General features: G+C 44.7%; 16 protein-coding genes across 25 annotated transcripts; 6 read left to right on the plus strand and 10 right to left on the minus strand.

Moving 5' to 3' along the window:
* Nucleotides 1,599-4,187, minus strand: LOC8085159 (oxygen-dependent coproporphyrinogen-III oxidase, chloroplastic). The gene is made up of 8 exons (XM_002445172.2): nt 3,741-4,187; nt 3,437-3,512; nt 3,241-3,335; nt 2,992-3,075; nt 2,690-2,777; nt 2,434-2,558; nt 2,255-2,353; nt 1,599-1,926 (listed from the first exon to the last, which is right to left on the minus strand). Exons 1-8 carry the CDS (start codon nt 4,146-4,148, stop codon nt 1,858-1,860), a joined length of 1,044 nt encoding a protein of 347 aa, XP_002445217.1. The 5' UTR covers nt 4,149-4,187; the 3' UTR covers nt 1,599-1,857.
* Nucleotides 6,349-8,828, minus strand: LOC8085160 (B3 domain-containing protein Os06g0194400). Of its 3 annotated transcripts, XR_002454770.1 has the most exons (8): nt 8,557-8,828; nt 8,352-8,462; nt 8,183-8,214; nt 7,917-8,079; nt 7,610-7,816; nt 7,427-7,509; nt 6,932-7,014; nt 6,349-6,598 (listed from the first exon to the last, which is right to left on the minus strand). XR_002454770.1 is itself a non-coding variant. In XM_021464545.1 (7 exons), exons 1-6 carry the CDS (start codon nt 8,689-8,691, stop codon nt 7,465-7,467), a joined length of 693 nt encoding a protein of 230 aa, XP_021320220.1. In that variant the 5' UTR covers nt 8,692-8,827; the 3' UTR covers nt 6,349-6,625; nt 7,427-7,464. The 3 variants fall into 3 exon arrangements, 2 of the variants coding, with proteins under 2 accessions (XP_021320220.1, XP_002445218.1); XM_021464545.1 differs by lacking the exon at nt 6,932-7,014 and having other exon boundaries at nt 6,349-6,625; nt 8,557-8,827; XM_002445173.2 differs by lacking the exon at nt 6,932-7,014 and having other exon boundaries at nt 8,557-8,825.
* Nucleotides 13,838-16,672, plus strand: LOC8085161 (methionine aminopeptidase 1B, chloroplastic). 2 transcript variants are annotated; one of them, XM_021464425.1, is made up of 10 exons: nt 13,838-14,017; nt 14,114-14,207; nt 14,336-14,569; nt 14,687-14,858; nt 15,032-15,073; nt 15,179-15,250; nt 15,365-15,444; nt 15,944-16,038; nt 16,128-16,175; nt 16,272-16,672. In XM_021464425.1, exons 1-10 carry the CDS (start codon nt 13,939-13,941, stop codon nt 16,418-16,420), a joined length of 1,065 nt encoding a protein of 354 aa, XP_021320100.1. In that variant the 5' UTR covers nt 13,838-13,938; the 3' UTR covers nt 16,421-16,672. The 2 variants fall into 2 exon arrangements, with proteins under 2 accessions (XP_021320100.1, XP_002444033.2); XM_002443988.2 differs by having other exon boundaries at nt 13,839-14,017; nt 14,317-14,569; nt 14,697-14,858.
* LOC8072153 (ethylene-responsive transcription factor 4) lies at nt 23,174-24,424 on the minus strand. Its single transcript, XM_021465850.1, has one exon. The coding sequence runs from the start codon at nt 24,410-24,412 to the stop codon at nt 23,450-23,452; it is 963 nt and encodes a 320-aa protein (XP_021321525.1). The 5' UTR covers nt 24,413-24,424; the 3' UTR covers nt 23,174-23,449.
* On the minus strand, nt 27,390-28,384 carry LOC8085844 (ethylene-responsive transcription factor 11). The gene has a single exon (XM_002445175.2). The coding sequence runs from the start codon at nt 28,272-28,274 to the stop codon at nt 27,618-27,620; it is 657 nt and encodes a 218-aa protein (XP_002445220.1). The 5' UTR covers nt 28,275-28,384; the 3' UTR covers nt 27,390-27,617.
* LOC8086050 (ethylene-responsive transcription factor 4) lies at nt 31,658-32,660 on the minus strand. The gene has a single exon (XM_002445176.2). The coding sequence runs from the start codon at nt 32,520-32,522 to the stop codon at nt 31,890-31,892; it is 633 nt and encodes a 210-aa protein (XP_002445221.1). The 5' UTR covers nt 32,523-32,660; the 3' UTR covers nt 31,658-31,889.
* Nucleotides 37,889-38,557, plus strand: LOC110437207. Its single transcript, XM_021465560.1, has one exon. It carries the CDS (start codon nt 37,889-37,891, stop codon nt 38,450-38,452), a length of 564 nt encoding a protein of 187 aa, XP_021321235.1. The 3' UTR covers nt 38,453-38,557.
* Nucleotides 38,687-41,574, minus strand: LOC110436838 (glutathione S-transferase T3-like). 4 transcript variants are annotated; one of them, XM_021464398.1, is made up of 5 exons: nt 40,888-41,574; nt 40,670-40,812; nt 39,636-40,075; nt 39,284-39,556; nt 38,687-39,197 (listed from the first exon to the last, which is right to left on the minus strand). In XM_021464398.1, exons 2-5 carry the CDS (start codon nt 40,683-40,685, stop codon nt 38,847-38,849), a joined length of 1,080 nt encoding a protein of 359 aa, XP_021320073.1. In that variant the 5' UTR covers nt 40,686-40,812; nt 40,888-41,574; the 3' UTR covers nt 38,687-38,846. The 4 variants fall into 4 exon arrangements, with proteins under 4 accessions (XP_021320073.1, XP_021320076.1, XP_021320075.1 ...); XM_021464399.1 differs by having other exon boundaries at nt 38,704-39,197; nt 39,636-40,072; XM_021464401.1 differs by lacking the exon at nt 40,670-40,812 and having other exon boundaries at nt 39,636-40,072; nt 40,888-41,376.
* LOC8086051 (ethylene-responsive transcription factor 8) lies at nt 42,341-43,332 on the minus strand. Its single transcript, XM_002445177.2, has one exon. It carries the CDS (start codon nt 43,164-43,166, stop codon nt 42,522-42,524), a length of 645 nt encoding a protein of 214 aa, XP_002445222.1. The 5' UTR covers nt 43,167-43,332; the 3' UTR covers nt 42,341-42,521.
* On the plus strand, nt 49,746-55,902 carry LOC8086052 (enoyl-[acyl-carrier-protein] reductase, mitochondrial). Of its 2 annotated transcripts, none has more exons than XM_002443989.2 (9): nt 49,746-50,040; nt 50,122-50,549; nt 50,649-50,792; nt 50,920-51,022; nt 51,203-51,302; nt 54,661-54,737; nt 54,820-54,898; nt 55,198-55,316; nt 55,447-55,902. In XM_002443989.2, the coding sequence occupies exons 2-9, from the start codon at nt 50,153-50,155 to the stop codon at nt 55,538-55,540; spliced, it is 1,113 nt and encodes a 370-aa protein (XP_002444034.1). In that variant the 5' UTR covers nt 49,746-50,040; nt 50,122-50,152; the 3' UTR covers nt 55,541-55,902. The 2 variants fall into 2 exon arrangements, with proteins under 2 accessions (XP_002444034.1, XP_021320393.1); XM_021464718.1 differs by having other exon boundaries at nt 49,778-50,040; nt 50,136-50,549.
* LOC8072154 lies at nt 56,421-62,694 on the minus strand. Its single transcript, XM_021465561.1, has 6 exons — nt 62,290-62,694; nt 60,584-61,406; nt 60,422-60,494; nt 57,912-58,033; nt 57,407-57,626; nt 56,421-57,222 (listed from the first exon to the last, which is right to left on the minus strand). Exons 2-6 carry the CDS (start codon nt 61,348-61,350, stop codon nt 56,830-56,832), a joined length of 1,575 nt encoding a protein of 524 aa, XP_021321236.1. The 5' UTR covers nt 61,351-61,406; nt 62,290-62,694; the 3' UTR covers nt 56,421-56,829.
* On the minus strand, nt 63,949-67,831 carry LOC8086053. 2 transcript variants are annotated; one of them, XM_021464246.1, is made up of 5 exons: nt 67,377-67,831; nt 66,691-66,982; nt 64,742-66,424; nt 64,317-64,539; nt 63,949-64,220 (listed from the first exon to the last, which is right to left on the minus strand). In XM_021464246.1, exons 1-3 carry the CDS (start codon nt 67,752-67,754, stop codon nt 64,767-64,769), a joined length of 2,328 nt encoding a protein of 775 aa, XP_021319921.1. In that variant the 5' UTR covers nt 67,755-67,831; the 3' UTR covers nt 63,949-64,220; nt 64,317-64,539; nt 64,742-64,766. The 2 variants fall into 2 exon arrangements, with proteins under 2 accessions (XP_021319921.1, XP_021319920.1); XM_021464245.1 differs by having other exon boundaries at nt 63,960-64,220; nt 64,317-66,424; nt 67,377-67,830.
* On the minus strand, nt 72,395-72,913 carry LOC8086054 (BTB/POZ and MATH domain-containing protein 2). The gene is made up of 2 exons (XM_002445180.2): nt 72,801-72,913; nt 72,395-72,718 (listed from the first exon to the last, which is right to left on the minus strand). The coding sequence occupies exons 1-2, from the start codon at nt 72,866-72,868 to the stop codon at nt 72,454-72,456; spliced, it is 333 nt and encodes a 110-aa protein (XP_002445225.2). The 5' UTR covers nt 72,869-72,913; the 3' UTR covers nt 72,395-72,453.
* On the plus strand, nt 78,563-84,231 carry LOC8086055. Of its 2 annotated transcripts, none has more exons than XM_021465856.1 (10): nt 78,563-79,071; nt 80,117-81,206; nt 81,299-81,357; nt 81,563-81,699; nt 81,788-81,980; nt 82,057-82,485; nt 82,557-82,667; nt 83,032-83,349; nt 83,442-83,498; nt 83,657-84,231. In XM_021465856.1, exons 1-10 carry the CDS (start codon nt 78,691-78,693, stop codon nt 83,744-83,746), a joined length of 2,865 nt encoding a protein of 954 aa, XP_021321531.1. In that variant the 5' UTR covers nt 78,563-78,690; the 3' UTR covers nt 83,747-84,231. The 2 variants fall into 2 exon arrangements, with proteins under 2 accessions (XP_021321531.1, XP_021321532.1); XM_021465857.1 differs by having other exon boundaries at nt 81,563-81,690.
* LOC110437208 (vegetative cell wall protein gp1-like) lies at nt 96,043-97,516 on the plus strand. The gene is made up of 3 exons (XM_021465562.1): nt 96,043-96,087; nt 96,751-97,192; nt 97,494-97,516. The coding sequence occupies exons 1-3, from the start codon at nt 96,043-96,045 to the stop codon at nt 97,514-97,516; spliced, it is 510 nt and encodes a 169-aa protein (XP_021321237.1).
* On the plus strand, nt 99,545-100,444 carry LOC110437418. Its single transcript, XM_021465902.1, has 3 exons — nt 99,545-99,690; nt 99,776-99,997; nt 100,079-100,444. Exons 1-3 carry the CDS (start codon nt 99,559-99,561, stop codon nt 100,175-100,177), a joined length of 453 nt encoding a protein of 150 aa, XP_021321577.1. The 5' UTR covers nt 99,545-99,558; the 3' UTR covers nt 100,178-100,444.

Below are 139,035 nucleotides of genomic sequence, written 5' to 3' on the forward strand. Positions count from 1 at the left end.
ATTGATTTTTTTTGTGAGAAAAACACTGCTGAATTATTGATTTGTTGTGAGAGAAAATCACTGGTCTAGCAGATTCGTCAAACAACCTCAAGCGAACAAGCTCTTCTTCTCACATGAAAAAAGAAATTTTCCAAAGAAATTACACTCAGACAAAGCCATAGTGGGCCATCCGCTGCATGGTTATTCTCGGCAGCCCGATGTCCATTGGATGAAACTTTCAGCCCCATTATGAAGCCCTCTACCATTCAGTATCGCCCGAGGAATACTGAAAAAGGTGTTTCACCTTGTGAAGGCCTTGCTAGAAGTGCGAGGATTAATTTCCATGTATAGCTGCATAAATGGAATGTTATCGTTACATAGATGGATAATCTGACAGATCCTCATTTGCCAATTTGTCCAACCAATTTTTGGCCCGGCCCGTGCAATTTGGTACTGGCACCCATTTAGCCGTGATTAGCCGTAGGCCTGGATATCGAGCCAGCTCGGCTCGTTAGTATTCTAGTTCGGCTCGACTCGTTACACTAACGAGCTAGAACAGCAGCTCGGCTCGGCTCGCTAAGTAGCTTGAGCAGCTCGTTTTGGCTCGTGAACCAAACATCAAAAACACATTACAGCAAGATGCAACTGAGCAACAAGCCAAGAAACAAAATAAACGATCCACAATTTAACTGGTAGACAAGAAACAAGCCAAGAATATATCAAACCATCCATTGATCCACAATTTGTAAAGTTTAAAGGCAGCCCACTGCGCACCACAAGTCCAAGACCATTACATAATTTATCATCCATACAAAATTCATCAAAGATTGGGCTGGACCAAGGTCACCACATGGAGCATGGGATGCACGACCATATGGCCATATGGGCCAAGCTAATTTGAGTTTTGGCTTGTGAATTTACTAGCTCATACGAGCTAACGAGCTGCTCGCGAGCTAGCTCGAGCTGGCTCGTTATAAAACGAGCTAGCTCATTATAAAACAAGCTGGCTTGTTAAGAAACGAGTCGAGCTCGAGCCGAGCCATTAACAAGCGAGTCGAGCGAGCTACCGAGTTTCGAGTTTTTCGTCCAGGCTTAATTAACCGTGACAAATGCATTGGGTCTCCCACAGTTGTCCAGCAAGCCAAATCCTCAGCCGACCACTGATACTTTGACTGACATTGAATAAATTTAACAACATGTGGGTCCTCTATGTCATGCTCACTGTTTTCAGAAACAATATGTCATAATGCAGTCAAAGACCATCTTTTAGCTCTAGTTTGGGCGTTTGGCTATGGCTAGTAACACAACTTTGGCTTGGTCACAAACCAAACACTACTTTGTAGCCCCCCATTTGGCCGATGGCCAATATTTGGTTAGGCATGTTGACCTCTGAAACCCCAAATAAGACTCTTTGGGCAGAGCACTATTGTGAATTGTGATGTGTATGCAAGAATATGTAGCATTTTCCAGATCAAATTTGGACTGATCACACGCAGAGAACCACTAGATATGCTATGAGAAGTACTTCGAGTACGTTCCTGTCAATTTTGTGGTCAAAACTAAAACTTTTGCTCAGTAAAAATTTATTTGTAGAGGGTATTTTTATTTAAAGTGAGGTCTAAACAGAAAAAAAAAACAGTTACCTCAATTATGTCTTCTACAAAATATTTGTACCGTTTCACCTCACATTTTTTTCATTGAGATTCCTAACTCTATAAATCTATGTCAAAAGCAGTAGGATGGCATATATGTTGTATGTAAAATATTTGCTAAGGTCGCTCAAGAAAATCACACTAGCTGTAAAAGAAAAATCCACATACAAGATCAAAGTGGTCTATTAACATTAAGGTGAAGAAAGGGCAAGCACTTCTGAACAGGTCAGATCCATTCCCTTGGATTTATGCACGTGTCAAGAAGTTTCCACTCTTCACTCCCTACTTCTGGTTTCTGTAAACAAATAGCATATTAGAAACTTGCCCAAATTTAAGGCACAACAGAATGGAAATGGTAAAAAAAAAATATAACAACTTCCTCCATTCAAATGATTCGCCATAATACAGTATAATTAAATACTAAATTGCAACTGCGTATTTCGAAACTATCCATTCTTTCATCAATATTCTACAGCCTTAGAACAGCAAGAACCAAATTCAAACCAGAACATGTGTTTCAGAACGATCAAAAAATTACTTTGTTTCATTGTTCTAGTGCCTTAGAACAGCAAGAACCAGACATCTTAGCAATTGTGGGTGAGTAAGATAGCTTCTCAGCTTACATGATCATACTCCCACCGTGCGGTAAGAGGAAGAGAAACAAGGATACTCTCAATCCGCCCCCCAGTCTTCAGCCCAAATGTGGTTCCTCGATCATAAACCTTCATGAAAAGCAAGTGTAAGAGGCACAGAAGAGTTGAAAACACCAAGAATAAAATCCTCTGAATGTAAAGGCACTCACAAGGTTAAATTCCACATAGCGACCTCTACGTAGCTGTTGCCATGCTTTGTGCTCCTCAGTAAACAGAGTGTCTTTGCGACGTTCTATGATGGGTATATATGCAGGAAGAACTGAGTCTGCGCAATCTGCAGAGATGAAAGAAAGGCAACTCAACAGACGCAATAGAAGTGATGATTGCCATGCACTCAAGTGATGAATTTAAATCAAGATCCCCTTTAATCAACAATACTACAAGAGATGGTATGAGTTATGACACCTGTGGCAAAGCGAAGAAGTGTTTCTTGATCATAGTCATTAAGATCGTCAAAAAATATTCCTCCCACCCCACGTCGCTCACCACGATGCTGCAGTCAAAGACAAATAATCATCTCCATGACTTGTTCTGGCGAATAGATATACATGACAACGATTGGCCAATGTTCAATAAGAAGACCAAGCATAATAGCATTTTTTTCAGATGACTGAATCAAATCAACCATGAGATCTGCCATGTGTTAAAAAAGTGAAAAAAAAAACACAAGAATCAGTAGCATCAAATAAACAGCTGGACAAACTAACCTTGATATAAAAATAGTCATCACACCACTTTTTGAATCTAGGGTAAAAGCTAGGATCATAGCTATCACACACTTGTTTCTGAACCTGAAAGGATCCAATAAAGCACAAGTGAGTTATGCACCAAACATACAGCAACTTAACAAACGTCAACACAACTTTGCACAAGCTGATTTTGGCCAAATTAAAGCATAGACATAGCTGGATCTATATTTATGTTCTAAACAAGTGGAGAAGAAGGTCTTGACATACAGAATGGAAGTGCTTGATATCCTCTTCAATGATATACGAAGGCGTCAGGTCAGTACCACCTCCAAACCACCACTGCCTAGGTGCACCAGGAGCATCTGCAAAGAATGGTGCATCATCCACAATAGTATACGATATTGCGCTTAAGTTCAGGAAATGTAACAATTTGGTTCATTCCAATTGTCATCACATGTAGTACCTTTAGGTGCCTCTGTTTCGAAATACCGGTAGTTGAAATGCATTGTTGGAGCAAACGGGTTTACTGGATGGATGACCTGACAAGCAAAACAAGAACCTAGTACTGAATTCCAAAAGACAAATCGCACATTTGTTTTCTCCAAATTTTTCCAAAGTATAAGAAATTTTCTTAACTTGGATGGTGCTGTACTGAATTTCTGAACATTTCAAAGATAACATGGGTGACACGGCAAATTGCTGGAAAACGCAAGCTTTGAACACCGCTATCGGTTTGAGATAATGCTGCGAGCAGGAATCTTACTTACCGAGCTGATACCAGCCGCAAAGAAGGGCACTGGCCCCGCCTTGTCCCCTCCAGCCGCCGCCGCCGCGGCGGCTTCAGGTCTCGCCGCGCGGTATGCCTCTGGAGGCATAACTCCATAGACCACAGAGACATTCACTGCAGCTTTCTCGAACACACGGCCGCCCTGGAGGACACGGCTAATACCGCCGCCGCCGCCAGGACGTGTCCAAGCGTCCTCCCGAAATAGCGCGCCTCCGCCGCCGCCGTTGCTTGTGCCGCTGCCCTCGACCGCCTCGAGCTCCGCGCAGACATCCGCCTGCACGCGCCGGATCATGCGCTCGAACCTAGCGCGCGCTGACTCAGGGGACGCCCCCTCCTCACCCCGGAGGAAGGTTGCCGGCGCCGCAGGCTCCGACGTTCCCCCCTCCATGAAAGCGGTACCGAGGAGAGTTATCTATTCCAGGATTTATTCTTATCCAGTCATCATCAACATTAAAACAGGACATTATATTTCTTACAGTAAAGAGCAACTACAGCCCAAATCTCTAAATTAAGCCCTTAAATTTTTATTTACATGCTATGATAAAAAAAAGTAGAGGCTCAAATTAAGACCCAATTCCAACCCACACCTCCTAAACAAGTAGGATAGGGGTTCTTAGATGTGAGGGACTGAAACTAAATATAATTTAGGAGGGCATAGAAAATGGAAGCCTAAGTAGGAGGTGGGTTAGAGTTGATTTTTTTTTATCAAATCCCTATATTTACAATAGGGACTTGTTTAGAAGGTGGGTTGATACCAGAACGAATAATTAAATTGAACTAAATCACTACACAAGGGTAGTTCATTTTATTTTAGAGTTAAAACAAATGAACTTGCATAAGCAAAGCTGTGATTCTGAAACACCAACCTACAGCAAGTCATATAAACAGTAGTTAATACATTGAGCCTGTTCGCTGTTTTAAAAAGTCATGATTAAAAATATTATTCGCTAATAGAAACAGTAAGGCTTATAAGACAAGCGTAGATCACCATATAACTGTTTTTTAATCCTCAAAGATTTTATTAAGTTGAAGATGTTTGAGGATTGTATTAAGCACATGGCCCATGTGAAGATCACCATTAGAGTAAGTATAATAGTAAACTATAGTTGATTAAATGCTAAAGTGAAAGAGAGAGAGGAGAAGTAGACTGGTTGAGCCACACCAACTAAAAACGTTGTGTTACAAAATATCTCAACTGAAGTGATCTCATCCGATTCCTCGAATTAGGCCTTGTTTAGATCCAAAAACTTTTTGGATTTTGACACTGTCGTTTTTATTTGACAAACATTGTCCAATTATGAAGTAACTAGGCTTAAAAACTTCGTCTCGTGATTTACAGATAAACTGTACAATTAGTTATTTTTTTATCTATATTTAATATTCTATATATGTGGCGTAAGATTCGATGTAATGGAGAATTTCATAAAGTTTTGGGTTTTCTTCGATCCTATCTCCATGACCTCAACGACTCCGTACGTGTGATTGTGTGAAGACTTCCTGTGAAGACCGCGAGTTTCCTCCACGACCTGAAGGTGGCTCGTGGTTGTCTGCGCGGGGAGAGTTTCCCTTCCCTGATTTTGATTTTGTGTATATATATCCTTATGATCAATGAAATATACAACCGAGTTCATTTTACATTTGCTCTCTTTGTTCCTCACAATTACACACAATATATTGTAACAAAGATAAGTGAGTCATATATTAATAGTAAAGAGCTAACTATTATATAGGTAGACTAAATAAAGGCTATAAAAAATCTTACAGCTAGCAAGTCAGCTGTATTATTAGCTTTGCTTCTAGTCCCTAGTATATGTGGAGAACAAATGCGGTCTAATCAATCATTCAAACAGAACAAGCAACTAAGATCTTGTTTAGATACGAAAAGTTTTTAGATTTTGACACTATAGCACTTTCGTTTTTATTTGACAAACATTGTCTAATTATGAAGTAACTAGACTTAAAAGATTCATCTCGCGATTTACAAACAAACTGTGCAATTAGTTTTTGTTTTCGTCTATATTTAATACAACATGCATGTGCCGGAAGATTCGATGTGACGAAAAATCTTGAAAAGTTTTTGGGGTGAACTAAACAAGGCCTAAATCAGATTGACAGATATTAAATATTTCAGGTATATACTTGAAGATATCAACTCGCCCAAGTGTTCCTTCACCCTTTACAGAACCTGATACTTGATTAAACTAGATGGAAGCAGGACTGATTGCCAGAGCAGAGCTCAAACCGTCAAATATCAACAACTGCTTCGCTTTTTCTTTTTTCTTTTTTTTTATCTGAAACAAGTCAGATCAAGTATACGGGGATGAAGGTGCTTGCTTAAACTAGATGCTCCTAATCATGGTCTGGCAACCTCTTGTAGAAATACTATTAGTTTCGCTGCTTCTAGGGTGCACCTTGCAATCTTATCTAGCTTCTGTGAACTGTTTGAATTTGTCTATACCACTATTTTTATTGTTTCTATTTGAAGTTTCTGCTTCAGTTTCAAAGAAGCCAATTGACAAGATCATATGTCTGTACATTAGCACCACAAAGCCAATAATGGTGGTCAATTGCCAGATTGAACACTGGAATGGATCCAAGAGAAACAAGGACGAGCATCGATCATTTACAAAATGAGGCCAATTGCCATCAACATCCCCTTACATAGTGCAGGTTGCTGAACCGTGCAAGTGGTAAAGCCCAAGAAGTACACAAATTAGCCATTGGTAGATACTGGGTTATGTAAACAATTATACATCAGCTAACTTTCTGCCACCCAAAAGGTTCAACACACCCAGCAATTTCCAGATGTGAGCTTGTCCAAGGCACCCACCTCCATAACTGAGTAAAGGTGGAAAAAAAGGAAACCTGTTAACATCATAACAGTCATTCATCATTCTGTAAATTGTGCAATATTCACTAATACAAAGTAGTCAGAAGTCAAACAAGGAGAGTCACTTACAATGGAAGTACAGTGTAGTTATAAAAAACACCTCTTTTGGTTCAATTGTGGACTTCTCAAATTATGAATAGGCAGTCATTGTGCCAAGTTATTAGTGTTTCCAACAACAGCTAAGGCAATATGCCTTCCGATAAAAACTAAACAAACCAGCTATCTTGCTAAAATTACAGGAAAAAGTAACTTTTTACAAAAGAGAAAGGACAGAAATAAACCTGTGTAAAAGGTGGAGCACAGAGTTCAGAAATGAAATTGTGTAAAAGGTGGATCACAGAGTTCAAATACCGATGAAATGTATCTGGAAAGGAAAGAGGCAATGGGTAGGAAGAATCTGATTGTACAGTAAATAAATCGACAAGTTTCAAAGAGTCAACAGACCATCTAGAGCTCAGTTCATGCACTGTTTACATTCCTATTAGGCATTGATCAAATAGCTTGGACAAAAGGAATCCATCCACCCAAAATATATTGTTTTTTGTTCTAGAAAAAAATATATTGGTTTTGTAATGTGTTTATTTTGAGAGATCAAGATAATCTCACTAAAGTAGCATAGCATTTTCACAGTTGATGGTGGTGAGATTATATGCATTGAAGTTTGTTGATCAAAAGCTAAAAGTCCAAACCCAATGTGGAAATGGGAGAATTTGACAAACAATAGAAAGCATAAAACACTCATTCAACCATTTCAAACAATGAAGGTCAAATTTTACCTGTGCTCCAATCACCACGTTACAAGCTACTAGTTTCATCAATCCTCATTTTCATAGTAAGAACTTGCTCTAATTATGTAGACCTGCTCCATTACCACAACAGAAATTGCTTGGTCAGCATTACAATACTATACAATTAGATCTTAAGAAAGATAGATGGTACTGGAACAACATGTCACTCACCTTGAACTTAGTCCTCTCAATCAGCTGGAAGACCAAGCAATCTCCATCAACCAGCTTGTGCTGGATGGCGAACCCTCTCCATCCACCGCTGAGGCCCTTCTTCATTGCGAGGTAGAGCGTGTTGGACTCGACATCATCCTCATCCACCAGGGTGATCGTCTCGTCGCGCTTGGGCAGGTGCTTCCGGCAGAAACCAGTCGGCAGGCCCTGCAATTTGCAAGTCCACAAAACAAGAATTTACCTCGTGGGGGATGAATAACAATCGAAAACAGCAGGACGTGCCCAACTGAAGCTTCCGCTACTTTACCAGCCAGAAGCCCCCGGTGACATGGGACTGGGTCATGGGCTTGATGAACAAGGGGAACCTGGAGTCCAGCTCTTGCTCAAGATCCTCCGCCTTAGAGATGGTGTAGCTCCTCGCCTCGTCGGTCGCGTACACCCGGTTGGCCAGATCCTTTCTTCCGTACGTCCTGCAACTCAACAACGAAGACAAACAAAACCAAACCAAAATTAATGGTCTACATACAACTCTTGCGTCCTGACTGATTGGCGAGAATGAATGCAAGAGCGTACCTCCTAATCCTCCTCGCGAAAGCAGGAACCTCCTGCACAGACACAGATCAAAGACGAAATCCCTGGATCAGTTCGTTTTCAGAGCCGCGATTTGTTCTAGGAGGAAGCAAGGGGAAAAGATGAAATCTTTCGTGATTTCGATGAGAAATAGAAACCCTTTCACACCAACCTCGCGGTACGCGGGCTTATCGGGGAGGTTGGCGACTCTGCCGGACCGCCGTAGTGGCTGCATCACGGCGTCGGCGGCGTCAAGCGGCACCCGCGCCTTCCGCTTCTTGACCTGCAGGAATTCCGATTGGGATATATAAAGTAAGAAAACAAGACATGGAACGACGCAAGAAAGAACGCGGCCATCATGGGACACCGGGACACACCGGCGAGGGCTTGGCGGCGGCGGCGGCCTCTCTGACGGCGGCGGAGAGGTGGTGGAGCTGCAGCTCCTCCAACTTCCGCTTGTTCGCCTCCACCTGCCTCCGCCGCTGCTCCTCGTACGCCGTCGCCTCCGCCATCTCCCTCCCCTCTCTCGCCTCTGTTCCCCGCTTCGGTTTCTTTGTGGTGTGGGTAGTTTCCGAAATCCGAAGGCGAACGGAATGGAGGAGCAGAGCAGCCGAGGCGGCGCAGCAGAGAAAAGGGGATGCGGGGCGCTCGGAGAGAGGCTTCGTTCTCCTATTTGCATAGACCCGGTCCATGGACTGGTTGCGTTCCAGCCCACTAGTGTAGTGGATGCGGTTGATGGGTATGGTGTATGGACCAGGTGCACGCAGGAGGTAGTAGAAGAAGAAGGGCTCCGAGATTCAAATTTTGTGCTCTGCAGACGAGGGGGTACTGTTGAGGTTTTTGAGGAAGTCCCGAAGTGGGGAGCACGGGCGGATTTAGATCCGTGGGGGCCCACCTGTCAATTTCACATTACGTGTTTGTTGATGGCCAAGCATGCATACATACATACTCCGGAGTAACACAAGTTTATTTTAGATGGCTCTTAAATCCTCTATATCACAATTGTAGCTTTCCACTTGTGTCACAAATACTTCCAACTTTAATTAACTAAGGAAATGAGAGCCTATTTACTTAAGCTTATCTGCCGAATCTGTCATCCAGTGTTTTTCTCTCATAGTAAATCAGTGATTGTAATATCTTTTCTGCTAAGGGAACAGGCTCCTCATTATTATGCTTCAATAATATAAGTTCAGCAACAAGTTATGGTAAATGCTAATACTTGGCTATAGACTAAACTTGATCAATGTGTTGTCCTCTCGAATGAAAATAGTTGCTTAGTTGGCTATATAAACGCTCTCCGTATGTTGAGTGATAGCATATTTGAAGAAAGCGATGTGAAGAATCTTTTTATTTGTTTACTTCTTGTACATAATAAAGTTCATTAGTCGTAGAATGTGTGCCATAATTTGCAAGAGAAAGCAATAGTCCTGATCCGAACATAAGGGGAAAATATTCTAAAAGTAATTAGAGTTTCTTCGATAATACTTTATCTGAACCTTGATTTGGTGAAGCCTAAAAAACTTGATTAGATCAAAAGATCTTTGCTATCATTATCGTAGGAAAAGAAAGATAGTAATGTTTTAATATTATTTTCACACGCTAGAAGAGATGTGAAAGTACATAAACATGAGGTATCTAGTTTTCAAATTATTGTAACATTTGGACAAAAAGAGTACGATATACGCCAATCAGTCAACTCATTTCCCCCCAAGCAGGCCAGCAAAACACATACTTCTTCTGTCCCTTTTTAATTGTCGCCGTTGGTGGGAGTGCCACAAGTTTGACTCGATTTGTAGAAAATACGTGCAACATTTGTATCTTCAAATAAATTTGTTAAAAAACTAGATTCAAAAACCTTTCTAATGATACTAATTATGTATTATAAATATTAATATTTTTTAATATATAAATGTCGATAGTTGTTTTTCGGGAAGCACAAGCGACAATTAAAAAGGGACGGAGGGAGTAGTTCATATGCGCGGGTATAGCCACATATAAGACAACTTGGTTAATAAACAATCTAGGTTTTGAAGCGACTTATATTGTCCAATCTCTAGCTTATTGATAAACATTTTTAGCTTATATAATCCATCTTATAGCCATGAAAATGTGAAAAATCTAGCACTTATAAATTGAATCTATACAAAGTTTCCTTTTTAATAAAAAAAAGAAACTATACGGTATATATGTGCATTGGTGGATTTAGGCCGCACAATTAAATGGGACTTGCTACTTCTCTTTGTTCAATTTGTGGGTCTATTTCTTTTCTCTTTTTTGTGTCTTTCCGTTTGCTTGACTGATAAGTCATGACTAAAAATATTGTTAGCTGATTTATTATAAGAAAAAAATATTATTGGATGTTTGATAGATTTAACAGATAATCTCAAGCGAACAAACTGAAACTTCTCTATTGTCCTCCTCTTCTTCAACCATATATATTAAAAAAAAGGTTGGAGGTGCTTTGGGGGTGAGGTGCTCCTGCCCCGCGCTGGATCTGCCTCTTTTGTATGTGATTCACTGGTAAACATTGCCACTCATGATTACGAGGCCATTCCTAAGGTGTTGATGACAATTTGTTCACCATATCTTTAGTAGAAATTCACATGCTTGGTAGGACAAGATGTGGTAGGCTCTAATGATGGCGTAGAACCAACATTCTTGAGAAAGACTATTTCATGACATCGCATTAGACCTAAATATTTTGTAGGCCAAATTGAGCTGAAAAAAGCCCAAACTTGGGTATAAATATAATGGTTTCGATAAAATTTTGTTCATCTATATGTATTTTAGAATTGATGGCCAGATGGCCAAAGTAGAAGAAATCGAACAAGTCATGCATATACATATTTTTTTTCCTCAACCGTGAATAAAAATGCTATCCCAGGCCGACATTGTTCGACACTGTTTACAACATTGTTCATATACTTGTTCAACCACGAATAAATCAATGCTCTTTTTTTCAGGGAAAAGAGGGATCTTTATTTAGCTAGCACAACGATTAGAATCATAATTCAAGAAGTCAACAACACAAGTAGACGCTTGCCTCAACCAAGTCGCACTATGGACATTCCGTCTAGGTAAATGAGCAAGTTCATGAGCAACACTATTACAATCCCTCTTGATCTTTTTAATCTTCTATTCGGGCAGCAGCTGCAAATATTCTTTAGCTTCAAGGATGGTCCAGCGGAGCACTGACCTGTCCTCTCTGCCGTCTTCTAAAGTAGCGACCAATTTGGCTGAATGAGACTCCAAAATAGTTGGTCCCGGACACCACTGTGAAGCTAGCCGTAGACCATCCACGCACGCCTATCCTTCGGCTTCATCTAACGAGGCACATCGAAGCAGGACATGCCATGCCATTAGGAGGACCTCGCCCTTGTGATTCATGATCACAACTCCAACACTGGCTTCACCAGTAGCATTCACAAAGGAGGCATCAACGTTAACTTTAATCCAACAAGCTGGAGGAACTTCCCAACTTTGGTTTATGGCCGGTGTACTGTTGAGCCGGGACTTAGCAACCCAACACTTCGCGTTGCCTTTTCCATCAAGAGACTCATGTTGACTAACCTGCAACAGTGTATCTCTATAATTAAGCAAGAAGAAGACTAATTCAGAGATGGAGGTAGACCCTGAGTTGTGTGTGGCATTATTATGTAGCGACCAGGCTCTCTATAGTATGAGAATGATTAGGTCTCCTTGCTCCCGAGTATATTTATCCAGCATCAGTAACAACCAATCAAGTCTTGTCTTCCTCAACAACATCTCATCAGGAATTGGCCAATGCTCCCGCATGGCGCATCGAGGATTTCTTGCTTGTGGGTACTCCACTGTGGCATGGTAGCTGTCCACCACAGCGTATTTGCATAACGGGCATTGCAAATCCATCTCAAGCTTCCTAATAAAATTTGTTTTCTGTGTCGGTAGTATGTCTCTTGCTAAATTTCAAGCGAAGATGCGGACTTTTTGGTGGGACGACAGTGTTCCACACCCTGCTCCATATATAGCTTACGCTCACCATCAGGTGTCGAGCTCGTCGCCGTTGCCCGTGGGCTTTCCTACAGACTTAGGCCTAAGCGATAGGCGCTGCGAACAGTGAAGATTCCTGATTTTTCATGGAACCACGCTAGGACATCCTCCGTCCGCCGCTCTAGTAATTTAATCTATGCAATAGCCTCAGCGTCCGCCAGATTAAAAAAACGTTGTAATCTTGCCATAATTCTATCCCCAATGGTCAAGCATCGTTCGGTATTATTCACGTACTGCTAAGAGCACTCTCAATGCAGAAACTATCGTGATTTCTATAGACATTAATTATAGTGCCACCTAAGTATTTTGTTGATGTGGCAAGAGAGTTATTAAAGAGAAAGAGCAAAAATCATAGAAACTGTTAGAAACTATGTCTACACAAAATTCAAGACATGAAGTGATATGATTACCTAAGAATGGAGAGAAAATAAATGTAATTGGGTAAAAAAATATTCTATAGAAACTATCCGTTGGGACCATAGTTTTTATATATAGTATCTATAAAAATTAATACGTATAGAAACTACATGTAGTTTCTAGCATTGGGAGTGCCCTAATGCTCTGTTTTCTATCTTATATAAAAAAATACATTGTTTTCTATGTTGTTTGTAACACTATTTATCGGTTTTTTTACTATTCACCTCCCTTTTTAGGCCTTGTTCAGATGCCGAAATGAAAAGTTTTTTTTTTTTGCTAATGTAGCACTTTCGTTTGTTTGTGGTAAATATTATTCAATTATGGACTAACTAGATTTAAAAGATTCATCATACGATTTAGACAAACAATGTAATTAGTTTTTGTTTTTTATTTTTCGGTGAACTAAACAAAGTCACTATTCTCCCGATGCTGTTTGTGCTCCTTTCCGTCGCCCGTGCAGCGGAGCGCGCGCTATCGAGCTAGCACTATATAACCAAACCTCGCGCTCCGAGTTCCAAACTGTGAGTGAAGTGGCCACGATCCAAGCTCAGATATAAAATATAGTATGATTCTTTCTAAGAAGCCCTTATTTCTCCCTCTAATAAAAGACAGTTTTGTTTTAAGTTGCATCTACTAGGTTATAGTACAGAATATCTATCGCAAGTAACTTTTATGGAGCGCTTTTGCATATTTGAAGTCATATGAGTAGATTTGTTTCAAAAGTTTCATCACAATTTATGCTTCCTATACTTTGAAACATTTTACTAAAATATTTTTAAACAATTCATGCTTTTCCATGGAAAAAAGAGGAGGGCCAAATGAGATAAGCTTGCATGGTGATCATACATGTGTATGCCCCCCTTGGTCTGCTAAGGTTAATTTCTACTAGTTAGCTAAAAATTAGTTCCAGTGCATTTAAATAAGAGGGTCAATAGGTGAACTAATTTTTTTAGCCAAATCTATTTGTTAAACTACAGCTAATTTTAGGTTAATTTTTAGCCTCAACTATCTAAATAGATCCTGAAATCCGCTCTATTTTATTTTCTTTTAACAGGGCGATCATGAAAGTTTCTGTCCCTGCATTTCTTCGGTGGGAAAAAACGTTTCTGTCCCTGCAATTCTTTTTTTTTACGATTCTGTTCCTGCAATTCGGGGAACAAAAAATCATTCTGTCTTTTTTTTTACAAGAAAAAATCTTTCTGTCTTGATTGACCCTTGAGACTCTACCATCCCTCCAACTGCGCTCGTCTTATCCTCACCCAGTTCCCGCCAACAGCGGCCAGAGCGCCGCCGCCTGATACCCAACAGCATCGATGGCGGCGAGGGTCCCGGCGGCCGATCTCAACCAGCACCTCTCGTCGCCGTTCACCTCATTGCGCTGCCGCAGTCCAAGTGCGTGCTTCTCCTTTCTCATTAATTCGGCGGCCCTAGCTAATCCCAATCCCAATCCCAATTCCTTGGACCTCTTGCTGCTTCTTGCATATGCAGGTGACGCCGCCCTTGAGGCGCCTCTCCGCGTAGCATCCAGGACGCCGCTGAGACGTGCGAGATCCACGAGCACGAGGATCCTCATCTGCCGCAGGTGCTCGATTTCTGCCCAAACTCAAATCCGGCACCTCGAATTTCCCGACAATCGCATACACATCCACCTGCAGTGCAGTGCAGTGCAGCCTGACACCATCGAACTGAAGTGCCGCAGGGGGGGTGCAGGGCTCTGGAGGAGGAGGATCCAAGAGGAGGAGGAGGGAGCCGCTGCGGCGCGGGGCCGTCAGCGCGCGCCTCCCGGTGCCGGACCACATACCCCGGCCTCCCTACGTCGGCGCGGGCGCCGTCCCGGACGTGTGCCCGGACCGGCAGGTGCACGACGGCGAGAGCATCATGCGGATGCTGGACGCCTGCGAGCTCGCCGCTCGAGTCCTGCACCATGCCGGAGCCATGGTCAAGGTGAGTTGTGAGCCTCCTGCAGATCTGTCTGAACTCTGATTCGCCTCCTGTCGAGAAAAAAAAATTCAGTGACCCGTGCGTGTGCACATTGTGTGTGATGTGTGTTCTTGTTTTTAGCGCCGCGCAGCCCTCTGTGACGACGGATGAGATCGATAGAGCTGTGCACCGGATGATCGTCGACGCCGGCGCTTACCCCTCCCCACTTGGATACGGCGGGTTCCCCAAGAGCGTGTGCACGTCGGTGAATGAGTGCACCTGCCATGGAATCCCCGACTCGCGCGAGCTACAGGTTGAAGCACTGCACCCAATGTACAAACTAGTAGTACCATCTCTTAAACAAAAATGCTTTTCTTAATCATCATGTGTGCTACCTGAAATGAAACAGGTATATGTAATTGCTGAACTTGCTTAATTTTGAGCTGAACAGTAATGCTTCTTCCCCAAATCCCAATGACCTTGCAGGATGGAGACATTATCAACATTGATGTTACTGTCTATTTGAATGTATGTGCTATCTTTTCATCTGTAACCGGCACATATTTGCCTTCCTCTTATCGTTGCTCTGTTCTAAAGCGATCAATCATAAAGTGACATGGACTGTTGCTCCAGGGCTACCACGGGGACACCTCAAGAACATACCTGTGTGGAGAAGTCGATGATGCTACTAAGCAACTTGTGAAGGTGTGATTCTGCATTTTCTGCTGTTCTCTCATCTACTATCTGACTATTTCCTTAACATATTGTGTGAACCTCTATATATCTGAAGCACCGATCTTTTTTGGTTGTCTGTAATAGGTCACTGAAGAGTGCATGATGCGCGGCATATCGGCCTGCAAGCATGGTGCTAGTTTCAAGGAAATTGGCAAGAGAATAAGGTCTTGATCTCTCTTTTTCAAAAGGCGGCAAAAAGCTTTTGCCGGATTTTTATTAGACAAGGAAAAGAAAAAATAAAAGGGGTTACAACATTACAAAAGTGAGCCTAAGCTCAACACCACTAAAACACATTGGCCGGCCACTCTACTCCGAAGACTACTGCAAAACAGAAAACATGAACAAAACCGAAACTGAAAAAACAGAAACGCCAACTGCCAACTGACAACTACGATACACAAAATTTTGATCTCTCTTATCGAACATATGTGAGCATGAACCTTCTGATGCTTCTTTGATATCCAGACAAGCAAAAAAAAATTATAAAGCTTATTTCTTAATATTAAGTATGACACTTTCTGGTGATGCTGCTGCTGCGTACCATCTGAATAGAACTTTGATTGCATATTATCAGGCCACAGTGTACCTCATTTTACTGTTCAATTTTCCATTGTGTTGAACTTGGTCTTGTCAGCGATTGAGACTCTGCTTTGGTTGTTCCAGTGAGCACGCAGAGAAATATGGCTATGGCATCGACCCTTTTGTTGGGCACGGCGTCGGGAGGATATTCCATTGCGAACCCATCATATGGCATACCTGTGAGTAATTAAACACATACTGTTTTCTGATGACTGGTTAATTCGATCAGTCAAACACGGGCTGAAGACACATCCCTGTGCTGTGACAGACGATTACGAGCCAGGGTTCATGGTTGCAGGCCAGACATTCACCATCGGTAAGCATCCCTCGCCCATGATCTTTTTATCATCGTTCAGGGAATTGGTCACTGATCGCCGAATGGCCACCGACTCCATGGTCCATGCAAATGCAGAGCCAACGCTGTCGATGGGGAGCACGCAGTGCGTGGTGTGGGACGACGGCTGGACGGCTGTGGCGGTGGACGGCAGCCTCAGCGCGCAGTTCGAGCACACCGTGCTAGTCACCAGCGACGGCGCCGAGATTCTAACTGGGTTTCCCTAGCATCACATGAGCATGGATGGATGTGGACGCTGGTATCTTTTGACAATTTTACTTGAATAGAATCTGCGTTGTTACGAGCAAACAGATACTGAAAAATCCCATTATCTTTAGGGATTTAGATGGGCATGTAGCCGTTCAAGTGTAAGAAAATATAACTTTCACAATACAGACAATAGACACCACCTCAATTAGTGTATAGTTTGTGTATTGCAACCAAAGATATTTGAGATAAGTCCTATTAGTTATACATAAGATAATGATTAGCCACTAGTTTTAATGGAAAATCAAACATTATTAATCTACTAAATCATTGCCGTCGACAATCTACATTCAGAATGATGTAACTTGAAACTTGAAGATTCAGAAGTACATGACTCTCTACTACTATGAACTATACAATACAAAACGTCTCTGTCATCAGCCTCAATCATTTTCATCGGCCTCTTCCCCGCGGGCCGCAGCCCACGATCTGCAATGAAAACCCCAGTAACGGGCTCCTCCTCGAGCGTCGAAAGATCTGCCCAACACCAGCACTGAGCAAATCATCAAGATGGGCACCAAATCTTAGGAATTCAGAGCCTATTTGTCATACCAGTTAGTATTATATGTTTGCCCACGCTCCGCACTAAAAGGATAAAGCCCGCACTACAAAATATGACCAGTACAAAAAACAAATCATTTCATATATAATACAAGAGGATAAACACGAAAATGAGGTTTTATAGGTAATACTTATTACAAATTATAATATTAGTAATTATATAGAATTTTGGAACGAGCTAGGCATGACGTTGGACGGTTGCCGTGTCACCCGCAGGCGCGTCGCACGGGCGCACGCGCGGGGGCCCGTGGACCGGTGGAGCTGCCGCTGCCTGCCACCAACTCTGCTCTGGGCCTCTGGCTCGGGGACAGTTGTTCGCTGGAGTTGCCCGAAAGCGACCCGCGCCGCGCGTGCATCCCCAGCTCCAGCTGGGAGAGGACGGGAGCTTGCAACCGCCATTTCGCCACGCCGCGCCGCGCCGCGCGTTGCCAGCTCTGGGCGGTGCCGTCTGCCGTGCTCCTCGCCGCCGCCACCACCCCACCATAATAATATATTTTATCTATTCCTCCCTATAGCTGCCCCTGCCGCTGCCGACATGGGGGCGCGCCTGCAGCGAAAGAAACCTCGAGGTACTTGCCCGGCGACGCGTTCTGTGACGATCAGTAAGGGTGGAAAGGATTAGGGACGAATCGGATGAGTTTTATTGATGAACCGACAATGTTTACGATACAGGAGCGACGAATCGCTAGAACATATGCTACACTATGTCTAATCTGTCGGTTACCGATTCCCTACCTTTCTCCCGTTGCCTCCTTGCTTTATACCTCCCTGTCCGAGACAGACTTGCAACAGAGTGCCCTAACGTCGGCGGTCGTCGAGGGTGGCCCCACCTGACAGACCGTGACACTCCCCCGGTCTTGAGATACAGACTGTCCTCAGTCTGTTATTTCTGAACTTGTTCCCGCGGCACATCAGCTTCGTCTTCCCAAGTTGCCATTTCTGTTGGCATGGAACTCCATTTCACCAACACTTGCTTTACCTGTTGTGCACCCCGTTTGATGATCCTGGTATTCAGAATCTGCTCAGGCTGTTGCACCAACAGAGGATCAGAAATGACCGAAGTCAAATCAGAAGAAACCAAAACTTCCTTTGGCACATGCTTCTTGAGCTGCGAAACATGCAGCACAGGATGAATTCTACTACTTGATGGCAATTGCAGTTTGTATGCCACTGGTCCAACTCGTTCCAAAACCTTGTAAGGTCCATAAAAACGAAATGAGAGTTTCTTGTTGGTCCTTGCTGCAACCGAAGACTGCACATAAGGCTGAAGTTTCATATAAACCATATCACCAGGCTGGAACTCTCTTTCCAACCTATGCTTGTCTGCTTGAGATTTCATTCTCTGTTGTGCTCTGTGGAGTTGTTGCTGAACAATTTTGGTCAGGAGTTCCCTACTCTTCAGCCATTGATCCAAATCTGGTATTGTATCCAAATTCATAGCCGAAATTCCCAAATGACGTGGGCTATGTCCATACAGAATCTGAAATGGAGAAGCACTGAGAGCCGAATGATAAGAAGTGTTGTACCAGAATTCAGCAACTAGTAACCACTTACTCCACTTGTTTGGACAAGAATGAACAGTACACCGCAAGAACCCTTCCAGACACTGATTGAGACGCTCAGTCTGTCCATCAGTTTGTGGGTGGTAAGCCGAGCTCATCAACAGCTGTGTATCTGTTAATCTGAACAATTCCTTTCAAAGGGTACTGGTGAAAATGGGATCTCTGTCTGATATAATTGCCTTAGGCAGTCCATGCAACTTATAAATGTTGTCCAAAAATAACTTGGCAATTTGAAGAGCAGTGTATGGATGATGTAATGGAATGAAATGACCATACTTTGAGAATTTATCGACAACAACCAGAATTGCATTATACCTGTCCGAGGTGGGTAACCCTTCCACAAAATCCAGACTAATCATTTCCCAAGCCTGATTAGGTACTGGCAAAGGTTGCAACAACCCAGGCAATTTTGTATGTTCTACCTTTGCTTGCTGACAGATTTCACATTGTTGCACAAATTGCTGCACAGACTTTTTCATATGGGGCCATGCAAACATTGCTTTAATTCTGTTATAAGTAGCAGTAATGCCTGAATGACCACCAATACCACTTGCATGGAGGGCTTGCAACACATGTTGCTGAGCCAAAGTATTGTGACCCACCCAGATTCTGCCCTGAAATCTAATGAGGCCATCTGAAAGTACATATCCTCGATCATTTTGTCCAGCCACTGCCAACTCTTGCAACAACAACTTATCCTCAGGGAAATCCTCATATCCCTGTCTCACGTTTTGAACCCAAGTAGGCAGACATTCAGAAACTGAAACAATCTCATTTTGGCCCTCATACCTTGACAAAGCATCTGCAGCTGCATTATTAATGCCCTTCTTGTATTGGATGTGATAATCAAGATCCAAGAGTTTCACTAAGGCTTTGTGCTGAATCTTGGATGTAACCCTTTGCTCAGTCAGGTGCAATAGACTCTTATGATCAGTTCTGATTGTGAACTTACTGTGTTGCAGATATGGTCTCCACTTATCAACAGCCAACAATGTAGCCAGACACTCCTTTTCATATACTGACAAAGTTTGATTCCTAGGACTCAAATGCTTACTCAAATATGCTATGGGATGGCCATCTTGCATTAAAACTGCTCCAATGCCACAATCACTTGCATCTGTTTCCAACACAAAGGGTTTTTCGAAATTGGGAACAACCAGAACAGGAGCTTGGACCATAGTTTGTTTGAGCAACTGAAAGGCATCTTGTGCTTGAGAGTGCCATTGAAACACACAACCCTTTTTAAGCAACTCAGTCAAAGGTCTAGTTATCATACCATAGTGCTGGATAAACTTCCTGTAATATCCAGTGAGTCCCAAGAATCCTCTGGGTTGTTTCACATTTGTTGGGGTTGGCCAATTGACCACTGCCTGAATCTTTGAGGGATCAGTAGCAACTCCTTCAACCGAAACTACATGACCCAGATACTCTACAGATGGTTGGGCAAAAACACACTTGGAACGCTTGAGCAAAAACTGGTGATGTTTCAGTATGTCCAACACCTCAGCTAAGAGTTTCACATGTTCCTGCAATGTTTTACTATAAATCAATATATCATCCATAAAGATCAACACCCCTTTTCTCAACAATGGAGCAAACAGAGTATTCATCAAACTTTGAAATGTGGCTGGTGCATTTGTCAATCCAAATGGCATCACCAGAAACTCATATAACCCTTGATGAGTTCTAAATGCAGTTTTGTACTCATCCCCTACAGCCATCCTGATTTGATGATACCCTGCACTGAAGTCAAGTTTGGTGAAATACTGTGTTCCACTGATCTCATCCAACAACTCATCCACAACTGGCATAGGATGCTTATGCTTTGTAGTAATTGCATTTAAATGCTGATAGTCTACACAGAATCTCCAGGACCCATCTTTTTTCCTGACCAGTAACACTAGGGAAGCAAAATCACTAGTGCTTGGCCTCACTACCCCAGTTTGCAACATCTGCTGCACCTGTCTGTCAATCTCATTTTTCTGAATAGGGGAGTAATGATATGGCCGAATTCTAACCGGTTGTGCTCCAGGCAACAGCTTAATTTTGTGATAAGCTTGTCTTGAGGGAGGCAAATGTGTGGGTTCCCTGAATAACTGGTCATACAATTGCAGTAACTCCTGAACCTGGTTTGGTAAGCTGACAGTCTCAGTTGCCTGAATTGAAGAGATGTTGGTGCAGAAATCAGTTAACAACATATGTTCTTGCTTCTCACACATTTGTAAGCAACACACCACTCCACCTTTTTGAACAAGATTGTTCAATTTTTTTGCACCAATCTCAGGACACCGGTCCACTTGGTCAATTATACCTTTCAAGGCCACTCTCTTGCAATTGAAGGTAATTCTCATCTCTTTAGTCTTGTAGTCCACCCATACCGGACTGACCGCTTCCAACCAATCTTCACCAAGAATCATATCATAGCACTGGAGATTCAACACCCTTGCTTCTGATGTGAATTTGTAGCCTTGTACACACCACTGTAACTTGGGCACTCTAGTGGAACAAGGTAGCCTACCTCCATCGGCATCTTTGAAGGTTGCAGCTGGACATTCTTCAGTTTCCAGTCCCAGCGACTGAACTAATGCCTGACTGACAAAAGTACCCACACTGCCAGAATCCACCAAAATCAGAAGCTGATGTTTACCAATCTTTGCCAACAACTTCAGAGTTTGTTTCCTACTATTCTGGGGAGTTTCAGGAGATTGCAATGCACAAACTGTATCCTCAGTGAAAGCAACATCAAACTGGTCCTCCACTGCATCATCCCACTCAGACAGCTCCAAAGCATCCCACAACTCTTCCAGAACATGAAGTGGAATCTGTTCTGGACAAGAATGAGCAGTACTCCATTTCCCTCCACACTTGAAGCACAACCCATTCTTCCTGCGATATTGCTTCAGTGTTGCCAACTTATCCTCTGAATCAGATTTCTGCACCCTTTTATCACTGCCAGACCCCCCAGCCTTGTCAGCCAGAATCCTGTCGACTCCTTTTGTCAATGCACGGCTCATAGACCTTTGCTTTATAGAATTTAGCTCTTCCTCTTGCAACAGAGCCAAAGCACTGGCTGTATCCACATCACGTGGCCTATGCAAAGCAATCGGTGCTCTGATCTCTTCTCTGAGCCCAGCCAAAAATCGTGTGACAAAGTATGTATCATCATAAGCTGGGTTGTACAACAGAATTCCATGAGCAAGCTTCTCAAACTCAGAATGGTACTCTGCAACTGATGTGGTCTGTTTCAACAACTCCAACTGCCGCAACTGTTGCTGGTACTGGTCCTTGTCGTATTTCAGAAACACCAATTCACAGAGTTGTGCCCAATCTGTGATACGCCCTCGCCTCTCCACCATCTGCAGCCAAGATGCAGCCGCCCCTTTGAAGTTCAAGATGGCAAACCGAGTCTTCATGGCAGGTGGAGTCCCATACACCTCAAAAAACAAAACACACTGATCACGCCACAACCGAGGATTGGTCCCATCAAATTTGGGAAACTCCATTTTAGGACCATGAGAAGAATGTGGCAAATTCGGGAAATCTGAATCAGGAGGCTGTAATTGAAGAGTTGTTCTGGGAGGGACCATACCCGGATGGATGTACGACGAGGGCAATCCGGGGATTCCCTCGCCGTGCGCGCCGTGCCCGTGGGGCAATTGAGCGCTCGACGCCGACAGCGCAGGCAGGGCGTTCAGGTCGAACCCTGCCTGGGCCATCTCGTGAGGATGCGGAGCGCTCATTTGAATCACCACGCCCGGTTGAGCGGACACACCCAGGTGGATGGATGCGCCCGCGTGATGTGGATCACCCGAGTGCGGTTGATGCAGCGGCGCCTCTTGTCGATGCGGTAAGTATAGAGGCGGTGGCGGAAATACCGACGGTGGCGGCGGTGGCGGGGGCGGCGGCGGAGGACGCGTCTCCAGTTGCTGCAGCCTCGCCGCGGCCTCGGTAGACTTCTGCATCATCGCGCCCATCGACGTCTCGGCGACTGTCTTCCATGCCTCCAAGTCATTGAGCTTGTCGAGAGTCGTGGTCATCATCTTCTGGAAACCAGCAAACTGGCTCGCCATGTCCTGAATCCCGGCGAGCTGCGTCGCCATGGTCTCCATCGTCTTCTTCAAGTCATCGATCGAAGTCGTCATCTCCAACTGGAACTTCGTTGGCTTCCGCTTCGGCGCCAGATCGACGAACACACCAGTGGGGAAAAAAAAATTCCTCCCACCAGAGGCTCTGGATACCAGTTGTGACGATCAGTAAGGGTGGAAAGGATTAGGGACGAATCGAATGAGTTTTATTGATGAACCGACAATGTTTATGATACAGGAGCGACGAATCGCTAGAACATATACTACGCTATGTCTAATCTGTCGGTTACCGAATCCCTACCTTTCTCCCGTGGCCTCCTTGCTTTATACCTTCCTGTCCGAGACAGACTTGCAACAGAGTGCCCTGACGTCGGCGGTCGTCGACCGTGACACGTTCCGGTGCCGGCGCCGATGCCATATACTCCTACTGTGTGGCACGTTACGGTTTCATCAGTTCAGACTCGAGAGGTTCCATTCCAGTGACTGCTGAGAGTTCAAAAGCGAATGGAGGAAACAAAACGAGAGCCACTAGAGCATAATAATCCTCGTTTTTTTTTTCTTTTTTCCGTTTTGTTGCATTGTTGCATCACTTGCACCATCCAAAAGATGCAAATCTGTCACTAGAAACAAAGAAACCAGGGGCTACGTACTACGCGCCTGCAGAAACACAAATATGTATCCTACCTCAAACGACTGCCTCGATCGATTAGCTACTAATTAAAACCGACTATAATAATTGACTAAGCATTCGATTAGCTAGTCTCCTGGCCGACAGCGGCAATCACACGACCATCGTCTCGGCCGCCGGCACCAGCGCCAGGTTGAGGTCCAGCGCCAGTCCCACGGACGCCGGCGCCGCGTCGAACACCACGGACGACGACGACGACAGCGACGACGACCCGGAGAAGCTCTGCTCCAGCTCCTCCTCGCTCTTCGGCGGCAGGAACTGCAGCAGCGCCGGCGTCGGGTCCGAGAACAGCTGGTAGTACGTATTTGCGGCCACCGCCGCCGAAGCTGGCAGCGCGAGGCTGAGTTCCAGCGACGGGGGCGGCGCCACGACCGCCGCCGGCGGCGGCAACGACTCCAGCGGCAGCGGCAGGGCGCACGAGGACGACGACGAGGAGGAGGAGGAGGGGGACTCGTACGCCACGGCGCTCCTCCCGCTCGCGCTGCCGCTGCCGCTCGGCGCCGGAGCCACCGGCGGCTCCGGCTCCGTGGCGGCGGCGGCGGGGTAGTTGGTGGTGGCGCCGGGCCCGCGGAGCCTGCGCGCGGCGGCGTCGTACGCCCGCGCCGCCTGCTCGGGCGTGTCGAAGGTGCCCAGCCACACGCGCGCCTTCGTCACGGGGTCACGGATCTCCGCCGCGTACCGGCCCCACGGCCGCTTCCGCACGCCGCGCAGCCTCGGCGGCGCGAACAAGCCGCTTCCGCTGCTGCTGCTGCTTCCGGACGGCGACGTCCATCTCTTGGGCGCCATGGAACTCGACCGCCGCTCTCGCAGGCTTGTTGCCTTGGGAGTATATATGTACCCATGGGAGGCGGGCGGCGGGACGGTGACAGGGTGAGGTGGAGTGTGGGGCCCATGGCGCCGCCCCCTGCGCGTTTCGGCGGCTCCTGCCGTCGGGTTTCCGGGGGCCCGTTTCGTGAGCGTCGGCGCGTCATGCTCATCGTGCGCGTGAGCTACCGTGTCTGCTCTAGAGGAGGGGCTGATAGAAGAAAGTTGCCACCCCCAACTGGAATCCATCATTATCACAAAAAAAAAAAAAAACTGGAATCCATCGTTTCTTCGAGAGCGTTGGTGCATCGACGCACGTGCGCTGTATAAGAATTGTGTGAACGTAATAACCGTTTCTTAGGGTGCGTTTGGTTTCCTTACAAAGGCCCACGGTGACCAAGTAATTGCCTTGTGTGTCTAGTTGTTGTATCCATGGAGCAAGGCCTAAGAAAGAAATCATTTGGTTTGCTCCTATTCGCACCGCTCCTCTCTGCTTAGTGCAGGCAGATGCGCCTGGATGCATGCATGAGCTTGGTCCATGCAAAACAAACAAAGAATTTGTATACAGGCCGACGCGCTCCTTTTGCACCGTGTGAGCCAGATTTGATAGCTGCGCCAACCAAACAATAGTTAAATCCGTGTCTCGGAAGATAGGTTGGGGTACTCTTTTTACAGTGTGTGCCAACCAAAATAATCATAGAATCCGTATCCCAGAAGGCTGGCTGGCGTGCTCCTTTAATTTGCATTGTGTGAGCCAGGTCCAATGACTATGCCAGTCAAGCAATCGAACAATTCATATCTCGGGAGGCTAGCTAGCGCACCCCATTTGCACCGCGTGAGCTAGTTCTGATAGCTACGCCAACCAAACAATAGGAGGATGCGTATGCCAGGAGGCAGGTTGGCGCGCTCCTAAAATTCGTATCTCAGGAGGCTGGTTGGCGCGTCCCTTTTGCACCGCGTGAGCTAGATTCGATAGTTGCGCCAACCAAACAATTGTAAGATCCGTATCTCCCAGGAGACAGGTTGGTGTGCTCCTTTAATTTGCACCGCGTGAGCCATGTCCAATAACTATGCCAGCCAAGCAATCGCAAAATTCGTATCTTGGGAGGCTGGTTGGCGCGCCCCTTTTACACCGCGTGAGCCAGATCCGATAGTTGCGCCAACCAAACAATTGTAGGATCTGTATCCTAGGATACAGGTTGGTGTGCTCCTTTATTTTGCACCGCGTGAGCCATGTCCGACGGATGTGCCAGCCAAACAATTGTAGAATTCGTATCTCGGGAGGCTAGTTGGCGTGCCCCTTTTGCACCGCGTGAGCCAGATCCGATAGCTGCGCCAACCAAACAATTGCAGGATCCGTATCCTAGGATACAGGTTGGTGTGCTCCTTTATTTTGCACCGCGTGAGCCATGTCCGACGGATGTGCCAGCCAAACAATTGTAGAATTCGTATCTCGGGAGGTTGGTTGGCGCGCCCCTTTTGCACAGCGTGAGCCAGATCCGATAGCTGCGCCAACCAAACAATTGCAGGATCCATATCCTAGGATACAGGTTGGTGTGCTCCTTTATTTTGCACCGCGTGAGCCAAGTTCGACAGATGTGCGAGCCAAACAATTGTAGAATTCGTATCTCAAGAGGCTGGCTGGTGCGCTCCTTTTGCACCGAGTGAGCCGAGTTGGTATGCTCCTTTAATTTGCACCGCGTGAGCCAGGTCCGACGGCTATGCCAGCCAAACAATTGCAGAATTCGTATCTCAGGAGGCTGGCTGGCGCGCTCTCTTTGCACCGCGTGAGCCAGATCCAATAGTTGCGCCAACCAAACAATTACAGGGCGCGTATCCCGGTAGGCAGGTTGGCGCGCTCCTTTTGCACCGCATGAACGAGGTCTGATAGCTAGGCCAACCAAACAAATCGCAAAAATCGTATCTCGGGAGGCGGGTTGGTGTGCTCGTTTTGCGCCGCGTGAGCTAGTGCGACAACCGCGCCATCAAAACAATCGCAGAATCCATATCTTGGGAAGCAAGCCCGCGCGCTCCTTTTGCACGGTGAGTCGGTCCAACAGCTACGCCAACCAAGCAATCGCAGAATCCGTATTATAGGAGACAAGTTGGTGCGCTCCTTTTGCACCGCGTGAGCCAGATTCGATAGCTGCGCCAACCAAACAATCGTTTGTTCTCGCACACAGAGGGCTTCGATGAGGGCAGGAGCAGCCACCAATCACGCGTTTATTTCATTCTTTTCACTTCAATAGATTTGCTTGGGAAAGTGTTATGCTGTGCTTGTTTGTTGCCGGAGCCGATGTAGCAAGCTCTCTTCCCCGAGCAGGTCGAATAGGGAGTGTAACACTTCGCGTTTTGTATCATTCCAAATGATAGGAAATTTTGGGTTTTCTAAATTTATTGTTTTAATGTATATGTTTAGATATAGTGTATTTAAGTACATAATATCTAGAAAAATCTAAATTATTTCATAATTTAGAATATGGGGGAGTATTTGCGTAGGACAGGGCATGCTCAAACTACCGATGCCTACTGTAGATCGGTAGGCATGTCAGCACGTGGTTTTGCTGTCCCAAACAGCTGAAAAAAAAATCGGCCCAAGGGTTCAAGAGAAAGGCACCGATGCTCAAAGCGACGTCGTAATTTGTTTCCGTTAAAAAATTGCGACGTCGTAATTTGAGAAGAAGAAAAAAAGGACTGAAGGAGTATATGTGCAGGTGGGCAGCCTGGCAGGTAGCGTGGCGAGGGCGGCGGCTACGGCTGCTGCGACTGCGAGTGCCCCCCACCCGCACGCACGCACACGGACGGAACGGCGCCGGCCAACAGCCGCGCCGCCGGGTCGTGTGGCTTTGGGGCGGTTGGTGGAGGGGGTTGGACGGTGCCACGCACACACACGTCGCTTTCCTAATTTTTTTTTTAATAATTTCCCGCCGTCCGGGCCGGTCCCGGCGCGGCGCGGCCCCTGCTGCCGACACGAAACGAGTGCGTTAACTCAAAAAAAAAACAAAATAACTTTCGTTTAATCTAATTATGGACTAAGTAGATTTAAAAATTTTGTCTCGTAAATTACAGATAAACTATATAATTAGTTATTTTTTTTATTTATATTTAGTATTTGATATATACCACAAAATTTGATGTGACGAGAAATGTGAAATTTTTTTGCAAAATATTTTAGAAACTAAACAAGGCACAAGTCATGTAAACTGCTGGAGTTCAAAAGTGACGGATATACAGTAAAAATGAGAGCCGCTGGGGGCATAATTCATTGTTGCGTGCCTTTCAGCAAAGATGCAAATCTGTCAGTTTGTATAACAAAGAAAACACGGCTAAGCGCATGCACAAATCTGCATCCTATTTACAGTTGTACATTTGAACGACTGCCTCCGATCGATTACCAACTACTCCTGGACGACAGTAAAATAATTAAAAAAAAACTACTCCTGGACGACAGCGGCAATCACACGACCATCTCGGCCGGCAGCAGCGCCAGGTTGAGGTCGAGCCCTAGACCCAGGCCCACGGGCGGCGGCGCCGCGTCGAACACCACAGATGACGACGACGGCGACCCAGAGCAGCTCCGCTCCTCCTCGCTCTTCGGAAGCAGGAACGGCAGCAGGGCCGGTGTCGGATCCATGAACAGCTGGTACGTCTTTGCGACCGAAGCCGAAGCCGGCAGCGCCAGGCTCAGGTCCAGCGACGGGGCCGGCGCCGTGACGGCCACCGTCACCGACTCCGGCAGCAGGGAGCACGAGGAGGAGGAGGAGGAGGACGACGACAACGACGACTCGTGCACAACGGCGCTCCCGCTCCCGCTCGCGCTCCGCGCTGGAGCCTCCGCCGGCGCCATCGGCTCCGAGGACTGGGGGTAGTTGGTGGTGGCGCCGGGCCCACGGAGCCTGCGCGCGGCGGCGTCGTACGCCCGCGCCGCCTGCTCGGGCGTGTCGAAGGTGCCCAGCCACACGCGCGCCTTCCTAACGGGGTCACGGATCTCCGCCGCGTACCGGCCCCACGGCCGCTTCCGCACGCCGCGCAGCCTCGGCTGCTCCGCCGCCGCCGCCTCGAACACGCCGCTGCCGCTGCTTCCGGCCGGTGACGACGATCTCTTGGGCGCCATGGATGATGATGGATGGAGACTCGCCTCTCGCCTTGTTTTGCTGCCGTGGAGCTTCGGGGGATGGATGGATGGATGGCTGGATGGATTGGAATGCCGCTGGCGCCTGGCGGGGCGCGGGACTATATATACACCACGGCAACGGGACGGCCGGGGGGGCGGCGGGACGGTGACAGGGTGAGGTGGACTGTGGGGCCCACGCCAAGCAGACGCACGGAAGGTGAGGCCTGATCTGACTGTGGACCGGTCCTTGGGCGGCCGTGGGGCCCAGGGCGCCGCCCCCCAGCGCGTTTCGGTGGCTCCTGCCGTCGGGTTCCTAGGGCCGTTTCGTGCGCGTCGGGGCGTCGTGCTCTCTCGGGGATCCGTCTCGTGGCTCACGTGGCACGCGACCGCGTAGGTTTTGCCCGCGCAGCCGTCGGATCTAAGTTTGACGTTTTTATGATGTGTGTGAATAGAGCTTGAGGTCGATGCAGGTCTAGTTGTTCTTCCTCCATCTTAGAGGATAATAATAATAATATAGTTGTACTAATACCGTTAGACTATTTCGTGCACAATTTTGCAAACTACACACTCGATTTATAGCGATAATATATAAGTGTATTTTTGGCATGACTTTTTGGGTTCAGATTTTTCCACACCAGCAATTTTTTTTTTCCTTTCATCGTGAAATGAACGTGGAGCCGAGACGAGCCATGATCCTTCGATCCTATATTGTGAAGTTTTTAGCCCAAGAGAGCCCATCCAAATAGGAAACATGCATGTCTACGAATCGTGATATGACCAAAAATTGCTAGAAATGAAGGAGAATGGGTTTAATAAGATTTCTTTTAAGCTATGACATACAATCGGAGGTGCTCTCTTGCTGTACTCTTGCACAACTGTTTGATTTTGCACTGCATAGTTGTAGCAAAAAAAACCCCACCTAAAGGGGCCCGAGCAACTACCCCATCGCATTTCGGCAGCTCCTATCGTCGGACTGCTAGGCCGGTTTCGTGTGTGTCGCGGCGTCATGCTCATGGGCTACCATGTTCGTTCTACTGTTGGCTCGCTCCGATATGCCTCGTGTCTCTTATGTTGGATGTCGCGGAGGGAGGAGTAGGGGCGTTGCTCAAAAGGAGGGGAGGATGGCTGCGCTACGCAAGAGGAAGGAGGACGTGGGTCTCGCCTGGAGCTCGTGAGAGAGGGTGAGGTGAGTAGAGTACCGATTGAAACCTTAAGTTACATATTTATAGTGGATCAGCCTACAGGGCCTAAATCTGGGCCTATTTGGGCCGAGTTATTTTTTCGTGGCGGTTTAGTTTGGACGCTAGTCTTCAAAAATAGATGTATTTTTGGAGGCGGGCCAGTCATAAAATCCGTCTCTGTTAATAGATTTTAGGAGGCGGTTATTTTTTAACCGTCTCTGTAAATCTATTTTGCGAAGCCTCTATAAATCTATTTTATGAGGCGGTTGATTGTAACCACTTTAGTTAAGAAAAAACAATCGTCTTAGTTAATTCGAAGCATTAACCGAGGTGATTGAAATGGCTGACCGCCTCTAAGAACTAATCCTAAATGTCCGATTTTTTTAGTGGTGGAAGTTGCACGTCTACAACTTGTACACAGTTTTCTGGGGCATCGTGCTCCTGCAGGGCACGCCGGCACGCTCACTCCTGCACTGGCCATCGCAACGCGGTATCCATCTTTTCTTCGGCGTGTCAAGGAAAAAAAAAACGAGAAAAAAAAGAAACGCAGCGCGAGGGAATATTGTGCAGGTGGGCAGGTAGCGTGGCGGCGGCGGCGGCGGCTGCTGCTGAGTGCCCCCACCCGCACGCGGAACGGCGCGGGCCCAGGGCCCACAGCCCCGCCGCCGGGTCGTGTGGACTTTTTAGGCCTTGTTTACTTTCCAGAAAAATTTGCAAAATTTTTCACATTCTCTGTCACATCGAATCTTTAGACGTATGTATGGAGTATTAAATATAGACGAAAATAAAAACTAATTGCACAGTTTGGTCGAAATTGACGAGACGAATCTTTTCAGTCTAGTTAGTCCATGATTGGACAATATTTGTCAAATACAAACGAAAGTGCTACAGTGTCCATTTCTCAAAATTTTTCGGAACTAAACAAGGCCTTAAAATCCGGGGGCGGCGGCTGGTGGCGACGTCGTCGGCGGCACGCGGCAGGCACATCGCGGCGCGGGGAGCAGCCGCCACGCCGCTGTCAGTGGGGGTTGGACGGTGCCCTGCCGCAGCGCACACACACGCGTCGCTTTTGCCACTTTTTTTTATTCCCGCCGTCCGGGCGGCCGGGTCCCGGCGCGGCGCTGGGTGGGTGCCGACACGACGCGAGAGGGCGTTTGCCTCGAAGTCTCGGTGTACTTGCCAGGACAGCCGAACGTGCCGCCGCCCGCCTTGTGCGCGCCGCGTCTTCGGCCGCCGCTGCTCACCACGCGTGACGCGGACTTGACCGGGCGTTACCGCCCGTCCCGTATCGGTACCGTGTAAATTAACCCCGGATCTGTAGAGGTTTGTCGACGAATGTGGAAACAAACGTATATGTACGGCCATGTGGAAACAAACGTATATCACATCGAATCTTTAGACGTATGCATGGAATATTAAATATAGATTAAAATAAAAATTAATTACACAGTTTGATCGAAATTGATGAGACGAATCTTTTAAGCCTAGTTAGTTTATAATTAGACAATATTTGTCAAATATAAATGCAAAATATTATTATTTATAAAAATTAATTGCACAGTTTGATCGAAATTGACGAGACGAATCTTTTAAGCCTAGTTAGTTTATAATTAGACAATATTTGTCAAATATAAATGAAAAATATTATTATTTCTATTTTGCAAAATTTTTTGGAAGTATAGTCTGCAACTGAACACATGAGACCGTAGTAGTACACGGAACGGATCTGTCATGACACTTTGAAACTTTGCATGCTCTGTAGGGTTGCGAGCGGAGTATAGTCTGCAACTGAACACATGAGGACCTTGATTACCTTGGCCTTGTTCAGTTCCAATTTTTTTTTTAATTTTTGATATCGTATCACTTTCATTTATGGAGCAACTATGTTCGAAAGATTTATTTTACGATTGTATAATTTTGTTTTTATTTATATTTAATATTTTATATACGTGGCGCAAAATTCAATGAGACAAGAAATATTTATTTTTTTTGTTTTTGACGTGAACTAAGGCCCTTGCAAAATTTTTGCAATTCTTTTCGGCACATGTATGAATATTAAATATAGATAAAAAAACTAATAATTTACAAGACAAATCTTTTAAATCTAAACAATATTTGTTAAATACAAACGAAAATACTACCATGTCTATTTTGTAAAAAAAAAAAGTTGCAACTAAACAAGTCCGAGAAAGAGATTGCTGATTTCCGTGAAAACTTTTTTTTCTTTTGGCGATAGATTTCCGTGAAAACTGATGAACTGCATGAGAGAGATTTACTTTTGCTGGAAGTTCTTGCCTTGCATGATCGGGGAAAAGAGTGATCTACAAAAGCACGCTAGCTAACAGTAACAGCTGCCTATTTACATTGGTGTTACACACGGTAGCTGCCTGGCTGATGACACCTTCGAAATTGGTGATGCTCATTTCGGTCGCTACTACATGACCATCTCGACGGGCGGAGGCAGGTTGAGGTCAAGAAGCCCCAAGCCCACCACCTGCCCCGCAGACGACGACGACGACGATGACCACCGTGCGGAGCGGCTCCTCCGCTCTTCCTCGCTCCTCGGCGGCAACAACTGACGCAGCGCCAGCGCAGCCGTCGGGTCCATGAACAGCTGGTAGGGCTTCACGGCCGCCGCCGCATCAGCCGGCAGCGCCAGGCTGAGGTCCAGTGACGCCGCGACCGCCACCGTCACCGACTCCTGCGGCGGCAGCGGCAGGGACCACGAAGACGACGACGACGGCTCGTACACCACGCCGCTCCCGCTCGCGCTCGCCGCTGGAACCGGCTCTGAGGCCTGGGGGTAGTTGGTGGTGGCGCCGGGCCCGCGGAGCCTGCGCGCGGCGGCGTCGTAGGCCCGCGCCGCCTGCTCGGGCGTGTCGAAGGTGCCGAGCCACACGCGCGCCTTCCGCACCGGGTCACGGATCTCCGCCGCGTACCGGCCCCACGGCCGCTTCCGCACGCCGCGCAGCCTCGGCTGCTCCGCCGCCGCCGCCAACGGGCACACACCGCCGCCGCTGCTGCTGTTGCTTCCAGACGACAGCGACGTCGATCTCTTGGGCGCCATGGGTGGAGCAGTAATCCAACTGGTGGTGTCGCCTCGGCCTCGCGTACTCGCCGCTCGTAGCCTGTTTGCCTTGCTTTTCTGCTGGTTGTTTGTTTGCCGTGGAGCTCGGAGGATTGATGGATGGATGCCAATGTCGCTGGCGAGGCGCCGGAATATATATATATACACACGGGACGGGAGAAGGGGCGGCCGGCGGCTGGACGGTGACAGGGGTAAAGGTGGAGTGTGAGGGGCCCACGCCGAGCAGATGCACGGAACGTGAGGTCTGGTCTGACTACGGACCGGGCGGTGGGGCCCAAGGCGCCGCCCCGGCCGGCGGCTCCTGCCGTCGGGTTCCCGGCCGGCCCGTTCCGTGTGCGTCGCGTCGGCGCGTCATGGTCAGGCGCGTGCGTGAGCTACCGTGTGTGCTCTGCCGCTGGCTCGCTCGGATCCGCCTCGATCGTGTGGCTCGTGTTGGATGTCGCCGCCGCGTTGATTTGCCTGCGTAGCCGTCGGATCGATGTTGGACGCTTGATTATCTATGTGAATACACGATTTATAGACTTTGGCCTTGGTTTAGTTCACTCAAAAACCAAAAATATTTCAAAATTATCTGTCACATCAAAATCTGTGTTACATGTATGGAGCATTAAATATACGCGAAAACAAAAACTAATTGCACAGTTTGTCTGTAAATCGTGAGATAAATCTTTCGAGTGTAGATAAAATTTTTGAGAACTAAACAAGACCTATTTCGTGCACAATTTTGCAGACTACATACTCGATTTATAGGGATAGTAACTGTCTTTTTTGGTTCGTGTTTTTCTACACCAGCAATTCATTTTCTCTCTCTCTCTCCTTGTGAAATGAACGTGGGGCTTTCTTAAAAAAATGAACTTGGAGCCAAAAGGAGCTATGATTCTACGATCATATAGTTATGAAGTTGTAGTCCAAAAGAGCTCTTCCAAATGAGATCTAGGGATGAAAACATGCCTATCTACGAGACGTGATATTGCCAAAGTTTACTAGGAATGAAGAAGAATAGGTTTAATAAGATTCCTTTGAATGTGCCATGATCCTCAATCATATAGTCATAAGCGGATCCACCAGTAGCGCGAGCCAGGGCGGCCGCCCTAGGTCCTTTTAGGACTGATCTAAAACTATATATAAATTTTAGATATTAATACGAAATGAAAAGAGACTTCTAGAGTATCCGATGGAGGTTGAAAACACCTTAGATGTCTTGGACCATCATGTGTGGTTCAGCCAATATAGAAAACCACAGCCCACAAAGCGCAATAAGAATATGATCGGTGTTTCTCACGTTTCTCGCTATTCTCGACTTCTGACTTTCTGGTCATCTCTCTCGTTAATTCACAAACTTGCGGAACCTAAGAACCTGCGCCGGGCTACAGGTATCTTCATTTTTTATTTGCCCTTTTCACATAGTTAATTATTTAAAATTTGATTAAGGATGAATCATCGAATGATTTAGTGAAGTCAGTTTAGAACTATTAGTATTAGTATGTATGACTTCTCTTAATTTAAGGAACAAACTTCTTTAATTTTGATGTAGAAAATATATACTGGAAACTTTAATATTGGTTAAATTATTATGTTGACAAAGCAACTTATGGAATTTGTTAGCTTATATTGTCATTGGTTTACTAAAATTTTATAGTATAAGTTCGCCTTAGGTCATTTCTCGAGCTGGATTCGCCACTAGTGAGAAGACGAGCCGAAAAGAACCGGTTCAAATGGGGTCCAAGAATAGAAACATGCATGATCGCATAGGAAATGTGGAATGAGCGGAACGCCCGCTGCTTCAGGGGAGGCAGCACGCAGCTCGCCACAGTGAAGGACAACATCAAAAGGGAAGCAGAGCTATAGATCCTAGCTGGCGCCAAGCACTTGGGGAGTCTAGTAATGTGAGTAATGGGTTAGCACATTGAGTAGCGAGGATGCATGAGAACTGAAAATGTAAACCGCCTCGTTTGTATTTAAACTCTATATATATGCTCTTAACGAAAATACGCGCAAATCTTTGCGTGATTAAGAAAAAAAAAAGACAAAAGGCACGAAAATCTTAGAGAAAACAAAAGCAACAGATTCACATGCGTGGCGACTGCTGTGATCGATTGATCAAGGTATAGCAGTGCGGGAGCAAAAGCGAACAAAAGAGGAGGTACTCATTGGCGGATTCAGGGGGGGCTGGGGGGGGCTGCAGCCCCCCCCCCCCTTGGGCAAGAAATTTTGTTAACAAAAATATTTTTTATACTAAAAATTCATATTTTTATTAACAAAAATACATTTTTAGTTCTAAAAATTCATATTTTTCAACAAAAATACATTTTTAGTTCTAAAAATTCGTTTAGTGAATTCCTGAAGATAAAAAACTTTTTGTATTTGATATTTTTCTATGCTTATTGTGTATTTTTTTACTTTGAGTACTTTAAAAATTATCAATTTTAGCTATATCTATTAGTGTACTAGGTCTAACGAGCAAAAAAAAAATTTTTAGCTTATGTCATTTAGCCCCCATCTCAGTCCGTTTCTGGATCCGCCACTGGAGGTACTACCGTTGTTTGTTAACGTTTCTAAGCTGGAGAAGGCGACAACAAACCATTTTAATTCTAAAGAAATAAAAATATCAGTCAAATCGACGTCGTGGTGAGAAAAAAGAGAGGGAAAAACAAAAGAAACGCAGCGCGAGGGAATATTGTGTGCAGTGCAGGTACGTACTACCAGGTAGCGTGGCGGTGGCGGCGGCTGCGAGTGGCCCCCCACCTCACCCAGACGCGCGCGGACGGAACGGCGCCGCGGATCGTGTGGACTTTTTTAAAAACCGGGGGAGCGGCGGTTGGTGGCGACGTCGTCGGCGGCACGCGGCAGGCGCATCGCGGGGAGCAGCCGTCACGCCGCTGTCAGGGGGTTGGACGGTCTGATGCACCGCACGCACACACGCGTCGCTTTACCACTTGTTTTTGTTTTTTTTTTATAAAAAAATTCCCGCCGTCGGGGCCGGGTCCCGGTGTGCCGACATGACACGAGCGTGCGTTGCCTCGAAGTCTCGGTGGAGTACTTGCCAGGACAGATCGAACGTGCCGCCGCCCGCCTTGTGCGCGCCGCGTCTTGGGCAGCTCATCTCGCGTGAACGCGGACTTGAGGTCTGTAAGCTGTCGACGCACGTCGAAACGAACCTCAGGACTTGTCCAAAAATTTTTTAGATTTTGACACTGTAGTATTTTCGTTTTTATTTGACAAATATTATTTAATCATGAAGCAACTAGGCTTGAAAGATTCGTCTCGTGATTTACAGGTAAACTGTGCAATTAGTTATCTTTTTTATCTATATTTAATGTTCCATGCATGTCCCACAAGATTCGATGTGATGGGGAATCTTGTAAAGTTTTGGTTTTTGGGTGTATCTAAACAAAGCCTTATACTGTAGTAGTACTTTGCAAGCAAGATTTGTTTAGGCCTTGTTAGTTCATCCAAAAAAGCAAAAAATTTTCAGATTCCCAGTCACATCGAATCTTGCGGCATATGCATGGAGCATTAAATATAAACGAAAACAAAAACTAATTGCACAGTTTACCTGTAAATTATGAGATGAATCTTTTGAGCCTAATTAGTCTTTGATTGGACAATGTTTGTCATATAAAAACGAAAGTGCTACAGTACACCAAAATGCAAAATTTTGGGAACTAAACAAGGCCCACCCCTAAAAACTCAAAACTTTTCAAGATTTCTTGCCATATCGAATCCTGCAGCAAATATGCATAGAGCATTAAATATAGATAAAAATAAAAACTGATTATACAGTTTGTCTGTAAATAACGAGACGAATCTTTTAAGCATAGTTACTCCATGATTAGTCAATGTTTGTCAAATAAAAACGAAAATATTACAATGTCGTTTTCCCAAAATTTTTTGAAACTAAACAAGACCTTAGTTCAAATTTTTTTGTAAAATCAGAGTATTAAATAAAGTCAAAAATAAAAATCAGACAGTTCATCTGTAATTTGCGAGACGAATCTTTTTAGCCTAGTTAGTCTGTGATTAGATAATATTTGTCAAAGTATACATGAAAGTGCTATAGTATTTATTTTACAAAAAATTTTGAAACTAAGAGCATCTCCAAGAACTTGGTAAAATTCACTTGCTATATCTTGGGTTATAGCAAGTTGCTAAATTGTTTGTCAAGTAAAAAAAAGATATGTCTCCAACAAGTTGGTATTTTTACTTGGTATAATTCAAAAACTGGGCCCATCTTTGTCAATTTCTGGTACTGGGCCGCTGCGATCTCTCTCTATCGTGCCAGCCGCCGCCGCCGTAGCTTTCGTCTGGCCGGTGTCATCACAGGACACGATCAATTCGTCCGGCCGGAATCAACACACATCCGGTACTGCTGCTGCTTCCGGCCGGCCAGCACCAGCGACGCAGGCATCTCCTCCTCCCCTTTGAGGTCAGTAGGTCATCTCTACGCTCGGCTAGTCTCTGCGGTTTTTTTTCTGAAAATTGTTTCATGTTTTAGTTTGCTGTTGATCCATGGTGTTCACAACTCTTGATATTCAGAAAACATGCCTAGGAAAAGATCCCGTCTTCAAAGCCAATTAGATGATTCATCATCCGATGATGATGAATCTTTCTTTCTATCGGCTGCTGCAATTGTCGACACCTTCTCCAGTGAGGAAAAAAACATGGTGGCTCGGTTCCAGGCCATAGAGTTATTTACCGTGATAGAGAAGGCGGGCACGCGAGGATGTTTAAAGATTATTTGGATAAAAATCCAACGTACGGCCCTAAAATGTTCCGTCGGAGGTTTGTGTTCCTTCATTTCATACTGATTTGTTGTATGTTCGTAAATATCACTCTAGTTGTTAAATTATGGATTTGTTTTCTTTAGGTTCAGAATGTCTAGGGAGCTTTTCAAACGCATAATGAAGGCCGTCGAAGAACATGATGATTACTTTGTGCAGAAAAGGAATGGAGCTGGTGTACTTGGATTGTCTTGCTTTCAGAAGATAACTGCTGCAATGCGTATGCTCACATATGGGGTTCCAGCAGATGCGACTGATGAGTACGTGCGCATTGGCGAAAGTACAGCACTTGAGAGCCTACATAGATTTGTTGCTGCAGTGGTTGAAATTTTTGAAGATGAATACCTTAGACATCTCAATGAGAAAGACATAGCACGCCTACTTGCAATGGGTGAGAACGAAGGCTTCCTCGAAATGTTAGGGTCCATCGATTGCATGCATTGGGCGTGGAAGAACTGTCCATATGATAAACAAGGGCAGTACAAGGGGCATGTGGAGAAGCCGACTATCATCTTGGAAGCTGTTGCTAGCGCTGATCTTTGGATATGACATGCCTTCTTTGGAATGCTCGGGTCTCATAATGATATCAACGTTCTCCATAGTTCTCCTTTATTTGATAACTTGGCGGAAGGTAGAGCTCCTGAAGTGAAATATTCTGTTAACGGCCACGAGTACACAATGGGCTACTATCTTGCAGATGGTATATACCCCGATTGGGCTACTTTGGTCAAGACAATCAGACATCCTATGGGTAGCAAGAGGCAATATTTTGCTAAAGCGCAAGAAGCTGCACGGAAGATGGTGGAGAGAGCTTTTGGTGTTCTACAGTCTAGGTTAGCCATTGTTCGAGGACCGGCTCGTTTATGGGACGTAGAGACATTGTCATTGATCATGACAGCCTGTGTGATCATGCACAACATGATTGTCGAAGACGAAGGATTTGTGGTGGACCCAAACGAGCGTTTCGATTACGGTGGAGATAATGTCCAACCTGATCATGGCCACGCTCATCGAACACTTGAGGAGTTCATTGAGGCGCACAAAAAAATCCGAGATAAGAACACACATGAGCAGTTGAAAGGAGACCTAATCGAACACCTTTGGAACCATCATCCAGATTTATATTAGATACCTTTTTCAATTTTAGTTGCTTCTGTTCTAGTTCTTCATCGCATGAAACTTTAGTTGCTACTGTTTTATTTTTTACTCAAGTACAATGCACCAGGAAGATTTGCCGGCCACCAAGAACTGAGCAACGCCCATCATCGGCGCTGATCAAATGGCAGCACATAGTGACAAGCACAATAGCATGCAAATAAAGCCAACATGCTGAAACAAATAGCATGCAAATGACGCAGATCAGAGGAAGATTTCAGGACTGGTTCATATAGTGATACTGAAACAAATGTCGTGCTCAAACTTAAACTTTGATAATAGGTTCTACAGACTGATACATAAGCTGAACAGAGTACAGAAGAAATAATTCAACAAATCTTTTTTTCTGCATCATTTTAAACTAAACTCAACTTTCTTGATGCTTCGCGAGTATCTTCTTCTGCATAATTTCAATCCAAGAACGTTGCGTCGGATTGAGGGAGGTCATGTCTGCTAGCATAATATCCTTTTCCTCTTTTATCAAGGTGGCATCAGCTAATTTTGTTTCATTTTCTACCCTCTTTTTCTGCAGCTCGGCTTCATTTTCTACCCTTTTTTGCTCTAGGTGTAGTGTAGCCTTCTCTATCTCAAGGGTTTGCATGAACCTTTCCTCTTTGGTCTTCTCCTTTTCCTTGTCCGCAGCCTCCTTTTTGGCCCACATCATGTTGAAAGCTTCGATGCAAGCCTGCCCACCTCCTTGCCTCATTTTTTCCTTAGCCTGTGCAAATAATTTTGAACATATCAATAAGGAATAATTGTTGGGAGACCACAATAGGGAAAATTTGCAGGTTATATGCTATATACCTTCTTTATCCCATCTGACCTTTTCCTTGGTTGGGTTTCTTCATCATCAACAGGTATGACTTGATCATTATTAGTGACTCCTTCATCCCTTGGCCTAGACACCTTTCCTGCCTTCTTGTTCTTTTTGCTGGCTGCTAGTTTTTCTATCTCTGCTAGTTCTATCATATTGGCTCTCCACTTGTCCTCCCCCTTGAGTATGGCCCAGCAGTGTTCAAGAGTAAACGTTTTGTGGTCCTTGTCTAAGTCCACATACATCTTTTTTGCTTCATTAAGCTACAGGGAGCTATTGTCAACATATATACATTTTCAAATGCAAAACTTAATGTACAACATGCTGAACATATTTTGATACCTTATCCTGGATAGTTGTGCCACTTTGGTTCCTACGAAGAATGGCCTCATAGTGAGAACAAAATTTGTTCACTTGCATCTGGATTGTCAACCAACGATGCATAATGGAACTCTCTGTACGAGGAAGTGCACTATCATTGTTTTCTTCATAGTATGCATGAACTTTCCCCCAAAATGTAGTACGCGATTGATTAGCCCCGTTGATTGGATCCTTGCTAACACTCAACCATCCCTTGCAAATAACTTCATCCTCCTTGTAATGAAAATTTTTTGTCCTCCTTGGTCCTCCCTTGGTACTGCGGCTTGCCTGTACTTCGTCAACTTGAATCTCAGAACCTTGAGTGGATGGAATGGTAATGTCATCTATACCAGCAACAAAACCCTCTGCACTATTCAGCAAAATGTTTTCCAAAAAATCTCCATCTTCAGCCATCACAACTGCTATACAACAAATTCAGAACATTGAATTTCATGTAAAGATCAGGGACAACAAATATAATTAAAGGGACAGCACATCAAGTACTCCATTTAGTGCAGCCATCGCATCAGAAAAAATTCAGAGACAGCAACGACATAGATGGCTGAAGATGAACAGCGACAACAACATTGACATAGATGGGCATCAATAACATTGAACAGGATTCTGAGGTGAAACAACTACAAAAATGGCAACATAGGGACTGCCATATAGCATCTTGATCATATCTGAAGTTCAGCAAAAGACTCATGAAAGATATCTACCAATAAATTCAAAAGACCACTAGTCCGCTAGCATGCAGGTCTGATCAGTACTATACCAAAGTACTTCACAGTACTGGACTACTGAGCTCCTCACAACAATAGCACTGAATAACAGCAGGTTGCAGAAGTCCTATCCTATAAACACAATCTAACAAGTTCTTGTTTCAACTACTCTTAGTAAACAACACAGTGATGCGGCACTTGTCCAATCAAACCTAGCATCTTGGATCAGTAATGAACAAAATTGCTTCCAGAAGAAATGTTTGCAATTGTAGAACTGTTATAAATTCTCACCACAGTCAGCGATCATGCATGCACTTCCCAGTACCCAGAAGAAAGAACAATTTCTATCGAAATTCAATTAATCCTCTCCAGTCTCCAAAGCACCAGCTCTGGTCTCTCAAACTACCCTAGATCAGCATCACAACACCAGTGCTCTTCAACAGAAAACCTAGGCGAGATAAGGATGTGGAGAGAAAAGCATGCGGCGAGAAGAAAGTAGCCGGCAATACCTGATTCCCAAACTGGGCGAAGCCGGCGCGACCTTGCTCAGCGTCTTGAAGGGAACAGAAAACGGCGGACCGATCTTCCCTGGCGCACGAAAGGAGACGGCACCGCACCCTTATCACCTGGATCTTGCGCCGCTCCTCTTCCAGAAAACGGCGCCGCACGAAAGGAGCCGACACCGCACGAAAGGAACAGAAAACGGCGGCGCGAATAGAAACCGGCAGCTCCCGCTGGAACACCTGGATCTTGCGCCTCTCCTCCTCCAGCGCGAGTAGGTACTCGCGGCAGCGGCGGCGGCGGTGGTCGGCTTGCGCGCGAGATTGCTTTGGCGCTGAACACCACTCTGGACCGGGCGGGAAGAAGTACAGACCAGTCTGCGCGCGAGATTTCTCTGGGTTTCGCGCGCGCGAGAATAGGCGGGATCGAGCGGGACGGCGATCGGCGAGTGACAAAATTCGCGATACAAAGCTCCAGCCGCGCGCGTATTTCTCCGCAGTTGAGGCCGATGGATGCCAAGTTGGGATAAATAGCAAGTTGGGATAAGGAGTTGTTGGAGAGGAGTTTTTCATGCTTTTAACAAATTTTAGAGGATAGCAAGTTGGGATAAGGAGTTGTTGGAGATGCTCTAAACAAGGCTGAAGTCGAACTATACATGACATAGGCCTTGTTTAGTTCACCACAAAAACCAAAAACTTTTCAAGATTCTCCGTCACATGGAATCTTGCAGCACATTCATGGAGCACTAAATATAGTAAAAAACAAAAACTAATTACACAATTTGGCTGTAAATCACGAGATGAATCTTTTGAGCCTAATTAGTTTATAATTAAACAATATTTACCACAAATAAACGAAAGTGCTACAATACCCAGAACTAAAAAAAATTTAGAAACTAAACAAGGCCATAAGAAGAGATTTAGCATGTTTAGCCGGGGCCAGAAAAAATGGATTAACTTTGCTGGTTTTTTTTGCCTGGCATGATCGGCAGAAAGAGCTACGGAAACACACTAACAGTAATAGCTGCCTATTTACATTTGTGATTACACATGGCTAGCTAACTGATGACCTTTGAATATTTGGGCTCTGTTCAGTTCTCAAACATTTTATAAAATTTTTACAAAATTTCATAAAATCTTTCGATACATGTATAAAACATTAAATATAGATTTAAAAAAAATAATTAATTATATAATTTACATGTAATTTATAAGATAAATCTTTTTAGCCTAATTAATTTATAATCAGATAATATTTTTTAAATGCAAACGAAGAAAATGCTACGGTAGCTATTTTGCGACGCCCCAGACCCACCACCTGCAGCGCAGACGACGACGACGACCACCGGGCGTAGCAGCTCCGCTCTTCCTCGCCCTTCGGCGCCAACAACTGTCGCAGCGCCGGAGTGTTCAATTTGTGCAAGCTGATGTGAGGATTTTAGGAGATACCATGGCACTGCAATTTTGGTACGAGATTAAGTATTTTGCTCATTGGTTAAAATTCTTGCACTGCGAAGTTGCAAATCGACTAGTGCACAGGGGGGAAAAAAATGGAGGCGCAGCTACACGGAAACAAACCAAATGTGCTTCCTATTTACAGCACATTTGGTAACCCCTTTTGCGACAAATTACTATCCCCGACGCTACATGACCATCTCGGCCGGCGGAGGCAGGTTGAGGTCGAGTCCCAGTCCCAGCACCGACGGCGACGGCGACGACGACCCCGAGTAGCAGCTCCGCTCCGCCTCCCTCTTCACCGGCGCCAACTGCATCGGGTTCAGGAACAGGTACGGCTGGGCGGCCACCATCGCCGGGAAGAGCCCAAGGCCTAGGTCGAGCGACGACGGCGACTGCGACTGCGACGGAGCCGGCGGCGCAGCGACCGCTACGGTCACTGCCAGCGGGTGGTAGTCGTCGTCCCTGGTGGAGAACGAGGACGAACAAGACTCTTCCCGGGCGCTGGCGCTGGCGCTGGCGCTCGGAACCTGCGCGGCGGCGCACGGCGGCGGTGCTGGGACGACGGCGTCGGGGTAGGTGTAGTTGGTGGTGGCGCGCGGGCCGCGGAGCCTGCGCGCGGCGGCGTCGTAGGCGCGCGCGGCCTGCTCGGGCGTGTCGAAGGTGCCCAGCCACACCCGCGCCTTCCGCGCCGGGTCCCTGATCTCCGCCGCGTACCGGCCCCACGGCCGCTTCCGCACCCCGCGCAGCCTCGGCTTCCCCTGCTCCGGCTCCGGCACCGGCAGCTCCGCCGCCGCCGTGACCTCCTCGCTGATGCTCCTCTTGGGTGCCATACACCGAGCTGCCTTGTGTCTTTGCTCTCTGTGGCTGTGGTGGACGCGCGTGCTTTGCTTGCCTGCCGCCGGGTTCTGCCTGCGTTTCTCGCCGGCCTCCGAGGTTGGGCGAATGGAATTTTGGTTGGTTGGGACTGCTGCTGGGAGGTCGAGGTCGGGACGACGTGGGAGTTTTATATACACGTACTAGAAGCAAAGCGCGGCGGCGGCCCACGCGGCAAGGCAAGGGAGGCGAGGTCTGACTGTTGACTTGGCGCGGGGGGGGGGGGGGGGGGGGGGGGGAGGGGGGCTCCCCGTCCCGTGTCTGGCGCCCCGTGCGTCGGTGCCGTGCGTTCAGCGCGCGTGGACGAGCGTGTCCGCTGCTGCGCTGGCCTGGCTGTCAGGCTGTGTATCCCGGCACTCTTGGTCGTGGCTCGCGTGGGGGTGGACGGCGGAGCGCAACCGCGTTGGTTGCCGGCCGAAACTCCATGGGGTTGGGTTCCTGTAATTAACTTGGTAGCCCAATAAATTTAGGAGTACTATTTTTTCACAATACATTCCTAGACGATTTACCATAGCAAGACTGAACTATTTCAAATCAATCAAAATTTTATATATATATTTTTATCTTTAACTACCTTCTCACGTAAAACTGTATATTTTCTTAATTTACTCACGTATCTAATTTACACACAATTAACCTGGAGCTGATACGAAATTCGTATGTAGTGCACGGGTATACAAGTTGGAGGGAAGGTTTTACAAGTTAGTTATTTTACCAAACTGTTAAAGAAGTTTATGTCCTCTTTTTGCCAAAATATCAAATAGGGAGTTCATTTTTTTTAAAAAAAAACTGTTGGAATTTCTCTTGCGGACATATAAAATTTGAGGAAAAAACATTTTTTACCACAAAAATACCTAGAATATCAATGTTTTCAAATCATACATACCCGCATTAAATGACGTTCTGGACTTCCTCTCTAGTTTCGCAAAGAATGACGTTGTAGCTTCAAAAGAGTTCCGATGGACCGCACTGCCCTTGCCTTCGATCTTCCGCCTCGATCCACGGACGCCCACAACGGAAGCACGCGAACGGACGCCTTAGTCCCCGCCCCCAATCACGCGTCTCGCCCGCATCAAATTGTCGCCGCGCACGCGCTTCTTCGCTTCGTTCTCCATCGCCGCTCGCTACATCGACTCTGTTCTCCTCCCTTGCGGTGTCAGACGAGCTGGCCCAGCAGCGCGTTGCTCCCAGGGACGCCGCGCTGATGCAGGACGCGGAGCAGTCCGTGCTCGGCGAGACACAGAGGGGCGTTCCCGCCGCCGTCCTGCAGTCTGTCGCCAACGCTGACGCCACCGTCGTCGAGGCCGAGCTCGGAGGCCGCTGCGTCGTCACCGAGTCTGTTGGCGGGCAGGTGGGGTCAAAGATGGTGACCCCCGGCGTATATATGTCAAGTTTGCTCTCTCATTTGTTAAGTTCTCAAAATGCAAACTCTAAATACAAAACTATTGGATACCTTTTTTTACGATTTTTTTAGCAAATTACAAGAATGCAAAGTCCGAATACAAAACTTTTAAAGATGCTCTTACCATAGCAACACTCAATCAAATTTTTTATATAGTTTTTTTATCTTTAACTACCTTCTCACGTAAAACTGTACTATATTTTCTTAATTTACTCATGGATCTAATTTACACCCAATCTAACCTGGAGCTGATAGGAAATTCGTATGTAGTGCAGAGGTATACAAGTTGGAGGAAAGGTTTTACAAGTTAGTTATTTCATCAAACTGTGAAAGGTCCAAATGACTAGAGGGGGGTGAATAGCCTATCTAAATTTTCTACAAACTTCAACTAGACAAGTTGATTAGTAAAACAAAAGGCGAAGCTATTCTATCACTAGCACAACTAAGTTATGCAAGCCACCTACACAAGTTTAGCAAGAAAGCTAAACGTTAGTTATAACAAGAAAGCACAACTAGAAACTTGCTACACTCCTAAACAAGATAGCTAAGCTAAACAAGCTACACAACTAGCAAGGTATGCACATAAGTAAAGAAGAGAGGAGTGATTGTTATACCAACGTTGTAGAGTAGAAATATAGCCAATCAATCAATCACAGTTACAAGAGAATCCTCGGCGAGAGATGACACAAGATTTTTTACCGAGGTTCACTTGCTTCCCGACAAGTTAGTCCTCGTTGTGGCGATACACCCACTTGATGGATCACGAGCTAATTGGCAATCCAAAGCTAAACCCTTAGCAGGTGACGCACATCCACTCACAAGATGGGGATCCTCTAAGCTACGAGCAATCCACTAGAGTAGCCAATTGCGATCTCCCGTGGGGAAGGCTCAAGAACCCCTCACAAATCACTTGGTGAGGCTCGAAACAATCTCCAATCACGAGCTCAACACCACCGCTGCTCCAAGCCGTCTAGGGCGTCGGGAAAAACCCAAGAGTAACAAGAAATCCGCAGCAAACTCTGAAAGGTCCTAATATGGCTAGAGGGGGGGTGAATAGCCTATTTAAAAATTCTACAAACTCACTAGAGCAAGGAGTTAGTAAATAACAAAGCGAAGCTTTTTGCTCTAGCTCTAAAGGGGTGTTTGCAAGCCACCTACCCAACAATTCTAGTTGCTATGATCACTATGCACACAAGAACTAAGTCTCTACAAGTTACACTAGAGAACTAAGCTACACAAGGCAAAGTATGCAACTAAACTAATTACACTAGTTTGCGGTAAGTAAAGGATAGGATGAGATATTTATACCGCTGTGTAGGGGATGAACCAATCACCAATATAAACAATCAAGCACCGGGAGAATGCCAATCAAACACAATTGAGACACTAATTTTTCTCCCGAGGTTCACGTGCTTGCCGGCACGCTACGTCCCCGTTGTGTCGACCAACACTTGGTGGTTCGGTGGCTAAGAGGTGTAGCACGAACCTCGTCCTCACTAGGACACCACAAGAACCTACCCACAAGTGAGTAGCTCAATGACACGAGCAATCCACTAGAGTTACCTTTCGGCTCTCCGCCGGGGAAGGTACAAGACCCCTCACAATCACGGGAGATGGCCACGAACAATCACCAACTCGTGCCAATCCTCCTCCGCTGCTCCAAGCCGTCTAGGTGGCGGCAACCACCAAGAGTAACAAGAAAACCGCAGCTAGAACGATCCCCAAGTGCCACTAGATGCAATCACTCAAGCAAATGACTTGGAATCACTCCCAATCTCACAAAGATGTATAATCTATAAAGGAGATGAGTGGGAGGAGTTTGCTTAGGCTCACAAGGATGTCAAGTATGCTAGAATGCCAAGAGTCTGAGCCCCAAGCCAGCCAAACATGTATTTATAGCCCCTCAAACAAATAGAGCCGTTGGCTCTTTCATTGGGCGAAATACGGGGTCACCGGACGCTCTTAAAGGGGCACCGGACGCTCAACACCAGCGTCCGGTGCTCCAACGTCAGCCACGTGTCAGAGTCTAACGGTAACCTGCAGAGCACCGGACGCTGAGCAAGTTAGCACCGGACGCGTCCGGTGCACACCGGACTCGTGCGCAGAGAGCTCCGCAAACTCGCAGGGTCACCGGACGCAAGCCACCGGACGCACCCTAAGCGTTCGGTGCTCACCGGACTCACACCCAGAGAGGTTTGCAAAACGTGCGGACACCGGACTCAGACCACCGGACGCTCCAGCTTGCGTCCGGTGCCTGGTGTCCGGTGCCCAACCCTAGCTGAGCCAGGCAGCCTGCACACCGGACGCTCAGACACAGCGTCCGGTGCCTCTGAGCCAGCGTCCGGTGAGTGTTCCTCAGCGAGAAACACTCCCGCGACTTCTCCAATTTTCCCACCGGCGCAATAGAAAAAATGCACTTCATTTTCTCGAAAAGCGCCGAATCCCGCCTCGCAAGCTCGGCGGGAGGGAGAGAGGAACCCATCCTCTCTCTACCTTTCAAACTCCACCTCCTTCTCAAAGTGTGCCAACACCACAACGTGTGTACCAACAAGTGCACGTGTGTTAGCATTTTCACAAACATTTTCTTCGAAGGAGTTAAGTTAGCTTACTAGGTTCTAAATGCATGCACATGAATAATGACACCTAGTGACACTTGATAACCGCTTAGCCAAAGAATTCCCCTCTTTATAGTACGGCTATCTATCCTAAATGTGATCACATCCTCTATGGTGTCTTGATCACCAAAACCAAAACCCTAAGCAATACCTTTGCCTTGATCTCCATAGGGTTTTATTTTTCTCTTTCTTCTTTTCCAAGTTTGAGCATTTGATCACCTTGTGGTCATCACCATGATCATCTCTTGCTCCAACACTTGGCATGTACCAATCTCATTAAGTCTACACATACTTAGCATAGAGGTTAGTACTAGGGTTTCATCAATTATCCAAAACCAAACTAGGGCTTTCAAACTCAAGAATCAAGTGCCACTAAATGCAACTCTCAAAGCAATACACTTGAATCTCACTCAATCTCACTAGGATTAGCAATCAAGCAAGGAGATGAGTGGAGGGAGTGTTCTCTAGCTCAATGTATGCCTCAATTATTCAAATGTGCAAGAGAGGACCTCCCAAAGCCGGCCACCAACTATTTATAAGTCCCCTCAAGGAACTAGCCGTTGGCCACTTTCATTGGGTTGAAAACGGGGGCACCAGATCCTACCAAGTGATCACCGGACGCTCGACCCCCAGCGTCCGGTGCTCAGGGGTTGGCCACGTGTCCTTCTTGAATCTCGCATGTCAGTCTCTAACGGCTACCTGCGAATCACCGGACACTCTGCAGGTCCACACCGGACGCGTCCGGTGCACACCGGACTAAAACTCAGGGAGGTATGCAAAACCTCGGGGTCACCCGACGCTGAGCACCGGACCCACCGGTGCTCACCGAACTCATACCCAGAGAGGTTCGCAAAACGCCCCCACACCGGACGCTGAGCACCGGACTCTCTCCGGTGCGTCCGGTGCACTCTGCTACACCCGACAGCACACCGGATGATAAAGGCCATCATCCAGTGCCTCCGCGCAGAGCGTCCGGTGAGTACACTTAATTTTCTCAAAAGCGCCGAATCCTGTCGAGCAAGCTCGGCGGGAGGGAGAGAGGAACCCACACCCCTCTCAACTCTAGGAACTCCACATCCTTTGCAAATGTGCTAACACCAATAAGTGTTCACCACCAAAGTGTATATGTGTTAGATTTTCACAAACATTTCACCCAAAGGAGTTAAGTTAGCACTTTACTAGATCCTAATGCATATGCTCAAGATGTAGACCTAGTAGCACTTGATTCGAGAGATGACCGTGATTTCCCCTCTTGATAGTCGGCTATCTATCCTAAACCCGGTCAATCACTTCTCTACTCATCTTATACCGGCAAAAGTAAAACCCTATGTTTATACCTTTGCCTTGATAACTTTGCTCCTCGTCTATCATTATGATCTCCACATTATGGTACATCTCTTTTGTAATCATGTGGCCACCTTTCCATGCCACCATGCACCTTCATCACATGTGTTGCTATGCCTAAATCCATTCACTTAAACACAATGCATTAGCAACTTGGTGTCATTAATTACCAAAACCAAACTTGGTCTTTCAAACTGTTAGAGAAGTTTTTTCCCCTCTTTTTACCAAAATGTCAAATAGGGACTTCATTTTTTTTAAAAAACTTTTGGAATTTCTCTTGCGGACATATAAAATTTGAGCAAAAAAGCATTTTTATCACCAAAATACCTAGAATATCAATGTTTTCAAATCGTGTATTACCACAAATGCAAAATCCAAGCCAAAAATTTAATCCCTAAAGATGTGGTATAGATACACTAAATACGTACTCCCTCCATTCCAAATTATAAGTCATTCCAAAAATCTTGGAGAGTGAAAGCATCTAAAGTTTGACCAAATTTATATAATAAGATAATAACATTTATAATACCAACTAAGTATTATTAGATTCTTTATTAATTATATTTTCATAACATAGCCATTTGATGTCATGAATCTTTGTAATTATTTCTATAATTTTGATCAAACTTAAAATGCTTTGACTTTCAAAGATTCTTGTAATGACTTATAATTTGGAACGGTGGGAGTACGTGGAATCTATGACCATCCAGGATTCATCGTGCCATGACACAACCAAAGTGACCGTGGGAATAGTAACCATTTTTTTTTAATTTAGTCTTTTTTTTCTATCAAAATTTCACATATATACCGCTAGATGTTAAAACTCATATTTGGATCTTAAGCTCGGTGCTAACACGTCTTGGCGCCATAAGTCATGGTGGAGTGGTTGGAGATCAAGGTTGACGTGGCTTAAGGATATGGCGCTAACGTGGCCATAGCTCCACGTCACGACTCACGGCGCCCGCTGGATCATGGGCCGACATGTAAGATTGACCATAGGATACATGTAATATCCTACATGTAAAGATGTTGTTAACTTTTTTTTTGAGATATAAACACATTTTTTTTTGTTAACTTAACATATGGTAGTTATAGAAAAAAAAAAACAACCCCTGCCTGAACCCATTTTGGGCCGGAGGTTTTCGTGCTTGGCTGACGAGCCCGATTTCGGCCCATAGGCTTCAGATGCCGTGTCCTGAGCTTTAGCTGGAGCAGTCGTCGGAACACTCCCTGGAGGCCTCGACGACACCCCGCGTCGCGGCGCCGCCGCCGCCGCCTACGCCTACGCCTGCAGCAGCCTGCTGCGTCCCCGGCCAGCTCCACGGCGCCATCCGACCTCGAATCGCCTCCCTCGCTCGCCCTCCTGCTTGATCCCGCCGTCGCCACCTCAACCGCCCCCACCTCCCTCTAGGGTTGCCCTGCCGCTCCCTCGAATCGCGCCATCGGAGGCCTTCCCGACCGCCCTCCACTGTGAGTTCCTCTCCTCCCCGCTACTCCACTGCCTTATTTTCGGCTCCCTGCTCTCCTCTTCTGTAATTAGAATGGTATCAGTTTATCCTGTGCAGAGCAAGGTAGCAGACAGATGGCGCCGCAGTCTCGGTTGCTGCCGCCGGCGTTGCAGATGCTTCGCCGCTGCCGGTGCCGTGCCTCGCGCTCCCACTTCTCTACCGCGCCCACTCTCGTCTCGCCACCATCCAAGGCCGTGGTCTACGACGAGCACGGCCCACCTGAGCAGGTGCTGAGGACGGTGGACGTGCCACCGGTGGAGGTCGGCGACCGCGACGTCTGCGTCAGGATGCTGGCTGCCCCCATCAACCCCTCGGACATCAACCGCGTCGAGGGCGTCTACCCCGTCAGGCCCCCGCTCCCCGCCGCCATCGGAGGCTACGAGGGCGTCGGCCAGGTCCACGCCGTCGGCCCCGCCGTCACCGCCCCGCTCTCCCCCGGCGACTGGGTCATACCGTCCCCGCCATCGTTCGGTCGGTAATTGTAATTGCCTCGTCTTGCTGCTTCGGGTTCGGGTCTTCGACTCAATTTTTTTCAACTAGTAATAAGTACTACCGTTTTATGCTCTTCAGGGACCTGGCAGACGTACATTGTCAAGGATGAGAACGTCTGGCACAAGGTCCGCAGCGATGTACCCATGGAGTATGCTGCCACCATCACCGTCAACCCCTCGACCGCGTTTAGGATGCTCCAAGACTTTGTAAAACTCAATCCTGGTGCTCTTTTTGCTTCTTTGGACCCATGCTTTCAAGTAGTTTCTTCCTTCCCTTGACATTTGACACGTCCGTCGTAGAATTCACTTGCCAGTCATCTCGTGACCTCCAGTCTCTACTCTGTCACCAGGTGATTCCATTGTCCAGAATGGTGCTACCAGCATCGTTGGCCAGTGTGTTATTCAGCTTGCTAAAGTACATGGAATCCACACTATCAACATTATAAGGGACAGGTACAATACAAATTTCCTTCTCAAAGTTGGTGCCACCAACAGGGATCAAGGATTCTGTTGGTGTCTTGCCTTTCCACATGATTCCTGTGCCAATTCTCTCTTATGACTCACTTTCGAGTTACTTACTCATCTTATCCCACTGTTGTTCAATAGTAATCTGTAGTAGCTGAATTGATGTAGGCCTGGGTCAGAGGAAGCAAAAAACAAACTCAAACAACTTGGTGCAGATGAGGTGTTCACAGAATCTCAGCTAGACATGAAGAATGTCAAGAGCTTGCTGGTACTGCTCCACTACCCGCTTTTCCAATCCAAATTGCTGCTCATCCTTGACAGCTAGTATTTGTCTACTTGTGAATGAAAATTAAAATCTGTGTGAGAACTAGAAAGTAATTTCTTGTCCAAATAGGGAGGTTGCAAGCTGATGTTGACAAATGCAGTTTATAGACTAGAAAGCAACGCGTGGCGTTGCCGCGCACATCTTAGAGAGCTTGCCAGTTTCAGCCAATTTTGCGTTGTCATTTCATTACACATTGCTACGTAGCTCAGAGGCAGCGTTGTAATTAGTTGTTGTCAGTAGAGTTGTTGGGCAGCGATCCAGTAGCGGGAGACTTTTGAAAAAGAGAATCAGGAGAATTTTAAATAAGATTAGTTTCAGATAAACTTGAATAGGAGTTTTTTTCCTAAACAAAACACATTTCTCATGATATTCCTTTAGAAAGAAGTGTCAAGAAAACTAACTTACGAAACATAAAAGAAACATATACAGAGGTGTTTCAGATATAATTGAAGGGGTTGTTTGGATCCCATGTTTTATAAAACTAGATTTTCTAGAACAAGTTTTAGCCCAGGTGCCCAACATCCAGCACAAAGGTGTTTGGACACTCTTAAATAACTTGGGTTTAACTGAAACAAGTTCTCAATAACCTAGAAAAGTGAGCTTTAACAAAAACAAGTTTTTCAGAGAACCGGATTATGTATGGTATCTCAATTGCCAACGTCCAACAAATCTAGCAATCAGTCTCCAACAAATCTAACAAGTTCTACCAAAAAAAAAACACCTGGCAGCAACAGCGTGCTGTGTGCATAAACTAACTACTGAACAAATACTTAGATCAGAGAAAGTGCTATCGATCGCTGGTGCTGTGTTGCATCCAGACCCAAACAAAGAAATATTTAAACACAGAGTAATAAACTAACCACAACCACAAACTGTCTTTTCCCCCCTCTAAAATTTCAAATAAAATTTGTTTTTAATAAATCTAGCATCTAATTAGGAGATCCAAACAGCCATGAAGAAATCAACTCACCCAAGTCTTCCTTTTAGATAAAATTTCATAAACCGATCCTCCCATAATTTTTGGTGCTCTGGCTCAGAGAACTGAATTCGCCGTCAACCCAAATGTTGTTCTCAGGAGATCCACAGTGTGTGGTTGTTTCCATCCTCTTTGTTTGCACATAACAAGAACAAACAACCTGAACTCAATTATGACTGGAAGCAGGCACGATTGCCAAAGTGGAGCTCAAACCGTCAAATATCAACTAACTTTTTATTTATTTGGAAGAAACTAAATCAAGCTTATGGGGATAACCAAGCAACGACATATGGATAAGATGCAGCGTAGGGAGTTACTGAAGCTGCTTGCTTAAGCTAATAAGTAACAGTAGTTTACTATCAATAGTTCACGAGACAATGCTAGCTGTGAAGAAATGAGTCAAAGCATGCATATCTGAACAAACAGATTTGGAGCCATAAGTCTGGTGCTTTCAGCTGCCAAGGGTAATGGTTCGTCAGATGACAAGCTGGAGTGTGACTCTGGGGTTAGCTAGATATTAGCTAATTTGCAACTAACTGTGAACTATTTGTGATTTAATGTTTATTTCTTTTTCATGGTTTGCGCTACCTTATAATGCAATAAATCAAGGTATAGAATATTTGTGACAAACATGTTTGATACATATCTGTATGAATGGATTTACTAACATTTTCTCCGTAGCAGATAAACACCCAAAGTTAGCATTGAGGATTCTCAAATATAGGGTAGTTGCTGTATCTCTGTGTTTGGCTCCCAGCGGCATAGAATAGGAATTACAGATAAAACTGCAATTGCCATACTGCTGAATTCCTAAAGCTCTTCACAGATAAAAATGTCAATGTAACAAGATTTTAGAATACAAGTGAACTGTGTCTTAAAAAAAAATCAAAATGCTAGGTGAAAGCATTAGAGCAATGTTGGAATTAGATTCATGATAAAGGAGACAATTTTCCTTCTATGATCTTCTGATTCACATGCCACTAGTCTTCAAAGAATTTCACCATAGTTCAGACATCCAGGAAAGCAGTAGCAGAGAAGTTACTGCATTATACTTTGTACTCACACTTCCGATATTCTGTATATACTATTGTAGAAATGCTACGGTAGAAGTGAAGAGGGAATGATAGGTCATTAGCATATCACACAATATTGTCATGATCCTTCTATTGCAATTTTAAAGAAAATCATTAATGGTCTATAGGAAATCAAGAAACAACTACCAGTCCATTTGAAATATGCATACATACAGTTTGAAGCATATATTACTCCTGACCCATAGAATCACAGAATTACATATGCGCCTTTTTGTTACAAATACACACAACCTGGATCAACCTAGCCCCTAGGAATAAGGGCCGACAAGGAGAACCCTCGCGCTCCAGCCATTGCCCAAAGCTGGGCAGCAAGGCAGTAAGGCAGTAGCCGTATTGGTGTCAAAGTCATCAGAGACACATTTGATCCAATTGTTCCAAAGTGTTCAAGCCCTAGGATAATGATGGGATTGATGCCTCTTTGCATTTGTGCATCGGCCATCTCATTAATTCTATTCCACCAGTCCTCAAAAGAAGTATCATTCATTATCAGCGCCTAGAGTTTGCTGCCCAAAGCGATTTAGGACGGAGAACCGGAATTGCCTTGCAAACACACAGCTAGTGAGCAAGTGATCAATTGTTTCCTCAGCCTGATTGCAATGAGGATACTAAACCGGATGGCCAAGGAGGTGCCTCATGGCAGGAGAAGGTGGGTGACGAGGGGCGGTGGAGCGCGGCAGGGCGTAATGCCGTGCCTCAGCCTGGCTCGGCACTCATGGGCATAGGGAAGCCTTGGTGTTGGGCGGCAAGCGGGGTAGGGTTCATGGCTGGAGACACTGCATGTGCATGGTGGCCCGGTGGGGCTGGACGATGGAGGATGGATGAGGTAGATGAGATGAAACAGTAGCAGAGATGAAGGACGTCTCGAGCTCAAGTAGTGGAGGGGAATGGTGTCTCAAGCTCGAGCAGCGGAGGTGATGTGCCACAAAACTTCGCAACGATTCGAGTGGGTGAGACCCAAACTGATACGCATCGGACGGATGAGTGGCACTATCTGGTGCCCGCTTTTGGTGCAAGATTTGTATTATTAGAGATTAGTTGTTGTAGTTTATGGAAACCCAATCTCAAGTGCGGTAGAATCGTGTAGTTTATTGTTTTTTTCCTTGGAGTGCTATTACTGCCTGACATTGGCATTGTAACAACAAATTACAGTTTTTCTACCTATAAAGAGTTGGATTGTTTCAAGTTTGAACCAACATGTATCTAGTTAATGTTTTGTTTCCTGTGTTCTCAGGGTGCCATGCCGGAGCCTGCATTAGGATTTAACTGTGTTGGAGGAAATGCTGCTTCTCTAATACTCAAGCTTTTGAAGTAATGTGCTGAATTTGAAAAAAAAAAACCCCTAGAATAATCCATTTTTCTCCCACACTTAGACATAACTCTTGTTCTGTAGGCAAGGAGGCACCATGGTGACTTATGGTGGAATGTCCAAGAGACCTGTCACTGTCCCTACTTCATATTTCATTTTTAAGGTCTGTACACAAGACCCTGCTTGTGAAACTTATGCATCTGCTGTTTTGCTCTACTTGTCCAGGCCACTTCAAACATTTTAAATGCTTATTATAGTAAACACTATTTTATGTGAGCAATGTTCAGTAGATGATGACAATGCTAAAAAAGTAGTGCTGAAGTATCAGCATGTTGAGACAAACAAACTATTTGATAGATGGTTTCATGTTGTGTTCAAGGGATGGTTATTTCCTATTGTTTATATGATATTGCCCCAAATGTCAAAAAATTACTAAACACAATGAAATATATGTTTTGAAAGGATCTTTCGCTACGAGGGTTCTGGCTCCAGAAGTGGCTGAACTCAGATAAAACAGAAGACTGCAGAAGAATGATAGACTACCTCTTGGGCCTTGTGCATGAAGGCAAACTCAAATACGAGTATGTAATGTTAATGCCATTCTGTTGTTGGGTTGCTTTTAGATCTTGTTGACATGCTCTCGTCTAGACATTTCCTTATCTGTAAAGAGAAAACTTAAGTGCCTTTGGAAACATATTAATTTGTTTGCAGGATGGAGTCGATTTCTTTCGGTGAGTTCAGCTTGGCTCTGGAGAAGGCCCTGGGCAAACATGGAAGCCATCCAAAGCAAGTTATCAGGTTCTGAGACGAGGGTAGGCTAGAGGATCAGAGAGCATGCAATTGCCATTGATTCTGTATGAATGATGAATCCAACAGTTGGTATGGCAATTGTAAGAGTGACCTGGAGTTGTATATAAAATAAAATAAAGTAAAGTATGTTGTTCGCTTGAGCTTATCAGCCAAATCCACCAGTCATTTAGTAGTGTTTTTCTCTTATAACAAATCAGCCAACAATACTTTTCGTCATGGCTTATGAGCCAAACGAACAAGTTAGCTAAGTGAGTGAAGGATCACTTGTTGGTGGCGGGCGGTTGTACACAAGTTGTGCGTGAAGTATTAGTTTCTTTGTGGCGGACGGTTAATACGAATTCAACAGAGTTGTTTATATCACCCTCTCGGCCCCGCCATCATCTCCCCGCTCTCCTGTGGCAAATGGGTCATACTGCTGCTCCGTTGTTCGGTCGGCGATTGCCTTGTCACGCTACTTGGGATTACTAGTTTACATAGTAGCAACAACGAGAACGAGAGAAATTTGACAGACAACGACTTTCTCTCAGCGATAGTTCAACTGACCAACAAACGATATAACTCCCCTCAAAGAGCAAAAGACTAACTGAACTACAAGAGATACGACTTAATGTGCGCTTGACGAGATCAGGTTTATCATCTCTTCCGCCATGGGTTCCAATTTCGCTTTAGGGAGCCACGACTTGATCAACATTAGAGTCTTGTAAATGATCACCATTGGGGACGCAAGCACCTTCTTGTTAAACAAGCCACTTCATTCCTTAATTGTCCACAACGCGCCTGCACGAACAAAGAGTGTTAGCTTGCGTTTGATTTGTCGACTTTTCTCAACGAACTCTACCAAAAAGTCAGCACAGTTAGACGGCGAGGACACCATGTAAGCTACCAAATGAACATTCTATTCTATTCCATTTATCCACATGGTTCACGGTACGCATTCTTGCATCGCTGTGTCAAAACTCAACTGATGAGCACTCCCTCCTCCCTCCCACTAGATCCATTATTCACCGCAGAAAAATACAGAGAAGAAACACCAGCAACTGAATTGAAAAGGGCAGTTTCAGCAGCACCCTAGTGGCATCAGATGCATATCGATTCATATATGTACATCGACAACAGCTACTCTGCTTTTTGCCATTCTATGATACCCACTGATGTCCTGGAACAAGACAGTACTTTTTCTATCAACCAGCAAGCTAACTATCGTTTCCAAATTCGTCCAAGAAAATGCAACTGCCTCCAGATACTGGAACAAAGCATCTGACCTTCTAATCGTCTTCGTCGTTTCTACTCCCTCATCGTGTCGTCAGTACCACGCATGTCGCACACCACAACCTCTGTGCTTGTCGACGACAATGGCTTCCTGGGGAGACAAGGCTTGCCTGGCTTCAGGTGGTTGTGTTCGCCACTGTACACAATTTCAGCGATCCGGCCATCTATTGTCGTCTCCACCTTCCTCTTCACAGGGCAGCTAGGGTGAGTGCACTTGTAGTAGCTCCGTGGGAACTCGCTGCCTTTCACTTTCTTTTGCCCATATTTCCTCCAGTTGTACCCATCGAGTGACAGACGGCTGCGCACACCATTCCGCCTGGCAGCTTGGCATGCTGTTACATGGTCACAACACGTCAAATGCTCTGCATTGGCTTCCACCTCCTCAGATATGGCATCTGACCCAGCATCCTGCAAGTTAAGTTTAGCACAGTTGAAACAAGATTTCATGATGATACCCTGGATAGTTCAATAATCGAATAGACGATAGACAAATACTTGAATTTAGAAGGCTCCACTTCAAACACACACAAAAATCTTGCCATTATTAAAATACATGAAGCGTCTTTCCAAAGTAGAGAACTGTTAGACTTACTATTGTTGCTGCTATCTGTGTTGGAAGATTACCCAGTAGGGATGCAGATCGAGTGGCTTTTGGCCTGATTAGTTCAGTCTCCTCTGGGACGGTGATTGTTGGGGAACCATTGGCATTGAAGTCTTGCAGAACATTCGGAAAGGGCCTGAACCTGGAGAAAGGCCTGGAGGCCACAGGCTTCAAAACAGCAACCTTCTCATGAGGTTGCATCTTCCCTGACCTGAAAACAGGGGACAATTTGTGATTTTGTAATCATAGCAGTAGCTCATTTGCTTGTTTGTAGGGGCAGAGAGAGAAAGAAAAAGAAAACAAATGCACATGGAACTTAAGAGAGTAGTAGACAAATACTTCATATACAAACTGAACTATGTCGTAGTGCAAATTTCAAGCTCCCACAATAAGTCAACCAAATTATAGTAATCCGAGGAAGGCCATTCACATAGGCAACGAACTGAGCAAGTAAAGAGAGTAATGGAAGAACAAGAGGGTTCGCATAGGTGATCACCTGAGTCCTCTAGCTGTATAGACTGGTGGAAGCAATGCAATTGCAAAGGCAGCAAGGTTGTTGAGCAGAGGAGAAAGAGGGAGGTAGTTAGGGCACATGCATGTAAGACTGTTAGGTATGGGCTAGAAGCAGGGGAGTAGATATATTCCAATGGTCAGCATTTAGTGATGTATCAGACTCTGATCCCATCCTCCTCCTGTCCATCCTTGTTTGAGACAAACTCTGACCAACCCAACAAATTTAGGTGACGCAGTGGACAACTAAAACTTGTATGCTAGAGCATATTGACTATATTTGGGGGTTAATAACAAAAACATTTATTAATAAAGTATGCAGAGCTACTTTACTTGCTCGAGGATAGTGAAAATCCAAGCTGAAAAAGAAAATCAAATTTCTTATATGCAGTGAGCTAAAGTTCATAAGCAGACAGGAGCACAGATGCAGTTCATAGCCTCATACCCCAAGCAGTCAGGCACCACAGAGACATTGACAACAGATCCTTGCATTGGTATGTTGAGATTGACAAATCACATGTAAACAAATCTTGGTGTGATGGTAATGATAATGCATTCTAAACATAAATAGCATGCTGTATAAGACAACTGACCAAACTCAAGGACCATAACAATTTTCATCAATTCTGGTTGTTCTAAGAATTGTTGTCTACATTCTCTGAATGTTTTATCCACCTTTCCTTGATACCCAACATAATGCATAAGAGGATCCATAAAGAGAGTTTTCCAGGAGAACAAAAACTACGTACATTGCTCCAAAAGCTTTCCCCTTTTTTTATATATGATTGGAACCATAAAAAAAGATGATTCTTGATTCTGCAATATGATAATCATCAAGCAAGATATAAACGTCATATTTCAGGTAAACCTTCAAGGACATCTAAAAGCATTAAGCACTCCTGCTTCCCTTAAGCTTCACTTTTGTTAGAAAAATCCATCAGTTGTTGTTTTTTTCCCAAGACCTAGCTACAGACACAGGCGCTCAGAAATCATTGGGCCAATTTACAAATGAATCAGGGAAACATTAGTAAATGTTGATTTCTGCAATGCACAAATAAAATGTCAGGAACAGTCACCACTTACTAGGTTACACTGAAGGGTAAACTTTCTTCATGTGACTAGTTGCGCCCACTTCAAGTATTTTCATGCAAGTACTGTTAATAATCTGGCTGCAAGCAACAGAAACTACAGAATGCAAAACCATTCCATGCTATGTGCAGCTTGCAAAACATGGCTAAACTTAGTACTAAAGATCATCTCATGCTAGCACAGCAACCTTAAGATTTAACATATCTATGGTGGGACTTTAAATAACATAAATGCTGACAACAAAATACATTCTGAAATGCATCATTGAAGACAAGTGAAGAAGCATTCAAATCTAAAAGCTCACGCTTGTTATCAATCAGGAGAAAGGGAATTTGTATCTTTCATATCATATTTAGTCCTAAATTGCTTGCTAACAAATATGTGCAACCTTTATCCTTATATTTGAGAACAGCAATATAAAGGTTCTAGATACGTATATGAGAGAAACAAAGGTGCATATGCAGAGCAGCATTGGAGAAAGCTTTTATTCCTTTTGTTTTGATGGGGGCATCAGAGACAGGGCTTAGCTTGAGTAACAGACAGATTCGGAACAACTGATTAGCCAGCACATTTAAAGGGCAAACCTGAAGGTGCATGCAGTTGCTTAACTCGGTTATTGCAGCTACCTCATAGCAGGATTCCCACAATCGTCATTCTGTACCACCCAGTCCTCCTCTTCAATGGATTCAAAGACACTCGCTCATAGCTGGGACTAGTATGCAAGCAGAAACATCGTGACGAAGCTAGTCAAAATATGTGGATTTGATGGACACAAAGCGAGGGATATTACATATCTGCCTCCTGCATTGTAAGCCTGTTTCAGAGAGCACGGGTTTGGATTATCTACCATTTTCTTTAAAAAAACAAAGGCAGGAGCTCTGCCGCTCAATTAAGATGAAAGAAATTTATGTACAAGTGGATTATCTACCATCATGCAGCACTTTGCAGTTCAAATGTGACTATTACATCAAAAAGATAAAAACCTGCAGTTTAAAATATTACAACACATTTGATAATAAACCATGTCAACCGTGGTACTAGAGCTGCGGGGATAAGAAAAATAACAGAAAAAGTTTAAACTACAATTGAACATAATGGATCTCATGTAAAACAGGTTGAAGATTACCTAGTTCAACACCATCTGTTTCCTGGATGATATACTAGAAAGTAGAAACTTGCATGCTTTGCAACATAATATCATATTGAGTGAAACGTTTGAGTAAGAGGGACATGTGAAAGCACATGTAATGTTGCTCTCGAATTCTAAAATTCCAGTGAAGAAGTTTCAAAAAATCACACATTAACTGCTCAACCAACCAATTTTCTCTCTTATCAAACTCTCAAGTGTCATTCAAATTCCAAACACACAAAGAAATATATGTATATGCACTGGCCTAGTAACCAAACTCCAAATGCATAGAACTTCAGCACCAATCCAGCCAAAGCACCTGTAATGTAGTTCTCAAAATCCAGAATACCACTGAATTCCAGTGAGCAAAGACCTTGATTAAGATCAAGAAGAGGCACCAGATTTGAGAAATCACTACCAGCAACATATCTACTGCCTATCATTCTAATGACCCTGGGTCGGCGTCGCCCTTGGATGGGGAATTAGCCTTGGCCTTCTCTTGGATGAGAGTGTTGATTAGCTGCAGCAAGTCTGCCCTCATGGCCTTGACGCTGTGGGCACCCACCTCCCTCCTCACCACCTGGAACCAATCGCCGCCTTCCTGGTGATCCCGGCCATTGTTCCACCAGGCGCACAGAGCCCTGGCGATGGCCATGACATAGACACCGCAGTCATAGCCATTGGTCTGCCTCGGGGTGGGTCCCTCGATGAGCGGAACGGTGCCCCTCTTGGAATCGCTGCCTGACAGCAGCAGGGGGCGGAGTGCGTCGGCGAGGCGAGCAGCGACGGGGAGGTTGGGCGCCCCGGGGAGGCTGTCGTGGTGGACGAAGCGGGGCGTGGAGGGGCTAGTGGCGTTGTCAAGGATGAGGAGGGTCCAGTGGGAACCGCCCTCAGCGACAGAGGCATCGGGGTTGTCGTTGACAGGGAGCAGCACGAGGCGGCGGGAGGCGAGGCGGAGCGGGTCGGCGACGGCGGCGACAGAGGCCGGGTCAGGGAGGTTGGAAAGGAGGTAGGGGATGGAGGGCGGGAGCAGGAGGAGGTCGTCATCTTGGAGGCCGGCGGAGAGGTGTGCGAAGTAGAAGGCGATGATGCGGTCGTTGATGAAGCACGGCCCGTGAAGGACTGCAAGGTCGGAGCGGATGAGCACCACGTCACCGTGGCTCAGCACCCGCTCCTCTCCCTCCTTGGAGTTGGAACCAGAGCCCATAGCCGTCGCCGCCACCGCTGCTTGCTGCTCGTGCTGGAGGCGCGGACTGCAGTAGCCTGTGCATTTGCAAATTAGTTATTATTTTCATCAGCATTATCCATGTGTTACTGAAAACTGACAACCCAGATTTTACATGATTGTACAACTCTGGTGTTACTTACCAATTCCCTCAACAATATTTCAAATGAGGACTACTTTTCATTACCAAAGTTCCACCTCATACATGATTACTCTTTTCTGCATAGATTTGTTTTAACCATAGAATCGTCACCAAAGTTCCCTCAATAATATGTCTATGTTAGTATGTTACCCACATTATCACACGCCTTTTGATTAATAATCGCTCAGATATTATTTGTAGTCATACAATATGTTGGGGTGAAGCTAATCGCAAAAATTTCCATGGGGTGTAGCTTAGTTGGACATTAAGGGATAGCTAAACTTTACTATACCAATATAGTACACTGTGTGTGTCCTGGCAGGCTGGCACCTAGAAACCTAGCGTATGCCGTATACATAGGTACTCATGTCCACAAAGATGACTATTACTCCCTCCGTTCCAAATTATAAGTCATTCCAAGAATCTTAGAGAGTCAAAGCATTTTCAAGTTTGACCAAAAATATAGAGAGAAATATAAATATTTATGTCATAAAATAGGTAGACTATGAAAATATAACTAACAAAGAATCTAATGATACTTGGTTGGTACTAAAAATATTATTATTTTGCTATATAAATTTGGTCAAACTTGAAAAACTTTGACTCTCCAAGATTCTTGGAATGACTTATAATTTGAGACGGAGGGAGTACTTTGGAAATCAGCAGAAAATGGTGATCTAATAGATGGAAACATATATTCGGGTACTAGTAGAGACTATACTACTGCTACAGTTGGAATTGGAAATTTAAGTATTCGAGAAATTTGTCGAGAGAAAGACCTCGAATTGGAGCTGGATCAGCCTAGCAGACCGAATCTCCTGGATCCTAGCACTGAGAACCGAGTGCCGGAACCGGAGCACCGAGCACGGAGCCACGGAGAGGGAGCCGGGCGGCGCGAGGCAGCCGGGCCCGGGGCAGTTCGTTCCTCACGCCTAAGCCTAGCCACGGCGGTGGCGCCGCCGGCTGCCGGCCTTGCCCTTTGCCTGGTCTGCTGTCAATCCACCCGAGGCCCCCGAGCGCTTGATCTGGCGAGCTCAGCTGCGGACGGATCCGTGGGATGCGGCAGTCCGGACTCTCCGGAGGTCTCGTTGGTGCCGCCTGCCGGTCACGCCCTCATCAGCTCCGGCTCTACCACGAACGAGAACGGCGAACCTACTCCCTCGAGGGCACGTCTCAATTGTTGAGGAATATTTTTTTTATTTTTTTCATCGAGTATATATAAAAATTAATTAAATTTGATGTGTTTATTGGTTTGAAAAGTCATGACTGAAATTACTGTTAGCTGATTTATTATGAGAGAAAAACACGGTTGACTAGTAGAAAAAATACGGCTGATAAGAGAAGCGAACGGACTCCGCTCGATGCAGAAAAACACTCTTAGCTGATTTATTATGATGATAAATTTATTTAGAGATACAATATTAATATTATTTTCTATATATTTAGTTAAATTAAAAAGATTTGATTCCTTAAAAAGCAAGATATGCTCTTCTTTTGGAAAGAAGAAAGTAGTCACACCAAACATTTTTTAGATATGTAATAAAACTAATCTCATGTTATGAGTTCATGAAATATCACGAGCTCCCATCGATGCGTCTCTTTATGTTTGACGTTTTTATTTACCTGCTATTATAAAAATTGATAATTACCCACAAGCTATTAAAAAAGTCTGAATTCTTATACGTGCCACTACTCTAAACTCTTTTGTCCTTTGTACTATTTTTATCAGATGTGGCTCTAACAGTGTCAAACCATGAGCGCGAAAAGTCAAAAATATCATCAAAGCTGAATATGTAATTATTTTTTTGAGCATCTTATAATGACCTTAAATGAAAAAACTCAGAACTACAAAGTTCTAGATCTCGATAATATCTATAAGTTTTGTATAAAAATTATTTTCATTGAATTCCATACAAAAAAGATATGATTTGATATGATTAATATGTCTTAGAAAAAAACATTTTTTATACAAAATCAACTAAAAATATTTTTATATAAATATGTAGATCTCGACGAGATCTACGACTTTTGAGTTTTTTCATTTGAGATTGTTAAGATGCTAAAAAAATTAATTGAATATTTAAACATGAGGGTATTTTCAACTTTTCAAATCAGTTAAACAACGCTAGAGTCAAATCTAACGGAAATAGCGTAGAGAGCAAAAGAGTTTGGAGCAATGGCACCTATAAAAACATCAATTTTTTTAATAGCTTATAGGTAATTATTAATTTTTATAATGACAAACATGTAAAAGCCTCTTTACGTTTCGTGTTGCCTCTTTAATTGTCCGGTCCATCTCATAGACACGAATGAATCTGCTGCTACTCCTACACATGGATGAGATGATATAGGAGAGTTCGGATGGAACACCATCGCATCTGCTGCTGCTGCTCCTGCACCAGCAGTAACACACCCACAAACAATAACTACCATCACTGTTTAGAGCATCTCTGTCAAATCTCTTATATTGCGTCTCTTATAATTTGCTTAGAGAGTATCCTAAAATCAATTTAAGATACAGGAGAAGAGTACTGCTACAGCACATTGCTTATAATTTGAGAGAGAGTTTCATACAGCTGGTGAGTTTCATACTCCTGCACCTTAGACTGAAATGTAAAATTCATACAGCTTGCAAACGTTGAGCAAAGCTGGGCAAGATGGTACTGGAGGAAGATCGAAAAACATTGGCACCCCTCTGCTTGGCGTATTTCTGTAAGAAACAGAGGTTTCAATCTGACTATCTGAGCGACAAGTCGACAACAAGTGCTACATAAGAAATAGTTGGTGAGTTCATATGAATATATACCTGGAGGTCTGACAAGGCAGTACTAATTGGTCGACTGTATGGCTGTTGCGACCTGATCCTTCAACTCCTGGCACACCTGCAGCTTCATCTGCAGGCACGCTGGCTCTCCCCTATCTGCTGCAGCATCTCGTCGAGCCTCTTCTTTACCTCCTGCTGTGGCATGACCTGCATTTTCCCATGCATGCAAACGGGTGGCCTCTTCTTCCATGTCTCATAAGACCATCTTACAGCACACAATGAGATTAAGAGCATCAACCATTGCGTTACATGGTTGCACACTAAAACAAAATAAGTCTTATAGGAATCTTAAAACAAGTCCTCAAGCACACCCACAAGCATAAAGTTCTACGTGTGCAGAATCACAACGACGACGTAATGATACTACGAAATACATGATAAGCTTTTCTCTTCCCCTTCAGCATTACCTGAAGAAAGAAGCAAACAAATGAATCACTCGATGTCCACCTCATCGTCGTCGTCATCATCATCATCATCATCGCCCTCCTCATGATCATTTCCTTCCTCTTCGGTTTCATCTTCAGTTTCCATTCCAGTTTCCTCATCACCGCCAAACTCTTCGCCCTGCTCAGTCCAAAGTCTTGTGTCATGTCCTGCAGGGGCAGGGACAGAGGCAGCGGCGCCAGTCCCATAAGCTGCAAAGGGGTCCTCAAACACCTCTGGATCACTCTCCTCTGCCTCCGAACCATCCGGAGAGAAAGGAGGCTCAATGTTGAAATGGCGCCGAATTGCTTTGAGCTGCTGATTGGTCTTCTTCAGTCTTGCATTGTACTTGTTCAATTTCATTGAGTTGCTTTTACAAATGCAGAAGATGGTCTTGAGAAAAGGGTGAACAGATGAAGAGAATGGCTTATGTGTAGGTGATGACGAGCGTGGTGCTCTTCTTGGTGCAGCCACAGGATTATGTCCCTTTTGAGGACGAATTCTTAATGGTTCATGCTTCACTTCCTTCACAAAGTTCTTCTTTGTGACCTTCTCGATCATATACATTAGGTAAGGAGCATAACCACAACTTCTTGACGGATTCAGAGATGTGAAGCGAATCTCTTCCCAAATGAAGTCAAACACATTGAATGGTCTTGCACTTGAGTCCATCCTAGCAAGCAAGTTCCTTGTAGTTGACATGATACTAGCAGCATCCCCCTCCTTAGGAGCTAGTGTCTTCCTAAACAAGCGGTTAAGACAAAAATAAGAGGGCAAAAGACCTTTAATGCTCCCAAGAGTAACATCTTCATGAGGGTTATACATGAACTCTAATTGACTGTTTGTAAGCGCACGTTCCACATGAATTCTTTCTTTATTAGCATCATCTTGACCAAATCCAAGCAACCTAGAGAAGGCCATGTATTTGATTTTGTACCACTCTCCCTCAGTCATCCAGTGCATAGTCTTGGCTTTGTTCTTGTCAAAGTAGACGGTGGCATAGAATTGGGCTATTACCTCATTGCACCAATCATACTTGAAGCCCATGATTCTCTTCACTCCTTTGCTCTCACATGCAGCTACCACTTCTTTAAAGATAGGGTCGTCCTTCTCTTCCATGTACTTCCAATCAACCCACTGCATTTTTGAGATTGGATCCTTCCTTGGATAAATGACCGTCTCGTAGAAATCTTGTTGGAAGTGATTATAAAACCTATAATCCGATGGGATACGCTCATAAACAAAAGGATTTGACTCCCTCTCCTTCTTTACTTGCTTGGCCTGGCTTTTGTAATTAACAGTACGCCTACCATAATCACTAGGAGCAGGGCTATGCAACCTCAAAGGGCCAACTGTTGGCTGTCCTTGTGGCTGCTGTTCTTCTTCATCCTCAGCACAGGAGCTAGAAGCAACTCCCTTGCCCTTGCCCGTGCCTCTCCATGGTGGCAAAGTATCACCTCTTGGCACAGGGATGGTTCGAGCTGCAACCGAGGGCTTATTATTGGTCCTCATTGGAACCTTGGATGCCTTCCTCTTTGACACAACCTTGCAGATACGTTCGCGTGGGGCTTCACCATGTCGTTCATCCCCATCATCCCTTGCTTTGACCCTTCTCTCATACACACGAACATTCTCCTTCTCACTGCATCGAGCTGCCTCGACAGACCCTGTGATATATAGATAGCATGTTTGAGATTTGAAATTGGATTCAAAATTATGACTTAAGAACTGTTATTGCATAGGTCGAAAGTTCTCAGTGAAATCTTCTAGCTTATGCAGTGCAACCCTAAAATCATAAATTCAAGAGATTCATCGAACGGAATTGAAAGCTTTTCTAGATTATGTATCTATAGCATCTTAGCAAATGTAGCACCAAAGGGATTTGACTCCAGAGCTGTACACAGAAAGATCAGGAAATTAACATTGTGAGTACCTTTTGAAAGGGATCCATGAAAGCGACGTCGCTTCAAAGGAGGGTCAGAGTCCTCAACCACGAGGGATGAAGTTTCAAGTGGCTCAACATGCGAGTCCACATGAACATGACTATAGGAGTCGCCTTGAGCAGCCCCATCATGTACTCCTTTATCTGCTCTTAATGAACTGCACGCCTCGCCTCTATAGGCTGAATGGTTAGGGCGCCATCCTTGTGACTGCTCGAGGTGGATGGGTGCCTTATACCTTTCTGGATGCACCTGTCCTCCATGACTTTGGGGGTCTCCCAGGACCTGATTCCATCGAACATTGACATTAGGGAAATGCGTGAATAGATAAATTTAAGAAGTGAAATATGTATCTAGATCGATAATTATGGACAAAAACATAAGCTTGATTAGTGTAAAATGCTAATTTCGACAACAAAGCATTCAGTAGAACTTGCCTAGTTACCTCTCTTGATCTATCTCATGCTCAGATGTCAAACTTTCAGCTAACTCAAAACCAAACTACCGAAGATTCCCCTATTAATGCCATTTTGGTATTGAGATGGCCTCTCAAGAGCATTTCTGATTTGTAGTTCTCCATTTATCTCCCAGCTAACTGAAAGCAAGCTCAGTTGAGCTCTCTGTCCAAATGTAAATTAATACCTTCTAAGCTAATGCTCCAGCAATAGTCCTGAAATACCTGAGGCTCTGGATGCAGCGGCTGCGCCATTGCGACACCAGTCGGTGGGGCGCTGCCCTGGGGGCGCCGGCCAGCGACGCCGCAGATTGGGCAGGCGAAGCCTCCGAGCCCCGGCGGCGCGGTGAGTAGGGCACCGCTGCAGCCGCACGGCACGCGGTCTTGCGCCTCCGCAGCCGCGCGCCCGGCCGCCGCCGGCAGAGGGATGGCGCGGCGCGGGCGCGGCGGCGGCGGCGGCGGCGGCGGCATGAGCTCCGGAGGGAGGCGCTGCGCGGCGCCGCAGCCCGGGCAGGCGAAGTCCGTGGTCCCGTTTTCCACTTCCAGCGTCTCGCCGCAGCCCGCGCAGCGCACCTCCACAGCCAGCGGCGCCGGCGTCGCCATTGGCGGGGAAAAGGGCAAAGGCAAGGTACAGGTTTCTCTCGTGTTTTTGGGAACGCTGAGCTACGGTCGAATTGCAACTTCACATTTTACTCCATTTTTGTCTCTGTTATTGTTCCCACACCAACACACCTAAGGCCTTGTTTGGATGTAGTCGTATTCGCATCGATCCACATGTGTTGGGGTAAGTTGGAATGGAACTTGAACTAAATTCCACCCCAATCCACTCCAACACATGTGGATTGAGATGAATCCGACAACATCCAAACAAGGCCTAATGTTGTTTAAAAAAACAAAAAAACAAACAAATATGCCACAAACCTAGGTACTGCTCCCTCCATCTCTAAAAAGTTTTTAGATTTTGACATTTAGCACTTTTGTTTGTATTTGATAATTATTGTCCAACTATAGACCAACTAGGCTCAAAATATTCGTCTCGTAAATTACAAACAAACTGTGAAATTAGTTTTTGTTTTTATCTATATTTAGTGATTTATGTATATGCTACAAGATTTGATGTGACGGGTACGAGGAATCAAACAATCTTAACAATCCAAGGCATCTCTATAAAGATCACACCTAACAAAAAGAGTTTTGACAATAATCAATGGATGGGTAGAATTTAGCACCACCTGTGAGCACAAACTTACAGTCGATCTACAAATGTTAGATAAAACGGAGAAGAGAAGAATTTATAAGGACATAAGAAAAGAGTTTGACGGGCTCTTAATATATTTGTGCTGGAAGATATGGAAGGAAATAATCCGAAGAACGTTTTAGCACAAAGAGCTATAACCGATTGAAGTGCCTATCTAATCAAAGAAGACATTCAACGGTATTCCATAGAGTTTGAAAATGATCAAGATGGATAACAAGCCTGTGTTTTTAGTCTTGTGTGGATAGATGTTCGGTTGATTTGCGTGTCTTTTGGATTATCATGTTTTGTAGATATTTTCTACATTTTTTAAACTTTCTTCTACAAATATATTTTGGCAAAACTTTTTTTGACCTTTCAAAAAAAAAAGAATGAGAATAAATTATGTGAATAGGACAATAATTCCTAAAATCCAGGAGTTTGTCAGTTTATGGATTAGAGTACAAGGTATGCAGCTGCAGTCTGATGTACATAACACGATTACTTGGAAATAGACACCTAATGGTAATTATTCCACTCGCTTGATGTACATGATATAGTTCTGTGGTTTATACGGGAAATTCCATCATGAACTCATCTGGAAGGCGCGGGCGGAAAATAAGTATAAAATCCACACCTGGACCCTCCTGCACAACAAAATCCTAATGGTGGATAATGTACGAGTGAGAGATTAGCCACACAAGGACCATTTTGCCTTCTGTATCATTTGGAGACAAGCTTACATCTATCCTTGTTATGCCCCTTCGCAAAAGCCTCAGGTGTTGTCTTGAGAAAAGTTTTCAGTGCAATGGCCATAGCAAGACCTTGCCACTTTGACAGAATGGTGGGAGCCGAGGCAAGCAGGCTGCCAAAGCAAGACCGCTGGCGTTTCAATGAAATAGTGATTTACATCATGTGGAATTTATAGAAGGAGAGGAATAGGAGGATGTTCGAAAACATAAGACGGTGGAGCAGGTCACCGCCTTGACCAAAGAGGTCTATGGATTTTTCTGTGTCATCGGTGTCGGGAGAGTAGGCTCCAAAGCCTACGTCTCCTCGCGTCCTTGCATGGGGTAAAGGGCGTATCAGGTTTTTGGGAAGCGCTGTCGCGACTGCTCGCTGGACGTCTTCTTCCCACTACGCCCGGTGTTCGCCGATCTCCATCGACGGTCTTCGTCTTCATCCTCTTCTTCCTTCGCGCCGACAACCTCACTTACAGGATGTCTATCCTCTCTCCGTTGTTTGGTTTCATATCATTTCTATTGCTAGCACTAGATCCCGTGAACTTGATTCAAATCGTAGTGTTAGTTTTGATTCATATTTCTGTAATACATGTCATTAGTCTTTTTCTTATTGTCGGAATTAATCACTGCATCGCTAAGTTGCTTTTATTTCCAACACGAACCTGGATAAACTCCTTGTCTGTGTCTTGCGTCACCATCGAGTTTGTAGCTTGCGCACCTGTCTACCGATAAACTACTACCGTGGGTATACCCCAAGGTAGACTGTCGACTAGCTTTCGTCGACACGTGGCGAGTATGATCTTGTGCACTGTGAAAGTCTCTTCTCGGACACTGAAAATCACATCTGCTTCTTGTTTGTCCAACAACAACCTACTAAAATGCTCTGATAGATCTGAGGGTGGCACTTGAACTTCGAAGCCCCCCTTGGTTTTGCATATCTCAGAATCCTTGATGACTATGAGATCACATTTAATGTCCATACGATCGTTCTGGATGTAGCCATCTGTCGACGAAAGCTGGTCGGCAGTCTACCTAGGGGTATGCCCAAGGTAGTAGATTGCCGATAGACAGGTGCGCAAGCTACGAACTAGATGGTGACGCAAGACACAGACAAGGATTTTGTCTAGGTTCGGCCGCTGTGAGGGCGTAATACCTACGTTCTGCGTCTAATTGTATTGATATGAGATGTAATGTGATCTCTGACTTGAGTTGACCTGTCCTCTAGGGGACCTCTGCCCCTCCTTATATATCGTGAAGGGACAGAGTTACAAGTAAATTATTCTATTTGGTACAATATCTTCTTATAGCCTTATGGTGCACGTCGTGCGCCACACTTCTTCATCTTGTGGGCTGGGCCATCTCCGATGGTGCGGCCCATGTCGACCCATGATGATATAGGGGTTTATACCCCCACAACTAGTCCCCGAGCTCCATGTATTGTGATGCGACATGCCATCTTAAGCTTCTTCGACCAATGAGGCTTGACGTCTCCGACCAGCAGGAAAAGTCGCTCGAATAGTTGCGATAGTAGTTCGGAAGACAGTCGACCACCATTGACACCGAAGAAGCAGGTTGTCCGAATAATGCATGGTGCTCTTGAGAAAAAATTTCTTTCTTGATGAAGTGTGTCCACTTTACTTTTCTAAAAAATATAGTCTTTCAAAAAACAAGCATATTCACCGTAAGGTGAAGTGTGCCCACTTAGTCCCCGAGCCTAAAAGTAGGTGACGTAGGCACGTGGTACCAGGGTCTAAAAGAAAAGTGCATGTAGAAATTCGGATACTGAGATGCATCGCAAGATGCATTGTTACCGATGGTCCCCGAGCTTGCTGGAAGACGAAGTATGAGCCTTATAGCAAGGTCTAAAAAATTAAAATCACCCCTCAGTTGTATATGAGTCTAATTCATATGTAACTGAGAAGAGCAGTCCCCAAGCTGTGATCAGAGAGTGATCGAAGCATGCCCCCAGCACAGTGTAGGGAGTGATTGACGAGTCCCCGAGCACGGTTGAGAATATAAACGTGCTCGGTGGTTGGTACAGTCCCCGAGCACGGCAAAGGGACTGGTGGACAAGTTCCCGAGCGTGGTTGTAAACGTAAACGTGCTCGGTGGTCGGCACAGTCTTCGAGCATAGTGTAGAGACTAGTCGACATGTCCCCGAGCATGGTTCGGAACGTAAACGTGCTCGGTGGTCGGAGCAGTTCTCGAGCACAGCATAGGGAATGGCCGATGAGCCTCCGAGCGTAGCTTGTTGACTGGGTCAAACTCCTAAAAAATAAATATAGAGAATAGGTAGTACATGATGTATAAATAAACTCTAGATAAAAAATCAGCATCAGTGTATGATTTTAGCTTTTATGTTATATTTAAAGTTAATACGAGTAGTTAATTCATCCTAGAGCTTGTACCAGCTCTGGTCTGCCCAACAAGCATGAGGTGCGGAACCTAGGCATGCGTAGGATTGTCAGCCTCGCCAGCCGACCACCCGAAACGTAGAGGGCGGATCTTGTGCACGTGTGGGGAGGAGTCACAGACACCGCCGGCTGTAGAAAACTCGTGTAGGAGAAAAAACTAATCGGCTAACAAAAAGTTGTTTGAATGATAATAATATTAAAAATATTATGTCAAAAATTAATAAAATATTAGAAGTACACTTATCTTTGGACGGAAGTTTGGTCGGTGGTGACAAAATTGTCTAAATTGTCTGGCTCTCGAGCTTTCTGACGTGTTGTCATGACGGGATTGCGACTGTCGTAGCGCCGTTTTTCGCGGCGATCATTATTGCGACATGACAGGTGGTCAGAGCAACGGCCAGACAACTTGGTCAATAGCTCGAGTAGATCGGTGTCATTGATCTGCCTCCCTTTATAGCAGGGAAGCGGCAACGTTTTGTCGACGTGGTCGGAGACGTTGCTGGAGTGGTCGAAGCCGTAGCCAGCATGGTTAGAGCCGCAGCCGACGTCGGTGAAGAAGTGATCGGCGCATATTGGATCTGCACCTCCTCCATGGTCGTGGCGGTGAAGCCGTTGAAGCCGGTGGTCTAGGTGATCTGGCCGACGGTGAACGTGAGACCACTCGCCACGACTGTGGAGTCAAGGATGATGACCATCTGGCTCGCCTGGGAAGCTGTACGCACACCCCTACCTGGCGCGCCACTGTCGACGAAAGCTAGTCGGCAGTCTACTTTGGGGTATACCCATGGTAGTAGTTTACAATTGAAGATCTAGCTTGCTTCCTCTTGCAACAAAATAATTGTGTGCGACAAATATGGTTGCGATGGATTCAGAACACATAATACTCTCTGGCTGACATTTAATCTGGTTCATTAGGATGCCCTCACCTCGGCACCCTCGTCCATGAGTACCAGAGCAACTGAAGCAAACATCCTGGTGCCCTCGGTGGCGCCGTCAGGGTAGAAGCGGATTACCCAAGAGTGTCTGTCGACGGTGAAGATGGCTGACTCGATAAAGTTGCCGATGCCCATGCCTTTATTTAGGCTGTACCCGACAATCTCGAATGTGTGCGTGCCCATCTCCGCCCAAGTGGAGCATCTCGATGCTATCACCTTGGATTGGGTTGCGATATCGTCCCTACAACCAAGATATATAGCAAGAACTTAGTGCAACAAGTTAGTTTAAAAGAAGTGCCTTTCTATAGGTGGTGGAGGCAAACCTTGGAAGGGAGATGTGATCGTCGTCATCGTCACAGGCGGCGGCGACTGCGAAGGGCCGATGATGCATCAAGAAAAGTTGGGAGGGACAAGAGATCTAGTTAGATTGGGGAAAGTTGGGAGGGACAAGAGAGATTAGGTGACAACCACCAAACTTATAGCAGAAGGAAAACATTAAGTAGGTTAGGAGCTGGATCTTCTGTGGCACAAAATACAGTCACTCTGTAACCTTTTTGATTGTAGCATTTGCTTTGTGGCTTCAGTTTTGGACCACTCTTTTCAGATTGGACGAAACAATCACCCATTGTAGCTACTGTCCGATGCTATTTTAGGTATGGTTGGGAAATTGCTACTCCACTATTTATTATATTTATGATTATATAAGGTATGTGTTGATTTAGGATAATATATGAAAATTTTGACTATTTTTTGCCATAAAATATCTATCGGGTTGAGTGGGGGTGGCCTTCAATGTGTTCTTTAGTGGTGGTTCAACTTATATTAGGGGATGGAAACAAATTTGGCATCAGTTTACTAGGTATAGACACAATGTCCAAACTACTATTTAAAATGAATAAATGACCATTGTACCCTTACACAAAATAATTGGTTAGATTTCGCTTTCTCTTATGAGTCCTAAATCAGAGGGAAAGAGGGAGAAAATTGTGAGGAGGGAAAGAGGGAGGAAATTGTGAGGGGCATGACAGGTGGGGCTGGGCCCCACTTCTTGGTGAGCGGTGAAAGAGCAAAAGGAGTAGGTGTCGAGTAGGATAGTAGACACACGTGCGTTGCCAACTATTGTGGTTTTCTTGTGGCTCCATGATGATATAGAACTAGGAAATGCGAGAGATATGAGCATGGTTGTTCATGGAGCGCATAAGGCAAAGGGTGAAGGGGTTAACAAACCTATAAAATAGTAATATTTATGATATCAAATAAGCATAATTAGATTAATCACGTCATATATTTTTTATAATAAAAATCTATTTGAGATATAAATACTGATACTATTTTCTATAAATCCAATAAAAATTAATAATGAGCGATTATATTATAATATTAAGAATAAATTATACAGAGGAGGGAGAAAGGTTCCAAGAAAATCTGAAAGAAAGTAGGACTGAAGGGGCATGTGCAATGTTAGACTTGTGAGCTGTTAAATTATCACATCTGTTGATCTTTAGCACCTGATGAGGAATCCTTTGGGTTTGAAATCTGAAATCCGTGGTGAAGGGTTAAATGTTCCACGGTTCAGTGCTCCTGAAAAATCTGCTAAGGATGTTGACCATCGTTTCATTGTCGGAGCAGAAGGTTGCTTCATGCAACAGAAGATTAGATTATTGCAGCCATTGCTAGTGTCGTAGCTTCTGCCATGAGCACCGAGGAGGATGGATGTTGGACTTGTGTCTGTACATAGAGCGCTAGTCTTTGTGCTGGGGGAGAACATAAACACTCCAACTCTGTACCTTTCCTAGAGTGGTTTGCTCCAGTATCTGGACTGATCACTGATGGCAGCATTAACGTAGCACCTTGGACCTGCAATAATGGCAGGGATGGAGATTTGGCTAAGGCCTTGTTTAGTTCATCCCAAAAACAAAAAACTTTTCAAGCTTCCCCGTAACATCGAATCTTGCGGCACATGTATGAAGCACTAAATATAAGTGAAAACAAAAACTAATTGAACAGTTTGCCTGTAAATCGCGAGATGAATCTTTTAATCCTAATTAGTCCATGATTGGACAATATTTACCACAAACAAACGAAAATGCTACCGTGTCCAAATCCAAAAACTTTTCACAACTAAACAAGGCCTAAATTGTCTGGGAGCAGTTTACTGTTTATGCCCATGGCTGATCGTCCGCTGCAAAAAGAGGATTAGTGGCTACAGAAATATTAGCATTTGTTTCATATATAGTGTACCTTTGCTATGGTCCATTTTTTTGTTGTTGAATCTGAGGTCCAAAGAGCCTTGAAAAGTTGTTGGACCTGTCTGAGGTGATCCTTGAGGGAGGATAAGGCCAGTCTCAATGCATAGTTTCATGGCACAATTACCAAGACTATAAAATAGGTAACCGAGCCACATAAGTTTTATGGGGATGAAACTCCTCTTTCATCCGATAAAACTCCTTCATTTAATGACCCTGTCAAGTCAGCAATTTTACTTATATGACACCCTATTTAATGTGCATGACACTCTCATGAAACATGCATTGAGACTAGCCTAATTGCTATTGGTTCTGGCACACTGTTTTGGTCTTGAGGTAGGAGATGTATTCTAAGAGAAGGGTTTGCAAAGAACAAAAAGCTCAAGCAAAATAAAAATTAAGATTAATTGACTTCTCCTATTGCAAGATGGAGACTTGTTTTAGGATGGAGGAAGTACTCCCTCTGTCAAAAAAAAGAATGCAAAAGTGGTTTAGTTTGGCCAAATTTCTAGTGAATGTTATGCATATTTATGTCTCTAAATTAATTTATTATGAAAATAGATTTTGTAATTGATCAATTGGTATTTATTTGATATCATAAGTATTGACATTTTATCTATAATTGATCAAACTTAGATACTACATTGTGCTAGAAATGTATTTTTTCTTGTATGGAGGAGTATTACACAACATAATTAAGATGATACTTATAAAAAGATTATGCTTAGGTCTTCCACACAACATGAAGAAGACATGATGCCTAGCTCTTCATGATTCCAAAACGGCATTGGCCTATAATATGAAAATACGCCTTCAAATTTTCTTGCATAGTTTGGATTTATCAATATTGTATTAATATTTACAATCAAGGACGGATGGGGTGCCTAATCTACTCTACTCTTCCTCTTATTTCCTCCTCTCTTATGTATCTTCTTATCACCCTCTTATATTCTTCCTCTCCTTGGCCTTACAAAAAAATTATAAAGGATTTATGAGTGTTTTATGGGTTAAGCACCAACAGAAGGGTCTTGAGACCCGCCTACCACAATGTTGAATTTGACCAAAGTGGAGGGATATTAGGGCCTGTTCGGCTGCTTGTTATAGGACACAGACCAACCAAAAATAACCCTATATATGGTGGATTAGGGAAGTGTTGATGTTAATTGTGAGATTAGTATTTTTTTATCACTTTTCATACTTGGTAGTGGAATTTGAGAAGAGCCCTTGTTTCAAATATATATAAGTATCATAGTAGGCAATGTGTGCAATTTGCTTTAATTTCCTAGCAGTAGCAAGCAAGTAATAGAATGATACAAATATTTAGTCACACAAAAGTTGTGATGCCAGATTGCCCTTGTTATATTATGGGTGATGTATATATAAGAAAACCTGTTATGAGTACGATTAAGATTTCAATGCTCATTTTGCTTTTAGAGACAAGAGTTAAAGTGATCCAAAACAATTCACACCAACACAATATCCACAAGTATCCATCTGCTAAAACCCTCTTAAAGATACAGTATACTCAAACTCTATCAGTTGACTTCTACCCGTTTCATTTTAGATGCAATATTTAATTTTTTTAATGTCGGTAAAGGATGTCACACTTCTGTTTAGAGCTTTGGTGGAAGAGCTCACACATTATTGTGTGATTAGTTGGGTGTATCATGCGCAAACAAGCTTGATGGGTGCAACATTTTAGTTGTTTGGTTGACGATCTGAGCCCTGGGTAGGTGCAACGAGTGTGTCTCGGCTTAGCTTTGCAGAAACATGGATGAATTCCATTTCTTGCAATAGGTCCATGCAGTGTGATACACCTGAGGATTGGATGAAGCGGAAAGGCATCTGAGGATAGGAGTGGAAAGACATCTGAGGATGGGTAAGCAGGCAACCAAATAGTTTCTCACAACAACTTAGTGGTTAGAATAAAACATAGGCTAAACAACATCGTCCTGCATACATTTAACCTTGACAACGCTCGCTGGTGGCCTGGTTTGAAGCTATTATAGCCAGGCTGGGTATGTTCCAAAACCAATGACGCCCTTAAGGCTTGTTTGCTTCATGGAATAAGAAACTTGCCAGGCTTAGACAACAATCCCATGCGTTCGATTTTGTACACCTAGGATTGAATTGAGCTACCTGGTGTGTACTCTCTGACCTATGCAAGCAAACATGCCCTTAATCTGCCTCAACGTGTGAGTTCTAGGTACGTAGGATGTAGGCATAGAAAGCCCTATGTGTTTGTAGATTTGCATACCAAGGATGTCGGTAAAGTTATGGAGGGAAGATTGGTGCAAAGATTAAACAGGTAATGATGGTAACGAGATGAATATAACCATCTGATAACGAGATGGACGTAACCATTTGCATATGTACCATGGGAAAAATAAAAAAAGAGCGAGTATATATGATTCATGGAATATTGATAAATAGCCAACCTAACAAAACAAAACTCGATTAGAAAAGTTTAAGTATCTGGCTCCATGCTCATCATAACTATTATCCTAAGCTATATAGTCTCCTCCAACCCACAAAAGAAAATCATGAAAAATAGTTATAAAAGAGAAGGTCAACATCATTTCTAAATATGTCTAAACACATATTATAACAAACAAGGTGTAAATGTATGACTAAAGCAACACAATTACACAAATTAACTTGCTAAGTGTTTTCCATGCACTCAGCACTCAGCCCAACCCCACTGCCCCTAGCAAGCCAAAAAAGCACCTTAGCTAACCACAACCAGTTGTCTAGCTCTCAGTTGGCTAGGAGGTAGCTAGATTCGAGAACAAAGAAGAAAACCATGGAGGGCCGAGAAAACCAAACATGAGGGAGAAACCATGGAAAAACCGCGTGAGAGGCACAATATGTAGCCTAGAATGCACGTGCATATTTGGGAGTTGGAGAAGATTTACCAAGTATCGATCTTTAGAGAATTTAGATATAAATTTGTTGTGGGACTATTTTTCTGTAATTCAAAAAAGGAATTAAAGAGTTGTTTTAAAGAGCTCTTGAAGATACTCTCAGACCTTTTTTGACATGTCTTTCACCGGCTTTAGATTCTCCAATGGTTACCATGAGTTGATGAAGAAAAGAAAAGAATGTGGCCTCACCTGCTCTTAGTTGATGTTAGGGAGGAGTATATGTATATGTATATGTATATGTATATATATATGTATATGTAGTGTTGCCTGTAAGTGAAACTATGTTAAAGAGATACTTAGGACCTATTTGTTTTACCTTTTTGTTGGTTTCTGCCACACAAAAGTTAAAACTGAAAAGCTGAAAAGGTAGCTTGTGCATGTCGAGAAGAGCTTTTCTAACTTTTAATGTGTTTAAAAAGCCAAGGGTCTTTTTAGTAGGGTTTTGGCTTCTTCAAAAATAATGAAGCAAGGATAAGCCATAATTTGCTTCAGCTTCACTACTTTTACTCTGGTATTGACTTTAAAAGTAGTTCTTGAACATACTTGTTTGATAGACTTTCATAACACAAATTATGCCAATAAAAAAACAACCGACATATAAATAAACTAAAAGCTAGAAAGGCCGCTTTTAAGTTAAAAACCTAAAAGATATAACATAAATAAATAGGAGTAGGCGCTTAATCATATTTCACTCTTCACACTCACCAACATGAGAGAGAGAGACAGAGTAGAGACGGGGAGCATTGGGGCGCCGAAGTTGAACAATGGTCACAGAGTCATGTGAGGATCACGAAAGAAATGGAAAAATAGATTTGCCGCCAATTTATTTGAAGTTACCCGCTCTTCCGTACCCAAACCCGACAGCCTGACTGTCGGAGCTACAAAATTACGACAACGCCCCGTTGAGTCTCGTCGCTCATCTAACAGTGCTTCGTGCACTTTCCCCAACAAACCCCTCGTCGAGAAAAATAAAAGAAAAACCCCAAACCCTAGCCCATCTCTACGTGGCACCGCCGGCGGGAACAGCGGCGGCGGCGGCGCAAATGGAGGAGGAGGGGGTACTGGAGGTGCGGTGCGCGGGGTGCGGAGATACGCTGGAGGTGGAGCGCGGCCTGACGGAGTTCGCCTGCCCCAGCTGCGCCACGCCGCAGGCGCTCCCGCCGGAGCTCATGCCTCCGCCGCCGCCGCGACCGCGGCGCGCGCTTCCTCTGGGCCTCTCCGCCGCGCCCGCTCGGGTCCCGTGCGGTGGATGCGGCGCCGTGCTGGCCGTGCCCCGGGGCATCCGCCGCCTCCTCGCGTGCCCGCTCTGCGGCGCCGAGATTGACGTCGACGGCCGCGAGCGCTTTGCTGCCTACAGCGGTGTTCAGGTCATTTCGCCGCCTGGAACTGTCGTGCTCGCGCCCACGTCCTCACGGCTGCTGGAGGTACCTTTGCTCGAGCCTTTCGAATTGCACCTTCCAAGGATCGGAGTGGATGCAAATGAGCAAATTCTGAAATGCATATGTCAGCGTCTAAAAATGTTCCAATTACAGAATCGTAATTTTTGCTGTAATAGCAGCAAATGTCTAGTAACTAAAGATTGCGTTTCATATCTACGAAATTTCCTGAGACCTACATCTATATATTGGGACGACTGTTGCCATTGAATGTATGACTTGGGTGTGATTGCATCGATTTCATCCTTCATTTGCAATATGTTCTATCTATCTGCAAGTCCCTACCTAGGTACTGAATGGTTCAGTTAATTTGTGCTTGCTAGCTAAGCTTAGCATGATAGTTCCTAATGTTTCATCCACTTTGTTTGATAGATAGCAGTAAAAATCAGAAAATGCTGGTTTCATTCTCCACTTAGCCATGAATTTGTAGTTGCCGCTTCTTTAGGAGTGCCACAATATCTGCATAAGAAAGAGCATAAGTGTTTCCGCCGTTGCAAAATCCAGCTATTAGGCCTTCTGGATGTCCCCTAAAGAAATTACCTTTTTGCTTGTCTTCCCAAACTATTGGTTAAGTATGAACTAAGTTGGATTTGAAGGATAAATTTAGTAATTCGATTGAATCTTTTGTGCCACATGAATAGACTTATTACTAACAATGATTCGACAATTAACCTGTTAAATTTCTGAGTGCATATATATATCTTTGGGTGGAGTACAAATTACTGGAGGAGTACATAATCCTAGGGTTCTCCTGTAATCTTCTTCCTTGTTCCCAATCCCATAGCCTATATGCATTATTGTCGAATTGCCTTTATTGATTGTAGAAAAAAACAGCCCACTAGAGGACCATTCACACTTTTATTGATTGTTTTCTCTAAAGTTGCTTCTTGACCTTGAAATAGTTTTCTTCGTTATTTTGAGGCATCTCAATGAGTGGGATGTTGTATTTTTGTTACATCTATCTGTATATACAAGGGTGTGTTGGCTAGTAACATTCGTTCTCTCCACTTGCATTGTTGTGGAGCATGTGCAGGAAGAGACCATAAGCCGGGCAATTCGTGTAGGACAAGTGGAAGTAGGAAGCCACAATTTTCATAGAGGGGAGTCACCCATTAGGTTAGTCAATGAAACTGTTGAAGGGGACGATTTTAGGAAGAAATCTAGGCTATCAACTGTTCCCAGATCTGTTTGTGTAGACAATGTAACAGTGGAACATTCTAGAGAGGAGGCGCATGGAGAGAATGAAAGTGGCTCCGTTAGAAGAATTGGAATCCAAAAGGCTACATATGCCAATTCAGGTATTGTGGAGCAGGATACAGTAGAGCCCCCAATTCAAACTGCTTGTGCCGAACTGGTGGAAGTCCAATCGTGTGGTAACACTACTGGATGGAATCTGAAGAGGAGAAAGAGCAGTGAAACTACTGCTGAGAAACAAAATGGTAAAAAAGGGGATTTGAGTTCTTCGAGAGAACATCTTTCATACAGTAAGCATGTGCAGCCACAAGGTAAGAGAGACAGGGATCCTATCCAGCAGATAGCTTCTTCTCCAGATGAAAATCAATTTGATCCTTCAGATATTGACAGAATCATCACCAGGTTGTGCCCCAGTGTCTTGCCTGAGAAGCAGGCATCGCAGGCAAGCTCAGATGACTTGAACATTGGTGCAATCTTGCCACCTGTCTCCACCAATCATTGTATATCTCAAAGTGACTGCTTCCCACACAGGCAGCACCAAGCTGTGGCTACAGGTTCTCTTGCCAACCGGGGCTTCGGTTCAGTACAAACGCATGAAATGCCTCAGGAATGTTTAAATGGCATAGTTCCTTCTGATAAAAGTAGCAAACAGAAGCAGAATCCACCGGCTGGTATTCTGCACAGGCAATATGTAGAATACCCTAGCCATGTCAGTCAGTCAGAGGAGGTGCAAGTTGGGTCTAACCACAACAAATATTTGGGGCATTACAAGAATACAGCAAAGGGATCCAGGAATTTGTTAACTGAAGGGGATGATTTTGTGGAACAACACCACACTAGTACCAACCAGAGAGTGGACGCTACTACTTCTACACCTCTGCCGACCGCCACTCCCTTGCCTGTTGCAACTCCACCTTCTGTTGTCTCAAGTCTGTATCCACTCTGAACCTCAACTCTCTAGATATTTCTCTAGCATCATTTTCTTTTACCTAGCACTGTTGCATGTTCTCTGGTCATGCAGGACCACCAGTTCAGCGAACACCACTTCATTACAAATCATTAGAAGCTCACCATTCCCAGGTATACTCTCCATTATTTTTCCACTTCAAGTATTTGTCACTGCCTTACTGAATCCAATGGCATCGGTGGAAATGCCTCATTATCAATGGAATTTCTATTAAAAAGAGGTGTCTACATTATTGTCAATGTACTAATTTCTATTAAAAAGAGGTGTCTACGTTCTGCAAACATTCTTCATTTTTGGTGATTACTTGTGCATGCGCAGGGTGCACAATCTGTTGGCATAGGATGTATAAACAGACCACCCAAAAAGCGCGGGGGACGGGGCCCAACAAAACTCATCAAACCACGTAAGGAAGCATACAGGCCTGTGCTAACTCCAAATAACATTGAGTATGTCTTGTAAGTTATATATATATGCATATCACCAGATGCTGGGGATGACTTGTACTTTATAATCTTACATGACATATTGACATTTTGTATTTAGCAACACCTGGGATGTAGAACCTCCTTGTTCCAAGGTGGCCTACACCATCTCTACGCTTCTCAAGCAGTGGCACCCAGGATCAACCTACGTGCCAGCTAATCAACTTGCAAAGGAAGTGCACCACGAAGAATTGATTCTCCATTGGCACCAGTATCATTCAGATACAAGGGCTATTATTATGGATGAATTCCTTGTAAGATTCTTAAGTCAATGACATGTTTCTAAATTCATCAGGTGTGACTGAACACCATTCTATTGTATTACTGCAGCAACGCTACAAGTGGTGCCCTGGGCAAGAAGCAGAGTGTCTGAAGTTATTTGAACGCAAAGTAGTCAGACAATTCAATTCAATCCTGTGTGATGAGAAGCGAAAGGTTAGGGTGAAATTGGTTGCATCAAGGAAATCTAAGGAAGCGTTGGATGCTGCCAGGTCCAAACAGACAAATTTGGCTGGGAAAGAGTTGAAGCAGCAGCACAGAAATCCAGCTTCAGCGGGGAGTGAGGATGATGACCCATTGCAGTGGAAGCCTTTCCCCCCTGAATGGATGCAACCAAAGTGGTGGGAAATGCTATGTGAGCACTGGGCTTCAGAAGAAGTCCTGCAAGTCTCGGCCCAGAAGAGGAAAAACAGATACACAGGAGGTTGTGCCCAGCACACGGCAGGCTCGCGGAGCATAGCCATGCACCGAAAACTTATGGTAAGACTGAGATTGTTGCCTGAATCACACTATTAGTCACAGGTTTCATGATTCTTACTGAACTAATACAGATAATAGAAAATGGTGGAAAGCCAGTATCAGATATTGAAGTATTCAATAAGACCCACAAACATGATGGTGGTAAGGGAGAATTTGTCACTGAGAAAGCTAAGAAAACCGTGGTACGTACTTGATGGCATGCATCTTGTCAATTAATAATTACATCTCCATGTTATCAACTACTCCCTCTGTCAAATTAGGACTATTTTGTTTGTTTGGACAAGAATTTGATTGACAATTACTCTACTAGTGTGTCATTTACGTGATACAATATCATAACCATAAGTAAGTATTTTTCAAGACGAACCTAATGACGTTAATTTTGTATTTCAGAAATCATGTATTGATAAATAAAGAATTTGTTGGTCAAAAGTATGTCTTAACGAAACAAAATGGTTCTAATTTCAAATGGAGGAGTGTCTTAGAAATTAGTTTGATTTTGTTACCTGGAAGATCATTTGTGTTTGCACACCACTATATTTTCAGGAGCGCTTCAAACGTCATTTGGAGGCAGGTGATACTGAAGTAGATCTCAATCTTGTATGGGCACAGCAGGCGACAGGGGGCTCGAAACGTGGGAGGTACTATAGACTCCAGGGCATCATTGACAAAGCCCAAATCGGTGCCATGGCAAAATCTGCCCCAGTTTGTGTAGATAAAGTAACGAAGAAAGAGATGTTCACACAGGACCAAGTGCAGGAGATGATTAGTCAGGCAACACAGCAATTAAATGAAGCTTGGGAGAAGAGGTTTCAGTCCTTGGAGCAAAGGATGCTAGGCACTGTGTCCTCGGAAGCTCCTCAGGTGCACACATGACAGAGATCAAAATTGATTCCTTATTTTTCCCTAATGATTTCTTATCCAAACGATTTTCGTATTGGCATGTTCATCTGCAGCATAATCCATTGCCTTGTGCCGCCCAACCAGTGGCTGAGGACTCGGCATCACACCAGGTAAATGGCATTTTGATGATGTACTCGGCTGCATTAGCTGGTACTGTTGGTTTTCTAGATAAACAAGTCACTGCTACATTACTCTCGTGCGAAAGAACAGTTTATTTTACACTGGGGAAACCGTATCACTGATGCGATTCACACGCGATGCTTTACAGAATGCCTCGGACTCTTCACATGGAGGATCATACCAATCCACAACGGACGATGACGAGGACGAGGACGACGAAGACTATGTTGTTAACTAGGGCCATTTGAGCCAGCTTTGTACTTACTGTTTTATTAAAAGATCTGGCAAGATAGTTGGGGTTGGAACATTGATATTTTCACAAAGGATGTTTCTGTTTCTGTGCAAGATACATTTTAAATGAGGTAGCATGGCTCTCCAGCCCACAACTGTGTGTCTGTCAAGTGTCAACACAGAGACCCGAAGTCGTTGCAGACCTCCCGTACGTGGCCTGCCAAGTTGCCAAGTTTTTTTTTTTTTGACCCTGTGAAGACGTCAAGGCTAGACGACCAAGGACGGAAGAAGGTGCGGCCGTGCCAAACTGTCAACTGCAGTGTTGTTGTCAGTCCTCACGTGAGGTACAAACTAGATGACTGCACATCTAGATCTAGCAATGTTGTTGTCGACCCTCGGATGACTGCTCTTTATGCGCAATCATCAAGACTTGTTGGTATTGATGGCCCGGAGGAAGAGATAATTAATTTGTTGACAAAGTAGGTTGGTATCCTTTTGTTGTTATTTTGGTTTGTTTTGTGATTCACTATAGATTTATTGTGACAAGAGGTTTATAATAAGTCTAGCCAATTTGTGTGTGCCTGTCTCTGAATTGGTTTACGAAGGTGGATGATGCATCGGTGCAAGAGCCAAGGGTGGTATACACATGGACCTAGTTATATGGCAGTATGGATTGAAGTTCAAATGTACCTCACCCCTACACAGTATACACTTCTTTAGCCATCATCTTAATTTGCAGCATTGTTGGAAGTATATTATATTTCAATTCTTCAAAATTTTAAATTACATGTAGATTCACAATTTCAAAACTAAGAAATATAGAGTCAAATTTATCTATTTCTTTTACTTTTCTGATCCAAATACAAGAAGTTTTTGAGGTTCGTCTGTATGTTGTGATAATCTCCAATACATATCACCTGGGTAAGTGGCTAGTCTTGCAATCTTTAATAAAAAGATCTGGGAATTTTGGCAAGCTAATTCAATAAATGATTAAGTGTGGTATGTATATTGCATAATCTTTGTCCAAATGAGTGGTTTTTTGAGAGGCGGATATCATGTTTTATCCTACTACTAAAAAGGACGAAAGCAAATCGTTCACCCGCCTGGTCGCTCGCTCGCCCCGGCTGCCTCCTCTGTTCTGTGTTGCCGGCTGCCGCTACTGCTCCAACTGCTAGAGGTCTGCTGCTGCTGCCTAGCGCCTAGCATGATGGTGCTTAGGCCTGCTGCCTAGGGCCTAGCAACATGTTGGCTGATATGAAAAATCAGACGTCTCATACATGTTGCAAATGTATACTCTCATGCATTATGCAGGTACTGGTTTCCATGCACTTTAACTCATGGGCACATCCCCATTAAAGCCTTGTTTAGTTTCTGAGACCAAAAATTATTATCCAATTATAAACTAATTAAGCTCAAAAGATTTATCTCGCAAATTACAGATAAAATATATAATTAGTTTTTTATTTTATTTATATTCAATGTTTCATATGCCGCAATATTCGATATGACGGGAAATTTTAAAATAAAGACAAAGTATATAATTAATTTTTTATTTTATTTATATTCAATGTTCCATATGCCGCAAGATTCGATATGATGAGAAATCTTAAAATAAATTAGATTTGAGAGTGAACTAAACAAGGCCCTAGATCTATTTTTTTTATTTTGACACTATAGCACTTTTGTATTTAATAATTATTGTTCAACCATGGACTAACTAGGCTCAAAAGATTCGTCTCGCAAATTATAGGTTGTGCAATTAGTTATTTTTTATCTATATTCAACGCTCCATGCATGTGTGTGAAGGGAAATCTTGAAAACAATTTGGATTTTGGGATGAACTAAACAAGGCCTTAGGCCTGGATTAGATTCGAAGTTTTTGAATTTTAACGCTGTAACACTTCGTTCAAAAAGTTTTGGACTAATTAGGCTCCAAAAATTCGTTTCGCAAATTACAGACAAACTATATAATTAGTTATTCTTTTATCTATATAAATATTGTCTAATTATGGACAAACTGTACAAAATTATTATTTTAGTCTATATTTAATGCTCTACTTGTTCTTAAAGACTTACTCCTTTCATATCTATAAACAAGTCATTTTGGACAAGGTTTGGGTTAAACATTGAGAATATAAATTATGAATAACTTTAAGTCATTGAGTTTGAAAATATGAAAACCATGTGAATAGATTTGTATTGAAAAATATTTTTATACCACTTTTTGATAAATATTTTTTTATAAAAGTAACAAGTTAAATTTAGATTTTGGAGACTGTGCCATTGTCTAAAACAACTTGTTTTATAGGTATGGAGGGAGTATGTAATATTATATTAATATTTAATTATCACGGTTGCAATATAGATTCTTACATTATAGATGTTTTAGTTTCGCATTCAAAGTTAGAGTTAACTATCTATCTTTTTTGAATTCCCTAGAGGGATATGTTATTGTAGTATTTTATGTTCCCGTTGCAACGCACGGGTATTTACCTAGTGAACTTATAATTTTGGAGGCTAAAGTTGAACATGTATTCAGAAGACTTTTACTTCACGTGTCATACTAATATATGTATATCGACAAACATATTTGGCAGGTATTTTGTTGTAGTTGATAATTTATGGGATGCATCTGCATGGGAAATTGTTAAATGTGCTTTCCCTGAGGGCCACTGTGGTAGCGAAGTGTTGACAACTACGCGAATTGAAAGGGTGGCTGTGGCATGTTGCAATTTTCAGTGGAACTTTGTTTACATAATGAAACCTCTTGATGATCATAATTCCAGGGAGTTGTTTCATTGTAGAGTTTTTGGGTCAGTAAATGCATGTCCTCAGTCAATTGAAGAACCATCTGAAAAAATTCTACAAAAATGTGGTGGTCTGCCACTAGCAATCGTCAGTACAGCTAGCCTTTTAGCTAGTCAATCCAATAGATCAGTGTGCCAATGGAACTATGTCCTCAATTCTCTACGCTCCAATCTGTCAACTCCATCCTTAGAAGGGATGAGACAGATACTAAACCTTAGCTACACATATCTTCCTCATCATCTCAAGACATGCTTATTATATATTGGTATGTATCCAAAGGACCATGACATTGAAGTGAACCACTTAGTTATGCAATGGGCCGCTGAAGGTTTTGTTAGTGGATTAGATGGGAGAGATGCATTGGCAACTGCACAGAGCTATTTCAATGAACTTGTGAACAGTAGCATGATCATCCAGCTTGTTAAACTTAATGGTTGGACGATGAGCTTATTTAGACTCTAAGTCCACATTATTCGAAGTAATAAATAACTTTAGACTCTATGATAGATCGAGTCTGCATTGTGAGTGCCCTAAGATGGGCTAGAGGTGAGCGGTTAACATTTAATACTAGTAGGATAGCAGGGATGAAACAATATTTTATTGGTCCACGCATGGTGCATGCAACCCATTTATCTCGGTACATGCGCTACGCTCGACGGTAAGGCAAACATTGGCTTCCTTCTCTTTCTTTATTTCTCTCTCTACCACATAGGATTTTGATGACGTGGATCACGTTACAGTCTGCTGAGTAGGACTTATAATACTTGCTCTGATAGGTCACTCTGACGGGTGGAACTCTCTACGCTTGTCTGCCTGCCATCTCGAGGAACTGCACCTACAATTCCAGTTTCCGCGGCTACCAGCGTGGGTTGGTCAGCTTAGCACGCTCATGATCTTGGAAATACACCTTGACGAGTTGGATATGGATGGCATTGCTGTTCTTGCAGGTTTACCTGCACTCACCCGTCTTGTGCTGAAGGCGAACCATGTTCCTGCTGGTGGCATTGTCTTCAGCAGGGGCACGGTGTTCAGGGCTCTTACTTTGCAGCACCTAGGCCGGCCTCCCCTTCAACTTTCAGGCTGGAGCAATGCCCATGGTCAAGATCCTTTGCTTTCGATTGCATGTGCGAGAACTCAACTATGTCGCCAGACTTCATGGTGGGGGTGGAAGAGAAGCCATTGAACTGAATCATGCATTGCTGTTGTTGAGAAGGCCGTATGCTTGGCTAGCTTCGCATGTTCACGCCATCGAGCACCTGCCAAATCTGAAAAAGGTTTTCATCTGTCTGGGTTACTCTTAGGAGCTTTGTCAATAATGTTGTCACGCCATCGAGCACCTGCCAAATCTGAAAAAGGTTTTCATCTGAAAAAGGTTCTAGAAGCGAAGAGTCACAAGTGCCAATTATAGAGGCTGCAATTAGGAGCTTCTTCGACGAGCATCATCCAGGAGGCCCCACCATTCATGTAACAAGCTATACTTATATGATGATTAAATTGCATTCCTGTACATATATACAAGAGTACTGTAGAGCTTCTCTGCAGGCATCAATACTCTGAGTTAGTTCAGTCTTAGGCCTTTGGATGCATATGTATCTACTTCAATCCACATATGTTGAAGAGGATTGGAGTGAAACTTTTTAGTTCCACTCCAATCTATACTTCAACACATGTGGATTGAGATGAATATATGCGCATCTAAACAAGGCCTTAGTAGTGAGATCCCATGACATAGCATGCTGTGTTCGTGTTGACTCGTACTCGTTGATACTGTCTTGCTAGAAATATCTACCGGAGCTCTTACAAAATTGAGGATTTTTGTCTCAATGGAGAAGCTGGATCTCTCTATACTTTTTCATCCTCCATTTGGCTAAATGGGCTCCCTGGAAAATGATTCGGCATGCTCATGGTCCAGTCTACGTCAAGTGACAATCCAATAGCAGAGGCAGGATTTTGCCTAAGAGCATCTTCAAGGATTTTGCATAATTGACTTAACATTTATTGTTGTTTGCAAACTCCCAAAACAAAATGCAAAGTCTAAAAATAGGCCATCTCCAAGGGTTTTGCATAATTGACTTGACATTTACCCAAAATGGACACGAATGTGAATTTTTTCCTTGTGGCGCGCGGTCGCGGTTCCTTCCCGCACGGTCAACTTCTTCGCGCGCCCAGGTACCCGCGCCACGAATTGTATCGCCGCTAGTTCTATCGCCAATCAGGTCGCCGCCATTTCCCGCGTGATGGAGTCGGTCGCGATCGGCTGCGCAGAGGACCGATGCTCGCGATAGAGTCCCTCGCGACTTTGATCGGCTGCGGATGGCGGCGCGTGGAGGGCCGGGGGGGTTTCTATCGCGATCGATGGAGCATATATGACGCGAAAAAAAGTCCGGATCGCGCGGGGGACCGGGAGACACGCACGATCGGACTTTTGCCAAGCCATCCGCGGCTTGGCAATTATGCTAAATTTGCTCTCTCATTTGCCAAGTTGTCTAAAATGCAAACTCTAAATGCAAAACCGTTAGATACCTCATTTTGTAATTTATGGCAAATTACAAGAATACAAACCCCAAATGCAAAATTGTTGGAGATGCTCTAAACCTCACAAATGATCAAGTCTGCGAGTATACATTTTTTTAAATGAACCCACTAGTAGAGCAACTAATCTTATACTCTTATAAAGCTAAACCCCACTAGAGATTTCTCTCAACATGTAAGCTATCCACATCAACAATCCACTAAAACTTGCAATTATAGCCAACTAGCACATGTAATTATGATAGTCATCTCTTTATCTACTAACATACATTTAGTTGTTCATATTGATGTGTCAAATCATTCAACAAAAATTAATTTAAGATAATTTCATTCATATAACTATAAATATAAATAGTCTAATTTCTTCTTAAATTATTTGAAATTCCCGCAGCAACGCGCGAGATATTTTTCTAGTTATATTAATAAAGAAGAAGATCCAGGATAAACACCAGTACCACAAAAAAGAACAAAAACACTACACCTGAGATAACTTTTTTGAATGGAACATGAGGCAGTGGAAAGAGCCCGCGGAATTCTTATTGTTATAACATGCAGTTTTATTCCATAATCTAGAAATTGGTTATCTATTTGTTTTTGTAATAAACATAACAAAGAGAAAAAAATTTGCTCTGATGGTTGGAATCCCTCTATTTATTTGTTTTTTAATGATGTTAGTGAGTGAAGCAATCCATCGGTCCATTTTGACCCCCACTAGAATTTATTGCAAAGAAGTTCTCCAAATACAACAAGCAAGAAATAAAAAAAGTTACAAAGAAGATTAAAAGGATTACACATGTTTCTCGACCTATATCAATAAGAGGATGAAATTTGTTTTTGTCCATAGAATAACTAGAGCAAATTCAGCTTTGAAGACATCCTTGTATTGAAGCTTGTAGGTTCCTGAAAATAGGTCCGTGCTTCTTCCCATTCGACTGGGCACGTGGCCTCCTGGATGGCAGGCCGGCTCAGGGCAGGCGTATCTAGTCTGGGGGCTGCCGGCCGCCAGCATCTGCCATGGTGCGCAGACACGATGACGACGACGGGAGGGGACCCAGACCTCGAGAAGAGGTATCACAGTCCTCCAGAGTTCGGCAGCTCTTCGCCGCCAACTTATCGCCAAACCGTGTCCGTACTAGCTAGGGGCGCTGGAGCCCATGGAGCGTGGGCGCACGTTGTGCCGATCGCCCTTGCGCTCAAGATGGGAGCGCGACATCCTACAAACTCACAACTGAAGATTGGGAGCGCCGTCGCTCGCAGTCACCACCACACCGCGGATCTGCCTGCAGCGCTCAATTCCTGGATCTACTGGCTGAGAACGTTGCAGCCCAAGCCCAAGGACCTCTCCACTGGGACTAGGAGTTTGATCCAATGGTTCATGAGTCCCAGCGAATGACAACCAACACCCTATGATCTGCTTCTCACCTGAAGATGGAACTGGCAGATTGGAGTCGCCGAGGTATGTGCCAGTCTCGGAGACGTTTGCACCGATCACTATGGGTGACATGGGGATGGGGGCATTCAGCTCTGACCTCCTGGGAGGGGAGGATGTCCTGTTTGGTCTGGGGGTTCAGCTGCCAGCAGATCCCCAGGTGGAGGAGATATCTGACAGGGTGCACCGGATGGACATCGACACCACAGATACTGGAGATCGAGAAGGAGGCCACAGATGGCAAGGACGGCACCATGTCCGGCTGTACTGCCTTCTGTAAGGGCATCCTTCAAGGACCCCTGCTGCCTAGGCCTGCTACTTCACCTCGGCGGGGTGGCAGGGGCGCAAGCAGGTCATGGTGGGGGGGGGGGAGGGGAGTCGCTCCCCACCTGGTTATATATTAAAATGCCCCAAACGGCTGATGTTTAGATTACATGTACACGCTTAGCATAGCGCTTAAAGATTGAGGATCACAACATCGTGATCAAGACAACATTAGAAGGTACAACAATAGACATTCTATCTCTGGCCTTGTCTCGCCATCTGGAAGACGGAGCACCAAGAGTCAGTGATTGGTTTTTACGGCGTGGCAGCCTGTGTTTCCACTAGAGAGCAGCAAGCTTGCATAGGGTAAGGACCTGAGCTAGGGTTTGTGTTTCATTGCTGAAGATTTTTGCATTCCTTGCTTTCCATATCTGCCAGCAAACCAGCACAATGAAGGTTGGGAACAGGTCCAGAGGCACACCCGTCGGTGGGGAGATCGAGTACAGGGCCGAAACATCAGAGTCTTGTAGGAAGACAATCCCAAGCTTGCTCCAGACTTGTTTTCCAAGGTCGCAGCCCCACATGATGTGTTCAGGTGATTCTTCAGCCGTTTGGCATATCTCACAGGAGAGGTTATCGACAATGTGTTTCTTGAACAATATTGACCGACATTGAATTCTTCTTTGAAGGAGTAGACAAATGAACAATTGCACCCTTGGAGGTGCTGGGGTTTTCCAAATAAAATCAGCCCTGGCATCATTGGTTTGCCCACGGGCCATAAGCATCCTGTAGATTGCCCCGCTATCCAGGTTGTGCTCCCCTCTACTGAACAAGGAAGTTCTCCTGTCACGATCTTGGCTTAGGGTAAAGTTGGAGATCTTTTCCTAGATGGAGAGAAGGTCATTTGCTGCCTGAGCGGACAGTCTTGAAACAAGTGTGTTTTGAACTCCAATGGACACATTTCACTGACAGAGGCCTTCTTGAAGGTACAATGGCTGTGCAGCGCCGGGTATATTCATCAAAAGCATCCTCACTAGCCCATACATCATACCAGAAGGAGGCAGATTTTCCATCACCGATGTTCACAGTGGTGATTGCTCGGTACAGCGGTAGGATTGAGCGCAGTGTGTTCCAGTTATCACCGTGAATTTCACCAGTAAGAGTGATGACTGAAGTTCGTTCCTTAACCCATTGCGCCCAAGTAGAAGAGGTTGGGCAGTGGAGCTTGTGGATCAATTTCAGAAGCAGGCAGATGTTTTGAGTTCCCATATCTTTAATTCCCAAGCCGCCTTGATCTTTTGGTTTGCATACATTGATCCAGGGCACTAAACATGCAGAGGCAGAAGAGTGTCCGGTGACATCCCCTGACCAAAGGAAAGCTCATCTCTTTTTGTCCATCTACTGGATCACTGCAGGAGGCAACTGCATTGAGCTCATGAAGTACACAAGTAAGGCATCGAGCACGACATTGACAAGTACTGATCTTCCCATGGTGTTGAGTAGGTTTACCTGCCAAGAACCCAAATATTTATCTGCTTTATGAATGTAAGGGCTGAAAGCTGATACTGGTAGCTTGTTCACTGAGAGTGGAAGTCCCAAATACTGCTGCGGGAAACTTTCTTTTCTGTAGCCAAGAATGGTAACATAGGAGTTCAGCACCGGATGCTCAACATGAATAGGAACTAGGGTACTCTTGGAGAAGTTTATATGCAAGCCAGTGATGCTGGCGAAGTTGTCTAGAATTTCCCAGAGGTGGGTTGCTGCTGCTGAGTTTGCTCTGAACACAATGAGCGTGTCATCAGCGTATTGCAATACAGCACACGACATGGCATCTTCAGTTGGATGTCTGATTGCAGTGCAGTTTCTGATCATCCCCTGTAGGGTTTCAGCGACTAGCAAAAAGAGATAAGGGGAGATAGGGTCTCCCTGACACAATCCTCTTTTGCAAGTAATCCACAGACCCGGGCAACCATTCACCAGGAGTGAGGTTTCAGAGGAGCTCAGGATGTCTGACATCCAATTTATCCATCTATGGCAGAAACCTCTAGCATGCATGACACTAAATAATCCATCCCAGTTCACTATATCAAAGGCTTTCACAAAATCGAGTTTCAGCACGATTGCCGGCCTCTTCTTCTTGTGGCAGACTTGTACTAATTCGAGGGCATATATGAAAGTGTCTATTATGGACCTTCCCTTTATAAAACCAGTTTGATGAATATCAATTAGTTGTGGAATCTATTTCTGTAGTCTTGCAGTAAAGACCTTGGACAGGATTTTCAAGCTACAGTTCTGCAAGCAGATGGGTCTGAAGGCTTCAACCTCAACAGCTGCAACCTTTTTTGGTAAGAGGACCATGTGTGATCTGTTAATGCGTTCAAGTTGTGCTTCTCCCCTGTAAAAAGCATGCATGAACTCCATGATCTCCAACTTGACTCGGGGCCAGGTCAACTTGTAGAAAGCTGGGCCAAACCCATCAGGCCCAGGAGCACTGTTACTTTTCATTGCCAGGATTGCAGCTTTGGTTTCTTCTTCAGAGAAAGCACTGACCAGGGTGTTGCTTGGTTGGGCACTTGTTAAGTAAAGGTCAGTTAAATCTGCCACAGTGGAGACGCCAGTTACCTGATGATTGACTTGAAGTATCTGGTGAGGGCTTCTGTGTTTTCCGGAGTGGCTAACAACATCCTACTGATCAACCCGAAGCAATCTGATGTAGTTGCCCCTTAGTCGCTGAGTTGCATTGGCATGGTGATAGGCAGTGTTGGTGTCACTTTCTTTTATTGCTTTTTGCTTGCTTTGCTGCTTCCAGTAGGCTGCTCTCTCCTTGATGAGCTCCTGAAGTCTTTCCTGTGTTGTGTATCTAGCCTGGAACTCTGCTGACGTGTTTCTTCAAAATAATCGAACAATTGCACAATGAATTGATAGTTTTGGATTAGAGTGGGTGATGTGCATTTGGTTTTATTTTAAAACTGGGTGTGACATTCATGCACACAAGATGTTGCAATGGAGAATGAGCAAATCAAGCAAGATGTGGTTTGCCTCACCAAGGACTTGATGGTCACACTGTTTTGGTTGCCATATCCTTCATAAAAAGGCCATAAGGTCAAATTCAAATTATTATCATAAATAGCGAATTAACAAATGGAAGTTATAATTTTTAATAATACAAGGGGAAACAAGAATATGACATGAATGAAAGGGATGTTGAGGTTCAATGAAGTAGAGTTAGTGGAGGTGATAGGAGCAAAAGGGCTTATACCAACAATTGTAGAGGAAGTGTTGGAGGGGGAGGATGCATTGCGTGTGAGAAGGCAAAAAGTGCCCCAAAAATCGATCCATATATGCACCTCGCACGCTCACCGGTTGTTGTCAGGAGCTTTGTAGCCTTCATGCCTCGCATGCTCGCCTGAGCCACCACCCCTCACACGCTCGCTAATCATCGCACTTCACCCGTTGGTCTGCCAACCGGTTGTAGGTCCCTTGTAGCTATGCCCCCTCCCAATCTCCGCTACCAAATATCGTGCCACTGGCTCAGTCTTGGCTATGGGCAAGCCCTCTAAAACTTCTTTGGTTCACCAACCTTGGGTTGTGTCATGTTGTTTCGGTGGGGTATCAGAATTCCTATGCTCCTTGTGTGCTTTTTGTTGATTCACGGTTTGCTTTGTTTCTTTGTTGTATCTGTTAAACACTATGGTTATACTAAGATGTAGCTTTGCAAATTTTCTATCCATCTATATTATATATCACTACTACATATGTATAAATCACTATTAGTTCAAAAAGCTCACCGATGTTGGTTTTTGAACCGGCACAACCATACAGGCAGTGATGAAGGGGGCTCAACATTGCTGGTTCTAAAAAAGCCAACAATAATGTAGTTTCCAGAAAATCCAAAAAGCAGACAAATCTATAACTCCTATAAATGAAAACCCCACTAGCCTAATTCTCTAGCATATCCTTACGCCACGTCATCCGCTTTTACTCCTGCCCTACTGCAGCCTCTCTTGCGCACCAAGAGGAAAAAGAAAAACAGAAATGCATCATCAATTCCACCTGCCTCCTGGCCTCCTGGGAAACGCAACCCACCTCCGCCCATCATCCATTGCGCTTCCTAACTCGGATGCCGTCAACTCTTCGACTCCCCATAAACGATTGTGCACCAACCAATTTATTTCTGTATCAATTCCTTGGCCACCACTGCAAACACCTGCGGAAGAAACCAAACCATCACACTACCTTCATGTTTAAATAGCTACGTGTATGCTATCATCTCTGTACTGCATCGTGCTCTTCGACGCCGGACAGGAAAGGGGAGACCTCTATTGTTGTGGCCCTGTCCGCGCTGGCTACTCAACCTCAGCACAGCCCCTCTCTGCCCATCGGCATCAGCTGGGTCGGCCTCGGCACTGCCAGTCTGCATCCGCACCACACTACCGGACAGCGGCTCTTTGCCTAGCGCCGCGGTATTTCCCGAGCGCGGAAAACAGAGCGCTCGGCAACGGTGGTCTTCCCCGGTGGCCGGACGAACACCGCTCGCCGAAGACACGCGCTCGGCAAAGACTCTAGTTTGCCGAGCGACCGCGCTCGGTGCAAGTCCACGCTCGGCAAAGGTGACGTTTTGCCGAGCGGTCGCGCTCGGCAAACCTAGTCGCTCGGCAAATGATTGACGGTCACCAACGTCGGCCCGTATCGTGTCCTCTGCCTAGCGCCCTGCCGTTCCCCCCTCGGCAAAAAAAAAAATTCGCCGAGCGCTTCATATATCCCACTCGGCGAAACTTTGATTTGCCGAGCGGCCACACCGGCGCTCGGTGAACCCAAAAAAAATTATTATTATTTTGGCTCCCAATTTTTTTCTGTAGATTTGGTATAGATCTATTGACCACATATTGAAATTGTAGCTTTTTTCCGTACTTTTTGCTATATTTATAGTGTTTATGTCTATTTTTTGAATTACTTTTCGAAAAGAGAATTTGAACTACAAGTCATTAGAATCTTTGGAAAAGGTGAATGGAAAATTAATATTCTTCTTAGGGAGCGTAATTTGAGGCGCCATGCAAGTGCTCACATGAAATATCGAAGGCCTAGTTCACGAGCCACGACGATTTAGTTGCGGGTGGATGGTTTTAAAATTCTAAATAAACGAGACCAAGTCCGGAAAATTTGAAACTTGTCCACTTGTCTTGTTATGGTATGTGTAGGCTATGAAAAAATTTTGAGAACGTTTCATTGATGTTTACGTTTAGGATTGTTGAAACCCAAGACTTACCCACATGAGTTCTATAACTTATGTGAAGATGTTCAGGGTTTCAACATTCGTAAACTGAAACGTCAACGAAATGTCCTCAAATTTTTTTCATAGGTTGCAAACACCATTCGAAGACACCTGAACAAATTTTGGATTTTTCGGGAAAGTTTTTGTTTTTTTAGATTTTTAAAACAATGCACTCGCAACTAAACAGTCGTGTTTCCTAAACTCGGGATTCGATATTTCATGTCATGACTTCAATGAGGCCTCACATGACCATCACTAACAACATTATCATTTTTCCAATCATAATTTCCACTCATGCAATGGATTTGTAGGTCAAATTTTCCTTTTGAAAAAAAAAATCAAGAAAAGGATAAATATCTTTTAAATATATCAAAAATTAAAGAAAAAATCTAAATTTTCAATATGATGTCAATAATGATCTTTAAGATCCACACAAAAATTTCTAGATCGAAAAACACAAAAAAAATTAGAAACATTTGCCTAGCGCCGTTAAATACGCTCGGCAAACAGATCTGCGCTCGGCAAAGGAAAAGTGGCTGCGCGGGCGATTTCCCGCTGGAAAAATTTCACCCCGAAAAAAAAAACGTTGCCGAGCGCAGGTGAAAAATGCCGCTCGGCAAACAACTCCAGTGGACAAAAAAAAAAAAAGAAGTCAACACTCTAACACACACAGACACTCACTCACTCTCTCATCTCTCTCTCCCAGCTCTCCCCGTCGCTCGCCCTCCGCGCGCCCTCCCCGTCGCCGCCGGCCCGCGGCCGCCGCCGGCCAGCCGCCGGCCCCCGCTCGCCGGATCCGCTCCCCCCCCTCCACTTCCCCCCGCCTCCCCTCGCCGAATCGACGCCGGCCGGCCGCCCGCCCTCCCCCCGCCTCGGCCCCCCGTCCCCGGCCGCCCGTCGCCCCCCGCCCCGGCCGCCCGTGCCCCCCGTCCCCGGCCGCCCGTCGCCCCCTGCCCCGGCCGCCCGTGCCCCCCGTCCCCGGCCGCCCGTCGCCCCCCGCCCCGGCCGCCCGTCGCCCCCCGTCCCCGGCCGCCCGTCGCCCCCGTCGCCTGCCGGCCCGAGGAGAAGGGGACTGTGGGCTGTGGGGAGCGCCACCGCCGTCCCCCACCACCTGAGGGACCTGGTCGAGCAGGAGCAGGCAGGGCCCTGTTCCCGTGCTCCTCGTCCCCCCCACCCCGGCCGCCCCTCACCACCTGAGGCAGAGCCCCACCGCCGTCGTCCCCGTGCCCGTGCTCCTCGTCGGCCTCGTCCCCGTGCTCCTCTTCGGTTCACCGTCGGCCCTGTCCTTCTCTACTAGGTAATAAGGCACTCTGGTTGCTTGGGTAAAAAAATATTAATTTGTAAGCCTTAGGTGCAAACTGTGATAAGCCCGACAATGATTATATGAATGTGATGTCAATGCATATGCAAGTCTGGTTGCCGGTCATCGTGCCGTTATGTTTATTGCAGGTTTTGGAAAGCTTGCCGTGTAGGGAGGTGCTGCCGAAATTTTGAACTAACCTATATGCTATTTTTCTACAGAGCAAGACCCGGTCCGAGCCTGCCCGGAGTACCTTGACGACCCCTACTGTCTTCCTCGACGTCACCCTAGGTATGAATAACCCCTCTTCTTGTCCCCCATGTCCCTGTATCACGTAACCTGGTTAGGCGTCTCCCGTTCGAAAGGGATACGACTGGAGGTATGCACATCTTTGCATATCTACATCGTATCTGTTTCGGATTGTCCACGTTTTTTGGACAGCCCGTGGATGTGTAGATGGGTTAGTTTCCATGTTCCGCTCCTATTCGAGATAGAGTTTCGGCATCACCTACCTGTTGTTCTCCAGATACACACTCTCCCTTACAGGACGTGTATCAGGAGAACAACGGGGAGGTGCTGCCGAAATTCTGTCTCGAAGAGGAGCGGGGCATGGAAACTAACCTCATCTACGCATCCGCGGGTGGGATTAGGACCTATCCTCACCCATTAGATAGTAGGAGTGTGGGGCCTTTATGTAGACTGAGTGGGTGGTTTCATTATTGGGCTAAAGGATGGAGGACCGTCAGTGGATGTACGACGGCTGGAGAAGCAAGCATGATGTGGACCTTGAATGGGTGAACAAGACCAATGATTTCATGGAGGCTACATTTGGCGATGCTCCAGCATATGTTCAACTAAAATGTCCCTGCGCCAGGTGTGATAATAGGAGGGCGGCTAACAAGGAGAAGATGGGTCTGCATCTGTTCAACAACGGATGGACACAAAACTATCACGTGTGGACCTATCATGGTGAAGTCCAACGTGTGAGAGAGGAGGTGGTGAGGCAACGCCTCGAGGCTTGTGATGATGATGCCGGGGTAGCGGACTGGTTAGATGATGTTCAACAAGCCCAGTTCGCTCAGTCACGTAATAGGGAGGAGATGGAGGAAGATGCACGGAACTTCTATGAAATGTTGGACGCGGCTGGGCAACCCCTTCATGAGCACACAGATGTATGTCGTCTGGATGCCGTTGGACGCCTATTAGGGTTGAAGGCAGAATTAAAGATTAGTCGAGATGGCTTTGATAAGATGCTGAAATTAGTTGGCAGTCTGCTTCCAAAGCCCCACAGACTACCACTGAACATGCACGAGTCAAAGAATCTCCTCAAAGCACTTAAGATGCCTTATGAGCAGATACATGCTTGCCCAAAGGGGTGTGTCCTATTCAGGAATGAACACGCGGATTTGAAGTACTGTCCGAAGTGTAAGTCCTCCCGGTATCAGGAGGTGCCCTCTGCTGATGGTGAGAAGGAGCAGCTCCCGTATGCCAACAAAATCCTACGGTACCTTCCATTCTTACCAAGGCTACAAAGGCTATACATGACCGAGGAATTCGCGAAACAGATGACCTGGCACAAAGAGGGCAAACGATACAATCCTGACAAGATGGTGCATCCCTCCGATGGTGAAGCATGGCGCTACTTCGATGACAAACATCATGATAAAGCATGTGAGGCTCGTAATGTCCGTGTTGCGCTAGCAACAGATGGGTTCAATCCTTATGGTTTGATGTCTGCCCCATACACATGTTGGCCTGTCTTTGTTATCCCCCTTAATCTCCCCCCCGGGGTCGCCTTTCAGCGACAACACATATTTTGCTCGTTGGTCATTCCTGGACACCCGGGTAGCAATATGGGTGTGTTCATGGATCCTTTGTGGGATGAACTGATCAAGGCTTGGGAGGAAGGTGTATGGACATACGACCGAGCTACAAAGAGGACCTTCTTAATGCACGTATGGTACCAGTACTCAATGCATGACTTCGTGGCGTATGGATTATTTTGTGGGTGGTGTGTTCACGGGAAGTTCCCATGCCCCATATGCAAGGAAGCTTTGAGGTTCACCTGGTTGAAGAAGGGCAGCAAGTTTTCATCTTTCGACAAACATCGTCAGTTCCTGCCTGTTGACCATCCATTCAGACAAGACGCTAAGAACTTTATGAAAGGGGTGACAGTGACAGACCCTCCACCGAGGAGGAAAGAAGCACGGGCGGATGTGGATTGCCAACAGCGTCATCGACAGTTCCGAGCTCTCCCTCACGCGGATCCGAGCAGGTAGCGCCGCCACTGACCCACCCATACGTCCACGGGTGAGCTCTTCACAGCACCAGGTCGATGCACTCCAGGTTAGTCAAGGGTGACTTGCTGTCCATTAATATTTACACCTTAGTTACGTTTGGAAAACTGAAACTTTGGTACTATCTGTTGTAGGCCGAGCTACAAAATGAGAAGAAGCAGCGTGAGGAGACAGACGCGAAGCTTGTGGCCACAAGTGCGACGGTGGAGGCCCAGAATGCGGCGCTGGCAATGCAGCAAACAAGGCTAGAGGAACTAACGAAGTTCCTAGCAGCTGTTGGCGAGAAGTCCGGTTTGTCCTTGCCACCAGAGCTCCTCCATCCCCTCCCTTTGCCGGTGCCTGTTCTACCTACTCCTGTGAGTATAATAAATCGATTGCTTTCGCTTCTTTGCACAAATTCTTTCTGACAAATTTAAGCGGATCTTTTTGTTTTGCAGCAACAGTCGGCGGGTTCGAATCCTACTCCTGCAGCAATTGCAGAAGGCATACCCTCACCAGGCGTTCAGTACCCACCAGGCGGAGCCCCAACGTCTTGAGATGCAGTGGTAGTGCTTGTTGTGAACTTGTGTTGTGAACTTGTGGAGACAACTATGCACTTTGTGAACTTGAGCCGCACTTTGTGAACTTGTGGATGTGAACTTGTGACATTTGTGCTATATATGTTGTGCTTGTTGTGGTGAATGTGCCAGTGGTTGTATCTATGGTCTGGATAACATATATATATGTGTGTGATTTTTATTGTTTGATCAGGTGGATTGGAAAATAAAAATAAAAAAAACTGTTTTCTGTAGGTTTGCCGAGCGCAAATGACCATAACGCTCGGCGAAGATGTGCTTTGCCGAGCGCCATGACCATCGCGCTCGGCAAAGCTGGGAAGAGGCAGCGGCTCTGCACAGGCAGGTTCCCAGCTTTGCCGAGCGCGATGGCCATGGCGCTCGGCAAAGGTAGAGATTCGCCTAGCGCCGTTATAAAAGCGCGCTCGGCAAAGTTACTAGATTCGCCTAGCGCCGTTATAAAAGCGCGCTCGGCAAAGTTAGTAGGTTTGCCGAGCGCGCAAACACGGCGGCGCTCGGCAAAGTTGTTTCTTTTGCCGAGCGGGTTGACGCTCGGCGAACATTGTAGACGTGACGTCGACGATAACGTTAACGACTGTAACGACGTAACGGCGAGGATACTTTGCCGAGCGCGTATGTCGCCGCTCGGCAAAGTAGGCACGAGAGAAGCCGAGCGAGTTGGAATAATCGTGCTCGGTGAAATTCTTCGCCGTCAAAAAATTCGCCGAGCGGGGTTCGCCTAGCGCGCCGCTCGGGGAAGCCTTCGCCGAGCGTGTTTCGGGCTTCACCGAGCGCCTCGTGCGCTAGGCGAAGAGCCGCTGTCCTGTAGTGCCATCTACCGGTGTCTATGTCTGACCACTCGGCTTCCACGGCGTCTGCATCTGGCCGTCATGCCTTGGTGCCGTGCTTCTGTGCCGACCTCCAATCCGTCGAGAGGGTGGCCGGCGTAGGAAGTGATAGAAGGGGAGCCCGCTGTCGCCCCTTGTGCTAGGAAAAGCAGCAATGATGGATTTTTTCAAGCGGTGGAGAAGATCCACATGTCCCACGGAAGGGATATGATAAGGTCGTCAGTAGTTTTTTTATATTTTTAGTTTTTTTTAATTTTAATTCAACTTCTTATGTGTGTGTTTTTTCTTTCTTTATTTAACTCTTCACGGCAAAGGAGTCCTTTTCTAATCAGCTCTACGCCAGTGAGTGAACGCCCCACCTAGGTGAAGATTCGTTTATGTTTACGACACTTTGTATGATTTCTATTTGTTTATACACATATTGTTATCAGCATGCCGTTCTGATTTCTTAACTTATTATTATTATTTCATATTTTCATAGAGAACTTATTCAAAATTGGAGTTTTATATTCCCGGCTACCCGCAGCAATGCGCAGGGAAATCACCTAGTTTTTTAATATGGGGAGGGATCCCAAAGGGTAGCCACACCATCACACGTCGTAGGTCATAAGTCACATGATTTTTCATGTGAATAATAGATGCTTCATGGCCACTAGCACTCAAACCCTGGAGCTCCTACTTCACTTATTCATCACCTAACCACTCCACATCTAAGACGTATGTGTCCATTTGGGATATTTGTTCTCCTTATTTTATGTCGCTTTAATTTTGAAATAAAAATTTGTTACCCAAAATAGATTCAAATGAAAAGGTCAACTACAAAGTTTTACAATTTTTCAAGATCTACGACTTTGGTTTTTATCATTTCTCCATCTGAGGTCATTTGAAGAATTTGAATTTCAAATGTGAGAAAATTCAACTATAACTTTCCTTAGACATATGATTTCAAATAAAAAAATTATCAAGTACAAAGTTGCATAACTTTTCAAGATCTACAACTTTTATTTTGGACATTTCTCCATCCGAGTTGATTTGAAAAATTCAAGTTTTAAATTTGACAAAACAAACATAATTTTTCACTAGATAGATGATTTCAAATGAAAATGTTATCATCTAGAAACTTGCATAACCTTTGGAGATCTACAAGTTTTGTTTTAGTCATTTCTCCATGTGCGATTCGTAAATATCACTAAACTATGGAATATATAGCTTTAGTTGGTATTAACTTCTATGAAATCTTGCGAATCAAATAGAGGGACATTATAATGACTTCACAAAAAGCTGTGAACTACAAAGTTGCATGATATTTTGAGATGTACATCTTTTTATTTGGGTGCTTATCCATCTCAGATCCTTAACTATCACTGCGCACTTACTTATGACTATGGAGTATATGGACTCATTATATTTGGTATTAAAATCTTGTGATCTATATTTGGACATCCAAATGATCTTAAATTAAAAGGTTTTAACTATAAAGTTGTAGATCTTATTGAGTACTACAACTTTGATATAATGTTCATCTTCATCGGACGTCATATGAGAAAGTTATGAAGTTTTCTTGCAGCATATCATTGTCGGTTTTAGCCAAAAACCAGTAGTGATGACCCAATATCACTACTGGTTCTTGGCTAATATCAGTAGTGGTATGAACCAACAATAAAGACTCGGATATCAATGCCGAACGGTTCTGATCACTGTCTGTTTTAGCAAAAAAAATGGCAGTGATGTGCCAGGAGGCACCCGATCACTACCGGTTTCTTAAAATCAACTATGATGGAGCCAACAATGAATGTCAGATATGTAGATGTGTATATCAGAGAAAAGAGGAAAAGCCGAAATGTCGTGATTGTCTGTTTTGGCATAGTGGCATGACAACGGTAACCAAAACTACGATATAGAATGATAAGAATAGACTCGGGATCTTATATATATATATATATATATATATATATATATATATATATAGTGTTTTCACCTTACGTGAAAAGTTTTTGGATACTATAGCACTTTCGTTTGTATTTGATAATATTGTCCAATCATGGACTAATTAGTTTTAAAAGATTTATTTCACAAATTACAGATAAACTATGCAATTAGTTATTTTTTTATCTATTTAATGCTTCATCATGTGCCGCAAGATTATGGGGAATCTTAAAAAAGTTTTTTTTATGCACTAGTAGAAACAGGCTCATAGCTGGTGCCCCTTTTTATACCACAGGCGGTTCCAGTTACGACGCGCCTGTGGTATAAATAGGGCGGTGTCAGAGATTTTCGGCCGCCTGTGGAAACGTTTATCACAGGCGGTTGACTTAAGCCAACCGCCAGTGTAAATGGAGCATTTACACTGGCGGTTGGCTTAAGTCCACCGCCTGTGGAAACAGTTTATCACAGCCTGTGTTATCTCTGTATAAATACCCCTTCTTCCTTCCCGACCAGAACATAGTATCTCGCACCCACCTTCCATTGGGGGCGATTTTGGAGTTCCAGATTTCTCAAAATACAAGAGGGGAGGTTTTGATCTTCATTTCTAGGAAGGAGGTTGCTAAAAGAGGTTAGTTTATGTCCCTATTGCCTCAATTTGCTCATTCTAGCTCAATTTGAGTCACTTTTTGGATCTAGGGTTTCACCATGAGTGAGAGAGAAGAATAGCTAGCTTTTTGTCTTGATTTGTTGATATGGTTAGATGGGGTTATTTAATATGGTTGGATAATGTCTCTCAACATGTGTGCTTCTCAATTTAGCTAGTTTTTACAAGATTAAACCAATTGTGTGTTCTTTGTATATTTATGTAGAGAGATAATTGTGGATTTTTTTAATTATATGGTAGTTAGGTTTTTTATTATCACCTTCCACGTCATCTATCTATTTATAATGAATGATGTATTTATATAGTTATGCTATACTTAGATTATTTTTTAATTATGTAACTTAGGTTTTTTTTCCTTTAATCTCAAGCTTAACCATAAACCCTAGCTAATAAACCCTAGATAAATCCTTTGTAAACCCTTAGATCATATGAATGGTGTTTTACAGGTACTGATGGAGAGGTCATTTTGGATGTATAATTTATCAAGACTAGATCCATCATATATAACTGAGGTCCAGAGGTTTATTCATGCTGCTCAAAACCATGCTTCAAGAACAAGAAAAACGCACATACATTGTCCATGCATGGATTGTAGAAATCTTGTTGTTCTGATGACATTCAACAAATCCTTACTCATCTGGTCCGTCGAGGATTTATGAAAGATTACTTGATTTGGACAAAGCATGGAGAGGGTAGCTTTGCGCCTTATACAACTGGAATTGTTGACGGGTTTGAGTTCGTACACGAGACACAACAACCTAATACGGTTGTGCTACTTCTTCAACAGGATCTCACACAAGGTGATTGAACGTGATGAGTTGGCGTCTCTTAAGGAATTCGTAGTGGAGACAGTTTCACAGTTTAAGATGTGTTTCCCCCAGCATTCTTCGATGTGATGGTTCACCTTGTGGTGCACTTGGTTTCACAAATAGAAGCATTGGGTCCCATGTATTTGCATGAGATGTGGACGTATGAACGCTTCATGTCAATACTAAATGGCTATGTATCAACTCGTGCTCGTCCAGAGGCGTCTATGGTAGAGGGGTACTTAACCGAAGAGGCCATTGAGTCCGGAGGTCCATTCTGCAATAGGGTCCTAAAAGATCAGGTTGCAATAGGTTTGCCTCCGTCATGACACGAGGGTAGGCTGAATGGTAGAGGTAGGATGGGAAAGAAATCATACGTCCCAAAAGATTACAATTCAGTCCTTGAAGCACATCACAGCGTCCTGCATCAGCTCTCGATAATGGAGCCTTTGATCAATCTACACATTGAAGAGCTTCAAAAACATAATCATGGGCACACAGATGAATGGATAATGAAGGAACATAAGAATCAGTTCACCTCATGGCTAAGGGAGCAGGACATTCCAGATGGGGAAACACTCGAGGATCGCACCATCAAGGTCTTGGCATCTGGGCCATCACGCCAGGTCACGACTTGGCAAACCTATGACATTAGTGGCTTCACGTTCTGTACCAAGTCCAAAGACCAAAAGAGCATGGCACAAAATAGTGGTGTTCGATGCGACGCCTTAGACTCTGAAACTGGTGAGAAAACAATTTACTTTGGCTTTGTTGAGGACATATGGGAACTAGACTAAGACTATGGTATATTTCAAATCCTTATATTTCGGTGTCAATGGGTTGAAGACAAACATGTCACAGTGGACAACTATGGGATTAGAGTTCTAGATCTAAGCAAGGTAGGCTACAAAGATGATCCATGGATAATGGCTAACCGTGCTGCACAGGTCTTCTATGCTGAGCTGGTCTTCTCTCCTAATGATAAGAAGAAAATTACGGACCATCCAAAGCACATAGTTTTCCCTGGAAAGCAACAAGCCATCAGAGTTGATGGTGTATCTGACTTGGATGAATTTAACCAGTTCAGTGACATGTCTCTCTTTGTAGACGACCATCCAGTAAAGATAAGGAATGTTGAGCGAAGTATTCCACAGAGCTCGTTGCCCTGGGTGCGTCACGATGGACAAGGAAGAACAGTAGCTGCCTAGATTTTATTTGTCATTTGCCATGTAATCTATTTATGATAAAATGTGTACCTTATGCTATATGCCCTTCTCTATTTCTACATGTAAGGGTTACTAGTGCCATTGATGCGTATTGGTCTCAAACTTTTACTAAGGGTTACTAGTGCCATTGATGTTCAATCCACCAAGTTTGGGATTTTTCTGATGTGGTTTGTTACTTTATCCGGTTTAATTGAATTTCCGTGCGACATCACCCACTAATTAGCGCTTGAACTAAGTCTACCCCTAAAATGACTCCAAATGGTGCTAAACTTCTCCACATGGTCTTATATACCATAGGAAATAAAACTTCCTTGTGGTTGGTGAAAAAACCTAGTGGGATCTAGGTGTAGTCCACCATTTTTCATCTCATTTAGCACAAAGAAAAATGTAATAATAGCTTGCATGACCAGAAAATCCTAAGATCTTGTGTGGGGTTATCATTTGAGTGTAGAAGCTTGCCAAAAAAATTTCAAGACATTTGGAGATAGGCATAACATACATGCTTCACAAACGTATAAGAGTCATTCCACCGAACTATTGTCAAACATATGGGTTCCTCACATTTATATTGTCAACGATAAATTACACAAAGGAATATATTTTTTATAGCATTTACACACTACAATAAAGCTAACAAAATTGGATTTACATTTTTCTCGTATTCTTAGAATTATTTATGTATTAAACAAGATATGAGGCACATATTCAATTTAAATCATTTTAAATAAAGCTGCATATAAAAGTACCTCAAACATGAAATTTCATATTTTTAACATGTGTCTCTGGTCAAGCGGAACACAACAAAATTTTTTTCACTAATTTAGGACAAATATTTTTGAAGATATGATTTTTTGAATCATTTAAATAGTTTCTAAAAATAAAAATATATATAAGGAAAACTTTAAATAAACTTAAAATACATTTGTACAGGCGGTTGACTAAGCCAACCGCCTGTACTAATGCCCCAGGTATATAACCCTCGAGGTCGCTCCCGAAATTTTTCTAAGTCTCTGGCGCCCAGTTCATTTGAAACCACACCGTCAGGCTGCCAGAATTTTTCCACGTCGCCGTAGCTGCCCGTGACGCCGTTGCTCCCGTTGCCGGAGCACTCCGCCCTCGACGCCGTAGCCGCCCGACGGTGAGCCTCTCCTCTCTCTCTCTGCGTGCGTGCGCGTTGGCGGCGGCAGTCTGCGTGCGGCGGCAGGCAGGGCGGTGGCGGCGGCAGGGAAGGTGAGCGCGCGGCGACGACAAGGAAGCGTGGCTGTGCGGGCAACGAGGCGAGCGCGCGGCGCGAGGCGGCGTGCGGGCGGTGTGCGGGCAGCGCACGGCGCGAGGTTAGGGAGAGAGGGAGAGAGGAGGGGAGAGGAGAGGGAGTCACGGGCTGGGCCGTAAAGGGTAGAGAGAGGAGATTTTTTTTACTTTAGTAATTTATTTATTTAGTGAAATATATGTATGTATTATTTATAATTATTATTTCATATGTGATTATGTGAAATACTTGTTATTTCATATGTTAAATACTTATTATATTTTATATGTGATTATGTTGTATAGAAATATATGTATGTATTATTTGTATAGAAATATATGTATATATTATTTATAATTATTATTTCATATGTGATTATGTTAAATACTTGTTATTTCATATGTTAAATACTTATTACATTTTATATGTGATTATGTTGTATACAAATATATGTATGTATTATTTGTATAGAAATATATGTATGTATTATTTATAATTATTATTTCATATGTGATTATGTTAAATACTTGTTATTTCATATGTTAAATACTTATTATATTTTATATGTGATTATGTTGTATAGAAATATATGTATGTATTATTTGTATAGAAATATATGTATGTATTATTTATAATTTTTATTTCATATGTGATTATGTTAAATACTTGTTATTTTATATGTTAAATACTTATTATATTTTATATGTGATTATGTTGTATAGAAATATATGTATGTATTATTTGTATAGAAATATATGTATGTATTATTTATAATTTTTATTTCATATGTGATTATGTTAAATACTTGTTATTTCATATGTTAAATACTTATTATATTTTATATGTGATTAGTGTATATACCCCAGGATACATAAATTTAATTTTATGCATAAATTACATAGATTTCTGCGATGAGTTCTCCACACAAGGACGAAGCACTGTAGTCCCAACCCACGGAGCAAATAGAAGGGTCATCCAACCCTATGGAACAAGCTCGTGAGGTCACGAAACAAGTAGAAACGGGCGAAGCATCAGGTTCGTCCTATGAACAAGAAGCTAGCGACCGACATGGAGCCTCTAGAAGTGAGGAAGACTCGTCGTGAATTGGCACGTGACCCCGATTACAATCCAGAAGCCGATGAGGTAAATTAGAGACATTCACGATTTCATGTAATTAAATAATTTCTATTCATAGTTTCTACATATAAACATGCCCATGATTCACATGTCTATACTCAGGAGGCAATGTCTCAGTTTAGAGAGATGATGTCTTAGGAGGAAGTGGCACACGAAGACACACCAGACACACCAGAACCGACGACCGCAACGACGAGCCCTAAGAGGCCATGTCAGTCTAGGAAAAGGAAGCGGCTAGGTTTGAAACGAGGCGAGAGAGGGTTGAACCAATTTCCAGATGACACATATGCCATCACAGATGTGAGCCCTACCGGACAGCCCCTAGCTCTAGAGGAGGCCCTACCCAAATACAGGAACACAATTGGTTTTTGTGTGAGGGACTTTCTTGATATCACAGTTAAGAACTGGGCCTGTGTGTCAAATAATCACAAGATCAAAATTTGGGATAAGATTAAGACAATGTTCCAGTTTCCTAGGAATGTGCCAGAAGATTTAGTGAAGGCATATACAATGAAGCAATGTGCGGTTAGTTTCCAAAATTGGAGGTCGGAGATGAATGTCAAGTATGCAAAGACAGAGATGGATCCGACATCCAAATACAATATTACTAAAGGGCAGTGGGCTGTTTTTCTAGAGCAGAGGAATGACCCTAACTTCTTAGCTCGGAGCGAAGCCAAGTCCCAGCTCGCAAAGAGGAACAAGTACCACCACCATCTAGGCACAGGTGGTTACCGACACCAAGTTCCTATATGGAGGCAAGAAGAGGCTGCGAAGAAGGCAGTAGGGTTGCCAGTGCTGTCCGAGCAAGTCGGTGAAAGGTCCGCGAATTGGATCCGTGCTCGGAAGCCAAAGGAAACCGAGACGGGTGTGTCCTTTGAAGACCCAATGCTTGATGAAGCAATGAAGAGCATCTTTGCAGTGGCAGGCATGCAGCAGGAAGGCAAGTTTACGCCACGAAGGGAGAGGGACATCCTTAGTGTTGGCCTCGGTAACCCCGAGCATCCTGGCCGTGTTCGAGGCATCTCATCCAAAGAAGGATGGAAGGATGGATTCGGCCCTCAATGGGCAAATGAGTATAAGAAACGTGATCGGTACAAGGAACAAATGGTAAATTATTTTCAGGAAGAGGCTAAGAAAGACTTCCAAGAGATGATGGGGAAGTTTCTAGAAAATCCTCCTCCTGAGTTGATGCAAAAACTAGCGAGTGCCATGTCAAATGTAGCTACCCAAATGAGCACTCAAGCTCCCCAAATGCAGCTAGTCCTAGTGGTGTCGCAACCGTTGGTGGCATCAAGTGAAACAATCATTCCAAGCAGTGTCACATCTATGACAAACAAGGATCACTATCTAGTTGACGACATTGTTACTTCTACACCTTGCTCCCTTGTCATAAGATATGGGATTAACAATCATCGTACAAGGGAAGTAGCCATGGGCAAAGCGATCCCAGGAGGACCTAAATACCATGGTGCTGACATCCCTAAAGACTACTACAGAGTAGAGGTATCAACCGTGGTCTAAGGTTATGAGGACGAGATTCTAGACATCCCTGGTCCCGAGGACATTGTGAAACTAGGACAGACGATAAACAATTTCATCCTTTGGCCTCGGAGGGACGTGCAACTAAGGGAGCCACCACCACCCTCTCAAGGGATGCCACTAACCCAGGAGTCGTCAGCTCATATCGATCCTCTTCCTAACCCACCGGCTTCACCTCCCCAGTCTCTTCCTGACCCACCAGAATCACCTCTCCATGTTTTCCCTGTCCATCAACCATCTCCTCTCCATGATCTTTCTACCCCACAGTCAACACAATCTCCACCACCATTCAATTCCACCCCTTCCCCACAACTCAAAGATCCAAAACCAAGAAGTGAGCCACCAAAGGTGCCAAAGAAGAAAGTATTTCCGATACCTAAGTTGATTTCACCATTCGAGCCAAAGAAAAAAATCAGCTGGGCAAGTGAGATTTTTGTCACGCATTGCTTCGAAACGCACAATACAAGAGCATGAGATTTCTGAGCTAGCAAAGTCAGAGGTGCCGACGCCTAAGGTCATAACTCCTATCAATTTCAAGGTGCCAACTGCAGAAGACTACAAGAATATCCCCAAAAAGTACGTGTGGAGAAAGCCTCTACTCAGTCGGACCAAACTTATGAAGAAACCAAGTGGTATAAAAAGGTTTCATGACTGGTACATGAGAGCCTCTTCTGCTGGCATCGACACCATAAGCATGCGCATACCACAAATAGCATTTCTCAGCCAGAGTACTGACAAATGCATGCTCACTTTTGATGACATGTGGGCACTAATGAACCACGAGTTGCTAGATGTACAGATCGTAACGGCATTTGCATTGTAAGTGTTACATAGTTACACACATTGTAGTTCAATCAATTTTCAATATCTGAAATGCTTCTATCTTGCAGAATGTTATATGATCAACAAGATATGTATTTTGGTTCGAACCTTAATTATTGTGCCGAAGAAAGGAATGCCTATCTCTGCCCAATAGATATAGCTGAAGATCGGCACACATTCCGGATCGGGAATGACAGCACAGAGGTACAGAGTTTGTAAGGTGCAGAACAGGATGAGAAACTCCAAAAGTTGAAACTTGATTTTGAAGCCAAATACACCTTCTACATTGGACATTCACTAATAAAGTTTCAAGACAGGAAAGCGGTGGTGGTCCCGTACCACTTTGGGTAAGTGTGAGTTTACAAATATCTATCTATATTATTCCAATGCATAAATGCATCATGGATTTAATTCGAGCAGGAGGCACTGGATATGCTTCATCATTTATTACCCGAAAGAAAGCTATGCTCCATTCATCAAATTGCTAGAGCTGTAAGTCAAGCTATGCATACATACTTAAGCATAGTGAGAATTTGACAATAACATGGTGATTCTATTTGAGATCATAGGGCATACAGGTTCTATAAGATAAATCATAGAAAGTGCGAGTCCAAGAGACCAGGGCAACCATTGGAGGTTATACATAACTGGCCGGTACGTATAAAAATGTACTATTATGAATACAAATCATACACATACGACCACAATTGCAACTATAATTAAATAACCACTCTCCTGTTATACAGTGCACAACCACCGTTATCTGTCCTCTGTGGCTACTACGTGTGCGAGAACATGAGAGAAAATGGACGATATGCATGGAACCCTGATAAGGTAATATAAGTAATAGTCTATAAAGTTGGAAGTCATAAAATATATAATGTTTATAAACTTTCTTTGCAGGTATATAAGCAAGGGACGGCGGAGCGCATAGACAAACGTGCTTTAGACAACATAGTTGAGGACATCTGCTCGTTCATCATGAAGCATGTCATTCCACGTGAAGGCAAATATCATGATGATGAAAGCCAATTATCCAGGCCACAGTTCCGAGTGCTAACAGAGATTAGTAAGCTCAAACTTACTAAAGAGGGTTATTAGAGGACAGAAACAAACTTTGATGTATATATATATAATGTGTGATGATGGATATACTCTTGTAATTAACTTTATGTCTTTGAGCACCAAACTTTGATGTATACAAATGTATGTATGAGATGAAGTATTTAAATTACATGTTGCTATGTTAGAAGACCAAACAATATCAATATATTTAAATAATAACAATAAAATAATAAATAAATAAATAAATTTAAAAATCAATAAATAATATATATTTTAATAGGTTTACATAGACGGCTCTCTTGGGGAACCGCCTGTGTAAATGAACATTTACACAGGCGGTTTTCTAAGAGAGCCGCCTGTGTAAATGATTTGTACTCGCGGCTCTCAAGCAACCGCCTGTAGAAATGGACGATTTCTACTGGCCTCCAGCGCAGGCGGATCTGGAAAACGCCTGTAGAAATATGTTACCAACCGCCTGTATAGTGTGCCTATGTAATAGTGATGTTGGGTGGAACGAAACAAGGCCCATTTATCAACTAGCATGTTGCAGAGACATACGCACTGTCAGATTTTAACTAACATGTGCATCTTACAACATGCAGTAGGAACATACAACACTACTCCCGTACACACATGAAATTACAACAATGCATAAGCTGTTTCATTATTTCAACATATCTCCCCATGAGCTAGGAAAGCCTCTCACATGACGACCAAAAAACTCAAAAGGCTGGGAAGCACACAAACTAAAGATATACATACGTATGTAATGTAAGTTGACAAGTAGCTACTACTCCCTCCTTCCTGTAATAATATTATTATATTCTGACATTTAAAATTTGTCCTCAAATAATGTATTCTAAAGAACAAAACTCATTTTTGCATTAAATACTTTTTATTTAGCAACCAATTACTATTAATCACGTTGATGATAACGTAGAAAATAAAATGAGGGTATATGTGTCTTTTATGCTCTCTCCTAATTTGTCTTAAAATTTTTAGAAAAATTATATTAGAGAACAGATGGAGTACGACAATAACAATACAGAATGATGGATGATGACAGAAGAGAGAGAGAGCGCGCGCGCGCGCGCTTTGTAGTTGCAGCGGCCACGACGACGTTGTTACGATCGACTTACGCGTGATCATCCCCATCTGCCCATACACCGTCAGCGAACGCTTCCGCCGCCGCCTGGCTCTCGTCTGCATGCAGGTCAATATCGGTTTGTTAGACAATGCAAGCAAGAGGGTGTTGGAATCTAGGAGTACAACGATTTTAGTCGACGACGACAATTAATAACGATTTGTTTCATGCAAAATCTCTACACGTGCATGCAGCAGCCTCTTCTTGTTGTTCCGGGGAGAGTCAGCGAGCCAAAAAAGAAAAAAAAATGAGTAATGCTATAAAGGACATCGAGCACTCTTCTCCTCTCATTTTTCTCCATCTCTAGCCTTTCCCTATCTTCTTACCTAACTCTGACGGGCTTAGAAAGAGCTTGAGGCCAGGAGGTAGGTCGGCCAGACGGTGGCAGGGCGGCATTTGGGTTGTGGCGGGGGCAAACCATGGCCATGACATCAGCGAGGGTACGGGAGGGGGGGGGGGGGGGAGAGAAGGAGTCTCGCCAGAGCTCCACGATCATGGCCGCAGCGGTGGAGCTCCAGCGAGATCATATTGTGCCATGGTAGGGCGGGGCGGTGGGTGGCGGCGCATCAGACTTGAGAAAGAAGAAGCTGTGACGAAAAAACAAACGGTTCTGGCCTCCAAAACACTCCTGAGGACAGACTTCAAAACTCAACAAAGCGTTTGGTAATGTAGCTTATTTAGGTTTAGTTTGAGGAGAGTGAGCTAGCAGAGTCATGCATATATACCGTTGGCGGCAGGGGCGACGACGACGACCTCGTCTTCCTGCTGCTGCCGCCGCCGTGCTGTAGCCCTCTTGCTGCAGATGTTTCTCTCGATGTGACGCAGCAGATGCGTAGTCGTGGCGTGTTTGGGGTCGAAGCTCATGATCTGGCCACAGTTCTTGCACACAGCCTTGTACGTCTCACTCGAGCTGGAGGGGCGCTGCAAGTCAAAGTGATCCCACACCCGGGACGTAAGGTTATTCCTTGCGCGCCGGCTGCTGGTGGATTCGTCGGGCACGATGCTGCTGTTTCTGGACATGTTAGCTAGGAAAACTGAGGTTTGGCAGACCGAGCTGAGGATGAAGAAACAAACGCTTGGAGATGATGATCAGGAATGTGCTACACGCGTAGGTACTCTTTTGCACACGCACACTGCCGTTTATAGTATATATAGAAAAAGAATGGGCGGACCGCCGGGTCGTCGGGTCGGGCCGGCTCTGCCTAAAGGCCCCGCGCGCCGTCGAATCACATAAATTTATGGGACAAAAGCCGCTGACACGGCGATCACTGTCCCTAGTACCGCAGCCAGTAAGTGATATTAGTGCATGGCTCTCCGTCTTAGAATCAGGCCACTCTGTTTAAGCAATGTGTTAACGTCGGATGCGATCCGAATCACACACTAGAAAGTGCATTTGATATTCGGGCCGCTACGGATCGAAGAACACGGTGAGATCTAACTTTTTCGTGGTGAAGAATAGAGAGGTTTACAAACAAACCATCAAAGAATAACCAACGTACTTGCGTGACGAAGAATACAGCTAGTTTTCAGGCAAACTAGCAAAGAAACAGTCGAAGCTCTCGTCTAGGGGACCCCGTCAAGGCAAGGACATAAGCGGGTTGCCCTAGGTCAGCCGGCGAGCCTAGGGCGTCATCCTTGGTCGTGGATCAAGAGATGAACAACATGGAGGTTGGAAGAGAGGAGAAAAGGGGTAAAGAGAGTAGATTGATTTGTTTGTATGTCGATTGGATAGATGGAAACTCAATCGGCCATGATTCTCTTATATATATAGAAAGAGGTGGTCTTATCTCAGTAGGAAACCTCTCCAAGTCTTATTTTCTAAGTTTCCCACAAGTCTAGAACAGTTCGGATCGGAATCCCGAAGGCCAGATCCGAACAGTTATTAGGTCTACGGGAAGTCGAGTCGGAAGTTGGGTCGGAACTTTCGACGTTTGTCGGAACTCCCGACGTGAGTGAGAACTCCTGACGTGTGTTGAAACTCCCGACTCGGGTCAAAACTTCCAACAGCGGAGCATATTCTCGAGGGCATAACTTCTTCATCCGGACTCCAAATTTGACGTTCCATATATGCTTTTTGATTGTATTGACAAGAGAAACACAATGGTGAAGTCCGTTTCACATTTTGACAACTTCACACAATGGACAACTTTGGTTGTCAAAATATCCCCTGTTTTCAGGTGAATGATACATTCAACCTGAAAACACTTAAACAAACAAAACTAAACAACAATGATACCCATCTCATTAGTTGTTCAATGACTAAGGGCGATGTATACATCGGTCATTTTTGTTCTAAGGGTGATACATGTATCGATCATTGTTTGGAGAGCACTTTGGGCTTCTTGCCAAACACTTGGAAAGTACCTTGTCAAGCACCTCCCTTTGATTGCTCTAGGAGAATCACCTTGCAACATTGTCTCTAGTGAATATGAATTATCAAACCTCACTTTGATCACTCCATAAGGACTTTCTCAACTTGGTGACCTTTTGCCAAAGTTGTTGCTCCTCATCCACTTGGTAGCATGGTTTTCCATACCTAACACCATTTATAAATATGAAATGTGTCCATAGAGCTTTAGATCAAATTTTAGACCACCTCCTTGGATTGTCCCAATTTTCTTCATGAGCTTGACCAAAGTCCATAGACTTCTCCCATAACTATCCTTGCTTGATCAAATCCATAATATGGAAGTTGTCTAATCATCCAAATCGGCCATGTCATTACTAGTATTCAAGTAGGACCGATTTGGTAATTCCTCGGTGATCCAAAGGAGAGTCAGCTTAGCCAACTTGGGGACTCGGCTCAAGCATCTCTGCTGCTCCTGGACACAGAACAACAAAGTTTTCTTGCACCGGTGTTGATATTTCTAATACGATTACAAATAAAAAATTCAAACTCTATCCTAGTAAAGGCATTAGAAATATTCAGGACATCTCCTAGCATTGCTTAAGTCAGGTTATCATGCCCAATACAACACTAAAAGATGTAGTTGTACTTATGATCATGGCACTATAGAAAATGAATAAAGGTTATCCGTAAGCGCCCCCACTGTAGAATTTCACCCAGAAAAGTTCCAGGTATCGTTATTTATAATTTTACCACTGGGAAGGCATTTGGAGGTATCAAAAGCTATATATTACACTTGTGATAAGAGTTCCACTTGATCAATACTCGAAACAGAGATCAATCATATCATAAATAAGAATAAGAATAATTAATAACAAGTCAACATATCTTAAAAGGATTCCACCGAGCATTTCCTATTTAGGCGTGATTCTAGAAAGAACTAGAAAATAGAGACTAACTCCTAGGGTTATTCTAACTATAGGTCATTGAGCTACCTTAATTAGTGCAATTATATTTAGTAATCATAGTCATGACTTAACCGGGATCCATGCACAAGAGACATTGCTAAGATGGGTTAGGAACATAGGAAGACATCACCCCGCAACTCCGCCTTACTCGTTCTATATTCGGAGAGTGGACTACATAGGACTCAACAAAGCTGTCACCTTCACGATCTACCACATGGCCCGAAACATAGGGTGTATTCGCAGATAGACATTGTCTAAGCACCACGTCTACACAACTTCTACCACCCACCCCTGAGCTCAGAGGGTGAATGCTATACGAACATGTGCATAAACACAAAGCAAATCCAACTATACTAAACATATAATCAAAGTAGGCAATGAACATTATAATTATGACTATATGATTATACCAAGTCATATCAAGTATTTGACTCAAACACAAACTAGAATAAGAACTAGAGGGGGGAATTATGGACTAGACAAGAACATGATGAACTAGAATAAAAACAAGATGAACTAGAAGATCTAATTGATGAACTAGAAGAACAAATAATAAACCAGATTGTTCACATTGCGCGTCAGCTCGTTCATAAGATTGCACTGTTTAGTGATGAACGTTGTAAGTTTACCCTCGGACACATAATCATTGAAATTTGTTGGAGATCCTATCATGGTTAGAAAATAGGGAAAACAACAATAAAGTATTATCCCTATCAATTAAAAGGAACAAGTGGTGGTGGTGGTGAAAGTGGAATACAAAATCAGAAGCAGCTTACCACCGTCTTACAAGTGTTCTTACCAAGGCCAAACAGGAGATAAACCAAATTGACAAAGCAATCTATTATTGAGCGTGGTAAACAGTTGCAAGATGAACCTGTGCTGACAGAAGTATATGTAGAGCTTTGGACAGGCACAATATAAGTAGCAAGGATTAGCAATATTCGAATGTAGAGTTAGCTAAGTTCAATAAGTATCCATAGGAAAAATCACAATTGCTGGCTAAGACATGTCTAGACGTAGTGCAACAAGGTGAAACAAAGTATGATAGAAAGAACTCAGCGAACAAGCAATAGGGTTGATTTTTCCTTTATTCTGATTTTTCTCGGATATTCCCAAAAGGCACTAGTAAGAATCAAGATTTTTTATTTTTTCACTATTTTTTTATATTTTTCTTCGAACAAGGATCACAAAAGATGTAACCATAAAAATTGGCAACTACAATGTGGTCTACAGAAATTCAGTAAGTTCTCTGAAAAACGTGCAAAACCCTTGTCAATTTTTTCTTTATTTTCCTGATTTTTTTGGCAATTTTGACAAAACCAAACAAGGCAAAACCAAGTTTAGGTCAGGTCCAAATGGTGTCAAGAAGCTGCTGTAAAACTTTTAGATTTCTCTAATAAACGAGCGAAAAGTTATGTCTGTTTTACCGAAGGTATTTCAAGTTATGTTTTTCAAAAGGCATGATACGGCAGCGTCGTTAGTTAGGACAAAGCGTCTCTAAACTCAACACTGATCACAGGATGAATTGTCCCTGTGACTAACAGCAGTAGGTATTCACCTGATGATGTAAGAAGGGTTGCGATGCAGGTAAAATAACAGCTGTTGGGCATTCTTAACGTCAGTACCAAAAGTAGACTTAGTTTTCTAATTCTGATAACGGTGCCAAAAATGCCAAACCTATCTCCCATGCCACTTAAGCCAAGTTGTCATCCCCAGCATGACATAAGAGACGCGGTATTGAAATATGCAATTGCTCATCTAAATAAATAACAAATGGGATCTGTAAGTGCACAGATTAATACCGATGTAGCATTTTAACCGGGAAGTATTCTAGGTATCGTTATTTATATTGTTACCGGTGGGAAGGGATTAGTAATCATCAATGTTGATTATAGAATGGAATATAGAATTGAGGATCTATCATTGCATGTACAATTGAGAACATTTATCTAACTCTTTCATACAGGAATAAGTGTAACATAAAGGATATATAAAGTAATGAATAGTGACAAAGATAATTAATCTGATCAGCATAACTTAGCCACATATAAATATGATAAGCACCTCAATTAAATATTCTAGAAAGTCATTAGCATGGGATTTGTCGACGAAAGCTAGTCGGCAGTCTACCTTGGGGTATATCAACGGTAGTAGTTTATCGGTAGACGGTACGCAAGCTACGAACTTGATGGTGACGCAAGACACGGACAAGGTTTTTATCCAGGTTCGGCCGCCGTGTGGGCGTAATACCTACGTCCTGCGTCTGATTGTATTGAATTGTGTTGAGATGAGATAAGTTGTCTAGGGGGGGTCCCTTGCCTCTCCTTATATAGTCCAGAGGGCAGGGTTATAAATCTGGAAACTAATCCTAGTCGGTTACAATTGCCATAGATAGTACGACATCAATTCCTATTCTAACCGACTAGAATCCTGCTTGATCTCCACACCTTGTTTCCTTGCATGAAACTTCGAGTAGTTGGATCAAGCCTCGAACTGTCTCATGATGGACCAAACCTCCTGACCCAAGTCTAGCCGTAAGGGTATAGGGGTTTATACCCCCACAGCTAGTCCCCGAGCACCATGTATTATGATGTAACACGCCGTCTTGAGCTTCTTCGACCAGTGAGGCTTGACATCTCCAATAAGCAGAAAAGTCGCCCGAGCGATTGCAACAGTATTTCGACCAGCTTGAAAACCACTCAACCAGCATCAATCATTTATGAAGCCGGTTGTTCGAAGAATGCATGGTGCTCTTGAGAAAAAAGATTTCTTTCTTGGTGAAGTGTGCCCACTTTACTTTTTTGAAAAGTACAGACTTTCTAAAAGCAAGCATATTCACCGCATGGTGAAGTGTGCCCACTTAGTCCCCGAGCCTGGTAGTAGGTGACATAGGCACGTGGTGCCAGGGTCTAAAGAGAAAAAACTACATAGAAAATCTGATACTAAAATGCATCACTAGATGCATCGTATCGATGTAGTCCTCGAGCTTGCTGGAAGGCGAAGTATGAGCCTTATAGCAAGGTCTAAAAAAATTAAAATTACCGAGCTGGAATGTATGCAATTGAAGTTACCAGTCCCCGAGCATATCACACTCGTCTGCGATGGAGCAGACTAGTCCACGAGTCCCCGAGTATATAACGCTCGGTGGTCGATACAGTTCTCAGAATTTCAAATGGGCGGGCTGGTCGACCAGTCCCCGAGCATATAACGCTCGGTGGTCGGTACAGTCCCTAGAATTCCAAATGGGCGAGCTAGTCGACCAGTCCCCGAGCATATAACGCTCGGTGGTCGGTACAGTCACCAGAATTCCAAATGGGCGAGCTGGTCGACCAGTCCCCGAGCATATAACGCTCGGTGGTCGGTACAGTCCCTAGAATTCCAAATGGGCGAGCTGGTCGACCAGTCCCCGAGCATATAACGCTCGGTGGTCGGTACAGTCCCCAGAATTCCAAATGGGCGAGTTGGTCGACCAGTTCCTGAGCATATAATCGCTCGGTGGTCAATACAGTCCTCAAGCATGTCATGCACGGGCCTCCACCAGACCCACTTGTCTTTTGGAAAAAGCATATCACAGCATTAATGCGTGATGTGACGAGGCATCCTGACGTATTGTCAGGCAGTTGCGTAAAAAGGTGCGCCTAGTAACTGTGCAGCCGCTCTTTGCGCGGTCCAAGAAAAGGAAACCATTAATTATTCAGAAGCCACCATATTAACCTGCGGTAATTATTGAGAACCGAAACGCCGTGGCCGCCGCTAGATCCGCCCACTTCCCGAGAATACAAGAAGTGGTAGAGGTGAGGCTGTTGTTATAAAAGCTCAGGGTCGTATCCTTGTTTTTCACCCGGCAATCGCATACTATTGCTTAAGCCACCATCTTTCCCTTCACCTTCAAACCTCAAAGCCAAGCTTGAGAGTCTCCAAGAGCCGAAATGGTGAAGAGCGATTCCAAGAAGAGAGCCGAGATGATGGCCAAGGAATGGAAAAAGTCCCGAAGCAACACAAGATCCCTCAATGACCTTGTCGAAAAGGGGCTTCTGCACAATCAGGAACTTAGAGGATGGAGGGCGCCGGAGGGAGAGAGCTACCGCGACCCCCGCGCCGGTGAGATTGTTGTCTTCGAGGATTTCTTTAAGAGGGGTGTTGGGATTCCCGTTCATCCTTTTCTCTAAGGTCTTCTTCTCTACTATGAGATCGGGATTTGCAATCTGCACCTGAACTCTATTCTTCTTATCTCCACATTTATCCATCTGTGCGAGGCCTATGTTGGAATAGAGCCGCACTTCGATCTCTTCCACTTTCTTTTTTGCTTGACGAAGAAAGGAGCAGTTGGAGGCTCCAAGATTGCAGGTGGAGTATACCTCAATCTGCGCGATGGAATGAAGAACCGGTACCTCAACTGCCCATGGAACACTTCTCTCACCGAATGGTACAAGAAGTGGTTCTACATCAGGGAAGAGCCGGGTAGTACCACGTTCTGCGACGTGGGCTACATCCCCAAGAAGAGGGTAAGCTGGACAGACCGTCCGGATTTCACTGGGCAAGTAGCAGATCTGATGAGCCTGATCGACTGGTCCCGTTTAGACGGGTCAGGAGTGGTCGGGAACTTCTTTGTGCGTTGGGTGATGCCTTGCCAGAGGAGGATACACTCGGCGTATGAGTACACGGGGAGCCAAGACCCGACCAGAATGTGTCCGGATGGTCTGGAGAAGGCAGAGGTCCAGCAGCTGATGAACGAATTGTTCAATTTGTCTGAGGATAACTTCGTTCAGAGTGGTGACCGGATGCACGCCTTCAAGCTGGGACGACTAGCTCCTAAGGTAAACAAGTTCCTTTTTTGATTGGTATTGTTACGCGAACACTGTAGTCTCTTTATTGATGACTTGTCGTATACTTTATTGTAGATAGGAGACGTGGACCGGTGCGCGGTGTATGTGTCACTGGCACCTGGGATGGAGAATCCCGCAGGGATGGACCCGCCGGAGGAGGATGCTGCTCGGTGTCCTCAATACACCAGCAGTGAGGAGGAACAAAATCGCCCCACGCCGACCACTGAAGATTGGGTAGCGGGGAAGAGGCCAATGGCCGTAGAGCCATCCCCTACGGAGGCGTTGCCGGCGGAGACCAGCCAGGCTCCAAAGCGTCACCGGCTCGTGAGGATTACCGACGACGACGATGATGAGGAGGCTGCACCATCTTTGGTCCGGAGACCGCGTAGTCGGCCTGACGTCGCGCCGATCACTTCTGGCCCGATGACCAGCAATCCTCCTGCCCTACACGCCGAGCCAACGCGACTTGGGGGGGGCAGAAGCGGCAGCGGCGACCGGTAGGACCAGGAGGAGGTTCTTCGCAGCGACGCACAGGAGCTCCGACCTGTGAGTTTCACAGCTTGTCTTCTGCGCATCCTTCCCCCTCCTTTTTTTTGCAAGTTGTGAAGTCAGCATGATACCTTCTTTTGTAGTGCGGCGTCAGATGTTGACCCGGGCAACGTCACCGGCCAAAAAACGGCCGAGCCGGCGGTTGTCGTCGAAGACACCACCCAGCAGACCACCCAAGAACAAACCGAGGAGCAGCCCACGGTAGTGACTGCGGCGGAGACTGTCGAGGAGGGCGAGGCTCAGGCGAGGACCGGAGTGAGCACCCCTGCAAGGGATGATGAGGCTGCAAAGACGGCTCCCCCGAGCAGTGGCACGGAGGAGGGAGACAGAGCCCCGACTCCCCTGCCCGCTGAAGAACGAAGGGCCCCAACTCCACCCCGGGAGGAGGCTTCTTCGCCAAAGGGCTCCCCTGGTCGGGGTAAGGGTCCTATAATACCTGTTACCACGGCTGGGGGTAGCGTGGAGGGTGAAGAGCCCCAGGCGACCTCTGACGATGAGGTGGAGGAGATCCAGGGACGCCCCCAGGATGGTCGCCAACACGTTTTTGTGTGGCGCCAACATGGGGACCACTTCATCGATCATGAAGAGCTCGCCGAGACCGAGGAGGCGGCCAGAGTAGAGCGCGCTGCCAAGCGGCTCGTCGAAGAAGTCAAGGTAAGTGTTCTTGTGTTCTTCCTGAAACGTGTATGTACTGTTGTTTGCTTCTCAATACATGTAATTCCTGTAGGGCGCAATGAAAACGGCGAAGTACCGAAAGAGGTGCTTCGACCAAATTGAAGGGTTCATGGCCGAGAATAAGGCCCTGACCGCGGAGGTGGACCGCCTTCGGTCGGAGGCCGAGGAGAAGGCAGCCGAGCAGGCAGCTTAGGAAGAGCGCCTACTCGATCTTAATCGGCGACTAGCCAACAAGGATCGGGAGAAGAAAGGCAAGTCATGCGTTCCGAGCAGCTGTAGGCTAACTGCGTGATTGGTTTTGCTGACCAGCGACTATTTCTGCAGATCTGGAGGAGGAGATTTTGCGCCTCCGAGAAGAAAGGGAGTGACTCGACCAGGAGCGTACCGGCGCACTGGAGGCCGGGCGTCAAGCTGGCGAGGAGCTAAAGAATAAGAGTTGAGAATTGGCTCGTAAGAGCCATTTCGCCCTTTGTTGACTACGCAATGTTCCTCTTGTCGTGTTTGTACTGACTCCTGGCTTGGTTTGCTTTGGAAATTTTATCATAATGCTTAAAGTCAACACCAAGAAGCACCTCGACGAGCTGATCAAGGACCGGGACTCCTGGAAGACCAATTGTATCAAGATCTGGAAAGGAGTAGCCCCAGTGCTTGACTTGATCAGCCCTGAGCTCCCCGAAGACCAGCCCCGCGGGCCAAGGCTGACCCCGGTCGAAAAGGCGCAGCAAGCGTGGGGTTGGCTGCAGCAGTTCGTCAAGGACACCGGAAAATTCGCTGGAGCGCACGTCCTCAGCATGGTACGTGCTCACTACCCCCTAGTCGACTTGTCCCGGCTGGAGAGGGGGTATCCCAAGGAGGTTGGTCCGTAGGAGGCCGATGACCTTCGTGTCGGCCTGCTGGACCTGTCGTCGACAGTGATCGGTGACATAAACCTTTGTGGGATGTCAACTCCTCTCAACCAACCTGGTTCAGACAGGTCGGCCAGGGAGTTGTCGGGAGCGTCCATTGCAGGAGATGAGCAGTCGACGCCTGCGGTCTCGACCAGCTAGACGCCGATGGCCCCGACCCCTTTGACTAGGCAGCAGAGCCGTGCGTGTGATCAGCCCGAGCAGTAGGCCTATAGAATAGTCTGTAGGAGTAGACTAGATACCGCCCAGAGGGGTGTTTACTGTAAACTTTGTGTATAAAATTTGTAATAAAGCTTGATTTATCATAACCATGGTTTTGAGCACTGTAATACTGTTTGAGTGATGCGTTACTGAGTCATGTTGACGGCCTTTGAGGACCTTTGTCCTTGAAAGTAATTGTAGCACTTGTCGAATATTCTGCGTATGAAAAAGTATATAGCAAGAAAGACAAATTTTATTATTATTCATCATAAAAGATTTACAAATGAAATGTACTGGAACTTATGGAAAGAAACGGTGCAGTTTGTCTATGTGCCAGGAGTTGGGCAAGCGTGTTCCGTCTGGGTACGCCAGTCTGTAAGATGTAGGGCGTGTGACTTCGGCGACCACAAAGGGTCCTTCCCAAGGTGTAGATAACTTATGCATTCCTTCCTGGCTTGTTTTCCACTTGAGTACCAAATCACCGACCACGAAGGAGCGGTCTTTAACGTTCCTGTTGTGGTACCGCCTAGTGGCCTCGAGATACTTCACTGTTTGAAGGCACGAGATTAGGAACTTTTATTCTGTGTAGTTGATTTCGAGTTCTCTAGCGAGGTCGGCCGAAGACTGGTCGAAATTTTTGACTCTTGGAGATCCAAAGGTCACATCAGAAGGGAGCACTGCTTCGGTGCCGTAAACCATGAAGTAGGGTGATACACTCGTGTTGCGACTAGCCTGTGTTTGGAGACCCTAGACCACAGCCGGTAACTCTTTCAACCATCGTCCTGGTGCTCTGTCGTTTTCAGTATACAACCTTTTCTTCAAAGCATCAATGATCATTCCGTTTGCTCACTCCACTTGACCGTTGGCCCGTGGGTGGGCTACCGACACGTATTTTATGACTATGCCTCTGTCATCACAGAAGTCCTAGAATGTAGTGCCGGTGAACTGGGTGCCTAGGTCAGTAATGATGCTGTTAGGAACTTCGAATCTGTGTATGATTTGATTGAGGAACTCCACAGCCTTCTCGGAAGTTGCTTTGACCAGTGGCATGTACTCGATCCATTTTGAGAATTTGTCTGATTAGCATGAATACGAATTTGAAGTTGTCGGGGGCCGGCTTGAATGGCCCGATCATGTCGAGGCCCCAACAGGCGAACGGCCAAGATGACGGAATCGTCTGGATCTCATGAGCAGGTACGTGGGTCCGCTTGGCGAAGAACTGGCATCCCTCACAATGTCGGACCAGTTTTTCGACGTCGCGACTGCAGTTGGCCAGTAAAAGCCTGCTCGGAAATCCTTCCCGACCAGTGTTCTGGAGGCGGCGTGGTTGCCATAGGACCCGGCATGTATGTCATCTAGTAGCTTGATGCCATCATCTTGGGATATGCATTTCAGCAGTACCTCTGAGCTTGCGTTCTTACGCATAAGTTTGCCATCGACTAACATATAATTTTTAGATCGTCACATAAGGCGTTCGTTCTCCGTTTTATCGTGGAATCCCAAACCGTCCGATAGGTACTTGATGAAAGGAGTCCGCCAGTCATGGCTGCTGGTTGTCGGAGTAGTATCGTCTATGAGCATTGCCTCGTTGGGTGACTTTCCGACCAGGTCTGTACCGACACTTGGGGTGTGAATATCTTGGACGAAAACACCTTGCGGGATCTGGGCCCGGGATGATCCTATCTTCGACAACGCATCTGCTACCTGATTCCTGTCCCGGACCACGTGGGTGTATTCGATGCCGTAGAAATTGGATTCCCATTTCCGAATTTCTTTGCAGTAGAGGTCCATCTTCTCATGAGTTGTGTCCCATTCCTTATTTAACTGGTTGATGACCAGGGCGGAGTCACCGTAGACGTAAAGACGCTTGACTCACAGTTCGACAACCAGTCAGATGCCATGCAAGCATGCTTCGTATTCGGCGACATTGTTAGATGCCGGGAAGAGAAACCTAAGGACATAGCGGAGTTTGTCCTTGTTTGGTGATACAAAAAGTATCCCGGCGCCAGCGCCATTGATGTTTAGGGACCCGTCGAAGAACATTGACTAGTGGTCGGAGGTATCCGGAGGGGAGGGCTCGTTGAGGTCCGTCCATTCCGCGATGAAGTCGATCAGGGCCTGGGACTTGACGGTAGTGCGACTCTAGGAATCCAGGGAGAATGGGCATAATTCCATTACCCATTTCACAATTCTGCCGTTGGCGTCCTTGTTGCGCAAAATGTCCCCCAGAGGGAAGCTGGTGGTTACTAAGACCCGATGACCGTCGAAGTAATGCTTCAGCTTCCTTGAGGTTATCAGGATGGTGTAGATTAACTTTTGTATCTGAGGATACCTGTTCTTGGATTCATTTAAGACTTCACTTATGAAGTAAACAGGCCTCTGGACTTTGTAGACGTGGCCTGGCTCGTCCCGCTCGACCACCATTGCCGTGGAGACAACCCGATCGGTTGCTGCTATGTAAAGGAGCAGATCCTCGTTAGGTTGAGGTGCTGTGAGGACGGGTGGTGAGGTGAGGAAAGTTTTGAGCTAGGTGAACGCAGCGTTAGCTTCCTCTGTCCAGGAGAATTTTTCCGACGCCTTTAGAAGTTTGAAGAAGGGAAGGCCTTTTTCTCCCAGTCTAGAGATGAACCGGCTAAGAGTGGCCATACATCCGGTGAGCTTTTGAATATCCTTGACATTCTTGGGTGGTCGCATATCGAGTACTGCCTTAACCTTTGAAGGATTCGGCCGTATGCCATCGTGGCTGACGACGTCGCCGAGTAGCAGTCCAGAGGGGACCCCAAAGATACACTTTTTGGGTTTAAGCTACCACTTGTATTTATTCGGTGCCTTAAAAGTTCGGTCTAGGTTGTCAATCAGAGTGCTCGTGTCCCTTGTTTTGATGACAACGTCATCTACGTAAGCCTCAACGAGGTCGTCACGAATCTCGTCGTGGAGGCATTGCTGAATGGCTCATTGATAAGTGGCTCCAGCATTTTTGAGTCCAAAGGACATGGTGGTGTAGCAATATGCACCGAAAGGAGTAATAAAGGATGTTTTGATCTGGTCGTCTTCCTTTAGTGAAATCTGGTGGTAACCAGAGTAGTAGTCTAGAAAAGAGAGGAGTTCGCATCCGGCTGTTGAGTCGACCACCTCATCGATACGGGGGAGACCGAAAGGATCTTTAGGACAGTGTTTGTTGAGATCAGTGTAATCAACGCACATTCTCCATTCATTATTCTTTTTTCTTACAAGAACCGGATTGGCGAGCCAATCGGGATGATACACTTCTTTAATGAATCCGGCTGCTAGAAGCCGCGTTATTTTTGTCCTAATAGCCTCCTTTTTGTCGCGAGCGAACCATCGTAGTTTCTGCTTGATAGGTCTTGTGGTCTTCGAGATATTTAAGGAGTGCTCAATCAGGTTTCGTGGGACGCCGGGCATGTCTGCGGGTTTCCATGCGAAAACGCTTACGTTGTCCCTTAGAAACCTGATGAGCGCGTCTTCCTATTTAGGGTCCAGGTTGGCCCTGATGAGAGCCGTCTTCTCGGGGCTGCCGTCAACCAGCTGTACCTCCCTGTGCTCTTTGGATTTTGAGTTTTTCCTCGGAGTCTCCTGTTCGGGTAATCGAAGCTGGTCGGGTGGAACCTGCGTAGCTTGGGCTACGGTTTCTGCCATGCGGATCGAGAGATCGATTGCCTCAGTGATCTTGAATCTTTCCTCCTCACAAGTGTATGCAGTGTAGACATTGCCTCTAACGGTTAGGACGCCCTTCTCTGTTGGCATCTTGAGGACCAGGTATGAGTAGTGTGCAACTGCCATGAACTTTGTCAGCGATGGTCGGCCTAGGATTGCGTGATAGGTGCCGTCGAAGTCGGCGACCACGAAGTTGACGAACTCTGTGTGGAAGTGGTCCGGCGTTCCAAACTGGACAGGCAGCGTGATCTAACCGAGGGGTACTGAACTTTGGCCTGGTAGGACGCCCCAGAACTGAGCATCATACAGCTTTAGTTGCGCCGGTGTTAGCCTGAGGGCAGGCAAGCTGTTGCGGAAAAGATGTCAATGGAGCTGCCCCCGTCGACGAGCACGCGCTCGAATCTGACGCTGTTGATGCAAGGGTCCAGGATCAGAGGAAAACGTCCTGGTTCTGGGATGGCGGCCCATTGGTCCTTCCTGTTGAAGGAGATCTCCGTGTGCGACTAGGGAGGAAATTTCGGGTCAGCGACCAGGCCATCTGCGCTGTCCACATTGAGGCAGGCTCTCTTCAGGAGCTTTCTCTCTCGTTTAGACTCGATGGAAACTTTGCCTCCGATGATGGAGTGCACCACGTCGGTGGGACTGATATACTGGTGTTGTGGGTCCCTATCCTGGTCGTCGTCATCGTCTTCGTGACCGTGTCTGTCCTGTTTTCCATTTTTCTTGGCGGAATCCCCTTGAGCAGCCCGCTGCGTATAGATGCTTTTGAGGACATGACATTAATCCATCATGTGATTAGACTTGGGATGGAGTTGGCATGGTCCTTTCAGCGTCTTGTTGTAGTCTTCCTAGTAGTCTCGCCGCCCATTGGGGCGCTTGACTGTGTTCACCTCGTGGTCGTGGTCACGAGGTCGCTTGCCCCTAAAATCGTCGCGATTGTCACGTCGCCTGTCCCAACCTTCTTTGTGGTCGCAGTTGTCACTGCGGCGAGGGTTCCGGTTGTCGAAGCGTCCACGGTTGTCGTCTCGTCGGGGAGGCTGGTCGGCGCCTCTCGCATCTTCTCGAATGAGTTTTCCTGCGTCGTCGGCATCGGTGTAGTTTTTTGCCGTGGCGAGGAGCTTAGTGACCGTGGTCGGCTGTTTGCGCAGTAGCTTATTCCTTAATGCTTCGTGGAAGCGTAGACCTTTGATGAAGGCTAATATGGCCTCGTCGTGAGAAATTTTTGGAATCTTAAGGCGCATATCCAAGAACCGTCGGATGTAATCGCGCAAGGGCTCATTCTTCCTGTCCCTTATTCTCTCGTGATCATATTTGTTCCCGGGTTGTTCACAGGTAGCGATGAAATTGTCAATAAACGCCTGGCGGAGCTCTTCCCAGGAGTCAAAGGAGTCCTCAGGCAGGCCGAGGAGCCATTGATGGCCAGCTTGGTCAAGGACGACTGGGAAGTAATTTGCCATGACGTGCTCGTCTCCTGCTGCTGACCAGACTGCGATCTCGTAGAGAGTGATCCAGTTTTTAGGGTTTTCCTTGCCGTCATATTTCTTGAGCTTCTCGAGCTTAAAGTTGCGGGGCCATACGACTTGGCGAAGGTGTGAAGAGAACTGTCTTAGGCCGGGGGGGCGTGTGCTGCATCGTACTCAATGCGTCGCAGGTTTTTGTGTAACGCTCTTTCCGTAGCACGCCTATTGATGCGGTCGCGGGCGTCCTTGGGAGGGATGTGTAGCGCAGATCCCTGTCCTGGTTTACTTCCTGACCACGCCCACGCCTCTGCTCACGGTAACCGCACGTGTCCTGACCACGATTGTCACGTTCAGCGACCTTCCTACGACCGTTGGGGGAGCGGCTATGATGGCGCCCGCTGGGACGTGGTGAAGTCCGGCTGCGATGAGTCTAGTCAGAAGAAACCTCCGTGTAGGAGACAGCTTGGACCCTTTTGAGCAAGGTGGCTGTCTGTCCCATCGCGGCGATCAGATGTGCTCGTATGCTGGATCGGACGCCCTGGCACTCTAGGGTATCGGGGAGTCGGTCCAGGTTTGCCATGGCAATAGCCACGTTGGCGCTTGGCATCTTGTAGACTGGCTGATCTCCGACCATGTCGAAAGCATCACTGAGGTTGTGTGGCGCAAGTTGTCGTTCCTCATCCGCGCGCCGCCGAGCACGATCAGCATTGCGCTGCACGCGGAGTTGCTTCTGCTCGTCTGTTTCGCCGTCGACAACCGGTTCGTCATTGCTAACGTTAAAGATAAGATCGTCTCGCCGAGGTGGAAAGACTAGGAAACGAGAAAAACCCGGAGGATATGGTGGTAAATCCAGGTCATAATCTTCGTCCTCGGAGTGTAAAACCTCAGTGGGGACAGACCCTGTGCTGGAGTTCGTACTGGTAGCCTTATCGACTGGCAGGACTCGGATGGATACCATGTTGACGTAATGGCGAGCTGCTTGGCTGCCCTGTCTCGGCGACAAGCCCGCACTGCTAAAAAGAGATTGGGTGTGCCGCGAATATTGGTCGGCCGCGTTGTTCAGACCGTAAGGGTAATCCTAGTCTAGGGAAACTGTCTTGATCTTGGCGGATCGTCCCGTGGGGGTCGATGTTATTGTCAGGGACGTCTCCGGTTGTTCGTGCGTGGTGGCACGAGTTGGCCGGCGAGAGTCAGAAAAATTTGTTGACGCCACCTGATCGGATTGACGCGAGATCGAATCCACCAGGTTGGAAACTTTGAGAAGTTTGAGGTCGGCGCGATCGAGAGCTTGAAGAAGGTCTGAGTTGTCGACTTGTCTTGCCTCGTATCGAGGGAGCGATGGTCGAGTGCTCGGAGTCGGCGTGATCGGAGTCGACGCCTCTGCTGCCCCAGATTGGATCTGGGTTTCTTCCGAAGTCATGGTCGCGAGGCCGCGGCCATGAGTTGTCCACGTGATCTGGCCGACGGTAAACGTGAGGCCTTCAGCCACGGCCGTGGAAGCTGGAATGATGACCATCTTGTTCGTCGGGAGAGCTGTGCGCACACCCCCTACCTGGCGCGCCACTGTCGATGAAAGCTAGTCGGTAGTCTACCTTGGGGTATACCCACGGTAGTAGTTTATCGGTAGACGGTATGCAAGCTATGAACTTGGTGGTGATGCAAGACACGGACAAGGTTTTTATCCAGGTTCGGCCGCCGTGTGGGCCTAATACCTACGTCCTGCGTCTGATTGTATTGAATTGTGTTGAGACGAGATAAGTTGTCTAGGGGGGTCCCTTGCCTCTCCTTATATAGTCTAGAGGGCAGGGTTACAAATCTGGAAACTAATCCTAGTCGGTTACAATTGCCATAGATAGTACGATATCAATTCCTATTCTAACCGACTAGAATCCTGCTTGATCTCCACGTCTTGTTTCCTTGCGCGAAACTTCGAGCAGTTGGATCAAGCCTAGAACTGTCTCGTGATGGACCAAACCTCCTGACCCAAGTCTAGCCGTAAGGGTATAGGGGTTTATACCCCCACAGGATTAGGACGAACTACAAGAATATTTCCTAAGTTATTCTTAACTATACAGTCTAGCATATCATAGTTAGTGCAATTATACTTAGCAATCATTGTGAGACAAGATTACGCCCATGCATAGTGATATTATCAAGGAATATGAGAAACATAGCAATCACTCCCCTATAATAATGTTGCTCCGCCAGCCCTATACTCGAGAGGGGGACTATACAAGAATCAATGAAGCTGTCACTATCACGAACTACCCCGCCATCTGGCATATAGGGTACAATCGCAGATAAATACAGTATAAGCACCACGCCTACACAATATCTATCATTTACCCATGGATCCGATGGATAAACGCTATACGATCCTAAACATGTATATAGTTCCAATCTAATTAAGCCAAGTATATAACTATAATAAACTAAGAACAATATAATTGCAAATATAAACAAGTAGAGCAAAGTCATCAATATATTGAAGTAGAACAAAGACATATTCATAATATTGAAGAACAAAGATGAACAATTGAAGAACAATAGAGAATTACCAAGAATCCTCTTGACAGATCCGGAAACCAATCGAAGATTGACTCCTTCTAGTTCTAATCCTATGTAGCTATGCTAATCTAGATGTCTAATTGATGTGGTGGCTCTAGGCTTGATCAAAGGCTTCTTCTCCCTTGATGAATAATGAATTAGGGTTGAGAGCTCTTCTCCTCCAGGGGCCAGGGGGTCTAGTTTTATAGTCCTTCTAAGTGAATATGGGCCGTCGGATCAAACCGACATTGATTGAACGATTATCCTTGATTCTTTAGGTCGGTGGAGCGTAATCCCGAAAGAGAGTTCTGATTGGACTCTAACAGGGGGTGGGCGCCCTGGTCCCTAGGGCGGGCGCCCTGGGCCAGGCTCCGTTCTGCCTCCGCTTTGTTCCCGTGGCTTCTGGAGTCTTCTAGATGTAAGATAATTGCACGGTACGTTAATATCTCTATGTAATCCCGACGTGTGGGCCTTTCTTTCGTATTTCCTGATAACCCCCTGCAGAAATAGACAAACACCAAAACTCGTAGAATTCTGTCAGATAAAACCCTAAGTCCAGATGTTGATTTCATTTGAATCCTTTTCTTTGTTTATTTGATAATTAAATTTGATACTTAAGGACCGTCAACAAACTCCCCCAAGTTTACCTCTTGCTCGTCCCTGAGCAAGGATAGGCTTAGCGATAGATCAGAAATTGTTGTAATGCCTTTAAAAGTTGATGGTACACATGCTTTTAAATAAGATCTTATCTCTGAGTTAGAGTAAACTATCAAGGCTTTAAAACTTACTTTACCTTTCACCATGGGACTTGTAACTGTCACTTCTGTCTTAAATAGTTAAAAGATAGAACGGTCTAGCCAAGTGCTATGTCTCTTATTCTTGATCAGCTATAGCTCTGGAGTTTTTGCAGATTTTCAAATAAAGCTCAAAGATTCCTTGTATGACTCTCTCAGATCTCTCTTTTGTGGTATTTCTGGATCCTTACCAAGGCAGTGATGGTATATGCCTTCTCTCAAAATATATAGTATTTGTGGTATAAAGCATAGTAACATTGCCTTGTCTCTCACCCTACTCTAATAAGGCTTTAATATATGGAGCTCATAGGTGGGAGATAAATTATACATACTTACAAGACATTTATTGCATAGTCAAACCATAGATCCAAAGAAACAAGCCAATAAGTCAAATCAAGATGTGCATGTGTGGCAAATGAATGGTGTATGGTGATGATGGTGATAACAATGGTGAAAGTCTAATTCTACTTTTGCTCTTTTGAGGGGATATATACCTTCCTTGCTCTTTTGAAACTTTTTGAGGAGAATGAGATGCTCTATATTTTCTTTTTCTCCCAGGTGGGTATTTTGTACCCCTAATTCTACTGTCGGACACTTGTCCATTTTTACCACTCGTCTCACTTTTTCTTTTCTTTCGAGGTTCCGGGCACTTGTCCCTTTTTATTTCCTCGTATTTATTTCTTCTTTTTTTAGAGCACTTCACCTCATGAGATAGTAGCAAGTGGTAGTAACCAAGATAACTTGAGCATTTATTTCATAGGGGAAAACAGAAATGTTTTTGGCTATTCCCTCCCGGATTAGGAGTAGAATATTTTTGGGTGGTTCTGGAGATGGAAATGGGGTGGATATATGTGGATGCGTACTTCCGGAGTAGAACCAACATGCATGAGTGAATGTGCAAGTGAATCTTGATTTAACCACATGACAAGCTCCTAAGAGTCTACACAGGTTGACCACACTGAAAGGTCCTAATATGGCTAGAAGAGGGGTGAATAGCCTATTAAAAAATCTACAAATTCACTAGAGCAAGGAGTTAGTAAATAACAAAGCGAAGCTTTTTGCTCTAGCTCTAAAAGGGGTGTTTGCAAGCCACCTATCCAACAATTCTAGTTGATATGATCACTAGGCACACAAGAGCTATGTCTCTACTTACACTAGAGAGCTACCTAAAGTTTCTATACAAGTATGTAAGCTACTCTAGTTTGCAAGAAAGTAAAAGAGGGGGTTTGATCTTTATACCACCACGTAGAGGGGATGAACCAATCAATAATATGAAGTCCAATCACCGGGAGAAATCTAAAGTACAATCACAATGGAGACACACGATTTTCTCCCAAGGTTCACGTGCTTGCCGGCACGCTACGTCCCCGTTGTGTCGACCAACACTTGGTGGTTCGGTGGCTAAGAGGTGTAGCACGAACCTCGTCCTCACTAGGACACCACAAGAACCTACCCACAAGTGAGGTAACTCAATGACACGAGCACTTTACTAGAGTTACCTTTCGGCTCTCCGCCGGGGAAGGTACAAGACCCCCTCACAATCACCGCGAGATGGCCACGAACAATCACCAACTCGTGCCAATGCTCCTCCGCTGCTCCAAGCCGTCTAGGTGGCGGCAACCACCAAGAGTAACAAGAAAACCGCAGCCAAATCGATCCCCAAGTGCCACTAGATGCAATGACTCAAGCAAATGCACTTGGAATCACTCCCAATCTCACAAAGATGTATAATCTATGAAGGAGATGAGTGGGAGGTGTTTGCTTAGGCTCACAAGGATGTCAAGTATGTTAGAATGCCAAGAGAGTGAGCCCCAAGCCGGCCAAACACGTATTTATAGCCCCTCAAATAAATAGAGCCGTTGGCTCTCTCACTGGGCAAAACTCGGGGGCACCGGACGCTCAACACCTGCGTCCGGTGCTCCAACGTCAGCCACGTGTCAGAGTCTAATGGTAACCTGTAGAGCACCAGACACTGAGCAAGTTAGCACCGGACGCGTCCTGTGCACACCGGACTCATGCGCAGAGAGTTCCGCAAACCTGCGGGTCACCGGACGCTGAGCACCGGTAGCGTCCGGTGCTCACCGGACCCATGCGCAGAGAGGGTCGCAAAACGCCCGCACACCAGACGCTCCCTGAGCCTCTGGTGCTTCCAGTCAAACACTCTAACCGAAGTCAGATAGCACCGGATGCATGAACAGGAGCTCCCCAGCGTCCGGTGTTCCCCAGCGTCCGGTGCTTAACCCTAGCACCACAGCACACCGGTCGCTCTGCCATAGCGTCCGGTGCCTCAAAGGCCAGCATCCGGTGAGTGTTTCTCTGCGAGGAACACTCCCACGACTTCTCCAAATTTTCCCATCGGCGCAATAGAAAATATGCACTTCATTTTCTCGAAAAGCGCCGAATCCTCTCTCTACTCTTCAAACTCCACCTCCTTTCCCGAAGTGTGCCAACACCACAATGTGTAAACCAACATGTGCACGTGTGTTAGCATTTTCACAATCATTTTCTTTGAAGGAGTTAAGTTAGCTCACTAGGTTCTAAATGCATGTACAAGAACAATGACACCTAGTGGCACTTGATAACGGCTTAGCCAAAGAATTCCCCTCTTTATAGTACGGCTATCTATCCTACATGTGATCACACCCTCTATGGTGTCTTGATCACCAAAACCAAAACCCTAAGCAATACCTTTGCCTCGATCTCCATAGGGTTTTGTTTTTCTCTTTCTTCTTTACCAAGTTGAGCACTTGATCATCTTGTGGTCATCACCATCATCACCATGATCATCATTTGCTCCATCACTTGGCATGTACCAACCTCATTAAGTCTACACACACTTAGCATAGAGGTTAGTACTAGGGTTTCATCAATTATCCAAAACCAAACTAGGGCTTTCAATCTCCCCCTTTTTGGTAATTGATGACAACCCTTTTTACAAAGATTTTCAATAAAATTTTCTTAGATTTATGTTGCTTGTCCAAGCAATTTACCATGTGCAAATATTATGGACAAGTTTCATAAACCCAAATTGGTAGCAATTGCTCCCCCTACATATGTGCTAAGAGTTTAGATTTGAAAGCTTGCACATATGCTTGAATAGGAAATATAGGAGTCAATTTCTACCAAAAAATGCTAAGGTGTAAAGAATGGACCTTTGAAGCGTGATACCAATCAGAGTTTCCAATGTATACCATCCTTAGCACCATTAGTAACTAGACATTCACAAAGCTAGAACAACCCGTGAGATCAACATTATAAACAAGGTTCTAGTACCACTTGTGAAACAACTAAAAGTCTAGTTACACTACCTATGCATGCTAGTTCTTCTTTTCATCAATCAAACCTATAACTAGCATACACCACACAAGCAAGGTATCAGAGAGAAAGCTTCTAAAGCTAATGCAAATGCAAGCAACCATATGTGATGCACATACAAATGCAACATACAAGTTTATGAGCTTGCTCCCCCTACTTGTGTGCTTCAAATTTTAATTGATCCCCTTCTTTTATTATGTTACTCCCCTATCTTAAATCTTTGGGAAATTTTCTCCCCATTTGTCATCAAAGACCACAAAAGGTGAGCTCAAATTGTAGATAGGTTAGTGTGAAACCATGTGAAGTGAGATCATTTTCCCAAATTGGTCGAATCTAGATTACTTGCCTAAGATATTTAACTCGGTTTGATCCAAGGACAAGCTTCTTCACACCTCCAAATAAGGGTTATCTTGTACCATGTTGAGTTAAACACTTATAGCTCATATTCTAGATCAAACACTAGGATTGCAAGCCCAAAAACATGTCATATGCTACCACTAGATCAAGTCAAGCATAGAAGCAATAGTGGTACCATACAAGCATCAAATTCATTTGATTTTCATGAATGATCCTAAGACATGTAAGGAATGACTAGATGCACTAAGAAAGTCCTTAGCAAAGATGGATGACATGTCAATCAATTTCACCTTGCTTTGCTTGAAGGAGAGGCATGTCATATAGCGAGGGCGCATCAACACATATTTGAGAAGTCAAGTATGTTCAATTCATTCCTTAGCTTGCAAAACCTCTTCTAATCAAGTGGCTTGGTGAATATATCGGCAAGTTGATCATCAGTGCCTATACTCTCAATGCAAATGTCCCCTTTTTGTTGGTGATCTCTTATGAAATGATGGCGGACATCTATATGCTTTGTTCTTGAGTGTTGAACCGGATTGTTGGTGAGCTTCATGGCACTTTCATTGTCACATAGCAATGGCACTTCTTTGAAATTGATTCCAAAATCTTTCAATGTTGCCTTCATCCATAGGATTTGTGCACAACAACTACCGGCCGCAATGTACTCCGCTTCGGCGGTTGATAGCGCAACACTATTTTGCTTCTTGGATGACCATGAGACAAGTGATCTTCCCAATAGTTGACATGTGCCCGATGTGCTTCTTCTCTCAATTTTGCATCCCGCATAGTCCGAATCGGAATATCCAACAAGCTCAAACTTTGCACCTTTGGGATACCACAAACCAACATTTTGTGTATGCTTCAAGTACCTCAAAATTATCTTTGTTGCTTTCAAATGACTTTCTCTTGGTGAGGCTTGGAATCTTGCACACATGCATACACTAAACATGACATCCGGTCTTGATGCGGTCACATAGAGTAGGTTTTAAATGCATGCATAAGAACAATGACACCTAGTGGCACTTGATAACGGCTTAGCCAAAGAATTCCCCTCTTTATAGTACGGCTATCTATCCTACATGTGATCACACCCTCTATGGTGTTTTGATCACCAAAACCAAAACCCTAAGCAATACCTTTGCCTTGATCTCCATAGGGTTTTGTTTTTCTCTTTCTTCTTTACCAAGTTGAGCACTTGATTATCTTGTGGTCATCACCATCATCACCATCATCATCACTTGATCCATCACTTGGCATGTACCAACCTCATTAAGTCTACACACACTTAGCATAGAGGTTAGTACTAGGGTTTCATCAATTATCCAAAACCAAACTAGGGCTTTCACACACTCAATGCTCGTAAGCAGTAAAAAGTAAATGTGTGGCTCAAAGTCTAGCAAGCATGTATATATGGCTGTGGTAGGAATTTAAACTCTCATCATACAGGAACTCATCATGTGCTATTTTAAAGATTTTCAAAGATAAAATTCTCCAGAATTCTAGCATCTCTAGGAACAGATAAACAACAGCTCAACCTTCCCATATCATATCCGTTAACAACTTAGACTTTAGATCAAGTTCTCTTCCCACAAGTTTAGGTTTAGAGCAAGCTTTAAATTATAACAGTTATGTCTAAACTTGAGAGAAAACTCAAATTTGAAAATTAGGCAGAGCAACTATTCATCATATCCATGCTAGAGTTTTATTATTAAGATTCAGTTTAGGCAGAGCAACTATTCATCATATCCATGCTAGAGATTTATTTATTAAGCACACTAAGCAAAAGATATATATATATATATATATAAGCACAAAATCTTTATTTGGTTTTTTCATAGTTATGTATATTTATATTTTAATATAGTATAAGTATAAAGATAGGTAGAAATACTTAGCGAGATAAATGGGGGTGCTCTCCCCCAAGCTAGATTTTGATGTAATTTCTCCTGATGTAGCTAGCAGGTGGCAGAGGTGTATTTGAAAGTCGTCAGTATCCTGACAGCGATTAGAATATCCTCCGTCTGCTAGTCTTCTTGATTCTTAAATTCTGTGGAGCTCAAATAGACAACAAAGCTTTGTGAAACTGATTAAGTGTTAGCATAAATATATAGCCTTTATCATGTTGAGCCTCCTCAATAAATGTTACTCTCTATTTTTATATTTTCATTTTATAATGCAGAAAAGAAATATTTTTATGCCACCAAAGTGAATGTACTTATGGTCTTTGCCACTCGTATACTCTCATGGGGCTTACTATTGTTTAGCATTTTTATTTTCTTTTTAGGATAGTATGAACATAATTAACTAAGTAAACTATTTTAAATAATTAAAAGGGAAAGGATAACTACCAAGTTTACCTCTTCGCAAGGTGTTTGGTGTTTTTAAGTCCTCCGAACGGGACTCTCTGTCTTCTCAGTTGTCCTGGGATTCGTTGGATGGCGGAGTCGGTACTTCCGGTGGCGCCTCTTCTTCGTGTATAGTTATCTTCTCTCTCCACACCTAACTCGGTGCTATGGTCTCCTCAGGATAATCTTGTTCAAGCTGTATGTCCTCAGATCTTATTACTTCTCCTTCGTAGTCTGCCCATCCATCCTTGATGATTTGCCTCTTCTGGTTGCGGTTGCGTCATCTTCTTCTTGTCCTGACCTGCTTAGAATCTTCAACTATATAGTTAGGGTCAGTAAAATAGCAGCGTACTATTGACAGTCCTTAATGCTCACATTTAACCGTCAACTAATCGTGGAAAAGGATCCAAATGCAACCAACACCCAGACTTAGGGTTTTATCCGACAGAATTCCATGAGTTTTGGTGTTTGTCTATTTCTGCAGGGGGTTATCAGGAAATATGGAGGAAAGGCCCACACGTCGGGTTTACATAGAGATATTAACGTGCTGCGCAATTTTCTATCATCTAGAAGACTCTAGAAGCCACGAGAACGAACGGGAAGGCGATCGGGCCCGGGGGCAGGTCGCCCGCCCAGCTACAGTGTCCAATTCGGACCCGTTTCGCGGATCACGTTCCACCGACCTAAAGGATCAAGGAAAACTGTACGATTAATGTCGGTTTGATCCGACGGCCCAGATTCATCTGAAAGACTATATAAGCAAGGCCCCCTGGCCCCTGGAGATCATACCTCTTCTACAGAATCAAAGTTAGGGTTTCAATTCTTCATCCAAGTAGAGAGGATCCCTCTAGTTCATCTAGTTCTACCTCTAGTTCATCTAGTTCTTGTTCTAGTTCCTCTAGTTCTAGTTATAGTTAGTTCTAGTTGTAATCTAGAAAATCGGGAGAGAGAAGAGGAGAGCGGAGGAGCCGGATCTATCGGATCTTCCTCAACATTGTACTTTTGCAGCAACTGGTTCGTTCTTCATCATTCTCCAAGTTCTTCAATACATAAATACTGAGTTCTTTAATTACTTTTATTTACATTCAAGTTATATATTGGATTCCCGCTTGCATCAAGTGCTCTAGTCTTTATAACGCTAGAGTAGTAATTAATAGATTAGACGTGGTGTTTAGTCTTGTAATTACCTGGAATTGCACCCAATCCTGCGGATTGTTGTGGTAGCCCTATTGTAGTGACAGTCCTAACGGTTGACGTATTCTACCTCGTTCGGATCGGTGTTTGTAGGACCGTAGTCAGAGCTTCCTAGCCCCCTTCTCATCTCTTTCTGTGGTTAGTGTTCTGATGTCCCGAAATAAATAATCCTTGAAGTAATTCTTGATTCTTAGATCAACTAGAGAACTATCAGAAAACTTCCTCTCTTCCCACCAAAAATATTTATATAGTTATC

This window comes from Sorghum bicolor, chromosome 7 (genome assembly GCF_000003195.3).
Source record: "Sorghum bicolor cultivar BTx623 chromosome 7, Sorghum_bicolor_NCBIv3, whole genome shotgun sequence".
NCBI lineage: Eukaryota > Viridiplantae > Streptophyta > Magnoliopsida > Poales > Poaceae > Sorghum > Sorghum bicolor.

Excerpts from the sequence above, each read along its gene's own strand:
- LOC8086055 (XM_021465856.1), top strand. The coding sequence starts at position 78,691 with ATGGAGGAGGAGGGGGTACTGGAGGTGCGGTGCGCGGGGTGCGGAGAT. Across the intron at positions 81,358-81,562 it reads TAGAAGCTCACCATTCCCAG|GGTGCACAATCTGTTGGCAT; the intron begins GTATACTCTCCA and ends GTGCATGCGCAG. Across the intron at positions 83,499-83,656 it reads AGGACTCGGCATCACACCAG|AATGCCTCGGACTCTTCACA; the intron begins GTAAATGGCATT and ends GATGCTTTACAG.
- LOC8085159 (XM_002445172.2), bottom strand. The coding sequence starts at position 4,148 with ATGGAGGGGGGAACGTCGGAGCCTGCGGCGCCGGCAACCTTCCTCCGG. Across the intron at positions 2,559-2,689 it reads ACTTCTTCGCTTTGCCACAG|ATTGCGCAGACTCAGTTCTT; the intron begins GTGTCATAACTC and ends TCATCTCTGCAG. Across the intron at positions 1,927-2,254 it reads CACGGTGGGAGTATGATCAT|AAACCAGAAGTAGGGAGTGA; the intron begins GTAAGCTGAGAA and ends ATTTGTTTACAG.
- LOC8086051 (XM_002445177.2), bottom strand. The coding sequence starts at position 43,166 with ATGGCACCCAAGAGGAGCATCAGCGAGGAGGTCACGGCGGCGGCGGAG.
- LOC8086050 (XM_002445176.2), bottom strand. The coding sequence starts at position 32,522 with ATGGCGCCCAAGAGATCGACGTCGCTGTCGTCTGGAAGCAACAGCAGC.
- LOC110437208 (XM_021465562.1), top strand. The coding sequence starts at position 96,043 with ATGAGTTCTATAACTTATGTGAAGATGTTCAGGGTTTCAACATTC. Across the intron at positions 96,088-96,750 it reads TGTTCAGGGTTTCAACATTC|CTCTCCCCGTCGCTCGCCCT; the intron begins GTAAACTGAAAC and ends TCTCTCTCCCAG. Across the intron at positions 97,193-97,493 it reads GCAGGAGCAGGCAGGGCCCT|GTTTTGGAAAGCTTGCCGTG; the intron begins GTTCCCGTGCTC and ends TGTTTATTGCAG.
- LOC110437418 (XM_021465902.1), top strand. The coding sequence starts at position 99,559 with ATGTGGATTGCCAACAGCGTCATCGACAGTTCCGAGCTCTCCCTCACG. Across the intron at positions 99,691-99,775 it reads ACCAGGTCGATGCACTCCAG|GCCGAGCTACAAAATGAGAA; the intron begins GTTAGTCAAGGG and ends TATCTGTTGTAG. Across the intron at positions 99,998-100,078 it reads TGCCTGTTCTACCTACTCCT|CAACAGTCGGCGGGTTCGAA; the intron begins GTGAGTATAATA and ends TTTGTTTTGCAG.
- LOC8086053 (XM_021464246.1), bottom strand. The coding sequence starts at position 67,754 with ATGGCGACGCCGGCGCCGCTGGCTGTGGAGGTGCGCTGCGCGGGCTGC. Across the intron at positions 66,983-67,376 it reads CGCTGCATCCAGAGCCTCAG|GTCCTGGGAGACCCCCAAAG; the intron begins GTATTTCAGGAC and ends CGATGGAATCAG. Across the intron at positions 66,425-66,690 it reads TCATGGATCCCTTTCAAAAG|GGTCTGTCGAGGCAGCTCGA; the intron begins GTACTCACAATG and ends TATATATCACAG.
- LOC110436838 (XM_021464398.1), bottom strand. Across the intron at positions 39,557-39,635 it reads GCACAACTATCCAGGATAAG|CTTAATGAAGCAAAAAAGAT; the intron begins GTATCAAAATAT and ends AGCTCCCTGTAG. Across the intron at positions 39,198-39,283 it reads GGTCAGATGGGATAAAGAAG|GCTAAGGAAAAAATGAGGCA; the intron begins GTATATAGCATA and ends TTATTTGCACAG.
- LOC8072154 (XM_021465561.1), bottom strand. The coding sequence starts at position 61,350 with ATGGGCTCTGGTTCCAACTCCAAGGAGGGAGAGGAGCGGGTGCTGAGC. Across the intron at positions 57,627-57,911 it reads TATACAGCTAGAGGACTCAG|GTCAGGGAAGATGCAACCTC; the intron begins GTGATCACCTAT and ends CCCTGTTTTCAG. Across the intron at positions 57,223-57,406 it reads CACAGATAGCAGCAACAATA|GATGCTGGGTCAGATGCCAT; the intron begins GTAAGTCTAACA and ends CTTAACTTGCAG.
- LOC110437207 (XM_021465560.1), top strand. The coding sequence starts at position 37,889 with ATGCTCGGGTCTCATAATGATATCAACGTTCTCCATAGTTCTCCTTTA.
- LOC8072153 (XM_021465850.1), bottom strand. The coding sequence starts at position 24,412 with ATGATGGATTCCAGTTGGGGGTGGCAACTTTCTTCTATCAGCCCCTCC.
- LOC8085161 (XM_002443988.2), top strand. The coding sequence starts at position 13,939 with ATGGCGGCGAGGGTCCCGGCGGCCGATCTCAACCAGCACCTCTCGTCG. Across the intron at positions 14,570-14,696 it reads ATGCCGGAGCCATGGTCAAG|CCCTCTGTGACGACGGATGA; the intron begins GTGAGTTGTGAG and ends AGCGCCGCGCAG. Across the intron at positions 16,039-16,127 it reads ACCCATCATATGGCATACCT|ACGATTACGAGCCAGGGTTC; the intron begins GTGAGTAATTAA and ends GTGCTGTGACAG.
- LOC8085160 (XM_021464545.1), bottom strand. The coding sequence starts at position 8,691 with ATGGCGGAGGCGACGGCGTACGAGGAGCAGCGGCGGAGGCAGGTGGAG. Across the intron at positions 8,080-8,182 it reads TTCGCGAGGAGGATTAGGAG|GACGTACGGAAGAAAGGATC; the intron begins GTACGCTCTTGC and ends GTTGAGTTGCAG. Across the intron at positions 7,510-7,609 it reads TTGAGAGGACTAAGTTCAAG|GTCTACATAATTAGAGCAAG; the intron begins GTGAGTGACATG and ends GTAATGGAGCAG.
- LOC8086052 (XM_002443989.2), top strand. The coding sequence starts at position 50,153 with ATGGCGCCGCAGTCTCGGTTGCTGCCGCCGGCGTTGCAGATGCTTCGC. Across the intron at positions 54,738-54,819 it reads CTAATACTCAAGCTTTTGAA|GCAAGGAGGCACCATGGTGA; the intron begins GTAATGTGCTGA and ends CTTGTTCTGTAG. Across the intron at positions 54,899-55,197 it reads CTTCATATTTCATTTTTAAG|GATCTTTCGCTACGAGGGTT; the intron begins GTCTGTACACAA and ends ATGTTTTGAAAG.
- LOC8085844 (XM_002445175.2), bottom strand. The coding sequence starts at position 28,274 with ATGGCGCCCAAGAGATCGTCGTCACCGGCCGGAAGCAGCGGCAGCGGC.
- LOC8086054 (XM_002445180.2), bottom strand. The coding sequence starts at position 72,868 with ATGCATCATCGGCCCTTCGCAGTCGCCGCCGCCTGTGACGATGACGAC. Across the intron at positions 72,719-72,800 it reads GATCACATCTCCCTTCCAAG|GGACGATATCGCAACCCAAT; the intron begins GTTTGCCTCCAC and ends TCTTGGTTGTAG.